General features: G+C 45.9%; 39 protein-coding genes across 39 annotated transcripts; 17 read left to right on the top strand and 22 right to left on the bottom strand.

Annotated features, from left to right (window-relative positions):
• Positions 1-6,813: 6,813 nt before the first annotated feature.
• Positions 6,814-8,284, bottom strand: BX661DRAFT_56067 (uncharacterized protein). Its single transcript, XM_051539267.1, has one exon. The coding sequence runs from the start codon at positions 8,056-8,058 to the stop codon at positions 7,255-7,257; it is 804 nt and encodes a 267-aa protein (XP_051389673.1). The 5' UTR covers positions 8,059-8,284; the 3' UTR covers positions 6,814-7,254.
• Positions 8,285-8,900: 616 nt separating this feature from the next.
• Positions 8,901-9,924, bottom strand: BX661DRAFT_200148 (uncharacterized protein; the record flags this gene model as incomplete). Its single annotated transcript, XM_051538380.1, has 5 exons — positions 8,901-8,990; positions 9,041-9,115; positions 9,411-9,479; positions 9,652-9,769; positions 9,881-9,924. The coding sequence occupies 5 exons, from the start codon at positions 9,922-9,924 to the stop codon at positions 8,901-8,903; spliced, it is 396 nt and encodes a 131-aa protein (XP_051389672.1).
• Positions 9,925-14,687: 4,763 nt separating this feature from the next.
• Positions 14,688-16,657, top strand: BX661DRAFT_186653 (uncharacterized protein). The gene has a single exon (XM_051537071.1). The coding sequence runs from the start codon at positions 14,741-14,743 to the stop codon at positions 16,592-16,594; it is 1,854 nt and encodes a 617-aa protein (XP_051389671.1). The 5' UTR covers positions 14,688-14,740; the 3' UTR covers positions 16,595-16,657.
• A 384-nt stretch (positions 16,658-17,041) lies between these two features.
• Positions 17,042-19,140, top strand: BX661DRAFT_186652 (uncharacterized protein). Its single transcript, XM_051537070.1, has one exon. It carries the CDS (start codon positions 17,156-17,158, stop codon positions 19,109-19,111), a length of 1,956 nt encoding a protein of 651 aa, XP_051389670.1. The 5' UTR covers positions 17,042-17,155; the 3' UTR covers positions 19,112-19,140.
• A 4-nt stretch (positions 19,141-19,144) lies between these two features.
• Positions 19,145-21,054, bottom strand: BX661DRAFT_56034 (nucleotide-diphospho-sugar transferase). The gene has a single exon (XM_051539266.1). It carries the CDS (start codon positions 20,773-20,775, stop codon positions 19,273-19,275), a length of 1,503 nt encoding a protein of 500 aa, XP_051389669.1. The 5' UTR covers positions 20,776-21,054; the 3' UTR covers positions 19,145-19,272.
• Positions 21,055-22,355: 1,301 nt separating this feature from the next.
• Positions 22,356-23,501, bottom strand: BX661DRAFT_186648 (uncharacterized protein). Its single transcript, XM_051537069.1, has one exon. The coding sequence runs from the start codon at positions 23,001-23,003 to the stop codon at positions 22,428-22,430; it is 576 nt and encodes a 191-aa protein (XP_051389668.1). The 5' UTR covers positions 23,004-23,501; the 3' UTR covers positions 22,356-22,427.
• A 1,469-nt stretch (positions 23,502-24,970) lies between these two features.
• BX661DRAFT_186644 (uncharacterized protein) lies at positions 24,971-25,708 on the top strand (the record flags this gene model as incomplete). The annotated part of the gene is made up of 1 exon (XM_051537068.1): positions 24,971-25,708. A coding segment is annotated over exon 1 (717 nt), but the record flags the coding sequence as incomplete, so codon positions are not given.
• Positions 25,709-27,152: 1,444 nt separating this feature from the next.
• On the top strand, positions 27,153-27,998 carry BX661DRAFT_186643 (uncharacterized protein). Its single transcript, XM_051537067.1, has 2 exons — positions 27,153-27,517; positions 27,545-27,998. The coding sequence occupies exons 1-2, from the start codon at positions 27,203-27,205 to the stop codon at positions 27,935-27,937; spliced, it is 708 nt and encodes a 235-aa protein (XP_051389666.1). The 5' UTR covers positions 27,153-27,202; the 3' UTR covers positions 27,938-27,998.
• Positions 27,999-28,338: 340 nt separating this feature from the next.
• Positions 28,339-29,735, top strand: BX661DRAFT_186641 (aspartate aminotransferase). Its single transcript, XM_051537066.1, has one exon. It carries the CDS (start codon positions 28,382-28,384, stop codon positions 29,642-29,644), a length of 1,263 nt encoding a protein of 420 aa, XP_051389665.1. The 5' UTR covers positions 28,339-28,381; the 3' UTR covers positions 29,645-29,735.
• A 1-nt stretch (position 29,736) lies between these two features.
• BX661DRAFT_186640 (uncharacterized protein) lies at positions 29,737-30,247 on the bottom strand. The gene has a single exon (XM_051537065.1). It carries the CDS (start codon positions 30,153-30,155, stop codon positions 29,775-29,777), a length of 381 nt encoding a protein of 126 aa, XP_051389664.1. The 5' UTR covers positions 30,156-30,247; the 3' UTR covers positions 29,737-29,774.
• A 1,895-nt stretch (positions 30,248-32,142) lies between these two features.
• BX661DRAFT_186637 (uncharacterized protein) lies at positions 32,143-32,782 on the top strand (the record flags this gene model as incomplete). Its single annotated transcript, XM_051537064.1, has 1 exon — positions 32,143-32,782. A coding segment is annotated over exon 1 (343 nt), but the record flags the coding sequence as incomplete, so codon positions are not given.
• Positions 32,783-33,758: 976 nt separating this feature from the next.
• Positions 33,759-34,692, top strand: BX661DRAFT_186635 (serine hydrolase FSH). The gene is made up of 2 exons (XM_051537063.1): positions 33,759-34,337; positions 34,361-34,692. The coding sequence occupies exons 1-2, from the start codon at positions 33,896-33,898 to the stop codon at positions 34,663-34,665; spliced, it is 747 nt and encodes a 248-aa protein (XP_051389662.1). The 5' UTR covers positions 33,759-33,895; the 3' UTR covers positions 34,666-34,692.
• BX661DRAFT_186634 (putative biotin-dependent carboxyl transferase) lies at positions 34,686-36,590 on the bottom strand. Its single transcript, XM_051537062.1, has 4 exons — positions 35,647-36,590; positions 35,448-35,608; positions 35,282-35,427; positions 34,686-35,243 (listed from the first exon to the last, which is right to left on the bottom strand). The coding sequence occupies exons 1-4, from the start codon at positions 36,390-36,392 to the stop codon at positions 34,704-34,706; spliced, it is 1,593 nt and encodes a 530-aa protein (XP_051389661.1). The 5' UTR covers positions 36,393-36,590; the 3' UTR covers positions 34,686-34,703.
• Positions 36,591-38,077: 1,487 nt separating this feature from the next.
• On the bottom strand, positions 38,078-38,979 carry BX661DRAFT_186633 (uncharacterized protein). Its single transcript, XM_051537061.1, has one exon. The coding sequence runs from the start codon at positions 38,914-38,916 to the stop codon at positions 38,293-38,295; it is 624 nt and encodes a 207-aa protein (XP_051389660.1). The 5' UTR covers positions 38,917-38,979; the 3' UTR covers positions 38,078-38,292.
• A 30-nt stretch (positions 38,980-39,009) lies between these two features.
• On the bottom strand, positions 39,010-40,983 carry BX661DRAFT_186631 (Septin-domain-containing protein). The gene has a single exon (XM_051537060.1). The coding sequence runs from the start codon at positions 40,505-40,507 to the stop codon at positions 39,179-39,181; it is 1,329 nt and encodes a 442-aa protein (XP_051389659.1). The 5' UTR covers positions 40,508-40,983; the 3' UTR covers positions 39,010-39,178.
• A 623-nt stretch (positions 40,984-41,606) lies between these two features.
• On the bottom strand, positions 41,607-42,839 carry BX661DRAFT_172780 (uncharacterized protein; the record flags this gene model as incomplete). Its single annotated transcript, XM_051533800.1, has 1 exon — positions 41,607-42,839. One exon carries the CDS (start codon positions 42,837-42,839, stop codon positions 41,607-41,609), a length of 1,233 nt encoding a protein of 410 aa, XP_051389658.1.
• Positions 42,840-43,643: 804 nt separating this feature from the next.
• On the top strand, positions 43,644-44,126 carry BX661DRAFT_55923 (uncharacterized protein). Its single transcript, XM_051539265.1, has one exon. The coding sequence runs from the start codon at positions 43,716-43,718 to the stop codon at positions 44,025-44,027; it is 312 nt and encodes a 103-aa protein (XP_051389657.1). The 5' UTR covers positions 43,644-43,715; the 3' UTR covers positions 44,028-44,126.
• Positions 44,127-44,137: 11 nt separating this feature from the next.
• Positions 44,138-45,313, bottom strand: BX661DRAFT_186626 (methylsterol monooxygenase). The gene has a single exon (XM_051537059.1). The coding sequence runs from the start codon at positions 45,115-45,117 to the stop codon at positions 44,212-44,214; it is 906 nt and encodes a 301-aa protein (XP_051389656.1). The 5' UTR covers positions 45,118-45,313; the 3' UTR covers positions 44,138-44,211.
• A 5,611-nt stretch (positions 45,314-50,924) lies between these two features.
• Positions 50,925-52,388, bottom strand: BX661DRAFT_172777 (glycosyl hydrolases family 18-domain-containing protein; the record flags this gene model as incomplete). The annotated part of the gene is made up of 3 exons (XM_051533799.1): positions 50,925-51,628; positions 51,704-51,851; positions 52,146-52,388. 3 exons carry the CDS (start codon positions 52,386-52,388, stop codon positions 50,925-50,927), a joined length of 1,095 nt encoding a protein of 364 aa, XP_051389655.1.
• A 1,017-nt stretch (positions 52,389-53,405) lies between these two features.
• Positions 53,406-54,940, bottom strand: BX661DRAFT_216114 (glycosyl hydrolases family 18-domain-containing protein; the record flags this gene model as incomplete). Its single annotated transcript, XM_051538763.1, has 2 exons — positions 53,520-54,940; positions 53,406-53,491 (listed from the first exon to the last, which is right to left on the bottom strand). The coding sequence occupies exons 1-2, from the start codon at positions 54,820-54,822 to the stop codon at positions 53,406-53,408; spliced, it is 1,389 nt and encodes a 462-aa protein (XP_051389654.1). The 5' UTR covers positions 54,823-54,940.
• Positions 54,941-55,725: 785 nt separating this feature from the next.
• BX661DRAFT_186610 (glycosyl hydrolases family 18-domain-containing protein) lies at positions 55,726-57,725 on the top strand. The gene has a single exon (XM_051537058.1). The coding sequence runs from the start codon at positions 55,969-55,971 to the stop codon at positions 57,532-57,534; it is 1,566 nt and encodes a 521-aa protein (XP_051389653.1). The 5' UTR covers positions 55,726-55,968; the 3' UTR covers positions 57,535-57,725.
• Positions 57,698-59,653, bottom strand: BX661DRAFT_226187 (uncharacterized protein; the record flags this gene model as incomplete). Its single annotated transcript, XM_051538962.1, has 7 exons — positions 57,698-58,156; positions 58,196-58,379; positions 58,595-58,753; positions 58,952-59,183; positions 59,218-59,295; positions 59,345-59,404; positions 59,534-59,653. The coding sequence occupies 7 exons, from the start codon at positions 59,651-59,653 to the stop codon at positions 58,087-58,089; spliced, it is 903 nt and encodes a 300-aa protein (XP_051389652.1). The 3' UTR covers positions 57,698-58,086.
• Positions 59,654-61,066: 1,413 nt separating this feature from the next.
• On the top strand, positions 61,067-63,716 carry BX661DRAFT_55880 (glycosyl hydrolases family 18-domain-containing protein). The gene is made up of 2 exons (XM_051539264.1): positions 61,067-63,166; positions 63,337-63,716. Exons 1-2 carry the CDS (start codon positions 61,264-61,266, stop codon positions 63,339-63,341), a joined length of 1,908 nt encoding a protein of 635 aa, XP_051389651.1. The 5' UTR covers positions 61,067-61,263; the 3' UTR covers positions 63,342-63,716.
• An 8,835-nt stretch (positions 63,717-72,551) lies between these two features.
• BX661DRAFT_186593 (glycoside hydrolase superfamily) lies at positions 72,552-74,367 on the top strand. Its single transcript, XM_051537057.1, has one exon. The coding sequence runs from the start codon at positions 72,606-72,608 to the stop codon at positions 74,235-74,237; it is 1,632 nt and encodes a 543-aa protein (XP_051389650.1). The 5' UTR covers positions 72,552-72,605; the 3' UTR covers positions 74,238-74,367.
• Positions 74,368-75,276: 909 nt separating this feature from the next.
• BX661DRAFT_145511 (chitinase) lies at positions 75,277-76,509 on the top strand (the record flags this gene model as incomplete). Its single annotated transcript, XM_051533122.1, has 1 exon — positions 75,277-76,509. One exon carries the CDS (start codon positions 75,277-75,279, stop codon positions 76,507-76,509), a length of 1,233 nt encoding a protein of 410 aa, XP_051389649.1.
• Positions 76,510-76,622: 113 nt separating this feature from the next.
• On the bottom strand, positions 76,623-78,846 carry BX661DRAFT_194448 (acyl-CoA dehydrogenase/oxidase; the record flags this gene model as incomplete). The annotated part of the gene is made up of 2 exons (XM_051537881.1): positions 76,623-77,796; positions 78,761-78,846. 2 exons carry the CDS (start codon positions 78,844-78,846, stop codon positions 76,623-76,625), a joined length of 1,260 nt encoding a protein of 419 aa, XP_051389648.1.
• Positions 78,847-79,153: 307 nt separating this feature from the next.
• BX661DRAFT_200125 (uncharacterized protein) lies at positions 79,154-79,525 on the bottom strand (the record flags this gene model as incomplete). Its single annotated transcript, XM_051538379.1, has 1 exon — positions 79,154-79,525. The coding sequence occupies one exon, from the start codon at positions 79,523-79,525 to the stop codon at positions 79,154-79,156; it is 372 nt and encodes a 123-aa protein (XP_051389647.1).
• A 458-nt stretch (positions 79,526-79,983) lies between these two features.
• Positions 79,984-82,362, top strand: BX661DRAFT_186589 (uncharacterized protein). Its single transcript, XM_051537056.1, has 2 exons — positions 79,984-82,051; positions 82,202-82,362. The coding sequence occupies exons 1-2, from the start codon at positions 80,113-80,115 to the stop codon at positions 82,210-82,212; spliced, it is 1,950 nt and encodes a 649-aa protein (XP_051389646.1). The 5' UTR covers positions 79,984-80,112; the 3' UTR covers positions 82,213-82,362.
• A 1,414-nt stretch (positions 82,363-83,776) lies between these two features.
• Positions 83,777-84,952, top strand: BX661DRAFT_55814 (uncharacterized protein). The gene has a single exon (XM_051539263.1). The coding sequence runs from the start codon at positions 84,014-84,016 to the stop codon at positions 84,854-84,856; it is 843 nt and encodes a 280-aa protein (XP_051389645.1). The 5' UTR covers positions 83,777-84,013; the 3' UTR covers positions 84,857-84,952.
• BX661DRAFT_186587 (uncharacterized protein) lies at positions 84,559-85,987 on the top strand. Its single transcript, XM_051537055.1, has 2 exons — positions 84,559-85,670; positions 85,738-85,987. Exons 1-2 carry the CDS (start codon positions 85,048-85,050, stop codon positions 85,967-85,969), a joined length of 855 nt encoding a protein of 284 aa, XP_051389644.1. The 5' UTR covers positions 84,559-85,047; the 3' UTR covers positions 85,970-85,987.
• A 40-nt stretch (positions 85,988-86,027) lies between these two features.
• BX661DRAFT_55808 (uncharacterized protein) lies at positions 86,028-87,235 on the bottom strand. Its single transcript, XM_051539262.1, has one exon. The coding sequence runs from the start codon at positions 86,953-86,955 to the stop codon at positions 86,302-86,304; it is 654 nt and encodes a 217-aa protein (XP_051389643.1). The 5' UTR covers positions 86,956-87,235; the 3' UTR covers positions 86,028-86,301.
• Positions 87,236-90,064: 2,829 nt separating this feature from the next.
• On the bottom strand, positions 90,065-90,484 carry BX661DRAFT_172769 (uncharacterized protein; the record flags this gene model as incomplete). Its single annotated transcript, XM_051533798.1, has 1 exon — positions 90,065-90,484. The coding sequence occupies one exon, from the start codon at positions 90,482-90,484 to the stop codon at positions 90,065-90,067; it is 420 nt and encodes a 139-aa protein (XP_051389642.1).
• Positions 90,485-95,044: 4,560 nt separating this feature from the next.
• On the bottom strand, positions 95,045-97,090 carry BX661DRAFT_186581 (uncharacterized protein). The gene has a single exon (XM_051537054.1). The coding sequence runs from the start codon at positions 96,998-97,000 to the stop codon at positions 95,249-95,251; it is 1,752 nt and encodes a 583-aa protein (XP_051389641.1). The 5' UTR covers positions 97,001-97,090; the 3' UTR covers positions 95,045-95,248.
• A 759-nt stretch (positions 97,091-97,849) lies between these two features.
• BX661DRAFT_207032 (P-loop containing nucleoside triphosphate hydrolase protein) lies at positions 97,850-98,810 on the bottom strand (the record flags this gene model as incomplete). Its single annotated transcript, XM_051538651.1, has 3 exons — positions 98,328-98,810; positions 97,921-98,195; positions 97,850-97,884 (listed from the first exon to the last, which is right to left on the bottom strand). The coding sequence occupies exons 1-3, from the start codon at positions 98,681-98,683 to the stop codon at positions 97,850-97,852; spliced, it is 666 nt and encodes a 221-aa protein (XP_051389640.1). The 5' UTR covers positions 98,684-98,810.
• A 1,285-nt stretch (positions 98,811-100,095) lies between these two features.
• Positions 100,096-100,728, bottom strand: BX661DRAFT_216103 (uncharacterized protein; the record flags this gene model as incomplete). The annotated part of the gene is made up of 2 exons (XM_051538762.1): positions 100,400-100,728; positions 100,096-100,313 (listed from the first exon to the last, which is right to left on the bottom strand). Coding segments are annotated over exons 1-2 (402 nt in total), but the record flags the coding sequence as incomplete, so codon positions are not given.
• An 8,082-nt stretch (positions 100,729-108,810) lies between these two features.
• BX661DRAFT_186573 (uncharacterized protein) lies at positions 108,811-113,017 on the bottom strand. The gene has a single exon (XM_051537053.1). It carries the CDS (start codon positions 112,895-112,897, stop codon positions 108,863-108,865), a length of 4,035 nt encoding a protein of 1,344 aa, XP_051389638.1. The 5' UTR covers positions 112,898-113,017; the 3' UTR covers positions 108,811-108,862.
• Positions 113,018-115,771: 2,754 nt separating this feature from the next.
• Positions 115,772-117,581, top strand: BX661DRAFT_186570 (uncharacterized protein). The gene has a single exon (XM_051537052.1). The coding sequence runs from the start codon at positions 115,853-115,855 to the stop codon at positions 117,401-117,403; it is 1,551 nt and encodes a 516-aa protein (XP_051389637.1). The 5' UTR covers positions 115,772-115,852; the 3' UTR covers positions 117,404-117,581.
• Positions 117,582-119,288: 1,707 nt separating this feature from the next.
• On the top strand, positions 119,289-120,262 carry BX661DRAFT_186569 (uncharacterized protein). Its single transcript, XM_051537051.1, is given in 2 exon segments — positions 119,289-119,844; positions 119,857-120,262. 2 exon segments carry the CDS (start codon positions 119,546-119,548, stop codon positions 120,254-120,256), a joined length of 699 nt encoding a protein of 232 aa, XP_051389636.1. The 5' UTR covers positions 119,289-119,545; the 3' UTR covers positions 120,257-120,262.
• A 67-nt stretch (positions 120,263-120,329) lies between these two features.
• BX661DRAFT_186567 (uncharacterized protein) lies at positions 120,330-121,948 on the bottom strand. Its single transcript, XM_051537050.1, has 2 exons — positions 120,970-121,948; positions 120,330-120,898 (listed from the first exon to the last, which is right to left on the bottom strand). The coding sequence occupies exons 1-2, from the start codon at positions 121,734-121,736 to the stop codon at positions 120,391-120,393; spliced, it is 1,275 nt and encodes a 424-aa protein (XP_051389635.1). The 5' UTR covers positions 121,737-121,948; the 3' UTR covers positions 120,330-120,390.
• Positions 121,949-123,383: the final 1,435 nt, after the last annotated feature.

The raw sequence follows: 123,383 nt of genomic DNA, 5'->3' as shown, positions 1-123,383 counted from the left end.
AAGTATATTTAATAAATAAGTGCTATGCACTGTGAAAGGTAAAGAGTAGAAAGCATATTGCTTTGGTCACTGTGTGACTTATTGTTTGTGTTGCTAAACAACCAAGACTGGTTAATCAGTTGATCGCCATCAACCAATAAGTGCCCCCAAAAATAAAATTAATATAAACAAAAAATTTTGAACCTGTCATTGTGTTCGCATTTGGTTGGCTGAAATATGGAAACAAGAAATAATTATATTTACGGACTAATTTCCAATTGTCATTGTTCTCTCCCTTGTACATTGCTTTTGCTTTTGTTGCTTTTTTAGGGGCATGCTGGCCCGTCATTGAGTCAAAGATAAAAGACAGTTCAGAGCGAATTGCCTATTCAAAGAGTTTGCAGCAGCCAGAAATTAGAAGCCGGGTCATATGAATGAATCACAGACCTCTGAACTAAAATGGAGGTGGCCAAATATCTAGCAAAAATATGTTGTCAGTAACCAAGTAGAATTTCGACCAAAGTATTTTTATTGAAAAAAACACGAATGAAAATGCAATGCTTTTTTATTATCAGCTTCAGTTACTTCTTTCTGTTTGTTCTTCACATTGTGCTAGCAAAAAAATACTAACCGATTGAAAAGCAGCATGAGCATGCTCCACATAATGATAAAAAACATGTGCACTCTGGCCAACAAATACGCCCAAGTATGTGTATAAGTCGACTCGCTAGCCATAGGAACCCCTTTTCCATTTAACCGATCGTCAAAAATACACCTGACCACAGCCTCAACAACCTGCTCGCAGATTATAACCAACACTGCACCCAATTTATTCCTGGGAAACATTCTGCCGCCACCACCGCCGTCCACCAAGCCGTCAACATAATAGTGTGCCAAGGCACACCATCTGACATTCTCCTTCTGTATGCGACTAGCCTCAGTAAAATGCGTTAGACCGGAATTAATCATGCTAAACACCTCCCTTTCCCTGCTGAAAGCCAACCCAGCCATCACCGTAACATTGACCACCATGCCCTGCTTGCCCGCCTGGCAAACATACCGCGAGAACACCCAGAATGCCAAAAATGGATGCGCAAAAATCAACGTCAATGATGTTGCAGATAGGCTGCATGTTCTTGGCATCCAATGTTTTGTCGGCCAGGCTGTGTGCATTATTGACTAGAATGTCAGAGTGGCCAAAGGTCAATACCGCGGCCTATATAATTAGCCGGACCTCCCATTGCTGGAATAGGTTGGATTTGATGTAGATTGTGTGTGTTGGTAGGATAGCGTTGAGTTGCTCGCCTGTGCTGTTGGACAGTGAGTCGACCAGCACCAGGGAGGTGCCCAGGGCAGATATACAGTGTGCAAGTTAGTGGCCAACGGTGGTAAAGCGCCTGTTACAAGAACAACTTTATTTTGGAGTAAATTCGAATCGGCCATTAAAATGGGAAACATTTTGTTTTAATAATGAACAAACTAATATACAAGATTATAACGCAGAAATATAAAAATAAAAATAAACAAGAAACAGTTGACTGCATGCTTGCGTGTCTGTGTCTGTTATCGAAAATAAAGCAAATAAGAGTGACGTGCGAGCATGCATAAAGTGCATTTTTTTGTTTTGAGATCTGACCAGAGATATTATCATTACAGTAAATGATAAGAAAAATAACTGGTTAGTCTCAGAATCTCAAACATGGAAGTTACACTTTGAAAAATTCGTAGCGTAATGCGCTACCAGACAGATGCGCAGCAATAAATCCGACAACTAAAGAGCTGCATTTTATTTTTGCATAAAACACACGCTAAGCCTCAAATTAACACGACAAATAAATGTGCTGTAGATAACTGATGTAACAATTAAATCCTGCTTGTCCCTGGTGATTGATCCATTGAACAATCAACAGTCAATTCCCTACTCGGATATGCGGAAATATTCATACAAGCAATATAAATGCTAGTGAATATGAACAGTAGAGGTTGTTCATCCTTTAGCTTTCTTTTTGTTCATTTAATTAATACTATTTATATTGGTTGATGGCGATCAAATGATTAACCAGTCTTGGCTGTTTAGCAACACAAACAATAAGTCACACAGTGACCAAAGCAATATGCTTTCTACTCTTTACCTTTCACAGTGCATAGCACTTATTTATTAAATATACTTTACACCTTTATAGTTTATCTACACGTTCATAGAAAGTTTCAATATTCCAACAATTTATTATGAAAACTGATTCCAGGATGATGCGCAAATGCAATATTATTAAAATTTAGAAGTGAAAGCCGCCTTACGCCTCACACATAAAATAATACCCAAAGATTGTTTGCTGCCAAGAGCTGCATGTATATTTTTTATTTTCTCTTTATTTGAACTTTTTGCCCCCCCTGGCGCATGGTTTTCTGCCATATTTTATGTTAAATATTTTAGTAAGACTATCTTGACATTCTATGCGCCCCAACTAAGCCGCTTTACATGAGTTACTCAGTCAAAACTCCGTTTTAAAATAATGGTTATACTTTTTATGTCTAAATGTTTTTGACAACAATCAACGGATACTCCCACCTCTAAATCACCACTTTTCTTGTTTTATGAACGCCTTGATCTGTGTCCACTCATAGATATAACGTATCTGCTTATACTCTACTTATTAGCCGCTGTGTTGGTAGCTTTTTGTTGAAAATATTTTGCGCGAACATCGTTGTGGTGCCCAACACAGATTCCAAGCCACTATCTTCCCTTTTCAAGAATCAAGATCGCCCTCATGGCCGCTATACACATTTCTGTTATTACTGGCTGACATCAAGGAACACCATTATATTTACAGTGCTGCCCCATTTTTCCAGTTCCTTAAGTAATTTTTGATACTTGAATATAATAATTTAGACCAACATTTTTATAGAGCACGACAATCGCCTTTATAACATAAAATAAATATTTTAAAGTTAAATGATCTCGCCCATATTGAGCCATCAGCAAAGCCCTGCTGTCACACCCATTGCATTGTAAGGCGATCTGTCTTCTCCAGTTTACTAATTTAATGTGTCTTGCTTTTCCTTTGTTCTTCAAAATTTCAATTATTCCTAATATTAAAACATATCAATGGCAGTCGATCTTACAATTAAATAACAGCAAACAGATGCAGCATAAATTCGGGAAGCACTTTGGAGCCGGCGAAGGTGGATATTTATGGGCGTTGGCTGCCTGGACGCACGATTGAAATCTGAGCTCATTGAGTGGTCACAACTGGCGCTGAGTGGGCCCAATCTGGTCTGGCAACAGGGCGCGGAGACGACAGTGATTTGAAAGTTTCCAGAAGACATAATTGCATACACCGAGTTGACTAAGAAAGTGTGCAAGTTGCAGCGAGGAGGTCGCCATTCCAGCTGGTGGCATCAGCATAGCTGGGCTGACATACATGCAGTCAATGTACAAATTTGTATTGGAGGTGCTGGAGCTAAGTTGAACGCATGGCAATGACAATTGCGTGTATGCACAGATGATGACAGATGAAGTATGGATGGCAGGCCAGCTGCTTAAGCAAGTGGCAGCAGCTACAGCAGTGAAGTTGATTGACTGTGGCTACAGGATATTCTAGATGCAATCACCTGGTCATACGCAGACATTAACGGGGCATGGGTCAAGAATAATTTGTAGCGCTCTACAATTATTACATACTTTAAAATACGCAGATTTGTACTGTGAGCATTGCTTGACCTTTTACCGGTCGCCCTGAGAGTGGGACTAGTACCCGCAAGCATACCAGGATCATAAGCTATGACTATGCCTGTGGGTCTGTGGAGTGGTAAAGCCGCAGGATAATTTTTTGGTAGGCTAATAACAGGACAAGACCACTACTACCAGTTGTAAAATCTGGGAGTGACTAGGATGGGAACGCATGACAAAAAAATATGGACGAGTAGCCCGATACACGCTATCAGCTTGGCAGTGAGCTCTATTGTGCAGAGTGTGACCAGCACCTGGAAAGCAGAAGTCAGAGATAGCGTGATGGTGATTAGCGCAGTGGTCGGCAGAACTGCTCCGACGGCGAGCGCATTGGTGAGGATTCCAGATGCGACTGACGGGGCGTGTAGAATACAAGCCACCAGCAATACCGTTTGCAGATATGGGGACAGACGAGGGCACAACAGTTATGTTCAGAGTGAGCGGCAAAGGAATAACTGTCCATAGATGTTTTTTGACAATAGGAAACAGAACACAGAACACATACAGCAACAACCACAGAGCATAAAGTGCTTCAAAATATAAAATATAAAATTGGCAATTGTGGTTCCGGTTCCTGTAAGTTGCAAGTGCATTAGCGCTTTGTGATGGCTACCAGTAATTTATCTTTTAAATGTTTTTTTAGCAGTTCAAAAAATAATATTGGATTTTTAAGCTTGAGAAAAGCATTGGTCGTAGCGCTCAAGCGTGCAAATAAAAGCAGCACACGCTTAATATTAATGGACTTGGCTGAAAAAGGGGAGCAAGCCAATCCAAAATTCAACCACCCAACGAAAAGGGAAAGAACATAATCGCCTTTTTTGCGTGGCACAACTATTGAGAAATTTTAATATTAATGGGGTTGAGCATCAATCAATCAGATTTTATGGAAGAGTTATCCCCCCCCCACAGTTGTCTCGCTGAGAATCTGTCGGCTCAAGGAATTCGGCAGCTTTATTAAGGTCTTCATGACCAGCTTGTCAGACAGCTTGCGGCCAAGTGCTGTAGCAAGATATTTGAACTGCACAATAAACTCCTCCAGCGTACCGAGGGTCTCAGGCAATGATAGGTTGTAGAACTTGTGTAGTAGGTCGTAGTACGCCAGAAAGCGCAAATATGTCGTGGGCAGGAACTCCTTACAAATCATCTAGTTGTCGCAGTTTAAATTGTCCTCCATGCAGTGCAGATCAGTGTAATTTGTTTTGCTTGTTTATTGGGATATTGAAAGAGGCTGCTAAAGCCTGGTCCTTCTTATCCAGGCCCATGCGTGGAACTATGTCCCCGGCATTATTTAGCCAGGGTTTCACATCAATGGCCATCTCCTCGTCACTGTGCTTATTAGTCGCAAGTGCCAGTATGGGTGTTATTACGGCGTTGAGTGGTGCCCGGTGCTGGCTGTTTATTGTGGTTGTAGTCGATCGGTCGGTTGTGCTTGTGGTCGATCGATTAGAGTCAGATTCAAGTTTAGGTATGAGTTGAAATCTAGATACAAATCTGCAGCACCACTTTTGGTGGTCTGGTTTTCGAGTATGTATATAATTAAAAGAGGAAGCGCACGGTCGTGTCGAATAGGCGTGCTAACAAATGCAATAAATATTTTGCCTTCTATAAAGTATAATACAGCAAGGCAACAAAATAAGCCCCATATCAAAACTTGCTGGCTGCAATATCAGCTACAAACTTGGCGCCACTAGCATAATGATAACAAATTAAAATAACATGACTGATATTGGAAAGTGGAAGTGCCTGTTGGCAATGTATATGCACCAGAACTTGTTTTAATTTTTAGTACATTGCTTATTATAAAGCTGAGAATATTCAATTGAGAATAAGGAATTATTAAGCAGCAGATACGCGCATATTGCATCCTTGGATATTATATTTTTTAGGCGTAAACCATGACTTTGTGTTGGTTGTATACTGGCCAATTGACTTTATGCGTGTTCTGTTAGTGGTACACGCGCTGAAGCTATCAAGACTGTGCATGCTAAATAGTTCTTCGCTTGTAGTGGTGTAAAATTCATTTTTCTTATAAAAAGAAATGTAGAAAACACCGCTTCAGTCGATACATGCAACTGAAGCATGGTCTTCATGACAAATACCAAAAATGGAAATTAAAAATGGATGTATGGGTACCACACATATACACACAGCGTTAGTTGAAAAAAAGTCATAATACATTATAGTAAATAGTAAATAATAAATAGTTAATATAAAAACGCAATAGCATAGATAAAAAAGAGAATGCTTTTATGGAGCTTTACGAAAGGCAGGCTTATACAAGCATACATTATTATTCGGTGGATCAGCTGATTAATTTAATTAATCGCGGATAATTAAATTATTATTAAAATTATTATCATTCCAATAAGGTCTCGTAGCTCTTTTAAATCAACTCTATCTATACAACCTATCGTAAACAAAGGATTCACACTTAAATATCGTCATTCAAGTAGTGTAGTTGTGAAAATCATATAATACAATTCAATCGTTATAATGGCCGTTGTGAAGGCGGGAAAATAAACTCGGATTGTTTTGATTGCCCACACCCAGACAATAAAAGTGTGAATGAAAAGCATTTGCGCTTGCGCTTGCACTTGCAAGCTAATCTACTTATTTGTTTCACCGCTATTCTTTCTTGTTCAAATAAATATTCTTATTCTTATTCTTATATTATACAGCAGCGCATATCACCAGACGGACGCACAACAGCGCATAGAGCGGTTACCAAAGCACACATCCACACACAGTGTGGTGCCCAACACACATTTCAAGCCATTATCTTTCTTTTTCAATAATCAAGATCGCCCTCATGGCCAATATAGACATTTCTGTTATTGCTGGCTGACACCAAGGAACATCATGATGTTTACAGCACTGCCCACACAGGGTTGCCCCCTTTTAAAGTTTCAAAAGTAATTTTTGGTACTTAAATATATTAATTTAGACCCACATTTTTATAGAGCATGACAAACACTATGACAATTTACAAGTTATGCACGATCATGTGTGATTGATAAAATGTGTTATGTTGTCGTTAATACAGAAAATGGAAAAGGGAGAAAAATAAAAGAAAGGAAAAAAAGGAAAAGAAAGGAAAAGAAAAATGCAGGGTGCGATTCAATCAGGGAGGCTGAAAGCTAGAGCTGTTTAAAAAAGATAAACGGGAGTAGGGTGTGGTTGCCGAATAATATACAGTAGTTACAGTGGTATGTCCACAGCAAACCAAACAGCGTCCCACACCAGTTAAATAGTGCGCCTGTGCTTGCGCAAGCAAATCACGCCTGGTGCAGACAGCTGCTGCTGGTCATCAGAATCATAATCAACTGCATAGATAGCATCAATCGCGCTGTCCGAATGAACGCAGAGCCTGTCGTCAAAGTACTGCCCATCAGCATCGCTCTTGTAAATAGTATCGAGATTTCCAGCAGGCTGGCCAAGGAGCTGACGAGCAACTTCTGCTGGACACGTCAAACTCACAATGTATTTGATATGCTCCAGTTCGTCATAGAGCTCGTCAAAATCCTGCTGTGCAAGGTCCATCAGCTTCACCGTCTGCAACTCAATAGCCTGCGCATGCTGCTCAGCAGCCTCACACTTTTGCTCGGACTCGTTGAGCTTTTGCTCGACCTCCTGGCGCAGCATTTCGGTTTCTCCCCAGAACTCCTCAGCAATGTCCTGATTCTGCTTGGCTTCTTCGAGTTTTTGCTGAGTGGCTTCCAGCTTACAGTCGGTATTCTCCAACTCACGGTCGAGATTGACCAAATCAAAACGCAGAACCTGACCTTTCTTTTCTCGATGATTAGTTGTTTGGAAAGCTCCTTGTTGATATTGATAAGTGCGTTATTGCTGTCGGTGAGCATTTTGTTGCTGTAAGCAAGCTTGCTTGCTTGACGGCGAGACTTGCCAAGAATATCGTGAACTTCCATGTGCCACGTTGCTGCCGATTCCACCTTGGTCTCAAGACGCTCATTCTTTAAAGCTAATTCTGCGAGCATGTGGTTGGTTATACTTAGTTTGCGGCTAATGTCTGCTGCCTCACTGGTTTTTTGCTCAAGCCGGAGCTCCAGGCGCTGAACATTCAATTCTCTGACCCTCAGCTTCTCCCTATTATCGGCCAACTCGGCACGCAAAAGAATATCCTCAGTCTGCTCGGTTGCAGGCTTGGTCTGTACAAGATAAATCTCAGCACGGGTGTGCTCGGCTGCATCCTGCGCAGCTGTGATCTCACCATGGTGGGAATCAATTTCAACTTTGGAGTGTGAGGACCTGGTGTGTGCAGACTCAGAGCTGGACGAGTCAAACTCCTCAGCCTTGGCTCTAAAAGTGCACAGGCGGCGCATCAGCCGCATGGGCTAGTGCTGCGGGTAGGCGCATGTCTGGCGACAGAGCGCAGAGTGGTGCGCAGGTTGCGCATTGTGTTTGTGAACTTGATAGTCATTTTAACGACAAGTAAATGCTGACAAGAAAAAAGAAAGTCAAAGAAAGAAAGAGATGACAAAATAACTGAATAACTATTATTTTCGAATAAAAACAATAATTTCGAGTGTGAATTGGTTTACAGTTAGAGCAAACAAATGAATTTTAAACGGCGCAAATACATGCAAACTTCTCTTTCTTTATATAGCTTCGTAGTGAATGTGAAGGTTCGATGAAAAGAGAAGAAAGAGAAAGAAAAATGCTGCGCTGACTGCCAGCCGCCTTTTATGTCATATCATGTCATATGGTGTTTTGTTTGTTTTGATTTTTATTTCTTGTCGACGCCACAATTTTTCATGATCCCAAAAAAGAGCACGATGAACAGGGTTTTTTGTGTTTCTGTTCGATTGGTGGGAAATTCGGTGCTATCCTGGCAATCATTTGGGCACAAAGTCGTGATTGGATGCCTGGCTGATTGTAAACATAGTTTTCTATTGATTTGCAAAACTGTATCTGTATTTTAAAGCGCAGATGCGCAGTCTTTTGCGCTTAGGCCTGCTGCACCTATCAGCATGGGTTTTTTGTTTGGGTTAAGGTTTAAGCCAAATGGAGCCCTGCATGGCTGCTGAATGACATGCATCCGTATCTTTTCAAGCTCAACCGCTACTATTGCCACATTGTAGCTGACAATCAGCTCTCCTCACGCAGTGCCGCATTGTCAAAGTACCAAGCGACTGGCTTATTTAGTGTGCCAAGCTGCGCGCATATATTGAGGTTAATCCAGGGCAAAGCACACGCTTTTGACGTTGGATTTGTGGTTCGAGCAGCTGGCGCTGACGTCGGAGCTCTCATCAGTAGGATAACCCTCAGCACACATGCGGGGGTAGTGTGGCCACAGCTAGGCTTATTGCACACCAGTGCATCGGCCATGGTCATATATTGCAAGTGCTGCTTTAGTGAAAGGGCACACACAGGGCTGTCAGCTGGTGACTTCATGGGTGTGTCCAGCATATCTATAAAAAATTACAAATATGCTTTTTCACAGACGCTTTGAACCAAGACACCTGTCCATTGGTCCACTTCTAAATGGTTGGTCAGCCAACTTTCCAATCAGCATCATAATCTCCCGCTCCTTAAGCTCAAGACACTTTTCCATTTTCTCCAACTGGCAAGCGCTATGTTCCTGCGCGCAGTCTGCCTTGGCCATTTTGCTGTTTAAACGTGCAATCTTTTTTTGGTAGTCGCATTTGCCTTTTCCATCTGGCGCTGCCGAATATCTGTTGACCTGGGTGCTGGAAGTAGCATTTCGACTGTGTGTGCCGCCATTAGACCCAGTCTTGGTGCAAACCTGAGCCTGAGGCTAGCAATGTGCGCATCTTTGCATGCAAGCAAGTTGTTGGCTTGGGCCAACTGCTTGGTTAAGCGAAGGTGTCCTCCTTAAGGCACCGTTTGTCATCTGCTAGCGCTGCCAGATTTTCCGGAGCGTCTGCAAGTTGGGCTGTAATGTCAGCTATTTTGTCGGATACTCTCTTCTTGGATGACTGTACATTCTCGGTCACATCATGTAGAGCGTCGGTGTAAGGATGTTTTCTCTTGGCATCAGCGTGCAACTGCTCGATCTCTGTGTACTTGGACAGAACCAAACTGTAGAGAGCCCTGTGTGTCTTCTAGGTGATTGTGTCGTTTATCTGGAGCTCTTTGTTCTTACTCTGCAGCCTGTTCCCCTTGCTCCGCAATCTGTTATTCTCGCTCTACAGCCACTCTTTCTTGCTGCGCATAGTCTCTGCGTATTTGGTCATCTTGTCAAATGCCAAAAAGCTGTAGTTGTTGTGATAAAAAAACTGTCTTCTAGTTTGTTGTGGAGCGGCCTGTTTTCATTTTCAAGAACACTGATCTCAGCATCTTTTCCATTGTTCTCGGAAAGCATATTCTCAATGTGGGCTTTGGCTTTGTCAATCCTGGCATGCATTTCTTTGTTTTTGGCATCCACCTGCGCCAGCATACTCTTCAGCGACTGGATCTATAACTTGTGGTCAAGTAGGGAGAGTAAGTAGGATAAACGGGTTTATAGAAATTCATGGAAAACTGGATCATTGGATATATAGGAGCAGGCGTGCAGCGGGTTGGTGCCTGTTAATATGAGAATTAATAGAGTTTATTTTGTAATAAAAAGAAAACTAAAGACAAAATATAGAAAAAGTATAGGTAGTCGAGTGAAAAAAAGGATATTTCTAATTGAATTCGGATGAATGGTTGTGAATTGGTCGTTGTAAGTGAATTTGTGGCTTTGTTGTGGTAATTAGTGAATTGTGAGATGATTACAACCGCTTGAAAAACTTTGAAAGGTCGGTGGATGGATAAGCGTGTAAAAAATTCAAATGAAAAAAGTAATTGAGAGAAGATGATGATGAAGAAAAGTAAGCAAAACAAAATACGAGCTGTAGGTGCCTTTTTATTTTATTCACAATATTTGAGGGTTAGAAAATAAATTGTTTAATAGGCTGGATTTATGGATCTGCGAATATCAACTTGTTAACCAGTCATTTATTGTTGCCTGATTGGTGGTTTAGCACTTTTGTAAACACAGGTTGCCTCGATAATTGGCTGTCACTAAAGTTACAGAAGCGGCGAGTGAATCCAGAACCTGGGTTAGTGTAGAACCAAACAGAAATATTAAATAGTAGCGTGTCTACTGTTATATTGTATTTGGAGCATAATAATCATCGTCATCCATGAATCTCGCTGGATTAACCATCATGCCTGTTTGCCGAGTCGTGAATCTAAAAACGCTAGTACCCAAATTTAGCAAGGTGCCCCTTACTTTCATTTTTATTTTAAGATTGACTATTCAGTTTACACTAACTGTTAATATTTATCTTTACGGTTTTTAATTATGCAAGTTGAGCAACTCGAGGACTTTGCCATGAATTATGCGGCCCTCTAAATACAGTAGGTCACTTGGGGAAACATACTTTGAAATACATTCAGTAGGTGCCATCTATCTTGACCCCTCACTTACAAACGGGTTTACCAAATGTCACGTGTGGACCCGTCAAAGGGCACAAGCCTCATCGAATACTTCCCCCGTATATAAGGCAAAGTTTGTCGGCCTTTCACTGCTCCCCAGGTTTTGCCCTAAAGGCTTACAATCCCTATTTTGACTCCTATGGGTCCAATATTATCTCTGACAAGCACATCAATGATTTCTTTGTGTTATATACAGATATTATAAGATAAAATGCCTTATTGAATCCATGTACATGTGCACTTTTAGTCCAGCAAAGAAATAAAGGTGAAAAACGTTTATTACATTTTATACTTTATTATGCGTGAGACTTACATCTTTGCCTATTTATTGTTTTCCCAAATTAATAAAAAATAATCTTTGTATCACTTATATTACTTCCATTGCTACGCAGAAGATTAATGCTTGTCTATATTGATTTAATCAATTTAACCTCAACCCAACTCCAACTCGACATATCCGCTTTTTTATAACTGGAGTTGTTGCATAGTGCATGTGGAACAGGCAAATGATTACAGAAATTAATACATGTCAGCGTTGGAGTTTGGTGGGGTTTAATAATAAAAACAAATGGTTGATCAAAACACGTGCAACGATACTACTGTGTCCCAGCAATTAAAGACAGAACGCCGTGTCTGTTAAACATTGAGCCAATTAAACCAAGTCGTATACTTTTTTTCAATTAATCCAATGGCTTACAGTGCTATTTTTAAACCGACCGAAGCATTAAATTAATAAGCTTGCTTTATCATTCTTCCTGGGCAAACAGAAAAGCAGTCGGTAGGTGCTACGTCCGATATCCATTTTCTTTGGGTGCCATGCCTGCGTGACAATGTGCAAAAGGCCACAGTTACAACATATAATCTCATTTCATCAATGTAAAAATAATATGCGTTATTCGTCTGTGATTTAGAGGCATTACTCAGCACCCAAAAATATTATATGGAGTGACATCACAGCCATTGCTTCTGCCGTATAAGTGCTTCAGCAACAATGAAATCACGAATGCGCCAACCATTATCGCATGGTACAAATAATTGTAATTGTAAGTCACCACAACTTTGCAACAAAAATCATGATAAGGAAGTGGGCGTTTTAACGCCACTGCTGGTATAGAAATTGGCGGCTGCAAAAAAAGCAACTGCAGCAGCTAAACCAACACGCTTTGAAAACAAAACGCACCTCCAAAAAAATAAACTGCTAGTAACGGTCACTCAAAGCACATGTAAAAACAATATCGATAATCAGAAACGTGTCATACGAGGCATGGATCAAATCATTGGCAGTGTGAAACTCTAGATAAGCCTGGCTAATAGAGCGAGCAAATGGGTTTGCAGCCGGATTGCTAAACAAATTCAGCCAAATGGTGTGCTATGTGCCGTGGACTGTGCAATATGCATTTTTGGCTTTTGTTTTAGAAAAAGAGGGTGCGAAAACAATGCTTTTTTTATGTGTGGTCAATTCCAATTTGTTTCCATTGAATGGCTCGGAAATACCGACTGCCACGTGTTAAGAAAAAGGACGCTTGCTGCTAAATAAAAACAAACCAAATGAAAGATACGCATGGTTTCAGATCGGCGGTTATTCTTGACACGCGTCAATTGATACACAAAAATAATAAAACTAATAAACCCAATGCTTGGATATTTGGCAGTCAGTTTAGTCGTATGCAGTCATAGTTTTTTGCACATATATAAACCAGCATTTTTCTTCAGTGCACTTGCTCAAAGTATTTTTCTTTTTTTGCACCTACGAGCTTTAGTACCTTTCCAAAATTAAAACATAACCTTCCAACTTTGACACATTTCCACTCCTTCCAATCAGTCCAACGTTTAGCTAATTTTTATTTTTCTCTTTACCAACGATAATTGTCAACAGAGATATGCCAATGTGTAATCCTTCCGCGGAGTACTCCATCCTGACGTGCTTAATACGCGTCTTTATTACACCACATCTAATATTATTATATCTGCACCTTTCTATTCACAAGGCGCGCCCATTAGCATGCCCTCTTACCTCACCCTATTCACTTATCAGACTGTGCCCGCATTCACACCCACACCCGCACCCTCACTTGTCAGCCCTCATGCTGCACCCGCTGCCAGCATTTCTACTGCCGCCAAACCACCATCTTCACATCGCGCCATTGCACAGCACACTGTCAGTCTGCCCAGCGCATGCACTGTGTTTGATTACATAGTCACTCGTGTTAATTTTTTTGCTCTTGGCTCTCTCACCACCATCCTCCTTAATGATGCTATCCGCTTTACATTTGCCATAGTATTATTTTTTATTGTTATAGTAGTATTTGCTATTGTCGTTGTATTGATTTTTTTTGGTCAGGTTGTTGTTGCAAAGCGTCGAGCTATATCAGCACACACTGCCACTAGTGACAGCAATTCTGCAGCTACCATTATTACCCCACCTCCTCAGCCTGCTATTGCTGCTAATGCTTTTGATGCGGCTGACGCTTCAACAACTATTTCACAGCCTCTGCCCACCGTTGCAAATTGCCAGCTACTCCAGCCCCGGTCGCTAATACTGCCAATATTTACACAACTACAACATCCATACCATCTCCTCAGTCTGCTATTTCAGAGCGCCATACTGTTCTAGTGCTGGTCTTTAATCCTGTTGTTACTGGCCAAGTTGATACTGCAAGCAACCCCGGCGTTATTTGCATTCAGCATGCTGAAGTAGATGGTCCTCATAGTCACTACGCCAAAACCGAGTTGTGTGGATCGGATAGTGGCTTTGAGTCAAAGATTAATCCTGCCGGCAGGTCTATGGAACCATTTGAGTGCGAGCCCGAGAGCGATATTGAGTACGGCGCAGATGCTGAATTTGTCAAAAGTGTTGCGGGTAGTTGCAAATTCGCGACTGAGGATGAGACCCAGATAAACGATGGGTGTACAATTGAGGAAAGCCTTGCGGAATTGGTTTGGCTGGCGCGCAAATCTAGGTGGCTAAAAAATAGGAGCAAGAAAAACCCAGAGTCGCACAACTTTCCATCGGCCTCCAACTCCATCACTAGATGCATTGCCCTACATACTGAGTCCTGCAGGCGTCAACACCATTGATATTGTTGAACAACTGCTTAGAGAGTGTGATATAATCGATGGCAACACAAGCGTGCTTTCATCTAATTTTTTGAACAGATTTGAAACGTGCAACGATGCGCCAATACCCGATTTTCCGAGTTTGAGTCAATTGTCAGCAACACTCGACAAACTTATTCCAGGGACGGTTTCAGCCTGGCATGAATAAGCATCCATTCAGCGAAAATTATTGCACACTAGATTTTTCTTTAATATTTATATAATATTTACATGTTTCACTTTTCCTTCTATTGCCATGTATAAATAGTCCTGACTTAATTATTCACACAACTGCCGCCGCAATTCAATTTGATTACCTTAATTTTTGATTGACCGCCGATCTGCATGTTGCAGATCTTTGGAGGAATCGAGCAAACCATTGCGAGAAAACAAAAAATATCTCGTCGTCTTTTGGTTAAACTTTATTGACTCTCTTCTTATTTACACATTTGCCATTCATTATAACTACTAATAATATCGCTGTAATTTAAAATGGATACTGTTGCTCACCCTAGCAGTCTGACCGGGTGCCGAATGTGGAAACACCTGCCTCACATAATTCTACAGCAGATTTTTAGTATTGTTTACCCAGAAACTCCTTTAAAATACAAGCTGGAGAATTTTGCAGACCTCACACACGTGTGCTCGGAATGGCGGATAGTATCACTGCCAATGGTTCTCGGCACAGCGATTATATTAATTGACATGGCGCTTGAGTGTATTCAATTCGGAAAAGGCGATAGCGCTCTGTCAGCCGACAGTCAAGTACCGCGCTGCTCAAGCGGTATTTGGACCAATTTTGGCTACTACCACCGCCCGCAGCACGCAGAGCTTGCCCACACACTTTTTATATCCATAAACGGAGAAAGTCCGTCACCGGGCGCGTTAGTGAGACTGATTCAATTGTCTGGGTTTGATTGTGGAATTTGGCCTGCAGTGTCCAAACTTAAAATGCGGTATTTTTCTCCCAGCGGGAACTCTGATGGCGACAGCCGCTATAACAGCGAAGACCACAGCCCGCAAATAATTGAATGCCTCAATGGGCTGCTGGCAGACCATTTACCCACCCTCAGCGCGATATTTTACGATAATAGCCACTGCAGGCATTTGTACAGACACTTCCCGCTGAATCAACTGGTTGACAGATGTATTAACGGGCCTGTGGCCCTGGAGACTCTGGACATTAGCACTGATGTGCCCTCAGCTTTGAGCCAGTACCAGAGCACGCCACTCGAGGTAACAGATCTGCGCATCCGGTTTGTAGACTTCAGCGCGGGATCGAGATTTCCTCGGCTTATTGCCAAGTCACTTGTCAGTTTGTCGTTAGATTCAATGTCAGCATCCACGTTGTGGGAGATATTTGTAGCCTCGAACACAGCGTGCACAGCAGATCTTGAGTTTACATGCTTGCAGTTGCTGAATCTACAGTTTGCCAACATTAGTGGCTTCATATTTGCCACGCAGCGCAACCACAACGACCCCGTCGACTTCCCCGCTGATCAGACAATTCCGGCATCGCAGTACATGCAGTCGCAAAAATATGGAACACCACGGTTTCCGGCGCTTTTGAAGCTTGCGGTCTCTCAGTTTCCGGGCCAGATCCAAGAGCTTCTCTCTTTATTTGCTAGCAGTCCGCTTCAAAAGTTGAAAGTCGAAGGCTCGAGGTTTGACCTTCCTTCGAAACTAGACGTTTCAGCTTTTGCCAAACTAAAGTCATTGGCCGTCAGCTGCATGGGCGTGGAGGATCTGGACCCCGATCGCGAATACTTGAAACAACTCTTGCATCATGCTTTTAAAACGCCGCCGGCACAACTCGAGTACATGTCTTTGGCAATTGGGTGCCAAGAAATAGCCACGGACTTTTCGCAGCTCTTGGAAATATCGTTTGCGGACAATTTGCGAGTGCTGCGTCTAGATTCTTTCATCGATGTGTCGGGGACATTGCTGCTGCTCTTGGCTAAGCTGCCGCGGTTGCAGCACCTAATTATCACTTCAGCCACGTGCAAGCCATTGCGCTCGATCGAACAGGTTGTCGAAACAATCTGCAACGAAGGTGACAGGCTTACCCCTGTGAGCGACTCAATATGTGTGTTGGATTTGTACTTTGGTTTTCCGGGAATCTTTGTTTGCGACATTTCAAATAAGGATAGCAGCTTCCGCGGCCTCATCCCAGAATTACTCTGCCGTTTGCCGGCACTACGTATACTCCGCACAAAGCAATTATACATGGCGAGCGAGGGTGGTCCGGGTGCTGTGATCAGCCAAGTTGCCTCTGACCACGCCGTCAGCGCTAGGTTCGGCCATTTGCAAAATCCCTGGGTTCAACAACTCGATGCGAGTGCATAAAAATAAAAAATAAAACTGACTCTTGTGAGACAAAGAAATACCATGCATTACTCAGTAACAAAAATAAAATTACAAAAAAGAGGTAGTGCCATGGTTGATATGCATAATGGGCGCGAGAATATCAAGGCGCCCGTATTTCCGCTGCTTGCTGTAGGACGTGATCAGCATGCTGCTAGCGCCCGGGGTCCTCGCCATAAAGGACGACACAAACGGGGCAATGTGTGGGGATCATTGATGGACTGCACCAGAATGAGGGCTTTTGACCTGCGGCTTTGTGCTAACTTGCTTTAACTGTTGGTTCTGCTGTGGAGCGCAGTCATGTGGCCAGACAATTTTTATGTCTGAACTTGATCACGGATCATCTTTGGTTTTTTTTCTTGATTGAAATAAAATTCGGACAAACAAATCTATTTTATTTTATTTTCAATTTTATTTCTGGTTACTGAGTGCAGACAGTTTTTTGATGCTATAAATCGAGCACTGCCTCTCCTCTTTTTTGTTTACATTTCAAGTCTCACTGTATTTTTATTATTTTTATTTTTATTTTCAAATTTCAATCAAATGAATCGCTATATTGAATCCGAAGGCTTTGAGACCATCTCGCCGTGGCAAAATTTACCAGACGATATCCTTCGGTTGATCTTTAGGTGGCTATACCCGACAACTGATCCATTGAAGATGAGCGCCAGGATACTTGATCAGATTGCAAAGTTCAGCAGCCTGGCCTCTGTCTGCAGGCACTGGCGCCGCGTCTCTTTCCCGATACTCCACAGCACAGCCATAATAATGATTGACGTCACATATGCAGTAGCCCCAATCACCCGCACACCGGTAAACTCGGCGGGCATGGCTTCGGAGACAGCAGTCATCGTGAGGACCAACGCCGATCTGGTCCTGAAACTTGGCTTTGAAGACTGTGCGCGAGAGCTGCTGGTATGTATAGCGGGCGCGTCGTTGTCGCCAGGTGCTCTATTGCGAGCACTGAACACAGCGGGGCTGAGTCGGACGGTGTGGATGGGGATCAGCAGGCTGAGTTTCGGAACGCTTAACCCGGCAGGGTTTTCACATGAAGACATAATGCGCAGCGAAGACTATGGCATGAAAGCAACTCTTCGGCTGAATAAGAAGCTGTCATTGGCACTGCCAGCGCTGCGCGAAATCACATATTTTGATTTGTTTTGCAGGACTGTTTACAATCGGTTCCCGCTGAATACTTTGGTTAACGAGCGGATCGGCGGGCCGACCAAACTGTGTGCGCTGAGGTTCTATGTTGATATACCGCCTGCGCTGGGGAATTGCCAGGGGCAGCCGATTGAAGTTCCTGTGGTGCATATCAGTGGAATTAATTTGATGCGGCCCGTGCGCGTGCCAGTCATGATGGCCAGTGCACTTGTAGAACTGACATTGACGTCGGTTCCCCAGGCTCTCATTTGGCAGTCATTTGTCATGCCGGCTGGTGCATCCGGCGGGGGCCTTGAGTTTTCTTGTTTGCGGTCGCTCACGCTCATGTTCTTCTGGCGGTACTCTTTCGGAGCGCCGCCCAGAAACATGATGTTTGATGATGCCTCGTCTGACGATAACAGGGACAATGGCTCGACAACCGGCGACTCTGTCTTTCTGAGAGACGACGAGCAGGAGATGGCGATGGGTGACGGATACATGGTGTCCTCTGTGTACGGACGACCGCGGTTTCCGGCGTTAGAGAAACTGGACGTGCATCGGTTTTCGGGTGACACGCAGCGGTTTCTGTCTCTGTTTGCTGCGAGCCCGCTCAAGTCACTGGTTGTCGCCGGGCTGCAGTCAGAGATCCCGGAGGATATCAACTTTGCGGATTTCGCGAGCTTGGAAAACCTGGATATCCGGTATATTGGCATGGAGGGCTCGGCTGTCGGCAGCCAGTATGTGATCCGGTCGGTGATGCAAATCAGCACCACTGCGCCGACAACCCTGAAGCGGCTCTCGCTGGGCATGGCCATAGCAGGCTCGACCATCCCGTTTCCTTTACCACAGAGCAATGTCATGAATTTTGCCCACCAGCTGCGCTCGCTTCGAATATCGTCGTCCGTCGATCTGCAGGCCACCATGCTGCCGTTGCTGGCTGGGCTACCCAATCTCGAAAGCCTGTCGCTGGAATCCATTGTTGTTGCGCCTATACGGTCGATCGCCCTGTTGATCCAGGAACTGCGTGACGCTCCCAGAATTTTACCTGTCAATGAATCCGTGCGCAGACTGGCTCTGGGCGTTAAAGAGGGCGCGGAGGGCATGAGGCATTGCCAGGCTGTATTCGGCGGTGCGCTGGATGTCACTGTTAGTGATGGGTTGTTCCGTGGTGTTCTGCTCGAGTTGTTGTGCAGACTGCCGGCGGCAGGCATGGTGAGGGTGCATGGTGCCTCGGGGGATGCTGGCTTGCAGAAGGCCACAAAGATGCTTGTTCTTGCCGGTATCGTCGGGAAGAGGGCTGAGGAGTTAGGGCATCTGCGTGAAATGAAGTTTTTGCCGTGGGATGCTCAAAAGTGATTGAAGCAGTTGCCTTTAATTATCTTTATATCCATGCATAAATAAAAGTTTAATTTGTCCGAAAACTCCCTCAACAATCATTAAAGGCCAGTACATGTTGCAAAATGAAAAATAGAGAAGAAAGAAACATAGAATACGAAATAAGTGCGTTTTGCTCACGTTTAAACGACGACGATGTTGTCCAGATCAGTGATGAGCTGGTCGCCAGCCAGGGTCTTGCCGCTGAGGCTCTCGAGCCCCTCGCCGGCGTACGAGACCAGGGCAGAGATCTCAAAGCTGGGCTCCTGGCCATCGGCCGCGCGCTGCACGGTGGCGCCTGCGGCCTCGGCAAAGCGGATGCACTGGGCGATCAAATCGCTGCGCGACGTCTCGGGGCAGTCGACGCCGGCGCCAGGCGCGTTCTTGAGCGGCGAGAACTGGTCCTTGCGGTCGACCTCGAGAATAGCCATCTTGTGCACAAAGGGGAAGACGTCAAAGACAAAGCGCTCAAGCTTGATGCCATTGGGTTTTGTCGGCTTGACCACGTCGCCAGAGTCAATGTCGACGCTGGTGATCTTCTTCTTGGCAACGTGGTGCTCGAGGCTCGCCTCGATATCGGGCACGCGGTTCTGCAAAAAGTCCAGCGAGTAGTAGTGGTTGCAGATGTTGCCAGCGTTGTAGGCCAGCTCGCTGGCAGTGCCGGGGCGGGTCAGCTGGGCGGTCTCGGTGCTGATCTCCGAGTACTCGACGACGCCATAGCGGCCGTTGCGCATGCAGATGACGCCTACGGGCTCGTCCCACGACTTCTTGGGCACGACCAGGGCGCCGCACTCGGCACCACGCAGCGCTGCGTAGCCGACAAACACGGGGTCAGCGACACGCACGAGGCAGTTGTCGACGCAGTACGAGTGCACGTGCTCGACGCCGCGCGCGCGCAGCCAGTCCAGGGCGCCGCTCAGCCTGAGGGCCTCGTAGATGCCGCCGTTGCCATCGGGCGCCACGGCCACACGGCCGCGGGACTCGAGCATGATCTTGCCGTCCAAGTCAAAGCACGGCAGCACACCCTGGTTGAAGAAGAACACGTCCTCTTGCTTGAGTCCGAAGAACGCGCTGTCGGCAAACTTCTTCTGCGTAGCGGCGCTCGTTGGCCCCGAGGTCATCACCAGCCAGGGGATCGTCGCCGGCTGCTCGCCCGCGCCCGCGGCAATCTGCTGCAGCCGCTTGATGCGCTCGGCCTGGATCTCAAACAGGCCCTTGCCCGACGGCAGGCCAATGTCGTAGCAGCCCTTGGGCGCCGACGACCCGAGGCGCGTGCCTTGTCCGCCAGCCAGCAGAATGACAGCCACCTTGTTCTCGCGGATCAGACGCATGCCCTCGGCGCGCCACTGCGCCAGGTCGTCGGCCTGTGAGCCTCCCTCCAGGGCCGACGCAAACGAGCCTGATGCCAGGGGCTCGAGCTCCACGGACTCCTCCTCCTCTGCGCCCGCCGGGCTGCGCACCGTGCGGTCAAAGAACTCGTTGCACCGCTCAATGTCGATGCCGCTGAGCTGGTTGAAGAAGGCGGCTGCAGTCTCGTCCTCGAGGTCCTCGAAGAATTTGAGCACGTGGGCTTGACCGGCGTTGCTGTAGCGCTGCTTCAGCGCGGCAAGGCTTTCAGAAGTGAATGATGGTGTGCCCTTGGCCATGGTTGAGCTAAAGCGGGTATGGGTGTGGTGCGCTGTGTGGTTGTGTGGTGTAGTGTAGTGTTGGGAAGGAGATAGAGCAAGGGTCGGAATGCTAAATGGGTGCAATGGCAAGGAGAAAACCAAGATAAGGGTCTATCCGTGGTGTTATTAGCGAAGAAAAATAGCAGAAGGATTGAGTTTGAGTTTGTAGACAAAAGAAAAGGAAAAGGAAAAGAAAACCATGACATGACAAGACTATATAATACTAGCAGCCGTGCTGGCGTTTTGTTATTGTTATTGTTTTCTTTGGTGCGGCCCAGCATTAAGAAAAACAGGCAAGGTGGATATAGAGAGAGTGTGTGTGCAGTAGGTGTTTAGAACAAGCGAAAATTAAAGGACGCTTGCTTTTCTTCACTTTTTTTCACCCCCGATCCTCTTTCTCGCTTCTTGCATTGTTTCGGTCCGATTTTGATTTATGCGGTTCTGCTGTTGTCAAGGGGGGTGTGTGCATAAAGCGCATTGGTTATCTTTTTGGAGAAAAATAGCATAGAGTACTTGCCTCTTTTGGTGTAGCTGATATGTGTGTGAGTTTGTACGCTGCTCTTGCTGAAAGAAGAGAGAAAAGGGCAGAGAAGATGATGGCAAAAGCCAATTCAGATAATAGGGCGAAAATGCCTAATTATAAAACGGATGGAATAAAGAAAGCGAATGTTTTGAAATTGAATAGAAACAGAGGAAAGAAAGAAAGAAAGAAAGAAAAGGCCAGTATGAGTTTTGATTGGAGTGAGTGGAAGAGGGAGAGCCAGGGCGTTTGTGGTATAATGGGCAGAGCAAGGGTGAAGGAAAGGCGCAGCGGCCACACCGTATTTATACGCCCCAAGCATGGACATGCCGCATGCATGTATGTATGCCGCGTGGGCCGGCGGAAATTTTGCCATTTCATTCGTATTTTCGCTCACACAACACGCACACGGCTTAGGCACACGCATACCAAACTGTCAGTGTGAGCAAGAAATAGTAAAAAAAAAAGGCTGAACAGCAAGATTTTCTCATGTTTTTTTGTTTTTTTCATCTCTTCCCACTTGCAGCGAGTTGCGCCTAAAATAGTCGACCGATCATCGATAAACAACACCCGACGGGCGAATAGAATTGTGCTTTTATTTTTCCTTCCTATTATGAACGTGGGGGCTATTTTAACGGAGAAATACTTTAGCTTGTTTGTCGCATAAAAAGGAGCTCTTTTTTAAAGGAGCACTTCTATACCACCACTGCAAAAAAGGGGGGGGAGGGGGCCTGTTGCCTTTCATTCTACGATGATGAGGCAGCTCAGAAACGCAGACCCAAAAAAACAATAAAAAAGCCCAAGCGCTAGTGATGTCATCGTTCTATCCGAATGCACGAAATGGCAAAAGTTGGAATGGGAAATGGAGGATGATGAGCATCCGAGAGGAGGGAGGGAGCACCTTTTGGCTTTCAGTTAGGATTTGCAGGCAGCCAAAAAGATTTATGATTGGATCTGCTTCCGCCCATTTATTTTTAACTGCGCTGTATTTATAGACTGTCAAAATACGAGCTTTTCTATTTCTAGGCTCGTTTAATTTCGCTTTTTTTGTTTTGTTTTCTTTTTTTAGATAATTCCAAAAAAAATATGCAATGCTAATGATAAACCACAGCTAATTCTGGCTGATGTGTTGTTGCCGAGGGCTGCGGGTAGGCTGTTGTGGCTGTTGTTGCGGCGGCGTATCGACAAAGATCTCATCCAGCTCGACATCCATCTCATCCTCAATCTCGTAATCCGCCGAGCCCGCAGACGCCCTAGCTCCAGACTCCATAACCCAATACCTCGAGCTATCCCGATACCCCTGGTTCCTCGCCCTGGGCTGCACAATCCACCTGTCCACCATCCACGCAGCAAACAAAAACGTCAACGCACCCATCAAATTGGCCACAATATCGGCCCAATCAAACTGCCGGCCGGTAAACAGACGCTGCAATACCTCGCTGAAAAAGCTTACTAAGAGCATGGTGCCTACTGTCAGCGCCCATACCTTGCGTCGAGGGATGGTTGCTTGGAATGCAAAGAACAGGAGTACGGACATTGTGCCAAAGCCTACAAAGTGCAGTGCCTTGTCTGATACTGGTAGCTCGATTAGACGAGTGAATCCTAGAATAGCCAATAGAATCATCCAGAGTGCCAGTGCGAAGACGACGGGTGGCCGCAGGCCGTTGGTCATTGGTAACCGCCACATTGCTTGTGTTAAAGAGATGATGGATGGATGTTGCTAATATATGTGCGGCGGTGTCATCTAGCTATCACGGTGGGTGATAAGAATAGCGCGTTATCAATTTATGCGCAAAGTCACGTTTGCTTTGGTTGTGGTGCCTGCCCACGTGTTATTGACAAGGAAATTGGGCAGTAGTGGGGATTTTTTTTGCAGAATTCATAACGGTAATGGCAAATTGGTCATGTCTGTGTTGTCGCCATCATATGAACATTGGAAATTGGTGGGACCTGTGTGACACGGGCATTTGGAGAACGTATATTTGAATACCAGCAATAGGACAATCGATTCAAGCTGTTATTGTGCAAAATGACACATGTGGTCATCAGGATATTGTCCAATGTTTAAGGCTTACTGAAAGCGCAAAACAAAAAATGATGTTTTACAATGCTTTATTTTATCGTTCAGAGTTTGAAGTTTTACCCCCAAAAAAAAACATGTGGTTTTTTTTTCTTCTTCTTTTTCTTCCCGCATCAGTTTATAAGACCCAAATGTTTTCTCGTCCAAGTGTGTAGAAAGTAAAATAAAAATAAAAAAATAAAAAAGTAACCGCACAAACACAAACTTTTCATTACGCATCTTATTACTATCTCACTCTGGCATTTGCGCTTTCATTTTCAGCAAGAAGAACTTTAAATTATATTCAATACATAAACCAAACCAAGCGGCCAAGTAACTTTTGGATGTCCGATAATAAACAGAAGCAAGCCGAGCGTATGGAAATTCCACATCCACCAAACTTTCTTGTGCAGTACGCGTCTGATCCTTCTGAGGAAACTGCAACAATATATCCCCCGCCCACAACGATTCAAATAAGTGGTCAAGCTGGGATGCCGTTCTACGTATTGTTTTCCGAGCGTACCACAGTGCAGCCAGCGCCCAAGGAATAAATATGTATGATTTATTTTAAAAAAAAGCTTGTCAAAAACTATGACCAACCTTGTTTATTTTCTCATCTAGTGTATGTATCATGTAAAATAAAATAAACAAGCCAAATTAACAGTGTAATTTGCTTCTTCTTATTCTTGTACAACTACAAAATAGGCTAATTATTGTGTCAGCACGCGCATCCTGCATAGGCAGCTCCACCTCGCGAATTATCAGCAGATTTTATTTCGCCCTGGCAACAAAAGCAGCAGCAGAAATTTCCGCAGCACCAGATGGAAAACTGGCGTAAACAGCCCTTGTCTTTCTCTATTATGTCCGAACTATTGCTCGATGAGCGACTAGGGCGCTGCCAGTCATACGCAGGATTGTGTTCGCCGTATACTGCTTGTGGTGTTGGTGGCGGGTGGTAGGCTGTCTGGTCCATATTTTTATATAGAAAAGCCTGAATTTTGTTTAAATTTGAAATAAAAGGGAAATTGAGCAATTTCAAAAGACAATAAAGAACAAAGGAAAAAAATTAAGCGATTTTAAACGTGCATTGTTAAAAGTAAGAGCGGTGATTGAAATTGAAAAATAGCTTAATGTTGTCCGGGTTTTGCGAATAAACAAGCCGATTTTGGCATTTGCACGTGCGTGCGTTCTCATCAAGTTACGGAAAAAAACTAGGAAGACAAACATAACCATAAATTCCATGCAGGAGGTGTATTCCATATGCTTATGCTTATGCTTATGTTGATGTTGATGTTATGTTTGGCTTCAGTTGATAAATTGTATATATATTTTTGCAGGTTATTGGTGTTAGTGAGGCTAAGAAAGAAAAGCCAGGGAAAGGGGGAGTGGGGGGAGGGGGGATTGTGATTGTGATTGCGATTGCGATTGTGATTATGATTATGATTTCGGACAGTGTCGGATTCGATCAAGAAACCATTGTCCGCCCAACTCGTTTATTTCATTCTTAACGGCTGCTCGCAGACGTAATTGAATTGTGTGGAAATGCATTTCTTTACATTATTTATTTTCTTCAAGTTTTGATAGCCTTTTAATTCAAACACAATCTGCCAATGTCCTCGTGGCTCCAGGGAAGGCTGTTTTCGCGGACGCGCGACCGCAGCAGCAGCAGCAGCAGCAGCGACACCAGCATCAGCCCCGAAACACCGCAGCAGCGCGACACCAGCATCGGCCCCGAAACACCGCAGCAGCAGCAGCAGCAACAAGCAGCATTGGTATCCGCGTCACCCTCACCATTGGCCCCGTCCACCGACTCCTTTGACAGGCCCCGCCTCACAACAGAAGGCGAGGCCCCAGCTGACTTCTCAGACACAACCGACGCCGACGCAGTATTCGCAAAGTTCAGCGTTCCAGAAGTGCGGCAGCACCTGGCGCGGATCCAGCGGCAGAGCTCGCAGCTGCAGGAGCAGATGCGCACGGTGGCGGCCACGCACTACCCGGAGCTCATCCAGGCGGCGGATGTGGTGGTAAGGATGGACGCGCAGTCGGCGGCGCTGAGCATGCGGCTGGCGCAGCTGCGCGGGCAGCTCGGAATGGCGCAGGCGCAGGCGCAGGCGCGCGCCGAGGGCAGCCCGGCGCCCGAGCCGGCGGCGTTTGCCGTGGCTGCGCAGGTCAAGGTGCTGGGCGACACAGGGGACCTCGTGCGCCAGGCGCTGGAGGCGCAGCGCTTCGTCCCGGCGGCGCTGGTGTGCCTCGCCGCGCGGCAGATCTACGCCGACCTGTCGGCGCAGGCCGCCGTCGTGCGCGCATTCCCCGTGGTCGAGCGCATGTGGGCGGCCGCCGCGCCCCTGGCGGCGCAGGTGGCCGAGCGCGCGCGCGGCGCCATCGCCGCCGCCGACGCCGCCGACCACGGCTCCGACGCGTGCCTCGGCGCGGCCTGCGCGCTGGCGCTGCTGGACGGCGCGGCGTGTGCCGAGCGCGTGTGCGCCGAGTTCCTTGCGCTGCGCGCGGCGCCGCTCGAGCGCCGGCTGGCGGCGGCGGGCGAGGACACGCGCGGCTGCGCCGTGGCCGCGGCCGAGGTGCTGGCGCTGGTGCGCGGCGTGCTGGCCGACTACGCGCGCGCGTTCGGCGTGCCCGCGCCGGGCGGCGGCGGCGGGCCGCGGCTGTCGTTTGTTGTGGCGACGCTCGGCGGGCTGTGCGCCGACGCCGAGCTGCCGCTGCCGCAGTGGGGCGCCGCCGCTGCCGCAAGCACCGCGCTGGCGAGCGCCCGGCGGCCGGAGGCGCGCCGCCGCACGTCCTCGGTGGCCGGCGCCGCCCTGGTCAGCCCGCTGCCGCTGCCGCCGCCGCCGCCGCGCCCAGCCCACGCGGCGCGCGCGGCCGGGCGCAGCAGCAACGTGATGGTCGCGCGGCACCTGCCGCCGTCCATCGCGCGCTTCTGCCCGCCGGTGCCGCGGCTGCTGGACGGCGGCGGCGGCGGCGGCGGCGGCGGCGCCGCCGGGCTGCTGAGCGAGGCGGCCGAGGACGCGCGGCCGGCGGGCACGCCGGAGCTGGTCCGCCGGCTGCGCCAGAACGCGGCCCAGCTGGCGCCGGCGCTGGCCGCGCAGGTGCAGCCGGCGCTTGACCGCGCGGCGCACCGCGCGCTGGGCGTCTGGTGGCAGGCCACCGTGCGGCGCGTGCATGCGGCGCTGGACATCGCGGCCAGCCGCGTGGCGTGCGTGGCGGCCGCCGCCGACGTGGCCAAGGCGCTGGCGGATGGCGAGCGCCCGGCCCTCTGCGCCGCGTCGCCGCTGCTGCGCGACGTGCCCGCCGACGCGCTGTACGCGCAGCTGGCCGAGCCCGCGCTGCGCCGCCGCGTGCAGGGCCTGGTGGCGGCCGCGGCGGACGACGCCGTGGCGCAGGTCGACGCGTTTCTCGGCCACGGCCCCGGCGCCGCCGCCGCCGCCGTGCATGCCGGCCACCTGCCGTGGCGCGCCGTGCCGGTGCTGGCCGGCGCGCTGCAGCTGCAGGCCGACCTGGCGCGCAGCCTGTGCTTCCTGCCGGACGCCGCGCAGGGCCTGGCCGGCAGCGTGTGCGCGCGCGTGGAGGCCGCGTGGGCCGATGCGCAGCGGTGGTGGGCGCAGCTGCGCGGCGCGCCGGCGGCCGAGGAGGCCGACGCCGCGGCGGCCTACTTTGTGCGCCAGTGGCTGCTGCTCTGCGGGCGGATCGCCGCCGACGGCTCGCGCGGCGGCGCCGCCGTGGACCGCGGGCTGCGCGCATGCTGGGCGGCGCTGGCGCTGCACGCAATAGCGCAGAGGCTGCTGCCGCCGCCGCCGCCGCCGCCGCCGCAGCTTATGGGTGCGCGCCGTGGCTGCAATGGGCTGATGCGCCGGGCGTTTGCCCAGCGGTCGGTGGGCGCCGAGCAGCTGTGCGCGCCGCTTGCGCGCCGCTGCGAGGCTCTGCGGGCGCCCTGGGTCGACGCGGTGGTGCGCGACGCCGCGGCCGTGTGGATGCGCCACTTCGAGCACCTGTACTTCTTGATGATCAAATCAGGCGCTCCCGGAAGGGCCACCCGCCGCGACGTGTTGAGCGCGTGGGCTGCGGCGCAGGCGCAGGCGCCTAGCGATCCAAAGGCGCCTAGCGATCCAAAGGCGCCAGGCGATCCAAAGGCGCCAAGCGCGCCAAGGGGTCCAAAGGCACTAAAGACGCCAAGCGCCAAGACGGAGCCGCGGTATGCGGCGCTGCGGCGGCTGGCGCTGGTGGACACGAAGAGCCAGGCGGGGGCGCGGGGTACGCCGGTGCCAAGCACGGCTGTGCGGGCATTGGCCGTGGCGCTGCGCATGCGCGTGCAGGCCGTCGGCGGCCTGAGCGAGCTCTCCAATGGCGATGCGCTGTGGGAAGACGTCGGGACACGTTTGTGCCGTGAGCTTGGGTCGCTGCTGGCTGCTAAGGAGGCGGTCGACTGCGAGTGGGATCTAATCCAGCTGCGAGGTGATCTGGCCCATGTGCTGACAGACCACTTAGCCCTTGCGCCGGATGTTGCCGAGTCAATGGTATCCGAATGCACAAAGAGTGTGGGACAAGACTAAATAGCTTAAACTCAGGGGGGAGGGGGTTTGATTTTCAAATAACAATATCTTTCTCTACCAAACTCCTTTTTTGATTTTCGCCTGTTGGTTTTGTTTGATTGGCTGGTAAACCAAACTAATCGGAAAGAACAGGACCTCGGGGGGTTTTTTTTGTAAGTGACCAATTTGCCTTTATTTTTATTCTGTCATCCATTGCGCCATCCGAAAAAAGCAAACAAGTTTGGGCGGCATGTGCTTGGGGGGGTTTGCATTATATGCATGCAGCATCAACAGGAAAAGAATGTTTTTTTTTTTTTTTTCATCCGCTTCAATCCCCACTTTGCTTTGATTTGCTTTGCTTTGCTTTGTCTTGTTTTGCTTTGTTTTCTCTTTCCTCAACTGTTTTTATTATTTCTCGCAACATTCAATTCGATTCAATTCAATTCAATTCGAGATAATAATAAAATGCTCGCTGCACTCAAGTCCGCCGCCGTGCTCAAGCCCAGCTCTCTGCGCCAGCTCGCCACCTGGGCCCACATCCCCATGGGTCCTCCAGACACCATCCTGGGCATCACCGAGGCCTTCAAGCGGGACCCGCATGCGCAGAAAATGAATCTCGGTGCTGGCGCCTACCGCACAGACAACGGCCACCCCTACGTCCTGAGCTCCGTGCGCAAAGCCGAACACTCCCTGCTCGCACAGCTGCAAGACAAGGAGTACTTGCCCATAACCGGCCTCGCGCAATTCACCGACGCCGCGACCAAGCTGGCATATGGCGCCCAAAGCCCTGCCTTGCAAGGAGGGAGGTTGGCTGTGACACAGAGCATCTCTGGCACCGGTGCCTTGCGTATTGGCGCCGAGTTTTTGAGCAAGCACTATCCCAACCACCAGGTTTATTTGCCCAATCCCACCTGGGGCAACCATGGGGCTATTTTCCGCGCTAGCGGGTTGGAGGTTAAGCAGTACCGGTACTTTGACAAGTCGACCAATGGACTGAACCTCGAGGCAATGCTGGAGGATATCCGGGAGATGCCCCAGGGAAGCGTTGTGCTTCTGCATGCCTGTGCCCACAACCCAACCGGCGTCGACCCCTCGTTGGAGCAGTGGGCGAAGATCCAGCAGGCAATGGAGGAAAAGGGACACCTTGCCTTCTTCGACATGGCATACCAGGGCTTCGCCTCCGGCGATGCTGACCGGGATGCCGGTGCCCTGCGGATGTTCGTCGAGGGAGATCGTGTACCCGTGGTTTTGGCCCAGAGCTTTGCCAAAAACATGGGGCTCTACGGCGAGCGCGTCGGCACCTTCAGCGTGGTTTCCAACGATAAGGAGGAGCGTGACCGCGTCTTGTCCCAGATGAAGATCCTCATCCGCCCACTGTACTCCAACCCTCCAGTTTACGGTGCCCGGATTGCCGCCGAGGTTCTGACCAATGAGGAGCTTCGCAAGGAGTGGTTGGCGGAGGTTAAGATGATGGCGGATCGCATTATTGGGATGCGCTCGGCTTTGCGTAGTGAGCTGGAGAACCTTGGGTCGAAGAGAGAATGGAAGCATGTGACAGATCAAATTGGTATGTTCTGTTATACTGGTTTGTTGCCTGAACAGGTGGATAGCTTGGCTAGGGATTATCATATTTATCTGACCAGAGATGGCCGCGTGTCGATTGCTGGTATCACCAGTGGGAACGTCAAGTACTTGGCTGAATCTATCCACGCTGTTACCAAGGATTAGGCTTTTTTTAGGTGTTTCGTATGACATTAGGTAAATAGTAGTGCCTTCAATTCAATATATTGGTAAAAATAAATTAATTAATTGTATTGGCCAAAAAAAGTGATTAAATAAAATCTATTCACCAGACTGTCTAGTTGAATGGATTGTCGGCTTTAGACTTCTCATAATCTTCCCTTATTTTATCATACTCGGACGCAGCAAGAGCGCTGTTAAACTCATTGACCATTTGAGTATAATCCGCATATCTAGGAACCTCCCAGTCACGATTGAACAACTCAAGGTATCCCATTAATCCAAAAATAGCATCATCGTTATCAGCACATGGACCCGATGATCTGAGATCGCCGCAGAGCTGTAGGAGAATCGGATGCACTTCTTTGTAGGACTTGTTGCTGGCGTTGTATCTCGCAGTGAATCTTTTCAGACCATATTTCTCGGCTTCCAGCAGTCCCATAACGAGGGTTGCAAAGACGGTAGCGAGGAGCAGGAGGAATGGTGAGATGAACTTCATTCTCGGATCACGGATGATTGAATAATAAATATAAAAGATATTTGGTTTAATGAGATTATAGTAGGCCAAATGTGTTGGAACTTGAAGTAATCTGAAAAAGTAGGATAAGTAAAACTGTTTTTTTTTTCAAGTGCGCCATGTGTTCCTTTTTATATCATACTTTTATTAGTTACAATAATTGGTTTATTTTTTATTTTTTTCCTTTGCAATATCAACTTTCACACTTAATAAGCCACCGATCAATACAAAATCAACACAAAAAGTAATTCTTGTTTTATTGAGAAGAATGTCATTTTTCTATACATATTGATATTATTAAATAACAATTTCGATTGTAAATAGGAGGGGAGGGGAGGGAGGGGTGTGTTGCTATATAAAAAAGATTACTAAACAAATATCAAATTGATCACCTAACCATTGTTTCTGTTAACGAGTGAATTGGATGATATAATAAATTTATATTATCTAAAAACTGGGAAAAGAGCAGAGAGAGAGAGAGAACTAGCAAAATGGTATTGTTGTTTTGCCCTTTTTATGATCGTGGGTCTTAGTGCTCACTAAGAAAAGGGCAACTGATGGGCGTTGGGCTACAAAGGAAATGTGTGCCCAACAGTTTCCATTTGATTGTTTTATTTTTGTTAATTAAAATGCATTGTGCAACCAACAAATAATAAGTGGCCTAATAAAAAATTATTTGTAATCAAATACATTTCAAATATCACAACAGGCATAATCAATTGTTTACAAGGTGGCTTTGTAAGAATATTACTTTGTTTTTCTTTTCTTTTTCAAATACTCAATCTGTACACAGGCTTTTATCGTCAGCTCAGTGGCTAAGTTGAATTCACACATAACTATTTTTGGTACACGTTTGATATTATCCTCTGATGCTATCTAGATCATTGGGTATTGTTTGTTTTGTATCATTATGTAAATTATTTTTAACATTAACTTTCATTATTTTTGTTATTTCGCTGATAATATTTCGAGACTATCAGTTGATTACGATTAACTGATTAACAAGGCTTGTATGTTTAGCCAGACACTCAATTAATGGTCGCACAGTGACCCAACGCAGTTGTTGTTGGAATATAAGACATTCTATGAACGTATAGATAAAGTATAATGATATAAAGTATATTTAATAACTAAGTGCTATTATGCATTGTGAAAGGCGAAGAGTAGGGAGCATATTGCTTTGGTCACTGTGTGACTTATTGTTTGTGTTGCTAAACAGCCAAGACTGGTTAATCAGCTGATCGCCATCAACCAATAAATATGCTCGTTAACACCAACCCTAGTTCTACTTTTGATTCCCTTGATAATAAAAACTATAACATATTTTTGACACTAGGTGACTAGTGCTCCCCTCAAACCACAACAGAATAGACTATTAAATGAAGGTGCCACCAATAGTTGTGATACAAGAAATTGCAGCTTGTCTCCGGCGATTGATTAATGAATCAATCGCTAGTTAATTCCCTACTTGGATATGCGGGAATTCATACGCACGCATAAATACCAATGAATATGAACAGTGGAGGCTGTTCATCCCTTAGCTTTCTTTTAGTTCATTTTTATTCAATATATATATTTATAACGTAACAAATAGTACTTAATTGGTTGTAGAGGCAGCTATCCCCACTTTTGTAAACAAGTTGTGGCTTTCAATGATATAAATGCCTTTCAATCTCCCTTGCCAGTGCCTGTTGTTTAGTTGTGAGTAAGATCAACACACAGCAAGCCGCACAACTCATGTGAGCAATAGTAAGTAAAACAATTAATATTAGTATATAATATTCTTTAGAATTTTCTTATATGTATTGTCAGCACAATATAAATTAAAATATGCTGGCTTGTTAACCAAATCGTTAAATACTTTACAAAGCATTGTTTTAAAATTTAATATAATAGCAACACAAGCAATTAAATTCATATCTAAAAAGCCACACTTTATTATTGTCTTCCAAATATATACTGGCGTCAAGTGTTATTGTGTTGTTATTATATAATGTCTTTGTTTATTAATATTGTTTGCAGATTTTTAAATACTCGTTTGGAATGGCAAACTAAAAAAATAGCATCAGTCCAAATCACAGGTATAAATAGCCAAACCTTTTCCAAACAACTCAACATTTTATCATTACCTATTACATTTCGATCTCAAACCCATCATTCCATCTAGTCTCTACTTCCATGAAGTTATTCTCGATCCTCACTTTTGCTGCCACCACTGCTACTGCTGTCATGGCACTATCAAGTGGTGAAAGGAAAGCCCTACTTTTATTCCCTCAGACTTACAGTAATGTTGACGTCAAAAACTTTTATAGTGTGTCCGAAGCAATCAAGGTGTATGCATCAGAAGCCAACGTGGAATATGTGAATTATCTGATTAGAATAGGTTCAGATTCTAGCGCTGCCAGCAAGATGATAGAACATGCCAAATACCTCAAGGAAGACTCGGAGGTTAAAGGAGACAGTGATATTGAGAAGGGTTACAATGTGCTTGTGGGCGCTATCAAGGACTTTGACAATCTGACTTAAACATACAAAGCTTTAGATGTGGTATATACAGCTAGACTTTTTTTTTACCCTTTTTAAATACACACATTCCAAGCCACTATCTTCCCTTTTCAAGAATCAAGATCGCCCTCATGGCCACTATACACATTTCTGTTATTGCTGGCTGACATCAAGGAACATCATGATGTTTACAGTGCTGCCCACACAGCGCTGACCCCTTTTTTCAGTTCTTTAAGTAATTTTTGAAACTTGAATATATTAATTTAGGCCCACATTTTTATAGAGCACGACAGCTTTTATTCTTTTCCTTTTATTGTATTCTGTCATTTATATTATTTGGTTAATTAAAAAGCTGCTACTCCTTTCTAATTTTCAATTAAAAAGTGACTTGATTTTGTTGAAAAGGTTTTACTTTGAAAGTCACATTTAAGGTTAAGAAAAAAGAAAGAAAAAAACAGAGGCTTGGTAGCAAAGGTAGGGAAGAGAGCAAAGAGAACAAGGGAGGGGATAATACCTTTTTACTTTAGTATTAGAGCAGCTTGTTTAAATTAATATTTTTTACTAATTACTAATTACTTTTTCTTATGTCGCACACAATTTACACGTTATATTTAAGAGAGTGCAAGACCGCAAAGCAATTTGACGCTGGAATACCCCCTTGTTATCTCAGCTTGATAAATGGAAATATATTCAAGCTCATTGACACAGTAAATAGGGACAAGACTGTTGTGCAAGTTTTATTTGATAAAAAAATCGATAATGTTCATTGTGGATGGGCACGAGCTGTGAAAAAGGAGGGCAAGGTTGAGAAACATAGACTGAAGTATGTGGACCTTAAAGAAACAACGAAGATGTCGGAGATAGCCAGAGAGGATGGAAAGTGCTTCTTGTATTATTTGAATTGAAGCCTACGAATGGGAAAAATGCTTGACGCTTGAAAGGGTTAATTTTTTGGTTTGTTTTGGTTTGTTTTATTTTGTTTGTTAATACAATATATAGGAAATACTTTGTGTGAATCGTGTTATTGAATGGCAGTGATTTTAATGTATTATATTTTGAGAGTGGGATTGGAAGATTTAGCAGCCGGATTATTAGATTTGGCAGTAAAGGAGAGAGAAAAAACAATCGAGGATTTCGGATCTTTTGTGACTACTATTTCCCCCTTTCTTTGCTCTCTCTTTTTTGATAATTTCTTTCTTCCAATCCAATTCCACACAATGAAATTCAAAGTACTCTGTCTGCACGGCTACACCCAAAGTGCGCAGAAATTCCGCGACCGTACCGGGCCCTTCCGGCGTGCGCTCAAAGCCACCATCACCACAACCTTCCTTGACGCACCACACCAAGCAACGCACATATTCACACCCATCAACGGAACCGTCAACACCACAAACAACGCCAGCAAGGATGATGCAAAAAATAATGAAGAAGAAGAAAGCAGCCTTGCATGGTGGAACCAAGGCGAGGATAGCGACCGGGTATGGCAGGAGATCCGGGCGAGTATCCGGGCGGTGGCGCAGGTGATCCGCGACGAAGGCCCGTTCGACGGCATCGTTGGGTTCTCGCAGGGCGCCGGGATGGCAGCCATACTCTGTGCGCTGGCGCAGCTGGCATCTGTCGCCAAAAACAGCAGCAACCCCAGCCTGGTGCTTGAGGAGTGTCCGAGGACGTGCGCGCGGCAGTCGTGGATTTGGGGCTGAGCCAAGGGTTTGGATTTGGGCTCTTTTTTGCCGGGTTCTACCCTGGCATGCCGCAGTTTACTGAGATCATGCAGAGGGCAGGAAAGCTGGAGCTGAGGTCAATGCACGTGATGGGGGAGGCCGACGCAATTGTCAGCCCGGAGCGCGGGGCAGAGCTGGCGCACAAGGCGTTCTGCCGAGCAGTCACCGCGTACCACCCCGGCGGCCACTTCATGCCGAGCAATGCGGAGTGGCGGAAGCAGTACCAGGAGTTTTTCCTCACGCTAACGCAGAAGCAACAAGAATAATATATTAATTTTATAATCAAAAATCAAAAATCACGAGCCTACATGCGGAACACTCCAAACTTGGTCTCGTCCCCGGCAGTCCGGCTAGTGGCCTTCAGCGCCAGCGCCAGCGTGCGCCGGGTATCCTGAGGCCGCAGCACGCCGTCATCCCACAGCCTCGCGGACGCATAGTATGGGTGGCCCTCGTGCTCGTATTTGGCAACAATGGGCTGCTTGAACGCGTCCTCCTGCTCGGCGGACAGCGCGCCAGTGTCGCGCTTGACCTGGGCCAGGACGCCAGCGGCCTGCTCGCCGCCCATAACCGACACGCGCGCATTCGGCCACATCCACAGGAAGCGCGGTGCATAGGCGCGGCCGCACATGCCGTAGTTGCCGGCGCCGAAACTGCCGCCAATCAGCACAGTGAGCTTGGGCACCTGGGCGCAGGCCACAGCAGTGACCAGCTTGGCTCCGTGCTTGGCAATGCCGCCGGCCTCGGCAGCCTTGCCGACCATAAAGCCCGTGATATTCTGCAGGAACAGCAGAGGGATTTGGCGCTGTGTGCAGAGCTCGATAAAGTGAGCGCCCTTCTGCGCAGCCTCGGAGAACAAAACGCCGTTGTTCGCCAGAATGCCACCTGCTGCCCGTGAATGTGTGCAAAGCCCGTGACCAGCGTCGTGCCGTAAAGCTTCTTGAACTCGTGTAGTCGACTGCCGTCGACCAAGCGCGCGATCACTTGGCGCACGTCGTAGGGCCGCCGCAGGTTGGTGCCGACGATACCGCCTAGCTCGCTAATGTCGTACAGGGGTCGTCGAAGGCCTGGCTGCTGGCGGTGGCCGCTGGCTGCGTGATGTTGAGGTGCGCGATAGTTTCGCGTGCCAGGTCCAGCGCGTGCGCGTCGCTGACAGCGTAGTGGTCGGTGACGCCCGACGTGCGGCAGTGCAGGTCGCACCGCCAAGGTCCTCTGCGCTGACAACCTCGCCGGTGGCAGCCTTGACCAACGGCGGGCCAGCGAGGAAGATGGTTCCCTGGCGTCGCACAATGATGCTCTCGTCGGCCATCGCCGGCACGTAGGCTCCTCCAGCCGTGCACGAGCCCATAACCACGGCCACCTGCGGCACGCCCTGGGCGGACATCACGGCTTGGTTGTAGAAGATGCGGCCAAAGTGGTCCTTGTCCGGGAATACCTCCGCTTGGTGTGGCAGGTTGGCGCCGCCAGAGTCCACTAGGTAGACGCACGGCAGCTTGTTTTCGCGCGCGATTTCTTGCGCGCGCAAATGCTTCTTCACTGTGATCGGGTAGTACGTGCCGCCCTTGACCGTCGCGTCGTTGGCCACCACCATACACGTGGTTCCGCGCACCCTTCCGATGCCCGTGATGATGCCGCCGCCAGCAATATTCTCTCCCTCGTATAGCTGGTGGCCGGCCAGCTGCGACAGCTCGAGGAAGGGCGAGCCGCTGTCGAGCAGCTTGGCGATGCGGTCGCGCGGAAGTAGCTTGCCGCGCGATACGTGTTTGGCCCGGGCCTGCTCGGTGCCTCCGCGCTGCGCTTGTTGGATTTGATGCTCGAGGTCGTGGACGGCCTGTGCCATGCTTTGGGCATTTTCTTGGAAGATTGCAGATTTTGGCTCTGTCGTGTTTGGGATCACTGTCATCGATCCGAACATCCGCCTATGGCGGTGGTGGATTTGGCTCAGTTGTTGGCTGAGTCGATAGCCGTAGTGCTTGGCCAGTGGGATTCTGATCATGGCTGGAAGTTGTGTGAAAAATACAAAATAGAATAGAAAGTGCAAAGTGGAGGTAAAAAGAAGGGAGGCATTCGGATGGCATGCGCACTTTTAATGTCATTTATACAAAAGCTGGTGCAGACGCGTACTACTTTCAGCAGTCATCCATCCATCAATGGATAATAAATAAATTAATAAAAACTACAATGCGAAAACCAGCACTCAATCACAGTCAAGAAAAATAATAAGAAAATTAAAAGAGAGCGTGGGAAGACAGAAGGCTCCTTATTATTGTTATTTTAGGCGTGGGAGAAATGCAAATCGCTGGACTGGGCTGGGCTGAGCTGGGCTGAGCTGGGCCGAGAGAGGGGAAAGAAAGAACAATTATAAATTCTGAGGACCTCCCCTTTACCACATGACCTTTTTATAATTTTCCATACTCTTATTTTTGTGCTTTTCTCCCTCTTTCTTTATCATGCAGTTATCTATAAAAAAATCAGGTACAGGCCCAAATCCACTCACTTCACATGCTCAATGACAACAACTCTAAGAAGAAAAATTAGAAAAGTTCTATTTCTTTTACAATATGAAACAATAATATAAACCTGTATTCATTAAACTAAGCACAAGCCCTCCAAAGTGAAAAAAATTAGTGTAAAAAAATAGTGCTAATCAGAAAAATGGAAAATTATCCGCACTGCTAAATAGCAAACCTAAAATGACAAAAAACCCCCAAGCTGATCAATCAGCTATAAATAAGTTTACATATGTATTTTATCTTGTGCTTTATGTTTTTCTTTTTCAATATTTTTATTATATATTTATTTTTTGCATTTGCAACCTTTCACACAAGACGGCGTGAAAAAGCCTTTTTGTAAGAAGGGGAGTTCAGGTAAGTTACTTAAATAAATTCATAGAATTATTTTTCCTGCAATTTAAAATAAAATAAATATATAGGGAAGTCTTTGTTAAAAAAAACTTACGATGCACAATTTTCATTAAAACTAAATTGTAGAGGTTTTGCCAACAAATTTGCAGTTTTTAAACCATTTTTAAAGCAGCTTTATGTATTTTTATTGGTCGAACCCAAAAAATAATTTACTTTTGGAAGTACATCGTGAAAATAATGAGGCTTTTCATCTTCAAAGTAGATCAGTGAATAGGATGCCTTTATTAATATTATTTAAAGCTGCTTAATAATTTAAGTTGTATATATTTATATCGTATACCTATAATATGTTTGAGTTGTTTGATGTGAGTTTTAAATTTATTTGGGTTCAGGAAACCCTTGTTCCATTTATGCCATTTTAAAATTGTTGGAATCCGATAATTATATTTAAAAAAGCGTAATGAATAGCAGCTTCCTAGCTCGTATTTTCTTATCAAAAATTTTATATAATTGATTAAAAAAAGTGTGGTCGGCAGCTTTCTTTATCTTGCTTTTCCAGCGTTAATTCTTGGCAATGCAAAAATAAAAAATAAAAAATAAAAAATCTAGTAGACGAAAAGCTTTTTTTGGGCTGCTTGGCTTATCATTACCAAGAACTTGAGTGCAAATTATAGTGTATAAAATGATACGTGCCACCCAAATAATTAACTTGCTCTTGGTTGAAGCCCACGTCTATTTTGCTGTTTCGCTTATCATTGCCATTAATTTTTTATTTGCTCGTGTCACTAGCTTATTTCATTATTACTATTATTTTTTTGCTTCTATTGCCAAAAGCTGAAGACAAAAGTGAAAAATTACGTGTGAGATATTTTCAAAAAAAATTACACATGTTTCCATGGAATGTCCGTCTTCATTATACGCCAAATTGTGCTTTTTTTTTTAAAAAAAAAATCATTTTGACCAAACTACACAAGCATTCAAACCACCCACAAAATGTAGCCAGCAGGCATTTGAAAACAATAAACGTTTTCTTTATTTGAACATGCGCAGATATGCCAGAATCAAAGCGCCTGTACCAGTGATCGTACCAATCATGTACTGCATGATATTAAACTTGATACTCTCCATCTGGGTCCTCAGTCCGGAAATATCCTGCTCAATCTTTGTGTCTGTCTCCCTAATTTTAATCTCATGCTGCGCCCTCTCATCTCTCGCCCTCCCCTTCTCCAAACTCATATCCAGCCTCACCCCCGCCTGTGTCCTTGTAATCTCCTCCCTCAGCTTCTGCTTCAGCTTATTAACCTCCCCCTGCAGCCTCTCGTTCTCGGCCTTCATCATTGAAAAATCCGTCTTCTCCATCATTTGTATCTCCGACTTGAGCTGCGCGAAATCCACCTTGTACATGTAAAGGGTCTTGTCTTGGTCTGCTTTGGTCACAATGGAGGAGAGAATGGTCTGCGTGCTTTCTTGCAGAACCGTGGTGAGCGAGGTGACTATGCTGGTGGCTTGTTGAGTGCTGAAGCCCTCGGACTCTAGACGGACGACCATTCGGTTGGTGTCGAGGAGGTGGCGGTGCCCGGTGTTGGCTGCGCTGCTGGCGTAGGCGCGCAAGAGGGGCTTGCAAAAGAGGGCAGCGGCTCTGGAGACGGGAAACATGGGCTGAAAAAACGGAATGACAGCAGGGTGTGAATTTGAGTTGAGTAGAGTTGAGTAGAGTTGGGTTGAGTTGAGTTGAATTGAATAGAATCGATGGAAACAACAGTAGTAGCAGCCGCAATAAAAGCGCGCTTTTCCGCAGGGCTATCACGCCAGGGCTTGGGCTGCGGAAGGTACGGGACAAGGCCACGTGCGAAGGCAAAATTGGAAAAAAAGAAGCGAAAGGAAGGAGGGCAGGCGAGGCTGGCGCACTGGGCAGCGCTCAGAAGAAGCCCCTCTTCTTCTTGTTGTCCTTGGACCCAGGCACAACAGCCTCCGCCTGCACGCCCATCTGGTGGCTCACCGGCGCATGCTCGACGCTGCCAACCCTGGCCTTCTTCTCCTCCAGCTCGGCGCGCTGCTTCTCCAGTACCGTCTTCATCTGCTGGTGCCGCGAGTGCAGCTCCTCCTCGGACTGCTTCAGCTTGCCCTCCTTCTCCTGCACCTTCTGGCGGAACACCGCCGCCATCTCGGCCTCGAGCTTCTGCATCTTGGCAGCATGCACCTTCTCCTCCTCCTCGAGCTGCTGGCGCGGGTTGAACTCGCGGAAGACGCCGTTGTCCTGCACGTGGCCGAGCGCCAGCAGCTTCTGCGTGCGGTAGGTCTCGTACAGGGCGATGTCCGTGGCGTCGCGCAGCTCCTCCATGTGCGTGCGCAGCAGCATCTGGCGCAGCGACACAAAGTCGTTGTGCTGCTCGTTCTCGACCTCGATGATGCCCCAGGGGTACTGGCGGCCGCGCACGCGCGTGCCGTCGGCCCGCTCGACGAACTTCTCGCTGCCGATGACCGCGAACGGGATCTTGCTGGCAATCGCCTTGTTGTCGGCAATTGTGTCCGGGTCGTCGAACTGGTCCGACACCGGACGGAAGATCTGGATCCCGTGGAAGTTGATGTCCGCCAGCACGCGCGCCTTGAACTGCTCGACCTCCTGCGGCGTCAACGTATCGGCGCGCGCGATCACCGGGATCAAATTAACCTTGTTGTGCAGGTTGCGCATGAACTCGATGTCGACTGCGCGCAGGCCATGGCCCGTGGGCTTGATGAAGTACAGCAGGGCGTTGACCCGGTTGTCCACGATCTTGCTGCGGTTCACCCGGTTCTCCTGCGCCAGGTACGCGTCGAACCGCGACTCGATGTTCTCCAAGATGGGCTTCCACGCGCTGTCGTTGTTGATCGAGTCGCCGAACCCCGGCGTGTCGACTACCGAGAGCCGCAGCTTGACGTTGTTCTCGTTGATTTCGGCGCTCACCGATGTTATCTCGACGGTTTTGGCCGCCTGCGGCCCGCCCGAGGCTGCGGCGGCCGCGGCTGCTGCAGCGCTGCTGGTGGCTATCTCCTCCTTGGTCGGGTACACTTTGCTCTCGAACAGCGTGTTGATCAGCGTGCTTTTGCCCAGCCCGCTCTCGCCAACGACCATCAAGGTAAAGTTGAAGCCGCGCTTGATCGACCGCCGGTGCTCCTGGTTGGGGTAGTTGGAGAACCCAACGTACCCGTTCATCTTCTTCTTGACTCCGCCCGAGCCAGCCGCCTGAGACTGATTACCGCTGCGCATTCTATAGATAAAAATTAAGAGGGGAGAAATAGATGAGGACGAGGAAATTGTTTACCAGATTGCAGTGGATTGCAATCAGGGTGGCAACAGTAAAATAAAAATAAATAGGGCTTTCAAAAAAGCGGGGCCTTACCTAGAGGTGTTCGATAAAATAGAAGAATATTAAGATAGGAAAAAAAGAATAAAAGGGATGGTGAGGAAATTTAACCTCTAATGAATTTAAAAAAAGGTAGAGCTAGAAAACGTTAAAAAAAGGTAGGAGTATAAAAGGTTGAAAAGTGAAAGAGAGAAAGAAAAAAGAGTGAGAAAGAGAGGGTCTGCAGTGTAAACAAAAAAAGAGAACATAAGGAACCTGCTTATGCACTTTCTGTTTGTTTTGCATGCCACAACCACCCAAAAATCCATCCATTCATTCCAGCCCATTCCCCCCCCCCCCTTTCTTTTAGTGTTGTGAAAACCAAATAGAAGGAAAAAAACCAAAACAACCTGAGAAAGAAAAAACCACATGAAACGAGACCGTTTATTTTCATTTTTACTTTTACTTTATTTGTCTGACCTGTTTTGCCTATTTATTTATTTATTTATTTATTTTCTCTTTCCTGCACTCTATTCAAGTAAATAAAAAACAAAAAGTGGGAAATCCCTTTGCAATTATTATTATTATTGTCAAAAAGTAGCATCGCGTTGTTGATTTATTTGCTCGCTGCTTGATGTTTTTCCTTCACTACCAATGTAACTGGGAAAAAGAAAAATATTATACACTATACATTAATAAGCAGTGAAAGGTGCAAATGAAATTGGCATATTCAAAACATGGATTGAGCTGAGTTGAGTTGAGTCTAAATAAATTGAAATATCACTTTTGCAATTTACAAATCATAATACGCAAGATTACGTCGCACAGGCATTGTTCTCCATCGTCGCTTGTATAAATACGCATAACACGTACATACACCCGAGCAATAGTGCCAAATAGGGTTTCAAAGTAGTGTGAGAAAGAAAATTTAATTAAAAAGGAAAAACAAGAGATAGAGAAAAATTGCCGATATTTAAAGGAGAAAAGCTGAATTCCACATACAAAAACAACCACTTCCTTGCTTTACATGTAGAATCTGTTGACATTCGACTCCCTAGCGTTTGCGCTAATAGGTGCCGCATGAACCACACCCGTGTTACCATAGGCCACATGCGGGTTGCACACCGGGCAGGCGTTGACCTGGCAATGGCAGAAAGTAAACATCGCCGGTGCATTCAACGCCAAAAGCACCAGGGCAATCAGCAGCAGCGGCACGATATTAAACACGTACCACAGTGCCTCGCTGTGTCTTCCGGCACTGCTCAGCCCCAAAAACGCCCGCCCAGTCATAAAGCACGCCCAAACCAACAAGAACAAGACGCAGAGACCGATGATAATGACATGGCCCATATGGTGGCTCTTCACGTCATTGGAGGACGCCCAAGCGGTAGCCAGCAGGAGAATAACAGCGAGAATCAGCATAATAACAACAAACGCTTGAAGGCACTGCATCCCACTATGCATCTTGGCAAACGACGCCAGGTTGAACATCAGCACAATTGCAGCAGTCAGCAGGGCAAACAGAACGAGAGCGATAAAGTACACAAACCCGACCAGCCCACGCACCGCGCCGCAAAGCGTATTATCAAGGTGAACGACCAGGCGGAAAATCAACTGCACAATGAGCATAGCCATAAGCACCGCGGCAAAATAATTAAACCACAAGGACACCTTATACATCGTAAAGAGACTCCCGGACGAGTGCTTTAGCGCGGCGCGCAGCCACAGGCAGATGCACAGGAAAATCATCGAGAGGAAGCCAAAGATAAACTCGAGTCCGCCGCACTTCAGCGCCATGATCAAAAGACCCAGTCCGAGAATCAGCGCCAGTGCCCCGAGTACCCAGCCGGCGGCGACGTTCGGAATGAACGTCAGCCATTCGCGCCAAGGCGAGCATGTCTGCGAGGGGCACAGGAAGTACATCCAGAGCTCGTAGATGGCCCCGATAATCGTTACGCCGCCCACTTGGCCGACGCCCCCGGTGATGATCGTGGGTGCCGGCAGTGTGGGGATCGTCGGGTAGGAGCCTATCACGGTTGTTGTTTCGTAGTGCGTGTTTACTGTCGTGTACGTCGTCAGCAGGTCCATGGTCGGTGTGGGCTGGCCAATGGGGACGGAGACGGTTGCAGTTATTGTTGTCATGTATGTGACGGCCGTGGTGAACACGGATGTCAGCGCTGTCTCGATGGTCTGCGTCATGCCTGGCAGCGTCACCGTGCCGACAATTGAAATGGCGGTTGTCGATGAAGACGACATTGTTTTAATCAAAAATAATAAAATAAGAGGGTCAAAAGAGAACGCGACAAGATGGTGATAGGATATTGGCAAATATATAAAAGAGAGTTTTTTTAAAGTAAATAAAGTACGAAATAATGATAATTAAAGTATTCAAATGACATGCAATAAATAAATAAATAAAAAGTAAACGGAAGAGGCAAAAAAAGTGAAAATAAAATAAAATCCTAGTGTGCGAATATCGATTTCGACTCCAACTCTGTTCTTGCCTAAAAATAAATGAATGAATGAATGAATATAGTAGACGAAAACGAAGAGGGAAAAGGAGAGGGAAAAAGAAGGGAGGGACCCTGTGTGAGCAAAATATAAAAAATATTTACTGGATTGTTTAAAAAAAACGAGGGAGAAATAGTGGTCCCAAACCCCTTCACGCAGCGCAGTTTTAATTGCAATAAAAGAATAGTAGAACAGTGAAAGAAAAAATTTTCAAGCAGGTGTTGCCTACAGAAAAAACATGACGCGTAAGAAAAAAAAGATCACCAAATTTATTTCGAAGCCTGTGCCCGCTTCCATCCCTCACATCACCCATCCTATATATAAAAAAACAAGGGGGCGGAGAATGCACTATACCTTCAAAATTGCACTCAAATTGGCCGTTGCCAACCGTATGTGCATACGTCGTTGTAATTTGCTCATATAGACTAGGATTTTTTTCCCCATTTCTTTTTTTTCTTACTCCAGTTGTGGAGTAATAAAATTAAGGAGAAAGAAAACGATTTTCAGTAAGCGCAACTGACGTTGACCCTTCTTTTGCCCCTTTGTCCCTTTGTCCCTTTGTCCCCTTTGTAAACCTGCACTATCGCTTTCTTTGTACTCTCACACACATGGAGGAGAGACATGTCCTTTCACTTTTCCATGATGCAAAGCCCTCGTCTTAAAGCTCAATTAGTTTTTTTTCTGAGTCTCCATGCTTTTTTTATTTGTTGCCTTGAAGGGTATACTGAGAATTCCAAAGCCAAATATAAAAATGTAAACAAACAATTGTGTTTTGCGATCGATTGGGTGAGAACAAAAAAGGCAAAAAATAAGGCAAAAAAGAGTGGGGGGGAAGGCTCGGTCTTATTTTTTCCAATTGATCGTTTCCATGCATTCGCTTCTGCATATGTTCAAAATAAACAAAGAAACAGGAACTGCAGCATCTTTCGATAATTTATACAGCACCACCTCATTGTCACTACAAGGCCTCCATTTTTTCGATGGTTACTTTAAAATACTTATGGCTTGTTTACTTTTATACATCCAAGTTTCCGTACAAAAACGAAAGAAACGTCAGGCTTTTTGTATTTATTCTATGTGTGTATTTAAATAAAAAAACACTTTTGGGTTCTGCCCCTTAATTGCCCTTCTTCTCAGCCTTGGCCTCGGCAATCCGAGCCTTGTGCGCATGGTACTTTGAATCAGTGCCAAATATTGTGTCCCAATAGCGGAACGACGACGAAAAGTTGTTCACAAACGCCATATGGTGGTAATCGTGGTGGTCGGCACCAGCCCAGAACGGCAAAAAGTTATGCAGCGACCACGGGAAGTCATACCCAGAGTGCGCATCAATAGCCTGAAACAAACGCAGCCAGATCCACGCAAACATCGTCACTGAATGCACGCTATCGACAAACTTGCAGAACAGGATGGGACCAAAGATAGTACCCTGGCCGAAAATAATAGTCTCCAGCGGATGAGCGTACTCGGCGGTCATGCCAAAGGGGGATGAGAACTCGTGGTGGATCTTGTGGATGCTGCGGTACAGGGGACCCCAGTGGAACAAGCGGTGCACCCAGTAGTGCCAGAAGTCCTCAATAACGAAAAACACCGCAATCTGAATGGCCATCTCCTGCCACCCAGGAAGCGGCAGCTCAGTCGTCCGGATACCTGCCAGCTGCGCCACCGGCAAAAACATAAGCATCAGGGGGCCCTCAATAATGAAATGCGAGAAAAGCAGGCTCTTCAGGCACTTCCATTGCATCGCCGATGTCACCTCCTTATTGTCCTGGATCTTGTACTTGCGCAGCGCAGGAATGTAGTCGCATGCGAGAAACGGAAGGTAACGCCCAAAGTACACCAGTTCGTGCATCAGAAATGCAATGGCTGTGAATGTCAAGAGCTCGTTGCGCCCATCGAAGGCTGACAACCAGGTCTTTTCAAACCAATTGAGCTCGTATCCGGCCGGCACAATCTTTGAGATATCGACGGTCGTGCTCAGCATCTCCTGCACATGGTCAACGATCATATTGAGAATATCCATCGTCTTTGTGTGTGTGTCTGTCGGTCGGTCTGTCTCCTGTATTAATGGTGTTTGCGTTGAAATAACAAATGTGTCGGCCGTGGAATTCACCTCGCGCCTTCTTAGGTTTTATACGAGAAACAAATGAATAACAGAATAAATATAAAGTTAGAGTATGTTCAAGAGCAAGGAAAAGCAAAGACAGTCCCTATCTGGCGGTTTTGTACCCAAGCTTGCTTCTGCTTGTTTGTTTATTTCTTTTTTCTTCTTTGAATTCACTGAGCAGTCTATGCCTTTTTCTTTTTTCCACCACACTCGGAGCTAACTAAAATACAAAAAGCACCAAACGCCGGGATTTCAAGGAAAGTCCGTAAAAAAAAAGACTTGCTTTGACCTTATTCGCCCCCTTCATCTCACAGCCATGTTTTTGGCAATACACAACAATCTGCGATTGTCATAAAATACGCATATCCAATCATGACCGGCCAAAATGCGGAACTCGCTAATTAGATCTTTAAGATAATCTTAATACGCTAATTTTTGAAAGAACCATGTAATTGCATCTCAGGTAATCAATTGTCTAATGTTATGCATATAGTTTCTGAAAGGCTTCCATCACCATGCAGCCGATTAAAAAGGTTTACTTGATATTAGTATCAGCGGAGAGCTTGAGCTTGACTCTTGGGTTTTTTCAGGCTGTGTCGCAGAAATAGCTGTCGCTGGGGTTTTGAATACACACTTGGTTATTTTGACTATGCACTTGTTCTTTTTTGTTGAATAGGAACTTGGATGTCCAGAACTCGTCGATTAGGACCACTTTGAATTCGTGTCGCAGCAGCATCTCGCACATCCCCTTGCTGCAGAGTGGCTCTTGATGGTGGAATATCCCAGCCGACTAATTGCCGAGAGCAAGAGCTTAATTTTTGCCATTTTTTACATAGAGTGCACGTGAGCTGGACGTCAGCCTTTTTCTGGGTTTCGTATGCAAGGTAATGGATGATGCGGTGTAGTGGGGCAAAGAACCCAGCACCTTTGGGGGTAATGGTATGGCGTCGGGCCATGGTATTTTGGTAGAACTCAATGAGGACAAACTCGACCTTGTGCATCTCTAAAAAATACTCGACATACTCATCGAGGTTGAGCGAGCTCGACTCCGGATGGGCCAGTGCAGTCTTGGCCATACTGACGGTTGTGTGCGAGCCTTCAGCAGTAGGGCAAGCTTCGGGCTGTCCTCAGTCAACTTAAACTTGTTATTCACTAAGTTTCGGGTTTTGTTTAAATGGCAGGTTTTGCGCGCATGGGCGAGAGTGCTGCTGGTATAAATCTTGGCGTTGTTGACGTCCTCATTGGACCCACTCAAATATCTCATACAGCTGAGGATGTCGCGCCTGCCAGGGTCGGTGAACACAGCATGGTTAAACCAGCTGAGGATGTCGTCACAAATCAGGTTGTCGATGTAAGGGAACCGACTGACTCGCCTCTTCCGCTTGCATTTTTGCCACACTTTTAAACATTAGCTGCTATCCCAGCGTCAGCAGCCTTTTTACATATTCTTGCATTTTTGTGGACGCTTGCTTTGACACCATGTTGAGCGGCGGACTTGGCAGCGGACATTGGCGGCTGCCAAGTATTTTTTCTAGAATTTTTATGCAAATATTTTTTATTTTTTGCAAATAAATTGAATTTTCAATAAAAACTATAATAAAACGAATCCAACAGGGAAAGGGGACCCACCCAAATTGAAAAGTGAGACCTCCCACAGAGCCTTAGTCTGTTCGGATTTGTTGGTATAATAGTTAGGTATCTCACAACCTCTCCATCGGGAATGTAAGCTACATACCCGACTTTTCTCCCTGCTTACAAAGTTGGAAAAAATTATGAAAATATGAAAAAAACCGACTTCAAATGCACATATACAAGTTGCTGCATGCGTTGAGTTTTTGTTAAAACTAAATAATTGTGCAAAACATTCGTTTGTTACGCAGCCCGAGGATATGGAGGTAGACACTGAGGGCGAAAACCATGAGACGGATTCTCGTCAGCTCACAGATGGATCTGATATGGGCCAAATTACAGGGGATCAAATTAGGTGCCACAATTGACATCCGGACATACTGCCTGTCCAGAAATGGATGTGCTGGGCGCAAGAATACAGACATGCCAATTATACCATATCAGAGACCCGGGCTACTTTCATAAGGACCAGTTCTTGCGAATGGAGCACACGACTGCCAACGAGTGTCACAAAGACAAGGAGATATATATAAGGCGAGGCCGGCGATAATAGCACTTTAAAAACACTAGTAATAAAAACCTTTATAGTTTCACACCCATCTTTTTAACACTATTACAGTAGTGCTCCTTACACCCCCTCTTACATAACGCGTTCTATTCTATTCTTTTTTATTCGATTATTCAGCTGGTCCTTTGGCATTTATCAGCCAAGTATACAAATAAAAATAAATGTTCAAAGCACCAGTGTTCTTTTACCCTTTGCATTAGTTCGGAATTTCAACAAGTAAAAATAGACAGTCTTTGTTTCTTTATAAAATTTTCTTTTGCATTTATTTATACAATTATTTTTCCCTCACCTTTGCCTGCTTTTCTCATCCGGGTATCTGCCTCGTTGCTTGTATTTTGCATGCGTGTTTCCATCTTTTTTTTGCTGTCAGAAATATGTGTAGAGCCTTTGTCTACGTGGCATACTATGGACATGAGATTCACGTTTGCCGTTCGAGGTAAACAATTGGTTCAAAACAAACAAAGTCCACAAATATGTACTGCAACGGCTTTTTGCAATGCCGCAGCTCAATTCATCTCGATTTTCTTTTTACATTTTCCATACCAATTATATAATGAAATGGCAAAGAAAAATACTTTATTTTTCTTTTCTTTTATATTCTGTAGACATTCTTTTAATACCTAATGCATCAAAATGAGCCTTGCTCATTTTTCAGTAAGTGAAATAATTTCATTCTTTTTTCTATAAAACCTCACTTTTCAGTGCTTGCCCCCTTTACTCTTGTTTTTTCTCATCTCTTTTTCCCACTTTATAAGTTATTTTGTATTGATATATAACACCTTACTTAAGTTTGAAAGCCGCCGTATTATTCGCAGTTGACAAGAATACACTACCCAAAGTATACCCATGTTCAGATTCAATAATAAACCCGATAAGTTTGTAAACAGCCTCGAAAACCATACCGCCAAATATGATTCAAATGACAAGAACAAGAACAAGAACAAGAAACCCTCTAATCCCACAACCACTAATGATGAATTAGAACAACTTACTAAAAAATTCCAAGGTGTTGGAGGTAACATGAGTTTTTTATATATGATGGGTAAAACTCGTGTCTCAAATAAAAAGAAATAATACAAATTAAAAGATTACATTCTGATGGAACCATGTGCGTGGACAATCACATTAACAAGTAAATTTATTTAATTTCCAAAAAACACAGACTACAAGCTTACGAGTAATGTTTAAAACTTTAAACTTTGATTTTTATATTGTCTCGTTTTTTCTTTTTGTTAAACTTTTACCTTGAATAAATTCAACAGCTTCACTATTATTATTTGGTTATTGTATAAGAGGGGGTGGTGAGGGAGCACTACTGTGGTAGTGTTAAAAGGATGGGTTGTTTTATAAATGTTTTTTAATACTAATGTTTCTAAAGTGCTACCAGCGCCAGCCTCGTCTTATATATGTGTCTCATTTCCCTTGTTGTGCATTCCACCAGTTCTGCATTTCGTTGGCGAGAACTGGTTTTTATGAAAGTAGCCCGGATTTCTGATATATCATTGTTGTGGCCTTCACGTGTGTAGGCTCATGCGCATGCATTACAAAACAAACTGTCTGGATGTCAATATTAGCACCTGACTTAATACACTATGGTCTAGTACATATTTGATTCATCAGGAAGCAAACGGGTATCTGTTTCAATTCTTGACCCCAACATCTGCTTCCATGTCCTCGGGCTGCGCAACAGTTGAGCTTTCAATATACATTTACATGCTACTTGTCTAAAATAAATTTATAATAAAAAAATCTAGAAGTGGCAAGTTGTGAGCAGGTTATTCAATAGGCTATCCCATTGTCAATACCACTCTATGTACTCTATTTTTGCTTACATTCCAAATCAATTATGTGCCTTTATTTGTATTTTGGCCTCATTTAACGTCTTTTTATAATATGCGTATTGGGAATCTCCCAACGAGAGTAGAGGTATATAGGATTAAGCATCTGTTAAATTGAACAAGGAACCAACCGCTACAGAGTCGGCGGCTGGCCCTGAATATATAAGAAAGCTATGCAAACAATACTTGGCTGAGGGAGCACTCTCTTCTGCAACTTCCACGTCGGCTAGCAATGTTTTGGTAAGCATCGCCGTGGATACAAAGAAATGCAAACACCGTCAAAAATATGATGAGATGAATAGTTTCATAAATCAAACTAAATGCATGCCAATAATAAACCCATGTAGTAACAGGTTTGTGATTGATTTATGCATTTGCAATGCAACGTTCACATCACGTGTGCATGGCCCCGGCAAGGGGACAGTGGGAACACCCCCCCACGACTGGTTTGCAGCATGCTATATTTACAATTGCTTTTATCTTTTTCTTAATTGTTCTATTGAAATCGACATTTGCTGTCATATTATTTTTCAATTGCCCAAGGTATATGCAAGGCTGTATTTCAACTCTTTTCAAGTTCATGATGTTAGTAAAATTAAGTTGTAGAAGCAATAAACAAGTACAGAAATACATATTTTCAAACTACTCCTCGTCCCACCAGCCGTCACAGTCTCGCATTCTATTTGGCTTCTATATATAAAATAGTGGTAAAAATAAAAAATTCCCGCTCCATTTATTGTTCCATAGGAATATTCTTTTAGATGTAGAGCGGAACATAAGTAGACATACTTTTGTGAAGGAATAATTCAACTCAGAAGCCTTGTCCTGCTAAGCAAATAAAAGACACTTGTATTTTCTGTCTATATACACACTGCATGTTGCGCTCTTGTATAGCACATCTTTTTTATACAATTTTCTCCGTTCCCATATCTAACTGCCTTTAATTTTTTTACAAACAGTTGCATTTTATATTTTTAACCAAAAATTACACTTTCACCACTCAGCAAATGTCATGTTTTAGTAAGGTTACTACTGAAGCAGAACGTAAGGCTCCTAATGAGAAATATCCAGGTATTACGAATGATACCATGTTATATATGCTGAATATAGGCAAAACTAATATCAAAAAGAAGAGTAAATAGCTAAATAAAAGTTAATTGCAACGCTTTCCTATTGGCTGATGGCGATCAACTGATTAGCCAGTCTTGACTGTTTAGCCACACAAACAATGTCACACAGTGACCAAAGCAATATGTTTTCTTCTCTTTACCTTTCACAGTGCATAGCACTTAGTTATTAAATATACTTTATAGCATTATACTTTATCTACACGTTCATAGAACGTTCTATATTCCAACATTTCCTAATATCCAAAGAGCACTATACTGTTGGCTCCAACATATGGTAATGAATTTGAAAGGCGTTTAATTGGAGTTACTGTAAGCGATATCTATTTCAGCGCTTATAATTTTGTATTATTAAAGCATTGAACAAAAAATTATCAATGCGACATATGAATGCAATTTAAAGTTTTTACTAGTGTTTATAAATGTTTTGTAAATAATAAATAAAAGTGCAGTAGAAGCAAATTTCTTCGACATAGCAAACAAAAGAATATCTGTCTTGCGCATCACAATGAAGGCCAGTCGCAGTTTATAGTGGATCCACTTTGGAAGCATGCAGTGCCGCTACCGCATGATCGAGCCACCCATGTGCCAAAGAGACACATTGTAGCCGTCATCCTTGCCGGATATTTTTGCGCACTTGTGAACTTTATTGAATAAACAACTGCTGCCAGGAACTGGTGTTTCGCCGCTATTACCACTACCATTGATAATGGTGACAGTAGGATAATGTTTTGACGGAGTCACTGTAATGGTTGTGGTAATTGTAGCTGTATTTGATGCCGTTGGGACCGCCGCGGTGCTTGAATCAGCCGAAATAGTCGTGTTAATTGGTGGTCCGCCAATATTCCAGCTATGAATCACATCGATGAGCTTGTTATTGTAGTCCATGTTGATTGACCAGATCATAGTTCCGCCAAGGCCCTTGGCGGCAGCATAGTCGACCTTTATCTTGATGCTCTGCGGATCGTCATACAAGATTAACTGCTTGGTGGTTGGGTTGAACAGCCACGGCGTCTGTGAGACCGGGTCCCACTGGCGCACCCACGGCGCTGCCGCCGTGCTGGGGCTGCTTAGCACGCCCTGGTTGCACAAATGCTTCCACATCCACGTGCCGCTGTTGGAGGTTGTTCCAGCGCAGGCATCATACCACGCGGCATCTTCAGAGTCGCCAAGTGGGACCACACTCTCTTGCGGCTGGTACTGGTTGTTAGGGTCCTTGGTCATATCAACCTTTGCAGTCGTCGACCACCCATAGTATCCAATGCCTGCTGTCAGCTGGACGGCCGGTCAGCCAGCCCCGGTCCACGAATCGATTGCAGTGACAAACAACAAGGGCGCACCTTTGCCCTGTTCAAAGTTGAACGGCGCATTGGGCCCGGTCTCTGCATTCCAACTGCTGTTGATATCGTACTGCATAAGATTGGCATAATCGACGACCTTGGCAAAGGCAGCAATGTCCTTCAAAGGCCCGCCAGTAACATCAAACGGCTCAACGCAAATCGCAAGAGTAATTAGCTTCTGCCGCGGCCCAAAGCTGCTGTCAAAGGCCATGCAAAGCTCCTAGAGAAACACCAAAAAGTCTGGCGTATTGTTGACAGGGTCAAAAATGTTACACGTGTTGCCCAGGCGGCCCGGGTACTCCCAGTCAATGTCGATTCCGTCGAGATTGTTCGTCTTGACATAGTTAACTATGCTAGTAACCATTATGCTGCGCGTGGAAGCGCTCTTGACAATGTTGGAAAAGTAGTTGGATCCCGTCCATCCGCCGACCTAAAGAAGAACCTTGGCACCCTTGCTGTGGATGTCTGCCACTGTCTGAGCCAGGAACCAGTCACCCTCGTAGCTAAAGGTACCCTCCGCTGTTGGGATGCCGAAAGACAGATTGATGTGCGCGTACTTTGAAAAGTCCACGTTCGCCATTCGTGCTCTCTTCCAGGACGGGTAATAGCCAATAATCATGGGCCTGCCTAGTACTTGAGTAAACATGCCTAAAGCCAGTCCGGCAATGTTAAGCAACATGTGCATTATTGACTATTTAATATAAAAATAAGGAATGAAAAGCGTTTAATGCAAAATGCAAATGCAATGCTAGTGATAAGACTTGATAAAATATTTGTAAATGTAAAAACAAAAAGGGACGGCAACGAAATACCAATTGGAAGTTATAGTTCCTCTGTTCTATCTTTTGATCAAATTTATTAATATAAAATAATGAGGTGACTAGAACAACAGGGCGCTGAGTTTTGAAATTTGTCGTAGCATTTCAACCCTTCCAAGCTGCGTGGCAGTCTTATTTTATACCAGTACGTTAGTAAAAAGATAATAATTACCCCTCAATATAATATATCTTGCATATATGCGTAAACGAGATTGATGACAGGCATTGTGAAATAAAACAGCTGGCAGCAAATTTCCACATGACGTGTTTAAAGTACGCGCAGCGACTTTGACTTTTGAAATCAGCCTAATAACAACCATCACTTGATTTGGAACGTCTTTAAAGCTGTCTCTTATTTTCACAATGAACCTGCTAAGGCTGCCCCTTCTTTCACTTTCACTTTCCCCACACACAAATGGCAACTTACATTTTTTGAGCCACGTGTTCAAAAAACAAAATTAAATATTCCTGCAATGTCCATATGCAATGGTGACTGACAACTGACAGGTATGTCACATCAAATAAATATACTAAACGTCTGTCAAATCGGTTTTATTTAGTCGACCTATCGTGTATTTAAAGTGGTAAAATACACGGCATTTTCCATTCATTCATCTCTGCTGACAAAATAACACCATTGCCAAACTCGCTGCAAACAGTTGCATTGTATGTAACCGTATGATATTATAGTGTTTAATATATTTGTTTATATTGACAAAACTTGGAGAAATGTGAAACACCGCACTCAATAGTAATTTGTATTGCCCATTACCTCTAGCGCGGCCAGTCACAATGTATGAAATCACCATTCTGTTTGCAGGCTGTCCCCGAACCGCATTGTTGTTGAACCCAAACTCCCGATGCACACGTAATATAGGTTGAGCTCATGCCATCGCTCTCAATACACCTGTAAACTGTTGCTGAACCACAGCTTGCACCATTTCGCACATCTGTGCTTTGAACGCTACTGCTAAGTATGGTACTGGCAGGCAACTCACCAATACTGATGCTGCCTGATGGCCAGCCAATAGACTCGTTGGGCACTGCCAATGGTGGTGTAGGCATAATGGACGGCGGTTGCGGCTGCGCCCATGATTGATTTACATCTGCGTTGTTGCGTGGCGGTTCGGGCTGGATTATATTGGTAATTGCCGATATCAGCTCATTATTGTAGTCCATTGTGATGTCGTAAATTGACACTCCACCGAGTCCTTTGCCCAGAGCATAGCTGGCCTTTGCCGCAATGCTTGTCGGATCATCATAGGATATAAATACCTTGCTGCTTGGGTTGAATACCCACGGTGTCAGCGATAGGCTATCCCAGTTGCGCTGCCAGGGGGTTGTCGCAAGCTCTAAAGACTGCAGCACGCCCTGCTTGCGCAAGTTCTTGTATGACCATATTCCTGAATAGCTCGCCGGCTTGTTAGTGCACCGATCGACCCACAAGCCATCATCCTCATCGCCCCTGGGGATCTCACTTTCCTGTGGCTGGTACACGTTCCACGGCTGCGTCGACATGTCAACAGTGGACTTTGATGATCGGCCATAGAAGGATATTCCTGCAATGATCTGGTTGACTGGGAACTTTGCAGCGGTCCAGCTGTCAATAGCAGAAATGAGAGAGTACTGCGCCCCACGGCCATACTCGTAATTGAGCGGAGAGTTGGGCCCAGTTGTGCTGCTATGTGGACTGTTGACGTCATAGGACAGGATATTGATGTAGTCGACCCACTTTGCGTACTCCGACACATCACTGAGTGGGCCGTTGGGACCGGCAAACGGGCTCATACCCACGCCAAGGGCAATGACCTTTTTGCTGTCTGGTCCAAATGAATAATTTAGTGCTTGGCGCAGCTCGCGCACTAAAATTAGCAGATTAGAGGCGTCGTTTTGTAAGTCAGCCTTGTTGCACTCGCTGCCAACCCAGTCAATGTCCACGCCGTCAAGGCGGCTATCCCGGATATAGCTTACAATGGTGCTAATCATCCGGTTGCGGTTGTCAGAGTTTTTAAGCACGTCTGATACGTGTATCGAGCCCAAGTAGCCGCCCACTGCCAAGATTGCGCGCGAGCCGGCTTTGTGCACCTTGTCAGAAAACTCGCCAATGTCGTAGCTGGCTTCAAAAGTGAATGACCCGTTGGCCTGAGGCTCCGCGTATGCAAGATTGATGTGCGTAAACTTTGAAACGTCCACACTGTTTAGATCCTTCCAGCCGGGTGCATAACCAGCAATTATGCTCCCTGAAACCAACGCTGCACTGGCCAGCACTGTGCTATACCGTGATGCGCATAAAACTCGCATTGTTTATAAGGATATTGAAATTGTTTAAATTATAGGTGGAAAGGCGAGGAATTATCAAAATAATATTTCAAAGGCAAGATTATAGAGCAGGTTATAATATGTGTCAAAAAGTATGATACTAAACAAGGAATAAAATGAACACCTAACCGATCATCATTGTCCTTGTTGCATGCATTATATTGTGCCAGTGCTGTACTTTATTTTTTCCGAATGCCAGCATGCAGCTTACTACTTTATATTTTAAGGTACAAACCAAAACAACTGCCGAGGTTAATTTACCCAATAAAGCCTTGCATGCGTGTTGCTTCGTTTTTTTACTTGAAGCCTGGATGTCATAAAAAAGGGGTCAGCAGTAATAGCTGTATATTTTGTCGTGCACGCTTTGTCAAGGGAGGGAGCACTAATTGAAAAACGCTTTTCCCAAACAAACAAGCGCTATAGTGCGTCTTGGCCCACGTTTTCAAATTTAATCATTTAATAATGTATTCACTCAGCATGTGTGTATACGATAATTTTGAATGAGCTGCTTTTTTTAAAACCTTTCGCGTGATTCATGGTCTTGGTTTGCTTTTATTAATGAGTACATAAAAAAAGGGCGCCCACCATCATTATTAATCACTCATGCAGTAAAAATCAACAATTAGTTCACTTGTCACGCCATCTTGTGCAGTTACTTTATATAAAAGGAAAAACGTGGACATTGTATATATTTGCGCGTTTTTATAAAAAGAAAAGTGGAATGTGACACTAATACAAAGCCGCTCGTAAAGTTTTTAAATGCAGCAGCCATACCCAAAGAAAAATTGTAAAAAAAGAGTATTTAGGTAAAGAAAAAAAGAAAAAAGTATGTGCACTGCTTCAGCAGTTGTAAAACACAAATCAACAAAATGCGACATATAAATTGTGAAATAAGCTAATTCCCTGTTTTCACATTTAAATTTTTTTATCCCCATCTAATTATTTTTTGCAATTTTTAATCGTCCTAAACCTACAGTTTGCATTATTATTTATTACACAGTATCCACAGTTTACATTTTTACAGATACAGGTTATCTATACATTCAAGTGCTTGTTAAACCCCTATTGCAACCTTAATTTTGACCTTGGTCACTTATTTACTCTCTCGGTAAGCTTCAACACCAAGTCATGAGGTTTAACATGGTCCTCAGTGCTGCAATAGCAGTTATGAGTACGGCCACAACCGTTGTAGCACAAGGTTATATCATTGGCTACTATCCATCATGGCAAGCCACAAACATTGTCGGATTGGACTTTTCCAAGTATACACACATTAATATGGCATTCGGCATTCCCAACGATGATGGTTCCATTGCCTACGATGGCATAGCAACACTCGAAAGTGATGTTGCTGCCATCCAAGCCAAGAACACCAAGGCTCTTTTATCTGTCGGCGGCTGGTCAGGCTCCTCCAAGATATCTACTATTCTCAAGGACAATACTATACGCTCTACTTTTCTAAACGCCATGGTAGACTTTATTAAGACATATAATCTTGACGGCATCGATATTGACTGGGAGTATCCAGGCCGCCTGGGCAATGCGTGTAATGCTTTTGACGAGGTGAACGACACTCCGAACTTTCTTACCTTCCTGCAAGATCTGCGTGCCGAGCTTGATTCTCAGTTTGGCGACCGCACCAAGCTAATCACCATGGCTGTCTATGTGGAACCATTCCACATCAATGGCGTACCGTCCGATGTTACCGAGTTTGCCAAGGTTGTAGACTTTGCCAATCTCATGCAGTACGACATCAACGGCGCTTGGAACCCAGAGACTGGTCCCAATGGACCTTTTGACTTTGAGCAAGGCAAAGGCACACCCTTTTCGTTTGTCTCCGCCATTGACGCATGGACAGGTAATGGTTGGCCTGCAAATCAGCTGACTGGTGGTGTTGCATTCTACGGAAGATCGACAACAGCTACAGTCGACATGACCCTGGACCCAGAGAACCAATACCAGGCGCAGTCCAAAGTGGTGCCATTGGGTGATTCTGATGACGCTGAATGGTTGGATGTTTGTGCCGGGGCTACTTCAGTCAGTGGCAATTGGAAGTGGAAGAACCTGCGGAGCCAGGGTGTTCTTACCGACCCCGAAACTGCTGCTTTGCCATGGGTACGCCACTGGGATCCAATCTCCCAGACACCATGGCTGTTCAACCCAGAGACAAAGGTTTTTATTTCATATGATGACCCCAAGAGCATCAAGATTAAGATGGACTATGCCCAGTCCAAGGGACTTGCTGGCCTTATGCTATGGTCGATGGAAATGGACTACAAAGGCGAGCTTGTCGACTTGCTGAATACTTGGGTAGAAGGCAGTGGAGCTAAGTCCGATATAAAATCCAATTCCTCAGCTAACAGTATTGCTAGTCAAATATCTTCAGCAAACACTAGTTCAGCAGTTGGGGCACAAAGCACTGCTAGTCAAAAATCTTCAGCAAATAACAAAACTAGTTCAATGGTTCCGACAACAAGTGGTGATGATATAGCGGCTCCAAAAGATACCAATGCAAACGTAAAAGCCAATTCAATTGTTGATAACGTTTGCTCAACAGAGGGCGAGTACAAGTGCGATGATTCTAATGGTGAGAGCTCCACGTACTATATTTGCATTTACTCCAAGTGGTTGCAGCTCTCATGTGGCTGTGGAAAAGTGTGTCAAATGGACTCGGGAAATTTAACCTGTGGCTAACCAAGCATCAATATTGATATGCTTTTAGCTTGTTTATTTTCCTTTTTTATTGAAAACAATAAATTGGAGTAATCTTTTTATAGCACGTTCAATACATAATGTTTACTGTTTGAATGGAGATTGAATATTATTATGGAGCGAATTAAGTAAAAAAAACAAACAAAAAACATTGAACGAGTACCCAAACAACACCCCTTACAGGGACCAATTATGGACCTATGGGCCTGGGCAAGTTATTTCAAAAAATATATCTTGCCTCAGCGATGCGAATGGCAGGTCCAGGACTGCCTTGCAGCTGTTCCTCCCCCATTCACTCACCAAAGTTAAATCTCTAGAGGTGGGCGAGGTCAAAGGCAGCCCCACTGGTAATAACCCTTATCTCCAGACCCATGGTGACAAGTACCACCAGTCTGAAGTCCAAGAGGTTATCTCCTCATTGCCATGCTATAGGGAGGTATGGCTGCTGTCCTCGCACCTCTGCTACGATCTGTTGTCTGTGACTGTCACAGCCACCAACACCTCCTCTTAGGCAGAATCCTTGACTATTCTCCCCTAGAAGTCCTGTTGGCCATTTTTCTTCTTCCAGTGGTTGTATATAAACTCAGTCTTCTCTGTGATCTGTCTCTGGGCGCTGATCTCACTTGCTGTTGGTCATGTGAACTCCTTGTATCTGAACTGCTCACTGTGGCCATAATTGGTCTCTTCAGCCATGGATTTCTTGATGTTCAGCGCCCACTCCTCCAAAAGCAGAATTAACAGGGACAATTTGAGTACATAGGCACACATGGCCATCTGCGAGTTGGAGCCCCATCTTTTTTCTAGCTCCAGTGTTGATGGTGGGAGGACTGTGGACCTGTGATACAAGAAATTGCGGCTTGTCTCTGGCGATTGATTAATGAATCAATCGCCAGTTAATTCCCTACTTGGACATGCGGGAATTCATATGCACATATAAATACTAATGAATATGAACAGTGGAGGCTGTTCATCTCTCAGCTTTCTTTTAGTTCATTCAGTTCAAATATATATTTTTAACATAACAGGACCTGTGCTCACAGACCATCATGTATCCCCAGGTCTCTAGCTGTCTGCAGCCTCAAGGACATCATTGCATTTCTGTCTCTGGGTATGCACCCCTGTACCAGTTTGTCTGCCGCTGCATCACTGGGGCTAAGCTGTGAGCCAGGTTGGTCATGAACAAGCAGTGGTTGTGTTCCTGCTGGTTGGTGATCCTGTGGCTGTTCTACAAGACCCATTTTCCTGATCTGTCTCTAGCCATGCTGGTCGCCCGAGCCAGATAGCACATCTGTCGTCATTCCAAGCTGTATTTTTCCTCCAGGGGTAATGGAGTTGTTGTGCTGGTAATGGGATTGATATCAGGTAGTGGCTGTTCTAGTGATGTTGTCGGCCTGGTTACTGGTGGCTGCGGCTGCAGTTGCAGTTGCTGTAGTGGCAGTGGCAGTGGTGGTAATTATGTGGCTGCTGTGCCTGTGGTTGAAGTTGTAGCTGTTTCTATTGGGGGTGTTGAGAGAGAGAGTTGAAGGAGATAATGTGAGCCTGGCCCTGGGCGCTGTTGGCAGCTCACCGGGTGCTGCATTCTGGGCTTCTGCAAGTTGCTGTGCTGCTTGTGGGTCAAGCGGGTGTGGCCTCTGTGCTTGAGCAGACTGTCATTTGTGCGTGCACCAGGTGGCCCATAAATAGGTTCCTGACGCAGTTCTCACCCTGGCGGCAGATGAGTCTCCCTGCTGTTATTGGGGCTAGCTGGTTGCCTACACAGAGTCTGAATTGCTTTGGATTATTTTTCCTCCACCAGTCTGGCCACCCAGGGGGCCAGACTGTTGTGCACTCTCTCTACCACTTGGTCCGCCTTCTCATTGTCAGGGATGCCACTTTGGCCCATTACCCAGACGATATGCGTGTTTGCCATTTGGTTCTGGAACCACAGGCACACATGCATAGCTAAGAATGCAATGTTTTACCTTTGATGTTTGTGCTGTACATCCTTCTTGTCCAGTAGTTCCTCTGGCAATTTCATCACTACCTGCAAGCCAGTGAAGATTGCGACCCTCTTCTCCCGAGGCACTATGGCCACTGCTGCAGCAAGTGTCAGGAGCTCCATGGTAGTTGACGAGAATGGTCCCTCAGTGGCCCTGTCTGATATAACAGATTTTGAGTGTCCACCTCCAGTTGTGGTCTAGGATATAATTGCCATAAAGGAAATCAGCTGGTCGGGGATGGTGGTGTATGAGCTGTCAGAGTACATTGCAATTCCCTGTGCCCAGCGCATGTCCTTGAGGTGTGCTCTTGACTGGAACTTTTCTTGTATCTTTGTGTTGAAATTCCAGTATGCTGATGTTGCCTCTGCTGTTGTCCTCGCATGTTTACAGTGCCTATGGACTGGCTGTGAATTGCCGGTTATAGGCGCTGTACTTCTTGTTGATATTATGGTGTTCCACACACCCATCGCACTTCTCAATATCTTGCAAACCATATTTGACATGGGACAGGTTGACTATTGGTACTTCTGCTGCTGTGCGTCAGTCTGAGTTTTTCTGCCTGAGACTGTTCTCAATGCGACGCTACCATCTTGCTATGCCTACCAATCTCCCTTTGGCACTGTCATATGGCTTGAGCTTAAACAGGTAAATGTCGTATATAATCCGGCACTACAGCTGCTTATTAAATATCTACTTACAAAAGTATTTCTTTGGCAGTTTATTGAAGGCCAAGGTAATACACACGTCCGTTAGGTCATGGGGGTTGTGAAATCCTGATATTTATTGCATGGTGATGGATAATGCCAGCGATGTACGAAGGCCAGGCCTTGCCAACTTTGGTGTAACTGGGCTCTTTAAACTGCATGTTGGCAGCAACTTGCTTGTCTGTCCACACACAATTCCGGCTAAGGCTGCGTTCATTATAAAAGCCCTAAAGTGTTGGAATATAGGACGTTCTATGAACGTGTAGATAAAGTATAATTCTATAAAGTATATTTAATAACTAAAGTGCTATGCACGGTGAAAGGTGAAGAAAAGAGAGCATATTGCTCTGGTCACTGTGTGACTTATTGTTTATGTGGCCAAACAGCCAAGACTGGTCAATCAGTTGATCGCCATCAACCAATATAAAGTTGAATTATTATAAGTTTATAAACATTATCTATTAATAATGGCTACACCCACTCAGAATTACATGCTCATTAGCACTGCATAATTATTTAAAAGACAGTTGATTAGTTTAGCTTTTTTTGTAGCTAAAGATAAAATGTCACATACTAATTTTTCAAATAGTCACATGTAGTTTGTGATTCATTTTACAATAAACACATGCCTTCTTTTTACAATTAAAATGTTTATGATCATTCATCATTTATACCAATACACATGATAATTGTTGAAAACTTATTACCTATAAAACAAAGTTGTTTTTTAAACGCAAAACCAATTTGTTATATAGTTATATCGTCGCAAGATGGCAAAAAAATTTACATCGAAAAAATACCCGCGTTAAAATGGAGTATAAATAACTGAGGAATATTCCAATGCTCGTTATCAAACAATTCTTATCATTATTTTCCACACGTATTTTTGTCTACATAATAGGTTTATATTTAGCATATGTATTGGCTATCTTATTTTTATATCTCATTCCAATCGATTTAAAAATCGCATGCACATCTTAATTTTTAATAAAACCTCTACGCTTTCAGCTTAGTTTATACATCAAGGCATGAAGTTTAACATGGTCCTCAGTGCTGCAATGACAGTTATGAGTACGGTCACGTCAGTTGTGGGCGCAGGCATTAAACTTGGCTACTATCCATCATGGCAAGCCACAAACATTGTCGGATTGGACTTTTCCAAGTATACACACATTAATATGGCATTCGGCATTCCCAACGATGATGGTTCCATTGCCTACAATGGCATAGCAACACTCGAAGGTGATGTTGCTGCCATCCAAGCCAAGAACACCAAGGCTCTTTTATCTGTCGGCGGCTGGTCAGGCTCCTCCAAGATATCTACTATTCTCAAGGACAATACTATACGCTCTACTTTTCTAAACGCCATGGTAGACTTTATTAAGACATATAATCTTGACGGCATCGATATTGACTGGGAGTATCCAGGCCGCCTGGGCAATGCGTGTAATGCTTTTGACGAGGTGAACGACACTCCGAACTTTCTTACCTTCCTGCAAGATCTGCGTGCCGAGCTTGATTCTCAGTTTGGCGACCGCACCAAGCTAATCACCATGGCTGTCTATGTGGAACCATTCCACATCAATGGCGTACCGTCCGATGTTACCGAGTTTGCCAAGGTTGTAGACTTTGCCAATCTCATGCAGTACGACATCAACGGTGCTTGGAACCCAGAGACTGGTCCCAATGGACCTTTTGACTTTGAGCAAGGCAAAGGCACACCCTTTTCGTTTGTCTCCGCCATTGATGCATGGACAGGTAATGGTTGGCCTGCAAATCAGCTGACTGGTGGTGTTGCATTCTACGGAAGATCGACAACAGCTACAGTCGACATGACCCTGGACCCAGAGAACCAATACCAGGCGCAGTCCAAAGTGGTGCCATTGGGTGATTCTGATGACGCTGAATGGTTGGATGTTTGTGCCGGGGCTACTTCAGTCAGTGGCAATTGGAAGTGGAAGAACCTGCGGAGCCAGGGTGTTCTTACCGACCCCGAAACTGCTGCTTTGCCATGGGTACGCCACTGGGATCCAATCTCCCAGACACCATGGCTGTTCAACCCAGAGACAAAGGTTTTTATTTCATATGATGACCCCAAGAGCATCAAGATTAAGATGGACTATGCCCAGTCCAAGGGACTTGCTGGCCTTATGCTATGGTCGATGGAAATGGACTACAAAGGCGAGCTTGTCGACTTGCTGAATACTTGGGTAGAAGGCAGTGGAGCTAAGTCCAATATAAAATCCAATTCCTCAGCTAACAGTATTTCTAGTCAAATATCTTCAGCAAACACTAGTTCAGCAGTTGGGGCACAAAGCACCGCTAGTCGAATATCTTCAGCAGACAACAACGACAACGAAGACGACAATGACGATAACGATGACAATGACGATGAAAACGACGATGAAAACGACGACGACGACGACGACGGCGACGATAACGATGAGAACGATGACAACGATGACGACGATGACGACGACAATGACGATGACAATGATGATGACGACGACGACGACAATGACGACGACGACGGCGATGACGACGACGACGACAATGACGACGACGACGGCGATGACGACGACGACGACGACGGCGACGATAACGATGAGAACGACGACGATGACGACGATGACGACGATGACGACAATGACGATGACAATGACGATGACGACGACGATGACGACGACGACGACGACGGCGACGATAACGATGAGAACGACGACGACGACGACAATGACGATGACAATGACGATGACGACGACGATGACGACGACGACGACGACGACGACGGCGACGATAACGATGAGAACGATGACGACAATGACGACGACGACGGCGATGACGACAATGACGATGACAATGACGATGACGACGGCGACGATAACGATGAGAACGACGACGACGGCGACGATAACGATGAGAACGACGACGATGACGACGATGACGACGACGGCGACGATAACGATGAGAACGATGACGACAATGACGACGACGACGGCGATGACGACGATGACGACGACGACGACGACAATGACGATGACAATGACGATGACGACAATGACGACGACAATGGCGATGACAATGACGATGACGACGGCGACGATAACGATGAGAACGACGACGACGGCGACGATAACGATGAGAACGACGACGATGACGACGACGACGACGACGGCGACGATAACGACGACGATGTGACGATGACGATGATGATGATGAACGACGACGCCAATGACGACAACGACGACGTATATGTTCAGTGGATAGTGAGTTCAAGTGTGAGGATGATGAAATCCAAAGTTCTACTTATTATGTGTGCAATCTTGGCAAGTGGATAGCATGCACATGTGACATAGATACAGTTTGCCTAATGAACAATTGTACTTTATCTTGTGCCGTCCCTGGACCATGAGCTTTAATTATTTATATTAATTATTTGACATTACCAATATATGTAGTGTGCTTGGTTTTTGTATTGAGCTTTTAATTTAATATATTCATTATTCGTTTTATTTTGATCATCCCGTTTGCCAAATGTTTAAGTGGAATACTGAAGTATCATCATTTTGAATGGAATGTGACAAAAATTATTGGCTAACGGCAGCCAACTTGTTAATTTACTTTTAATAGCGAATATATGAGTATGAGCTTAGTGAAGATGGAATTAATCACACCACGGATATGTGTCATTTCGAATAAATTTGTATGCACATCACCTTATTTGCACAATCTGTTACAAAGCGGTATAACGTAATTTAGAATCTTTATTTTATCCGAAGAGACCATTTCTCGACTTCCTGACAGCCGCATCTATGTTCTTGTTGAAACACAAGATATACCACAACAATACTTGATTAGCAATGTTCTGATTGCCACGCGCGTAGTCATAGTCTTAGCAAGGAAACCTTGTGCCCAACTATGACAAATCTGATAATTTAATTTAAGCAGTTATTAGGAAAAGCTGTTCTGTCATGCCATGATGTTTTCTACATAATAAAAAACCAAGCGTTTATTTACTTTCAATTAATTTTTTGTCTTTATACAAATGTGTGCATTGTAGAAAAAGAGAAAATATTAGCACCATTTTTTTGAAAGCACATCTAATTATGCCAATGCAAAAATTGTGAAGGATTATTTCTGAACACATTGTAATAAGGGTGACTTTATAAGAATTATTATGTTATATTTTTCAAGACAAAGTTATTTGGAAACAGTTGGATGAAAAATAAAAAATAATGAATGAGAAACCAAAAGGAAGCAATTGGTAAAAACGAAGGGTAATTGCAGGTTTCCTTCCGTTAATACTTTTTATAATAAAGTTTCTCAACGCCGAGTGGTTGGATGTTTGTGCCGGGGTTACTTCAATCAGTGGCAATTGGAAGTGGAAGAACCTGCGGAGCCAGGGTGTTCTTACCGACCCTGAAACTGCTGCTTTGCCATGGGTACGCCACTGGGATCCAATCTCCCAGACACCATGGCTGTTCAACCCAGAGACAAAGGTTTTTATTTCATATGATGACCCCAAGAGCATCAAGATTAAGATGGACTATGCCCAGTCCAAGGGACTTGCTAGCATCATGTCATGGTCAATGGAAAAGGACTACAACGATGAACTACTTGATTTGTTAAATAGCTAAAATGGTGATTAATTAACCAAACCTACCACCGCGTCTAGCTCATTAGCTAATGATACAAACGATAAAATCTTTTCAAATAATATAATCAACGATTCTGCCTCTTTAACCGAAGACAGCAATCAACTTTGCAGTATTTCTATTACAATTAATAATTTTGCAGCTAATGCTAACAGCATTGCGACCAGTGTAATGGTTAAAGGCACTTGCTCAATTGAAGGCGAGTACAAATGCAATGATTCGTGTGAAGAAAGTGCCACATACTATTTTTGCAATCATGGAAATTGGGCGCAATTTTCATGTGAATCTGGAACTGTTTGTCGGATAAACTCTGGCACAATGAGCTGTGGCTGGCCAAGCGTGTAAACCATTAATATATTAATAATTTTGTTTACTAGTTTATCAAGCGTACTCTTTTTTAAAAGTCATATCTATGCATGGATATTAAAGTGTACGTTATTTTCATTTAAAATCTTGATGCGCTATTTTTATTAATAATTTCAGTTTATGTTTATATAATTTATTATATACATTTAATTAAACATGTATAATTCTGCAAACAGGGTGCATGGAAGAATAGTAATTTATTTGCCATCAGGCTTGAATATCCGGGTGGCGTTAGAATAACGGGATAGTAGGAATATTAAATGCAGGTTATTATTTTATTCAAGCTTGTAATTACTATTGTTTTATTGTTTTATTCCATATATAAACTGATGGCAGACAAGTAAAAATAATTTCTAACCTTTTTTCTAATATTTTTGTCCAAGCTATTTTTAAACTTGATAATGTTATAGTAAGAGGGGGGTGTGAGGAGCACTAGTTGTCTAGTGGTAAAAGTTAGGGGTGATTTTATAAAAGGTTTTATTACTGATGTTTCTAAAGTACTACTAGGGGCCAGCCTCATCTTATATATGTTCCCAGTCGCCTTTGTCGTGCACATTGTCCATTGTGCGCTCCGTTGGTGAGAACTGGATCTTCTGCGAGTAGACCGGTATCTTGGCAAGTCGATGTTGTGGTTTTCGTGCGTGTACGCTTATGCGTGTGCATTACAGGATGGGGGGCATGTTTGGGCATCAGTGTGATGCCTCCCTGATTTGCACCTGCATTATCCAATTAGCGTCCTATCGATCAGCGCGCAGGTGGGAACTTGTTTCGCGGTTCTCGACCTCAACATCTGCTTCCATATCTTCAGTCTGCGCAACAAAAACGTCAAGACCAGTGTCGCCAGCGGCGGTCTCATTCTGCTCGTGGAATACGTCGGACCTTAGCCGCCTGGCTCGGCTCGGGGGGGAGGGTGACTGGTCATATATGGGCAGTGCCTCCCGGCCATCCGGGTGGTGCTGCACGTCCTCCGAGCCTGCCTCCGTGAGCGCTCGACTTCTCTTGACCGGCCGGCCGGGCACGATCTCAGCTGTCGGCAGAGCCGGTTTCCTGGTCAGCAGTGCACCCGCGGGCCGTGTCACGATCACCTGATCGTAGGCCCGCGTGTGTCCCATGACTTGAGCGTCCTCGCCTTCTGGGGCTGTGCTGCCGTCCTCGTCGGAAACGAGAGCCCCGCCAGCCACATCTTCGCTATCGTCTCGGCTGTCGTTCACGTATTCTTCTTCTTCCTCTTCTTCACTCTCAGTGTCATGCTCATCCACATATGGCTCTTCAGCGGCTCTTGCAAGCAGTCCCTCGTAGGGCCCGGTACTGTCGCCGTCGCCATCATCCTCCATTTCGGATACGTCCTCAGCGACCACTTGGGCTGTTGGGACCTCTAGTCTGCCTGCTGGCTGGTGGCGGATCTCTGTCAGGAAGGATCTTGCTTCGCTGTTGTCCATGCTGTCCGGCGAGCCCGGCGACTGTGGGGGTGGTGTGAATGGTCCCACCCTAATGTGTGCGGGCTCCAAAGCGACTTGAGGGGCATCCTCCTCTTCCTCTTCGAGTGTGGTTGGGTGCCAGGGCGCGAATATCCTGGGGTGGGCCTGGCCCATGAACTGTACATGTGACTCGGGCGGGGAACCAACCGCCGGCGTCTCCGGCCATGAGTAGCCCGGGTCCGACGGGAGGGATATCAGCATTTGGGCCCTAGCTTCGGGCATTTGAGCGTATGCTCTTGGGCGCGGTGCCGACGGCCCTGGGCTGCCCCCGCCGAGGCCCGTGCCGCCGTCCCCGTACTCGCTGGTCGCCCACTCTGAGTCCGTCCACTCTGAGCCTGATGGCTCTGATCTGCGGGCGATCTCCGCGATCCGTTCTGAGGCTCCATGGTGGTACCGCGTGATCGCGTCGCCTGGTACAATGCGATGGAAGGGCTTGCCGTCAGCATAGGCCAGGTGGTAGGAGGTCTTGTGCCGCGACACGACTCGGAACGGACCCAGGCGGCGTGCAAACTGATCTGCCACTGAGCTGGCCTTGGGGAGTGCACGGCAGGTCACCCACTCACCCGGCTCAAACCAGATGGGGTCGATGCCTCTGTTGTCCCTGGCGTTGGCACGCTGGCGGACCATTTTGCGGTGCTCAGCTGCTTGCTCACGTATCATCTCGGTGATCTCCTCCTCACTGGGGGGGCTCTCACCCTCAGGGAACTGGGCGTATGCTGTCGCTACACGCACCGCAGGCTCGCCGAAGAAAACTGCCGCCGGGGTGTTGGCGATGGCCTCCGAGCGCGTACAGGCGTGTGCAGCTACAATGCGCGGGATGTGCTGCGTCCAGCCCTCCTCGTCCGGCTGATCGGTGAAACAGCATCGCAATGACTGCTTGAATTTCTTGACTGCGGCCTCAGCCAAGTCAGACTGAGCATGGTACTGGGCGGTTGTGATGTGCGTCACGCCCTCCCTGCTCAGGAAGTCCTCAAAGTCATGGGACACGAGCTGCGGGCCGTTGTCCGACGTGAGATATTTTGGCTTTCCGTAGGTGCCAAACCACTCGCTCTCAAGGACATCGGTGAGTGTTGCTGTTGTTGTGTCGTCCACTGCATAGATCTGCATGAACCCGCTCGCACTGTCAACTGCTACTAACGCATCCTGAGGTGCTTCTCCTCTGTCCCCAATGTGTAGCAAGTCGATGTAGACATGTTCGAGCGGCTTTGCAATGTACGACATGATCTTGGGTGTGTGTGACTTTTTCTGGATCGCTGTCATCTGGCAGGTGTGACAGCACTTTGTCAGACTTTCTACCACTGTGCCCAGGCCCGGACATGTAATCAGCTCGCGCACGAAGTCGAGGGTCCGCTTGTACCCAGCGTGTGCCAGGGCCTGGTGTGCCTTGCGTACAAAGTCTCGCGCCGCCTCACGCGTCAGTATGGGCACCCACATGCCTACTGGCCCGGGCGTGTCACTGGGGGCCAGAGCGTACAATCGCCCGTCACGCAAGGCCTTCTTGCTGACGACATTGTATTCGGGAGTTGTCGGACCGTTGAGTGCCTCGCGTTGTTTGCACAGCTTGATCCAGGACTGGATCTCAGCATCGTCATCCTGGCAGTGCAGAAAGTCCGCGACATTCGGTAAGTCCTCTAGCGCAGACGCGATTCTTGCGAACTGCTGGCTCATGGATGCCGGTGTCGGCGCCACGGACAGGGTAGTAGCTGGGTCGGGTGCAGGCATAGGGGTCGGCTCGGGCGCAGGGGTAGGGGTAACTGTTGCCCCCTGTACGGCATGCCTCAGTCTGCCGCGCTTGTGCCGGACGGGTGTGTTGAGCGCCACCGGCAATGCCGGCTCCTGCTCGGGTGCCATGTCTGTTGTCTGTGCACTGCGTCTGGGTCTACCGCGCCCACGCCGCGTCGCCACTGGGGGCTCTGCTGCCGGGGATTTGGCCTGTGGTACGTCTGGAGTCACCGTAGCTGCTGCTGGCGCCTCCACTGGCTTACGCCTGGGACGGCCACGCTTGCGAGGCAGGTCTGCTGGGGGTGTGGGTGAAGTTGACGCAGTGATGGTCTGTCCCTCACGCCGTGGCCTGCCGCGCTTACGAGCCCCGCTCACAGGGGGCGTTGTATGGGCCGTCTGCGGCATTGTGGCCTGGCCGAGGACGGGGTTGCTTGCCTTGCGCTGGGGCTTGGTCTGCTGGATGGTCTGCGCTCGGTTGGCTGAGCGTGTACGGGCCGCTATAGTTTGCATGGGGGCAGCGGCGGTCATGGGGTTGTTCCTCATGGTGCCGCCGTTGGGAAGTGCGTCGGGCTCGTCGCCATTGGCATAGACGATTGGGGTTACTGCTGCAAAGGCCCCGATGCAATAGGCCACCCTCTCGCCATTTGATTCGCGTGTGAATTGGTCGCCCTCGAAATCCATGGCGCCAATTGTGTAGACATACTCGCCCCCAACTGTCTCGGTCGCTGGGTTGACAAGGGTGTTTACCTCATCATCATCTACATTGCCCAGTGTCTTTTTCTTTTGCGGGCGCAGGAACTCTTTTGCGCGTGATAGCCAGTCGGCGGTCTGCTGCAGTTCCCCAGGGCGGTGGACGATCATGTGCTTCTTTATGCCAAGCTCGCTGAGGCCAAGCTTGAATTGCGCCAGGGGGTCGGCGTCATTGGTGGTCTTGTGCGCGAACAGCGAGACCACCGTGCCGCAGTCCGTTTCGATCCTCAAGTTTGCACACCCATCAAGGTACGCATAGAAGTGCTTCACAGCCTCGTACACAGCGCACGCCTCGCGCCAGGTTGAGTGTTTCCTCCCTTGCATGCCTCCAAATGCCCGTGAGAAGTAGCATACCGGCGCCAGGTCCTCAGGGTCGTCAGAGCGCTGGGCCAGTAGCACGGCACCCACACCGGCGCCCGCAGCATCAGTGCGCAGTACCAGCGGTGCTCCAGGCGGGGGTATGTAGAGGTGTCGAACGTCGAGCAGTGCCTGCTTAAGCGCATGCCAGGGCTCCTGTAGTGATCTGATGTCGTCTTTCGTCAGCCGCGTCTTGCCCACCATCTGGTAGAAGGGAGCTAGGATGATCTGGATCCATTCCATATGCTCTGCAATTGCGTTAATGCCGCCGCACAGACGCCGGATGCCTGCGACCGTCGTCGGCATCTCCAGTGCTCGCATTGTTTCCACTCGGTGGTCAAAGGCCTGCCATGTCCGGTCGGCGGACCACCGACGCCCCAAGATCTCTACGCCTGTAGTCGCGCACCACAGTGATTTGGACATGTTAATCGTGACATTCGCACGGGCCAGACACCGAGCAAACAGCCCTATATCGTGGATGTGATCAGTCTCATTGCCGGTGGTCGACTTTAGGTAAACATTATCAATGTAGACCATCAGACGTGGCCGCAGCTCTGGCACGCCGGACAGAACATGGGTCAGGAAGGCCTGGGCAATGGCAGGGGATTCGGAGTTTCCCTGCACCATGCGTAGGTTGCGTACCTTGCCTGCGCTGCCCCCGTCATAGGTCCAGAAGTCTGCGACGTCCTCTGCCAGGCGCAGCTGCGTAAAGAACGATGCCATGTCAACTGACGAGATCAGCTTGGCATCACGCAGGAACATAATGCGCTCGACTGGCGTCGGCAGCTGCATTCCAACGCTCAGCATATGTAACGAGTTGTTTGCTGAGTCGTCGAACAGCACACGCCTGTCCGTCGAGTTCGGCTTAACTTTGGAGAACACAGGGACCTGGGCGAATGCAACCGATGGACCGTCTATTCCATACTTGAGCCGGTTGGCAACGAAAGAGTTTCGGGCCTTGTGAGCAGGCTCGCTGAGTGTGTGTTGGACGGTGTACAGGGGGCACGCGTTTGTGCGCATTGGGGGTCGGATGGGCGCATAGGCTGCTGGCGGCGGGCAGCCACTCGGGTACTCACGTAGGGCGCCAGCAGCAGTCATAAGGGTCTTTAGCAGGGATTTGTGGAGCTCGTCCGTAGTGCACTGATCCGTTGTGCGGCTAGCAACATTTTCCGTCGTCACTGCTGGATACAGTGCATCCCACTTGTGGAAGTCGGCATCGCGCGCTTCAACAAAATAGCCAGTTGGTAGGCCTAGTCGTGCCCGCATTGGGCGTGAGACAACTGGTTCCTTGATCGGGGGCGCATCAGGCGGGCCGTCCATTAGTGGGAACATCTGCGGGTCTTGTGCCACCGTGGGGTCTGGCATAGTGTCATAATCCGAGTCGCGTACAGCACGGGGACCATCGGGAAGTTTGTCTGGGTGGTCAGGGGTGCGTTCTGTGCCCTTAAGGCGTCGGCGCATTGCTGGGGTCATGAGGCGGATGCCCAGGCCCTCTTGGGCATGGTTTGACACCAGCAGCTCCCATGGCACCTTCATGTCGACAACGACTGCATCGTCCCAGAACTTTGGGCCACCCTCGACCTGCAGGCAGACGGTGGCCCGCCCAATGCTCTGGTATGCCTTGTCTGACCAGATGGGGAACAGGTCTGGCCTCGAGTTGGTGCGGATACGCAGCTTCAACCGCTTGGCAGCAGCCATGGTGACCAGGCTGACAGCAGCGCCATTGTCGGCTACAGCCATTGCTGGCTTATTATGTGCGCGGAAACCGGGTATTTTCGTAAAATGGCACAGGGCGGCCTGAGTAGAGTTAAACATATTTATTGTCCCAATAGTGTAACTGATACCCAAGCCGCTCAGGCTTTTGGGTCATTGTTGCCATATGAAAGTAGGGTTATCTTGTGGACTGTCTCGAATGCCTTGAGTCGGTCCAGGAGGGTCTCAGCAGTGACATCATTGGGCGCACTTCCTGTACATGCCCAGGAGCGGGTGTCAAGGCCATGTACTAGGCGTGAGATAGTGACTGCAGCATAGTCGCCACCACCCATGGCCTTGTAGAGCCTGCGCGCATAGTTGACCCTGTCCACTGCAGGGATGTTCTTGAAGGCCTTGGCTGGGCCTCCAGCAGCGATGCTGTGTGCCTTGGCCACAAAGTCTGCTTGCGGGATGCATTCAAGGAGCTTCTCAAAGAACTCTTCTGGTGTGTTCACGTCTAGGGTGCCCATGCGTCTGGCAGCTTGTCCGTCAAGCAGCTTTTGGAGTGCTGTGACAATCATTACTGCAGGAGTGCGGGTAAAGATGAAGTTGATTGTCTCTTGGATCCCTGCAATCCACTGCTTGGTTGGATTTCCGATATCTTCGCCATTGAACCGCTTGGCATAGTCTCGGAGCAGGTCCAGCTCCTCTTTGGCAGCCTTGGCTGGGGTCTGGGCAGAGGAGGTGGTAGTCAGCTGGGCAGTAGGGGCAGTAGGGGCAGTGGCAGGAGGTATGGGGTGAATTGCAGTCTGCATTGTCACGTCTGACCTGACGGACATTGTTGTGTTTTTGTTTTGTTTTATGTATGTAAGCGAGTAATAAATTTTGTTATAGTAAGAGGGGGTGTGAGGAGCACTAGTTGTCTAGTGGTAAAAGTTAGGGGTGATTTTATAAAAGGTTTTATTACTGATGTTTCTAAAGTACTACTAGGGGCCAGCCTCATCTTATATATGTTCCCAGTCGCCTTTGTCGTGCACATTGTCCATTGTGCGCTCCGTTGGTGAGAACTGGATCTTCTGCGAGTAGACCGGTATCTTGGCAAGTCGATGTTGTGGTTTTCGTGCGTGTACGCTTATGCGTGTGCATTACAGGATGGGGGGCATGTTTGGGCATCAGTGTGATGCCTCCCTGATTTGCACCTGCATTATCCAATTAGCGTCCTATCGATCAGCGCGCAGGTGGGAACTTGTTTCGCGGTTCTCGACCTCAACATCTGCTTCCATATCTTCAGTCTGCGCAACAATAACTTTATTAAAAATATTAGGACAAGTTTACATTGATTTTTTTACTATGCAAATTATATTATATACTGTTCCACTTTTGACACTAGTCTTGCTTACAATATGCGTGGCAGTGGTGGCCGAGCCCATTGTAGTTGGCTACTATCCGAGCTGGAAACGGGCCAAAATGGAAGGCATTGACTTTAAAAAATACACACACGTCAATATTGCCTTTGGAATCCCGCGCAACGACGGTTCGTTTACATTCGAAGACGAATGGGCGCTGCCGCAAATACTTCAACAAATTCGCTCCAACGGCAATGACAATGCCAAGGCGCTTTTGTCCGTAGGCGGGTGGACCGGGTCCAACCTGTTTTCCGATATTTTAAAAAACAATGACTCGCGCACGAGGTTGCTTAACAGTATGGCGGATTACGTCAAGGATCATGGCTTGGATGGAATAGATATTGACTGGGAGTATCCTGGTCGCCTGGGCAATGCGTGTAATGTGTTTGATGCACAAAATGACACCCCGAATTTTTTAACTTTCTTGCATGATTTGCGCGATAAATTCGATTCGCAGTTTGGTGAGCGAAAGAAGCTTATCACTTTGGCCGTCCGCGTTCAACCGTTTGATACGCCCAGTGGACCGAGCTCCGATGTCAGCGAGTTTGCAAAGTACGTCGATTTTACTAACGTTATGGCATACGATATCGGCGGTCCATGGAATTCTGAAACTGGCGCCAATGCGCCGTTCAATTACGAGCAAGGCAAGGGAACACCGCTTTCATTTGTATCGTCTATTGATGCGTGGACTAATGCCGGTTGGCCGGCAAATCAGCTTGTTGCTGGGCTGGGGTTCTATGGTCGCTCCTCAGTGGCCCTGCAGAATATGATCAAGGATGCGAGCAACCAGTACCAGTCGCAGTCCCACGATGTGCCTCTTGGAGATTCAGAAGACGCACCGTGGTACGACACTTGCGCCAAGACAACGTCAAACTCGGGCACATGGCAGTGGAGGAATCTGCGCAGCCAAGGCGTCCTGGTTAATAAAAATACGGCGGCGGCACCGTGGGTTCGCCAGTGGGATCCTGTCACGCAGACGCCGTGGTTATTTAATCCCGAGACAAAGAGATTCCTGTCGTATGATGATCCTGATAGCATTAAGATCAAGTCGGATTATGCAGCGTCTAGGGGACTTGCGGGTGTGATGATCTGGTCGGCCAATATGGACTTTAACAGTGAGCTAGTTGATGCTGCCAGGTCATTTGGACGTGAAAGTTCTGATGGCAACAGCAGCACAAGTGGGAGCTCATTACCAGCATCTACTAGTTCCAGCCCGGAATCTACTTCCAGCAAACCAAAAAATACCAAGACCAAGACATCCGCAAACACTCAAACCACCACTTCCACTTCCTCTGGCATTACCAGCAGCACTACATCAACAACAAGCGGACAAGCCGAGGAAACTCCCAGCGACAATGGTTTGTTGCCTGGAAAGCCCTGTTCTGATTACGGCGAGTACAGGTGCGTTGATCCCAATGGCAGAAATATGGCGTACTTGGTGTGCATTGGTACTTGGCAGCAAGTTTCCTGCGCCCAGGGTACGGTGTGTCTGAGCCTCAACAAGTCTATTATTTGCGGCTGGCCTACGTTCAAACACTTGATATTTGGCATTGACAGTGCTTTAAACATTTTCTAACCATCGACGTTGTGCTTGATTTTCACAGATATAGTATGAAAACTATGTGTGTGGTGATATCCCGTTTATTTCCGAATGTTTTTTGCATTTTATTATTCAAGTTTATTTTATTCCCCGGTACAATAGAAACAACTAATAGTTAATTAATGAATTGAGCACTCCGACAATTCCCCCTTAATGCGCAGCCAAAAAAACTACAAGCCAATGAATAGCAGTAGTATTAAAAAGCTAATGGCTGACCTACAAGCGTCCCTATTTAAATGAAAATGATTCTCATGAAAATTAAGTTTATTTAGCTGTCACATGAAAACAACAATTACAAAATATCGAAGAAAAGAAGGGAGGGCCAATGTGTGGCAAATGACTTTCATGCTCTCCAATTGACTAAATGCCACCCGTTTTTACTCCCTTCACCCAGTTCATTCCCCCGATTGTCCCAGACGCAATGAGTATGGATATGGTTTTTAGATATGGCTGTATCTGTCACGTGTAATTCTGCAATGGCTGATTTTTTGCCATTCAAAGTTGCTTCAGAGAATCATTCCGTTTATTTACCAGAAAGTTCCAAGAGTTAGTTGGTTAGTCAATTGAATTGGATTGGATTGGATTGGATTGGATTGGATTGGATTGTGTGGCGGATTTTCGAGAACCAATTATGCAATTGGTGAGTCGGATATGTGACTTTTTTTGGCAATACATTTAGGCTACTCTGGCACATCACATGCCAGTGAGCTTGCTCGATTCTGTTGAATATTTGTGAGCTAAAAAACCTGAATAGACAGCGCGTATATGCATATATTGATAGGTGCAAGTGTTGGTAAATGGAAAAGTGGAGGAATGTGGCCTAACGTTTTAGTATATAAATGCCATGTCCCGGAAAGAGAGCCAGTTTACAACATACCCATCTGATTGTATATCGCTAAAACCCCGCCGCTTATCGCTATAATACCTCCTATCAACATTTGTAATCGTGTTTGCATTTGATATTCCTCAATTCTCACCCCATTTTGCAACTTTTTTCTTCTTCATAAGCATCATCATGAAGTTTAACGCAGTCTTCACTGTTTCCTCTCTGGTATTGGCCCTGGTTGCGCCTGTGATCGGCAAGCCAGTAAACATTGGCTACTACCCGTCCTGGAAGAGAGCGCAGATGGCGAACGTGGACTTTTCAAAGTACACGCACATCAATCTGTCTTTCGGCATCCCAACAGCGGAGGGTACCTTTAGCTACGAGGGTGACTGGTTCCTGGCTCAGACAGTGGCAGACATCCACAGCAAGGGTGCCAAGGTTCTTCTTTCGGTCGGCGGATGGACGGGATCCAACTACTTTTCCAACATTGTCAAGAGCGCTTCCACGCGCAGCACAATGGTTACTAGCATGGTTAACTATGTCAAGACGAACAATCTCGACGGAATCGACATTGACTGGGAGTACCCGGGCCGCCTGGGCAACACGTGTAACATTTTTGACACTGCCAACGATACGCCAAACTTTTTGGTGTTTCTCCAGGAGCTTCGCGCGGCCTTTGACAGCACCTTTGGGCCGCGGCAGAAGCTAATCACTCTTGCGGTTCGCGTCGAGCCGTTTGATGTTACTGGCGGGCCTTCGAAGGACATTGCTGCCTTTGCCAAGGTCGTCGATTATGCCAATCTTATGCAGTACGATATCAACGGCGGTTGGAATGCAGAGACCGGGCCCAATGCGCCGTTCAACTTTGAACAGGGCAAAGGTGCGCCCTTGTCGTTCGTCACTGCAATCGATTCGTGGACCGGGGCTGGCTGGCCGGCCGTCCAGCTGACAGCAGGCATTGGATACTATGGGCGGTCGACGACTGCAAAGGTTGATATGACCAAGGACCCTAACAACCAGTACCAGCCGCAAGAGAGTGTGGTCCCACTTGGCGACTCTGAAGATGCCGCGTGGTATGATGCCTGCGCTGGAACGACCTCCAACAGCGGCACGTGGATGTGGAAGCATTTGCGCGACCAGGGCGTGCTAAGCAGCCCCAGCACGGCGGCAGCGCCGTGGGTGCGCCAGTGGGACCCGGTCTCGCAGACGCCGTGGCTGTTCAACCCAACCACCAAGCAGTTCATCTCGTATGACGATCCGCAGAGCATCAAGATAAAGGTCGACTATGCTGCCGCCAAGGGCCTCGGCGGAACCATGGTCTGGTCGATGAACATGGACTATAACGACGAGCTGCTCAGCGTGGTCAACTCCTTTGGCTCGCAGGCGAGGATGGTTGCTACAAGCTCGACGGTCTCCACCTAGGGGCGCTAGACTGGTGCGATCTTGTCCACCCAGTATGCCTTCGAGTTTTTATAACCGTGTAAAGCTCTAGTGTTAGTGTATTAGTTTTTTTGCTAAATTTTGTCTGATAAGATTTAGGCCTTGTACTCCTTGGACAGGAACTTGGCGATGGTCTGCAGCTGGATGTTGCTGGTGCCCTCGTAGATGGCGCCGATCTTGCAGTCGCGGTAGAACTTCTCTGCGGGGAAATCGCGGGTGAAGCCGACGCCTCCCAGCCACTCGACGGCGCGCGACGACGCGCGCTCGGCGACCTGCGACGCGTACAGCTTGGCCATGGCGGCCTCCTTGGCGAACGGCTTGCCCTCCTCCTTCAAGCGCGCAGCGTTGTAGGTCAGCAGGCGCGCGGCCTCGATGTCGACGGCGATCTGCGCGTACTGGTGCTGCATGCCCTGGAAGTCGCCAATGTACGAGCCGAACTGCTTGCGCTGGAAGAGGTACGGCAAGGCGCAGTCGAAGGCGCCCTGGGCCAAGCCCAGCATCTGCGCGGCAATGCCAATGCGGCCCTCATTCAAGATCTCAATGGCAATCTTGTATCCCTTCCCGACCTCGCCCAGGACGTTGGCCGCCGGCACGCGCACGTCGTCGAAGGACAGCTGGCATGTGGACGAGGCACGAATGCCCAGCTTGCGCTCCTTCTTGGCGATCTGCACGCCCATGTCGCGCTCGACAACAAAGCACGTGATGCCCTTATAGCCGAGGCTGGGGTCGACGGTGGCAAAGACCAGGAAGATGTCGGCCTCGGCCGAGTTGGTGATCCACATCTTGGCGCCGTTCAGCACGTAGTGGTCGCCGTCCTTCACAGCGCGGGTCTGCAGGGCAAAGGCGTCGGAGCCGGAGGCAGCCTCGGAAAGGCAGAAGCAGCCGAGCTTGTCCTCGGAAAGCATCGGAAGGTACTTGTCCTTCAGGTGCTGGCCGGCATACGTGCGGAAAACAGTGTTGACGAGCGTGTTGTGGACGTCGCAGAGGACACTGACGGAGGGGTCGACTTTGGCGAGCTCTTCGATGACGAGAATGGCCGAGGTGAAGGACGCTTCGGAGCCGCCGTATTTAGCCGGAGTCTCGACGCTCATAAGGCCGGCTTCGAAGAGGCCTTTGATAATTGAGGGCTCCATTTGCTCGGCCTCGTCCATTTGGGAGACGAGGGGCTGGACGGTTTCGCGTGCGAAGCGGCTGACGGCGTCTTTCATCATTTGCTCGTCTTCGCTGAGCGAGTGCAGAGAGCTTGTGGTCTGAGTGGGGGCGGTTGTGCTGAGAGAGCGGAGGGCGAGGGCGAGAGGCTGCTGAGGGGGCTTCTTGGCGGCCAGGGCGGCGCTGCGGCGGGTGGCAGAAGTGAGAGTGGTGCGAAGAGAGAACATTTTGTTAAATATGTGTTTGATTGATTTGCTTGTAGTCTTGAGCAAGAGAGAAGAGAAAAAGAAAATGGAGAATAATGGAGCTATATTGCGCTTTTATTATCCGAATCGCTATCGCTTCCTTTAAATCCTCCTTTTATTCCCACGAGATTGAAAAATGCCATTTCAAAGCGTCCTCCCTCCCTCCCAAAAGCTTTCGCTGTAGGCTTAAAGAAAATACAAGAAAAGGCGCCTGACCAAACCTTTATTATCTTTTTCCGACTTTTATTAGCCAATATGGAAGAGGGGGGAAGAGGGCGAAGAACAAGAAAAAACGCACAGACGATAATGTGACGGAGACGGAAAAGACGGAAAAGGCGCAAACCCCCGGTAAAATCCTTATTTTCCATTGCGAGATAAGAAAAATAAAGTAAAAAACTGCGTGGAGAGAGAGCATATTTTCTTTATACCACGTGAGTCAATGCAAATCCTCAAAGAGCCTTTGGGCAAAGAACAAAAAAACCCATACACGCTTATATCGTTATTTTCTCAATCTTTCCTTCGTAATCGGATTTGATTTGATTTTTTGCGAGTTATCGAAGCTGAAAGACAAAATAAATCGTTGATAAAGTAGTCCCGCACCCACCACAAGTTGTGAAGACAAACAACAAAATACCTTTGGCACGTGAGATGTATAAAAATGTAAAAAAAAACATATATTATTTTATTTAATATTGAAAACATATTTTTCTTAATTCCCTCATTCCTTCTCCTTGTTATCCTGCTTGATTTTGGCCAGTATCTTTGAGCGACGCATGAAATCCTCATACTCGCATTTCTCATACGAGTGTCTCTCTTCCTCGCATTTCCAGGGCATATACATTGTGCGGTGACGGCATTTGTTCAGCGGAATCAACAGATGCGCGCAATAGTCCCGGTAACGAAGCGGTAAGCGGGCCTCGGCCATTTCTTGTGAGGAAACCTTCATCTCTGGTTCTTTGAACTCTGTCATTGTGAATGAATTTTTATAAAGGAAATGTAATAATAGCTGGGAAAAAAACCACCCCAAATTGAAATTAAAGAAATGAATAAAAATAAAATAAAATAAAAAAGCCGCTCAGCGCAGATAACGGACGCGACAAAATAAATGGAGAGGAGGCAGAAAAATCTAAAAAAATGGGAAATTCCAGATTTGATTTTGCACATGGTGTAAATCAGCAGATTAGATTTATTAAAATACTTTTATTTTATTTTATGATCTTCAAAGCCGAGAATCAGCGGTCAAGTTCTCTCACTTTATTGCGCTTCCACGAATCAGCCGGCAAAACCCTTACATCCTCGTCCGCCGCAGCCCTGACTGCATCCTTGGCGATATTTCTTTCCTGATGTTCATTCTCTATGGCCGGGTTGTCCTCGCTGCTATTGGCAAATACGCTACCATTGTTTATTTGATCGTGAGCATCATTATTGTTGTTGGCATCTTTGTGCTCATGTGTGCTGATTTTGCTGCCGTTGGGAGATGACACTATGCGGTGGTTGTGGCTGTTGTTGTTGTTCTTGGTGAGCGCTCTTTTGGTGATGGATGATGCGTTAAGCGTGAGTATGCGGTGGGCGTTTACCACGTTTCGGGATGAAAAGAAAAGCATGATTTAGATTTGTTATCTTTTTTTACTAGTTATAATTTAATGAGAGAAAAAATATTGAAAATATTGCTGCTTTTCCTCAACAAAAGGAAAGTTCTTTTTATACTTTGTTTCGTACTTTCGGAGTAGGGATTGCGCATTGTGCCAAGGGATGGAGAGACCTCTCCATTGGGCATATTATATATACGTACCACATGGTCATGATACAGCGTGGACGTATCATCATGCATGCCATTATCTCACAGCCACAATGTGAAACGTCACATCCAAATCGATGGATACAAGTTCAATACTGGCTTGATTTTTATGAAACTAATGGGAAAAATTAGCAAGCGATTAGATTATGTGTATTTTTTTATTGGATTTTTCAGGCCAACTTCAAAATTGGTTACAGCAGCATTCTCTCAATCCCATCACAAAGAGTTCTCCAGATATAAAAGCCTGCATTCTTCGTCATCTTGTTTTTTTCTTTGTTTTTTTATTAAACGCCCGCTCAAAATTGCATTGTACTTTTTTATTTTTATTTATTTTATCTCATTCACACATAATCTTTTCTCTTCTTTTTAATTTTTAATTTTAATTTTTCTCAAATGGCCACCACACTGCAGACACTGCCCAAGCAGATACTCGAAAAAATAGTCTACCACTACTACGACCGGCAACTACCCAAATTCCACCCGAAATTTTACAAAGTCTATGAGGATTTCCGGCAACTATCACAGCTCTGCCACAGCCTGCGACAAGTAGCGCGGCCATACACTTACAGAAGGGTAATATTTGAGCGATACAACCTTGCAGTTGAGGGCGTTGAGCCCAATGGACTGACACACGAGGCATTGATGGCTGCGAAGAAACTGTCGCCGGTTACACGGTGGAAATCAAACCACCGGTTGATTGAGAAGCTGGGATTGTTTGAGCAGGTTGAGGAGGTGGTGCTGAGCACGTATGATCGGTATCCGGATCCGAAAGACGTTCTGGAGATGCTAAGGCAGCGTGGATTTAATCGACACATGTATCCGAATGCCACAGTGCTCATTGTGAATTTCAAGTCGGACTATGACCTGGACGACAAGGCGGTGGCAGCAGCTTCAGTGAAAGCAGCTGGAGCCGGAGCCGGAGCCAGCACAGCAGCGGCAGTGGCGGCGGACGTAGAGAGCTGTGGCGAGTGGATCCCCGACCAGGCATTCAGTGACCTGGCACAGTATCTTTTGGCGGCGCTGCCCAGTGTGGATACTCTGTGGATGGACGACAATCGGTGCTCGCGTGTTGGGCCGCGCAGCGCCATGACTCCGTATATTGCAGCGCACTTGGAGAAGCTCAAGCGCATGCATTTGCGGTTCTCCCATATGCCGGCATTTGGAGTCAAGGTGCTGCCGCCGCAGATCACGCATCTGACTATTTCCGTGCACAGCGCGTACGATTATGTTGATATTCCGCGCATCGTTACGCCAGCGCTGCAGTCACTGACGCTGAGCGCGATTCCGATCCACTACTTGTGGGACCGGTTCTGCCAGTCACCTGTGGGAAGCGCCGGCAGCAAAACGCAGCAGCTGGAGACGCCGGGGATCATTGATTTTCCCGAGCTGCGCGAGCTCAACCTGACGTTCCACGTGCCATACCGCACGGTGCCGTCGGGCAAGAGCGAGGAGGACCTAGTGTGGGAGCGGTACAACAAGGAGGGGCCAGAGCCCAAGCCCCCCGTTAGCTACAAGGGCAACCCGCGTCTAAAGACCATCTCGATTAAGGAGCGCACACCCAAGTACACTGTGCTGCGCACGGACACGCGACGACCGCGGTTCCCCAAGCTGCGCCACCTCAACCTGAACATGTACCCGGGCCGCGTACATGAGTTTCTGCGGGACATCCCGACCGAGCAGCTCTTGTCGCTGAGCATTTCCGGCGACCTTGTCGCGTACAAGGCCCTGAGGCTGCGCGGATTCGCGTCCCTAGTTTCTGTGGATATCTCGCACTTCTCGGTGTCGCGCCATAGGCACTCTCCGCACGCCAACCGCCTGCTCGCGCATGTGCTGGCACTGGCATCGCCCAGTCTGCGCACAATGTCCAGCACGATGTCCTCGGATTACCGCCTGGCCCTGCCGCCCCCCGGCCGTATCCTCTGCACGCACCTGCGCAGACTAACCCTGACTGCGCAGATCAGCTACGCGGATGTCCCTGATCTTTTGCGCAGGCTGCCCTTGCTGGAGCACTTTGAACTGCAGCGCGCCCTGCTGGTTACTCCACCGGCTGAGGCGCTGACACCGGAAGGCCTGGCGCGGCATTTTTTGATGTCTGATGATAAGAGCCCAGTGAGTACGAGCGTGATAAAGTTTGCGCCGGATGTGATGTGCCGAAATGCAACAGATGAGCTGGTGTTTTATAATATTTTCATGCTGATTTCGAGGATGCCCTCGCTGTGTGTTTTGAAGATGTTTAGCTTTTACTCGACACATTTCTTTGATGAATTGCTGCCGATGCTGAATATTCCAAGCCTGTTTCCGTTTATTCGCCATTTGATCAAGCTAGAATGCGGTAAGTAAAAACATTTTTCAACTTTGAACTGAGCTGAATTGAAATGATTTGAAACTGATCTGTTGTTACATATTACACTTTTTTGGTTTTGTTTCTGTTGTTTTTCTTAAATAATAATCTTTGCCGCTTTTCATTTTTGTATACGTGTAGTTGATCGGTAGAACAATAAGACATTCGCGCATTTATGATACATGTACTTTTAATATAATTGTTAAAATTGAGAATGACAACTTGTAAAAAAATATTTAAATGTAAAACTCAATTGTGCGTATTCATTCGAAAGTCGCTTTGCTTTTTTGTTTTTGACCCGTTAAAGTCTCACTGTCTTTTCTTTTTCATTTATTTTCTTTTTATTTATTTTTAATGAAGACTGCAAAACCTCAGCTGTTTATTTTTTATCATCATTTCATTACAGACAGCTCTAATAACTATGTCAATGAGATAATTCATGACGCTATTACAAACAAAACCAAAGAAAGATATGCATAATAATGCATATTCGAAAATATTATGTATAATATACATTTCCACACAAAAAATATAAATCCAAAAATAACAACAACAAAAAGAAACTACGCCCACACCTTTTTTTAATAAAATCATTTCTAATTATTCCTTTTATCTTTTTAATTGTTATAAAGCTATGGTTGATGGCGATCAACTGATTACCAGTCTTGGCTGTTAGCCACACAAACAATAAGTCACACAGTGACCAGAGCAATATGCTCTCTTCTCTTCACCTCACACAGTGCATAGCACTTGTTATTAAATAACTTCATAGCATTATACTTTATCTACACGTTCATAGAACGTCCTATATTCCAACACTACACGTTCATAGAACGTTCCTATATTCCAACAGAAGCACTCCAACCCAAATACAAATGCTGCCAACTTACAGCCGCAGCCTCAGCTTGCCACTGATAATCTTGCTACTCGTGCCGACGAGGGATTTTCGAAAGACATTGTGGACCACCTACGTAATGGCTCTGGTATCTGTTTTATCGTGAGTGAAAACGAGGATAACAAAAAAGAACAAACACAAATAAAAAAGTTGATAATAAAAAACTATGCTATACACTTTTGTATGTTTTGAGTAGAAAATAATGTATCAAATGACGCAAACACAAACAGTTAAACTCACTTTTTTCTACAACATTTACACTGGTATTATTTTTGAGTCTTAGTTGCGGCACACAGTCAGTCTTTATTAAATTAAAACTGCAGCATTTTTCGTTCATTAAGTAGAGAAAAATATCAAAGACTTTAACCTGCTCAACATTTATTTCAACGGCACATATCTACATCTTTTCTTGTACTCTTTCTCTCTCTTTCTCTTTCGTTATTTCTATTTTTCTCATTCGACCTTTTGTCTTTCATAAAAAAGAGCAAAAAAGAAAATAGAGAATAAATACATGACGCTCTACTCATTTTTATTTTTAGCGTCGAGGATGTGCTTTTAGTCTGCTCATTAGCTACTGGTACTGTTGGTGGCAGCCTAGTCGTCAAGGCTTCTTGGAAAAAATCTAATGAGAACGAGCGACATTATATAAAGGTACTTTTTTATTTTTGTACTGAACGATTATAGAGAAAAAATAAATAGTGGGGGGGGGGGGAACGAGCAATGCCTCATTTTTTTTATCCCCCGTTGAACACCAACCTATAAAGGACAATGACTGGGCATGCGGTATTTTAGCTCAATTCATTTTTGTACTCAATTTCTGCTTTTTTCTTTCTTTAAATTCAATATTTATCCAATTGTTTTTCATAGTATATATATTTGTTGTAAAAGTGAATATCAAAATAACAACATTTATCTAATCATTCACCCCCTATTAGTATATGCACCCACACATACACACACACACACCAACTCGCACGTATTATCCTAACTACCATGCAAAAGCAAAGTATCTACGCACCCGGATACACCAACCATTTATCTAAAGGCAGCCGTTCGTCATGGACACCCGAAGACGACTACACATTCATCAGTATCTTGCGCAATACACCGCGTGCAATCCCGAAAGCGGACTAGTTCTCAACCACAAATATGTCGACAGCACTATCATCTCTCACGCACAAGCTGTGCTGACACAAAACATGAATTTAGACATAGTGGAGGCGGATTTGGCCAAAAGGTTTCCCAACAAGCGCAAAGAACACAGGTCTAAGGACTGCCTGTCACTGCTTTTGGAACTCAAAGCAAACCTTCCCGAGTTTACTTTCCACCAGCTTAACCATAAACATATCAATATGTGGACTCGCAGTATTGTGCCATTTAGGCTGCTTTATGATTCCGGGATTTTGTTCAAGGGCAAGTCCATATTTCATAAGGACTGTAAGCGGTTTGTCAAATGCATCTTTACGTTTCTGAATTACACCAGGACGCGTGGGTTGATGGAACCGCTGACCAAGGTATTTGCTCGGTTGCCCGGCCAGGGAAATAAGCTGCTCGAGCAATGGCTGTGCGTGATGTTTGAGATACACGATATAAATTTGCCTGGTTCCTATACGGATGCGCATGTAAGATGGCCCAATCCTTCATTAACAGCAAACTGCCCCGGTTTATTACTGAAAAGGAAATCGAGCTCCTCAATGATGAAAACCCAAGTTGGAACTATTGTCTCTGTAATTAATGATTATTTGATGCATATTAATGAGTTTGAGGGTTGTGCCGTGGGGACGATTTCCAAAAAAGAACTCGTTGGTGCGTTAAACCACAAGCCGGGGCGGACCCCAACAATGTGTTTTTTGGCGTTGCGGAAAACCCATCTGTCAATTATAGCGAGTTGGCGGATATAATGCTACCCATCCTTCCAGCACACAAAACCCTGCCTGTCAAACATGCACTAGAAATCAATTCAATATCATCGCCAAGCAAAATGGCGCATCACCCAAGATTTCAAACACACATGTGCGAGTAGGGAGTCGGGCTTGCTTGCGGAGCCAGAGTTGGAGCAGCAAAAAAGAAACCCGCACCAAGACTGGGATATATGACCAATGACGAGCTAAGGCAAATACAAGGGCAGTTTATCGAGCAGAAAAAACGCAGAGAGCAGCAGTACGCTAGAGAGCAAGATGATCTCAAACAAAGACAGGATGCTCGAGAGCAAGAGGCCATGCGCGAGCAGTTTAAATTGAGCAGCCCCGCTTTGAAATTTAATAGCAAAGGCAGTGGCAATAGCAGCAGCGCATATGATCAGTCGTATTTGTCGAATACAGAGTTGAGACAGCAGATGAGAGCACATCCGTATGCCAGGCAGCCAAGAAGTTTTAGCAGTCTCACTACAGTTACGTCCAACAAAAACCTGCTGTTTAAGCTTGCCGACCTGAGGGATTTAGAGCAATCAAAATTAAAAGAGGGTTCTGGCTATAAATACAACGCTCTCAGATCAGCAAGTAACAGCAAAAGTTCGACGGGTTACATGTCGCAACCCCCCCTTCATCTCCAGTTTCCCATGCCAGAACCCGAGGAATTCAGCAACCACGCTGCGTTTACTAATGTGCCTTGTAGTCTACAAAGTAACCAAGGCATGGTATACACTGGCGCAAATGGTTACGCATCTCCAGAACGGATATCCGAGCCACTCGTGTCTGAGTATAATGCGTATTCGATGTTTGAAAAGAATAAGAGCGTTGAGAATAACGCTGTTCTGATCCCCTTATATTGCCCCGATGTACAGCGCAACCGATATCCGATCGCTGCTGGTCAGTTCTAACGACACTGACAATGGCTCGTCTAAAAATATTACTATTCAGCCAGACGTGTTTAACAAACTTGTGGACGAGGTTATGAACACGATGAAACAAATGAGGATGTGGCCCATCAGAGTTTTAATAACAGACATTTGGTGGGGATGTGTTTACTATCAAAGCGGCATTGACGCGCTGCTCGCTGCTACCAGGACCCTTTAAGTGTCATGTACTTTTAATAAATTAATCTATACAACAAATAACAACATATAATTACACATCCAAAAACATGCTCTTGTTGTCATCAATGACCTCTCCCCTCATTTGTTTTATCGTGATTTTCGACCCAAATTAACGACAATAAATTATGCTGAGGTGGATAACTGATAAAAAAGATACTCAGAAATTCATGGCGGATTTGGCCTGCATTGATATATGGTGAACCAGCTCTATCTCAGCAATCCCAGGGTTCGACTCCAAATGCATCTGGCCAAACTTGCGAATCCAGGGCCAATATCCATGCTTAACCGCCAGCCTATGCACGCGCGGCATGCTCAAAAGCATATAACAAATACTCTGCAGCGTCGAGCTGTGCAGCCCATCCCCAACCATATGCAGCTGCAACTCACACACCTACTGCTGCCAATGTATTTGGGTTTCAAGTACCCAAGTTCCACAAACGTAGTTTCCTCGAGCACAGTCTCGCTGGCATCACAGGCGATGCGCTGGACGATGAGCCGGCTGAGCCGCGGCATCTGCGAAACAAGCGTCAGCAATGTTATTGGCGGCACGTACGCGGTGACATTGAGCTCGCGGACGTTCTGCCAGCCCAATACATCCGGCACTGAAACCGGGAATGTCCCCGAGTGCCGCAGCCATGCGCTTTGAACCATTGATTCCGCAGTGAGCATTGTTTTGACAAAGGCAGTGAATCTGCCTTGGGCGCGTTCGGTCAAGTACAGGTGAATATCCAGCGTGTTGAGATTGGCCAAGAGACGCAGATCTATATACCGTACGTGGGCATGCTTTCCAGCCACATACATGCTTTTCAGCGGTGAGTCGAGGAACATTGACCAGGCGTCGGTGTATGTGTAGGGCACGCGGCGGACGGACAGCGTGCAGAGCTTGGGAAATAAAATTCGCCGTGTGTCCGTGCCCATGGTGACCCGCAGGTTTTTTCCGCTTCTCATTGCGTCGTGTCGGTGCATATCGTTGGCCACGTTGTCTTGGCAAAGTCGATGCTCAGCGTGGTAAGTGATGTAAACTCGAGTATGCCTCCTTTATCGCCTTGCCCGATATTGCCACTGCTACTGTTACTGATGTGCTGCTGCTGTTTTTCTTGCTGCCGTTGTTGCTACTTGAAAAAGATTTCCATGAGAAGAATGGCTCGGCCTGGCACAATTTGAGGGTCTGCAGTTGTGCAACAGGCACTGATGCGGCGCAAGCAGCTGCAGGTGGCGCGTTTCGATCTGTAGCACGGTCAGCTGGTTGCTGAATACAGGCCAGCTGGCTACAATCCCGCTGGCTACAATCCCGCTGTCCATAAGCCCCACATTCCACACCGCAACTGCCTGCTGTATCCTTTACTAGGTAAGTGGCCAAACAGCGGTTGTCCATGCTGATATCCCACGCTGAGCTGCTAATCTCTTGAATTCCCGGCAAGTGCCGTAAAATGTACGCTGCTACATTGGTAAATAAGCGCTCCTGTGTGGGTGACAGGCTGGCTGCGTCGGCGAGGCTGCGTCGGATGAGTCACGGCCAGATGAAAGATGGGGAGACTGGAGAAATCGACAAACTCGATGGAGGTGACTTCTTCAGCACCTGTGTTGCAAAGCCTGCGCCCTCAATGGCAGCAACAAAATCCGTGTAGTCCGGTTGGTTTACAAACGTCTGTATCCGTAGCCTGGTTGCCGCTATCGACATGTCCACGCCTTGAAGCATCAGCACGTTTATATTGGTTGCCCATTCTGTGCCAAGCCAAACTGAAAATGCTGCTTCTGGTTTTGTTGTTGCTGCTGCTGCTGTTGCTGATAGTGTGGTTTTCTTCCTGTTAGTCTGGACGACCAGCCACCAGCCATGGGTGTCCGTGACTTTTTTATCTGATTATTCTGCGTGGTCTCCAAAACTTTCTTGGGACGGTACTCCATTATGATCACGAGTGCAATGGTGTGTGCATCAGCTGCCGCCATTTCCGACAAACCGATCCTATTCGGAGTACTTGGGCGTATAAGTGCAGCCTGGGAGACTGACTGACAACCGAAAAGTGGGCAATTTGAAGTATCCGCGCTAAAATCCGTTCGTCAAGGTTGTTGATATGCATTGTCAGTGATATACCCTATTTATCTTTTTTTGTTTTGAGTGGCAGTGTGCGAGTAATAAAAAGAAAGTAGGGGAAAATAGAGAATATTTCGCACTCCTTTGTGTCTTATGTTGTTCTATTATTGCCGTGGCTCTGTGGTTGTGAGGTGTAGATTGAATACCAACGTGTGAGGTAATATACATGTAAGAATAAAATGGTTTATGTGTTAAAAAAAACTCAGATACCAAGCTCTAATGAAGGGTTAATATAAAGCTCAAAAATCTTTGTATATACACAAGTAGGGAAGTGCAAGAAAGGAAAAGTAAACGGAGAAAAATTAAAGAAGATAACAAATAAAAATGGTAACCAAACAATACACAGTAAAAGAAAGCACAAAAAGAATAGAGGCGCTAAGAAAGTAGAAAAAAAGATAGAAACGAACGTCAGCTGGAGTATTGGCCAGCAAAAAAAGGAACCTGCCTCCGCCTTTCCTTCTGTTTGTCTCTTCCCCCCTTCTCCCAATTACACAATGAAATCCGACAACAATAACAAGAAAAGCAAGTTTCAGGTTTGCTTTTTTGTTTGCTCCAGTTGAATTCAAAAAGGGATGCGAAAATGGAGCTCCATCACTTTCCCCTTTTTTCCATCTTTTTTCTATTGTTTAGTAATTTGGTGCTAATTTAGTGACAATCCTCATTGCTTGGGCTCTGTTTATGTGTTCTCCTTTCTTCGGAGAAAACTCAGCGCGTCGCTCAGCAACTGTGTGTGGAATCGACCTGCCTGACCTGACCTGACCTGGCTTGGCTTGGCTTGCGATTGAAATCGATTTACTCAATCTGTATTCGTGGAAAAATACATGACCATCAAATTTATAAAATGCAATAGGCTGAACACACACACCAGCACTACGACCTTGCAAGCGTGAGCAAAATAGACAGAAACCATGTTAAGAAATTGACCCGCACTTGATTTAATTTAGCATGCACAGCAATTTCTGTCATTGTCCTTTTTCACGGAAACCAGTGCTTGAAATAAATTACCATGCAGTGAACACCGTTTGCAGCCTGGCACCAAAAATAGACAATGAACAATAATAACAACAATGCCATATGTATCCTGTCCGATACATCACACATGATCGTAGACAAATCGCACCGTATCTGCCTCTCAAAAAACAAGAAAGAGAAAAGAGAAAAATGGATGCAGTCCGCAAAAGTTGCATTTCACTGTTGATGAAAATAATACCAGACCGCCCTATCTGCTGCAAATCGGACAATTGCATGGTTGATTTTTTTGGGAGCACTTCAACAATTTATCCTTTTTATTAGGCTGATCTACTAAAAAACCCTTTCACTTTTTACAATTTTTTACAGTGTGGCATTTTGCGATGTGCGTTCTCTCGCCCATCTCTGCCCCTCCGCCTCCCTACACAAATATCCAAGCGTCGATCAGGTTTTTGCAGCAATCAACACTGAGCAAATCGCAACACGCACGCGTATTCTAACCGAAAAAATTCGTCGAAGCATTCAACAATGTTAAAAATACTTAAACCATCTATTTTTGAAGTAGAAAGAAATTGAAAATGTCATCAGATATGCTTGCTCTCACGTTGTACGATTTTGGTATAAATACCTGAATTTCTGCTATTATCATCCAACACGCAATACAAAAAAGTGTTGAGCAAGCCAGGCATATTTTCACCTTTGGAAAATCATCGATGTTGATCGTAAATTGGCTTCTTAAAACATAAAGGACTAATAAAATAAGCTATATAAAAATGTGTGCGTTTCGTGTACATGAAAAACCTTACGAAATAAAAAACCTGAAGTGTGCAACCCATGTGAATGGACGTGAGTGTGCAAAGTTTCAAAATACTAATAGAAAGATGCATACACACAAACGGCCAGGAATACACACCAAACAAGCAGATCACCACAAAGGAGTAGCCCTAAAGAAAACAGTAAATAAAACAGTTGTTGACATAATAGTAAAAATAGACTGGCTCCCCCTCGAACTGCTCACTTGTAAATGGCTTTCATATACCGGTTGACCTTTGAAACAGCAATGAAATGCTGGAATTCCCGCCACTCTGTGCACTCGAACTTAAAGTCATAGTGGCTCAGCTGCTGAGCAACCTCGTTAGAGTTTGCCAAATACCGCTGCTTCTCGGCCTCCGCAGCCTCAGCAGGCAGCCAGGTGTAAAAAATAACAACGCTCGTTGACCGCATATTTTTGACAAAGGTCAGTTTGTAGACGGCGTAGCAACAGTTGTATACAGGGAGGAATGATCTCAATGAGGCAAAGTCGTCGTTGTTTGTGTTGGCTGGCGAGTAGACCTCCTTGCTGGTTTTGTCCAGATCAAAGATTGCGTACTTGTATGATGAAGTGTTGTAGAGCTGGGTGTTTGTCACACTAGGACGTCTGCCAAATGTAGGCATGGGAGGCTATAGAAGAGTAACAGTAAAGCAAGGTGATTTGTCGATTGGTTGTGGATTAGTGTTATGGATGCGTGGATTTGTAAATGTCTGCATCCCAAAAATAGGCGCTATTGCATTTTATAAAGTAGCTATGACGGGTGCCTACCATGTGCGGCTCGAGGCTCATCGGCTGGAACTGGAACATTGTTGAATGAATTGTGATATATGTGTGCAAGTGGGGTGTACGTAGGTGTGGATAATAACAAATTAAGAAACTCAATATATTAAGCTTTAACAGTTTTGGCTAGAGAGATGTTTTAAAAGTATTTGTAAAAAATGAAGCGCAGAAAAGAGAAAAGGAACTTTGTAAGTTGGTGCTTTTTCTAAAAAACGAAGTATTCCCGGATGCACAGTTTATAAACGTTTTACAAAAAAAACCGTAAATATCAACCCAATAAAAACTTTGGCAGCTGTTGCTCAGAGAATAAAAACAAAAAACAAGGGATTCATCTGTCTGTGCTTGTAAAATAATAATATACGCAGCGCCACATGCTTGAAAACGATCAATATGCTTGTACCATTGTCCGTCAGCGGTGCCTCATATGATGAGGAGGGGGTGTTAAAAGGGGAGAGGTGGGGGTAATTGTAAGGGGAGGTCAGAGATGGCCAGTTTTGCATATGTCTGCTGCACCCGAGTGCAAACAAGAATACTTGTATACAAATAAAATAAAAATATAATATTGTCCGCATGCAAAGAGTAAATCCAAAATGTATTATTTTAGAAAAAACGGGGTAAAAATAATAAATAATAATTAGGCCAAAAAGAAGGTTCCGTGAAAACAACTTTACAACGCAAAATTGCATTTCTTTGTGTTTTGGGCTACACAAGACACGCACGGAACAAGCGGCCCGCAGTATTTTGCGTTTATTGATGCATCATGCAAATATGTACAAAACGGAGTTACTTGATAGTGTATTTTATTGGCATAAACACAATTGGTTGCTGCTCGGGGAAAGCATAATTAGCTGTTATAAAAATGTAGACAACCATGATCTGTGTATGTGTGCATTGATGAGTCCCACTGGGTAGGGGTTTCCAGGGTCTTTAATTACGCAGATACATCCTAGAACATAAATTCGGATTTGAAAAAAGCAAGTCCCTGCGGCTGCTGAGTGAGGGAGTTTCTTCCCAAGGTCACCTGGATTCCCAACAAAGCGTCAAAAGCGGGATCCTGACATTTCAGATATTTTTGGTGAAAGACAAAAGAACGCCATTCCAATCCATATAGATAAGCCATTCATCAATACTCACCTTGCGCCTGCATATTGTGGTGCCCAACCCACATACCGGATTCTCCTCTTCCCATCTTTAAGGATCAGCACAGACAAGATCATCACTATTGCCATAATACCCATGCCTGACATTGCTGGCTCATATCAAATGCCAACAAGGCCTTTACAGTGCTGCCCACACGGCGCTGCGCCTTGGTGTTGGTAACAAATATTTTATTTGACCAGCACAATATGATTCGGAAGAGTAATGGATATTTCGGCCAAAGTCGGTCGATTTCCAATCTTTCCCAATTCTGCACTTCATATATCGGCGCTCTAATACAGTAAAATTAGGGATCTACCTGTGTCCACTGCACCCATTCCAGCCAGATACTTTTTTACTGGCCCCTTTGCTGAAGATGGAGTGCTGATCATCGAGAATGAGGTTCGTTTTATTTTTACTCGCTACTATGAAAATTTTATTTGTTGTATTCATATTTGTTTTATTGAGGGAAAAATTAAATACCAATAAGACCCAAAGGGAGTATATATCATTCTGCCAACTTGAAAATTGCCCAAAAATGTATGACACGAACGTGCTAAAATGGGCATGTGGTTTTGGCTACTATTCCTCACCTTCCAACAAAGTATCATTGGCCACGCGTTTCATTACTGGTGGTATCTGCCTTTGCTGGTATTAGTGAGTGTATCATGGCGAGCAGAGTAGTCACTAATATATATGTTAAATGGATTGGTGTCTAGATCGTCGGCCAAATTTCTGGCTTGTTTATCTTTTTTAGCCAGCTGAACAGCTCTTTGTTGGTGTGTCCTGTTGTAAAGCTTACAGTTCCATAGATTGCGGAATTTGAACTTTAAATGACAAGTGACACCTGCTTCTGACTAATTTTCTGTTTCAGCTGATTTTTCAGAAAATCCCGACCCAGACAAAGTATTAAGGTTATTTAGAAAACCAAGGGTTTCTCCTTTTCCTTGTGACAAGTTTTTTCATTAAGGTAGTATTGCTTGGTTTTTCTGATTGAATCTTGGAAAATATCGTCTTCCTGCTCAGCTCGCTCCAATCGCTAATTTCAAAAACGCAATCATAAGAGCGCAATTGTCGAGTAAATTCCGGCAGTAGAGTTGTATAGATTGCGCGATCATGTGGCTTGGCAACTTTTGGAAGCCAGGCCCAGGCAATAATGGCGGATTTCTGCAATATACACGGGGCGTATGTAAAAATAAATACACCAAAGCGACATTGAGACTCGGGCAAATCATCGCGCAGTCTGTGTACCTGTCCAGTGTTTAGAATATGCGAAAGGTCGATTGATTTGAGCTCGGCATTTATTTCAAAGACTGCTGCGTTTTTGTCTGCATGTCAAACATTCCCATGTTTACGAGCCGTGCCATGCCGTCAAACTGATATTCCTTGTACTACAAGAGGAAAGAGTAGAAGAGTAATAAGATTCTATCTTTTTTAAATGGCCAAGCAACAATAAAGCAGATGTGGAAGCAGACAACATATAGGAAAATATAATGCGCGGTGCAGTATTGGTGACAAGTGCATATAGTGACGATGTGGCAATATCATTGTAATGGTCATTTATGGATTCTTGACCTCTGCATGCTTGCAAACCCTACTTACCTTGTGCGGAATACCCATTTTGTCGACCATGCTAGATAGGGCGGGCGTGAAAGAGTACTTTGCTAACATCATATATGGCAGGAATAATAAAGTATAAAAAGTATAATACAAGTAGATAATAAATAAAAATAAATATAGAGAATAAAAGCAAGCTTAAAAAACGCGCACTTGATACAAAATTATTTTTACTGATATTATCGCTTGCCATACAGATAATCAAAAAAATAGCGCACGCGTGGTTTTTTATTTTTACTCTTTGCTTTATATAAATAGAGCTCAACAAAAAACCACGCTAATTCATTATAATAAGGGGCTTTGCATCTTTTTTCTTTCCAATACAATGAGCAAAATATTTATTGTCAAAGAGACATGCGACCATGCAACCATGCCTAAATAAATATAAACGATAAAACAAAAATATAAGAAATACAAAGCATCATCATCACCCGCTCGCTGATTACTCAGACTGCCAATCGAGAATGAGTTCAAGTTTTCGTTGCTTGGGATATTTCTCTTTTGATGACAGACAATAGGCATAGGCTAAATTTTGCGCATATTTGTCCCAATTGTCTTTTGTTACTGATCGAATGAACCGAGCAGGAGTACCAAATCCGTTGCTGAAACAGTTGATGATGCGCATGTTTAGGCTTGTCGCAATATCTCTGTTCCAAAAGCCCCGTCTGATTTCAGGCACTGTTTCTCCCGCTGGGTGGGCCGCATTATACATGTGAGGAGCCACGCCAGCTGTAGCCTGTACTGTGCTATCAGTAATGGGGGTACCAATGATTGCAACTGTAATTTGGCCATCTAGCTACGCTTACCAAAAAGCCGTCAAAAAGAGAATTTCAGCTAAATAAGCAAGCTGTCCAGAGATATCTTGCTCGCATTCGGTATCACCCTCGTGTTGTGAGGCAAAACCCATTTGTCACCAAAAACAACCAAAAGTTGCAGTACAGATGGGCAAAAGCACACAAGGAGTGGACCGAATCCAATTGGGAACGGGTTCTTTGGACAGACAAATACAGGCTTAAATGCTCTGACACTAGCCACAGGAGTTTTGTTATCAAGGAATGCAACAACGATATGGAGGCCAAATATATCCAGCTCACTATGAAATATGGTAGTAGATCTGATGGTGTGGGGTGCTTTCCACGCTAATGACAGTTTTTTTGGCTTGTATTGATGGCAATATGAATGGTGCCATGTACGCTCAAATACTGGACAAATATTTGTTGCCCGCTTTGGAGAGTATTAATTCCACAAATGGTATCAGTTATCTTTCAACAGGACAATGACCCTAAACACACAGCCCGTGGGACTTAAAACTGGCTATATAATCACGATATCAACGTCTTACCATGGTTATCACAATTTCTCAATCTCCACCCTATCAAAAACCTTTAGGCTCTGCTGAAAACCCATTTTTTCAGCTATGACAGTCATCCGAAAAACATTGGCAAACTATTCGAGCGAGCACAAATTTATTGGACAAATATTCCAGCTACTACTATAAAAATTTAGCACATTCAATGCCCAAGCGCATAAGAGCAGCTATACACTCATGAAGGCTTCCTGTTTAAAACATACAAAATTTCTATTAGATTCAAAACATTTATTAAAATTTTAACAAGTTTATAAATAAATGTTTTAATATTTGATACATTTCCATTTAGACATTTTACTCTTTCTTTGCAAGCATCTAGTAACCATCTTATATAAATATTATAAGAAAGTGAATGTTTTTGTTTCCAATGATAATTTTAGGCAAGCGATTGGTTTCAAATTGGTTTATGCATAAACAGAAAGATAAAATAAAATAATATGCAACGGTTCTAGCCACAACTATGTGTGGGCTTGTTTATTATGTATTAATTATAATACAGATAGTTTGGGTCGACGACATTTTTTTTGAATCGGACCAAAGTTGAGTGGTGTAAGTGCATGTTTTCCTTGCTCTGGTACCTCAGTTCGGTGTTAATAATGGTCTTGTACGCTGTAACCAGCTCCATTTTGCACTCAACGTCTGAGAGCACATTGAAGCGAATTACAGATTTAAAATGCGCACAGACCGAAGCAACATAAGCGCCAAGGTGGTCTGCAATTTTGGGGGCCGCGTTTGTCATTAAAGTTAGCTGGCACAATTTTCCGCCTGTGCGCTGGTTTGAATGCACCGATACAGCGACACCGCTGTCAAGGATACTTTTGATGGTATACTTCAGGTGCACCAGATTGGGGAGGAGACGAGTGAGCTCGTCTATTTCGTCTATGGTCAGTTGTGTGGCGCCCAAATCTAGCATCTTAATCGTACCCGCGTGCGGTGATATTCTGATTTGATTAAACAGAGACTGCTTAGATGCTTCCGCGCCCAAGTCAATTCTAACTGAGGTCAATCCAGAGCCCACAGTCAGCGCCAGGCGCTGGCTATTCTCTATATCCGCATTGCTCAATCCGTCATCGTTGAGCTGCCCGGGAATCAAGAACGGATCCTCAATGGGCAAAATGTGGATGTCAACGGACTTTAGCTGCGTGTAGCAATTAGGCGCAGACAACTGCGACTTTTTAAACAGCTCCAGCCCGTGGCTGCTCACAGCTAGCGTTAGACTTTTGAGCCTCTTTTCTATTCCCCGGAATAGCGTATCGTTGGCAAACGGGAACACACCGGGGAATTGGAGGTGCTCCAGCTTGGGGAATGGCTGGTGAGGACAGCGATTGCGTAAGTTGATGGCCACACCGCTGTACACGCCAAATCTGAGGTGCGTAACCTGCGGATAAAAAATGGGCTCTCCTGAGGGTGCACACACGAGGCCCAGGCACTGGGTTGTGCGCGCGTAAGATATTTCTAGCTTGCGGAGAGTTGCTCTGCTGCGGTGTACCACTTCGACATGGCCTTCTTCGCTCCATGTCACCATGCCCAGCTTAATCTGGGTCAGTCCGGCAGTCACAACGGGGATGTGGTGCGAGGAAAGGGAGCAGCCGTACGCAGCAAAAATGAGTTCCGGGACTTCCTGACGGGCCAATATATAGCTTGAAAGACTGCTGAATATGCTGGTTGTAGCCTCGGCCCATAAAATGGACCGATTTGGGTTGCTACGCATGGATAGAGTGTGAATATTTGGAAACATTTTTATAATGAGCGCTATAAATGGTTTTGTCTGCTGGCGTCTCAAAAGCCAGTCACTCTCATTGCGCACAGTGGGCCTGGGCTCCTCCTGTGTAATGCAAAGCTCCAAGTGTTCTACGCGGTCAAACTCCATATCAACAGTGTGTTTGCCAATAAAGGCGCCGTTAATAATGTCGTTAACCAGAATTTCAATGTTGACCTTGCGTGCGAGGTGCACGTTCCTAATATTTTCTAATGTGTGCCTGTTGCGCTGGGTGCTCAGGCTGAGGCAAATATGTTTGGAGAGCTCGCGGTGGACGCTCTGCGACCATGTTGTACAGGTACCGAGCATGCCCGCTGCAGCTTCAGCCTGTGTGCACCGAGTGCCGGCTGAGAATTTTGGCTTGTAAGTTGTTGCCGAGTTGGGGCAGGCATCGGTCTCAATTAAATGGGCTGCAATTTTAGACAGAATTTCTAACGGCCAGTCAGCTGGGGAAAAAAAACGAGTGAGCGCTGTCATAACTAATGCTGTAATTTAAAAAATGAATTCTATATATGTAATAAAAGTGCAGAATAAATAAATATATGGTATTTGCAATAGAGAAAAAAGAATACATGAATCAAACTTGTCATTCATAATGTCTAACAAATGTGAAAACATCGTTTTTGTTTTATTCTTACGCCTTTTAATTAATTGTGGTTGACCAGAAAGCTTTTTATAAAAGCTATCAAGGGCGGTGCTTGGCACCATTGCGTTAAACGCAATGGTGCTGTTTTTTATAAATGTAAAGAAAAAGCACGGAAGAAACACGGAATAGAAAAATAATTTTAGTAAGGATTTTCTTTTTTATTCTCTTATTTTGTACAAAGTCTATTTTTTCTTTATAAAGGAATCCCTTTTTAAAGAAAAAGGTTGCGTAATCGTTATTTATTTTACACTTGTTATTGGAAGAGAATGAGTGAACAATGGAATACACAAAAAGTAGTGAAAAATACTGAAGGGGAGCTGAAGATATTTTCTAGTAGAGAAAAATATGTGGGGTCCTTGGCGCCACACGCTCAACTTTTTCCAATTGCTCGCCAATAGCGACATGGCTACAAGTGGGACCCAGAAATTGCATTGCAAATAAGAAATATCATTTTGATTCTACTCGTACATTGTTAAAGAATGAATTCAATAAATATACTAAACTTCTATTCCGTAAAAACTAAGAAAAGAGAAGAAAATAACTAATAAATGCTTTTGTTTTGCCCCTTTTATGGCTGTGAGTCTTTGTATGTTGGGCACACATTTCCTTTGTAGCACAATGCCCATCAGTTGCCCTTTTCTTTGCGAGTACTTAGTATAAATTTAATTCACTCTATACTTTTAGTTTTTGGATACAATATGTTCAATGGGGTATACTAGTAAATACAATTAATTCAAACATTTCTACACACCATGGTTGAGTTCCACGCTCTTGACCAACTGCAAGAAATAGCTGTTCTTGTCAGTAAATATATTGCCGGGCGTGTCGAACTCTGCTATCTGGCCGTAGTCCATCACCAGAATTCGGTCGCTGTTCATTATAGTGCCCAGACAATGTGCAATGGTTAGCATGGTGCATTCCTTGAACTCGTGGCGGACGACATCTTGCATGATTTGGTCGGTTTTGGTACCCATATTGACCGTTGTTTCATCCAGAAGGATAATCTTGCGCCGCCAAAGCAGAGTCCTGCAAAGACAGATGAGCTGCCGCTAGCCGACGCTAAAATTGTTACCACCATTTTTGACCCATTTGTTTAACCCAATGCCCTCGATCCATGGTCTCTTCGAAAAATCATCTTTATCCAAAGGCCTGACGTACTTTTCTGTCGGAGTATAGAGAATATTGCTGATTTGGTCCGCGTTAATAGCTGCCCAAACCTCGTTGTCAGTATGCTTGTTGGCTGTATTAAGGTTATTGGGGATGACTCCTTCAAACAACACTGGATCTTCTGGGATGATGGCAATGTGCGACCGGAGGTCCTGCAGTCCGATGGTCGAAATGACAACACCGTCGATGATGCTTTGGCCGCTAGCCGGTTCAGCCAAGCCCACCAGTGCGTATGGGACCGAGCTCTTGCCTGCACCTGTGTGGCCTACAATGCCAATCCTCTCGTTTTTACCAACAGTGAATGTAAGGTCCCTGATGACCATTTCCAAATATGAGCGGTAGTACATATTGTAATTACGGAACTCAATCGTTGCATTCTGCGGCCAACTGGGTTCTGGCCTTGAATCCTCAATTATAGATGGTGCCTCGCGATTTAGATTATCAATATAAATATAAAATGGCAATAAAGTGCTGGCAAAGAAATTTTCATAAACTTTAAATTTGAAGAACCTGTTCAGACACGCATCAAGCCTGTAAATTAGAAAAGTGGTTGTGTCCATATGGCCCTGTTTCACAGTAGTTTTCGCGTATATTCTAAGCCAGATATTGAATAGCAGAATTATAGTGGCAGATATATCGCGACACATCAATATTAATAAAACATCCATAGAATGTACTACAAACTGGCTTTGCAAAATTAGCAAATTATTAGCGCTATGAGTTTTGTAACTGGAAATGAATCTGGCTGATACATTATGTATGCGCTGATATTGTCGGCTATCAATTATGAATGCAAATCTGACCCAATTTCCGAAAACCTCATTATCTTTTAGTAATTGTTTAATATTTTTGTCAAGCGCGAACTTTAGCTCACTTGTTATAGTTGAGAAAAATGCAAAAAAAACTCAAACACTATAATCAATTGTGGTGCCAATTGAGCCATTTGCACAATTGTAACTATTGCTAAAATTACATAGCAAAGTGACAAAATATATGTCTAATAACTTATTAAGCCAACATAGTCATTGTACACCTCTAATATTGCTAATGCAGAAAGCCGCTCGGAAGTTTCCAAGGGCATAAACAGGATGCTATTAATTAGGAGCTTTTTCAATTTTTGCGACAAACTACCCGTCCAATATTTTTTGGTTGCCCAACTTTCAATATCGTCAATCTGTGATCGGGTTATTTCAACAAATACATTGATGATCAGATACTTTTTCAGCAATGAAAGCACAGTCACTGAGTTTTTATCTGTCATTAAGTTAAGCTTCCAGCTCTCGATATAGTACAGTGCGTAAGAGTTGAACGCTTTGTTGGAATATAGGAATTTCTATGAACGTATAGGTAAAGTATAATGCTATAAAGTATATTTAATAACTAAGTGCTATGCACTGTGAAAGGCAAAGAGAAGAGAGCATATTGCTCTGGTCACTGTGTGACTTATTGTTTGTATGGCTAAACAGCCAAGACTGGTTAATCAATTGATCGCCATCAACCAATAGATAGCCCCATCAACCAATACACTTTTAATGCAATGATTAAAGCTACAATTAAATAACCACTGGTTTAAAAATATTACATGTAATATTTTTAAACCAGAGTTTTTGACCTCTGGGCGGAATGTGAACGTGCCCTTATTAACTTTAACCTTATCCAAATTGTTAGTTTCAGTTTCTAATGTGTTAGATGCCCCTAAAATTTTTAATTCTTTGGAATCTGCCACACTGGTTGCTACAGACTATGCGGGTGTCTGCTCGACAACTTTAGCGTGGCCATCCACAAGCGTAACAATTTTAACACTAAACGGAACCAGGTCTTCGGCGTTAGTAACCAGAGCGCGCGTCTTGCTGCTTATTATAGCACCACTAATCAGCACATTCTCAACAATATACCGCTCAACCTGCACGTCGACGGCCGAGAGCAAGTCGTCAAAGATGTACACATCTGCTTGGAAATGCAGCGCCCTATAACAACCTCCCAAAAAGCATAGAGTTTAGTTTAAGAGCATAATGGCTCAGGTATCTTTTCTCTTTAGTATTACACTTTTTTATTTTGGTTACTCGTTAAAGCCACCCAAGCCTTTTGTCCGCCCGACAGATTGATGCTGTTGCGGCCAATTTTGGTCATATCGCCAGCCGGAAGATGCGTGACATCCCCTGTTAAAGCACTGTCCTCGATCACCCGATTAAAATGTTTTTTATTTGTATTTAGCCCCCATAAGTACATTTTTGCGGAACATGACATTGATTACAAAAGCCTCTTGGCAGAGATATACAATGCTGCCGCGCACAGAGCTTTGGCCGCTGGCAATGGGTATTTCACCACACAAGCCAGAAAGAAGTGACGACTTGTCGCTGCCAATCCCTCCAACAACAGTGACAAACTCGCCGGCCTCTATGCGCATTAATATTGGATTAAATGTAAACTTGTCGCTGCCCCAGCTGAACAGGCAGTTTGTGAGCTTTACAACAGATGGGTTGGTTGCAGGTTTGCTGTAAATTTCCGTATAGCGATTATTCTCCGGCTTGATCAGGTTTTCAATATAATGAATATTATCTTTCAGCTTTTTCAAAGAAAATATTTGTTCTTTCATCTTTCTATAAATAAAGGAAGCAATTTAATACAGATTAAGAGCAGAGCAATATCTGAATAAGTTACAACGTCTTTGGATCTCTCAAGGTATGCCAGCAGCGTTATTTCAGAGGTTATATGTGATGTGGCACAGCTTAAGATGTCGACAAGAATCCCTGCAATTTGCCATTCCATAGGCATAATGAATCCTGTATGTGACTTGTCTTTGACATTGTCTTTGAATAGTTTGTCCCAGGCGTAAAATTTGATTGCTCGCAGGTTTTTAATGGCACTGGTTGGTTGTTCGTAAAATTTGGGTGCATTCTCTAGTCTGTTTTTATACTTGAATTGCGGTTTTTAACCTAGATCCACATGTTGTCATGACTTTGCAGCAGTGGTAATTATTGGAATAACAAAAGGTCAACCTATTTGCTCAGTCATTATCCAAATACTGGCTGGTTTACATAATGTTTGTCCAATTGCTTGTATTGTGTCGACGTATATCCTTATGACACCTTGCAAATACAAATCTACCATATTAGCATTGATTCGTCTGAAATGAATATTAATAGATCCATTCAGTATTTTCATTAACACCATTCTCCCAACTTTTTGCACAATACATGAGTTTAGCGAATCAATATATTGGTTGAATATAGGCAGGATGGTAAGGCTTATCCAAATAATAACCAAAATGGCCAGCTTTTGATAGTTAAGAAAGCCTTTGATTCCGATTATAGGGAGAATGGTTATATATATCATGCGGCGCCTCGTATCTAAAACCCCAGGGAGGGCTCTGCCAAAGACATTCAGTGCCGGCCCCTTCCACTCGGTCGCAAGCAAATAGCACAGAATGAAAAACCTATGTTGATTGAAATTGAATAAGAATTATTGTAAAATTGGTTTTTAGTGCCTGGTATTTGTTGTAAATAAGTTGGATTGGGATGGTGTGAATTTGAAGAGTGAATTTTACTTACTTTTTAGTTGGGTCCAATCGATTGTCGTCAAATTGAGAAAGGAGAACGGCTTGTTGCTCCGAATCAACAAACTCTTCATTGGTTAGCTGGCGCTGGTGCAATGGTCTAAGCAACCTGAACCCTTTGAGCATGAATAAATTGCTTACAAAACCTTGTATTGATTTTCGAACAGGTTGACCAAGCACACACCACGCAGAGTACATCTATAGGGCTATGCTCAAGATGGTGGCAGACAGAGGGTGGTTGCTTAAGTACTGGCTTGTTCGATAGGCGCGTGTGGCATGCATAATGGAACATACAAAATTGCTAGTTTTTATACATGTTGGACTGGGTCGCAAGCAAGAACCCAGTCAGAAAGAAAACGGCTGCCAACGCTGTAATCGATTCCGTTGACTGACTGTTGAAATTGTTTAATAAGAACGCAAAGTTTGCCAAACAAACTGCACCGAACAGCCTGTTTGATGGCAGCTTGCACCAGGAAAAAAAACAGAACGCGTTAGTTGGTAAGCGGAGGCTTCAGTCACCGGTGCGTCTAGCATTACGTCCGCGTGGGCATAGAGAAAGGCAGGTATTGCCATGCGATTAATAATATGTTATAAAGCTTGTGTATAAAATATCTTAAATATATGGTCAACTAAATAATAATAATAATAATAATTAAAAAGTGGATAAGAGTAAAAGGAACAAAACTATTTTGAGGCATGTATATTTTAATTTGGTTACATTTCCCTCCTCTTACTATCACATTAGTTATATTATAAATGAAATCGGCTTTTCTATTTTCTATTTTTATTTTTGCTTGCTTAGCATAGAATGCAGTCAGCTTTTTTACCTTTACTATAAACTCTATATTCTTTTATTTACAAAGTACAAAGTACAAAATAACAACCCAAGCCCACATTAATGCAGAGATTACGCCCAAGAGGAGGTGTTGGTGTATGTGACAGCCACAGACAACAGATCGCAGCAGAGATGCGAGGGCAGCAGCCGTACCCCCATATAGCGCGGCAGTGGGGAGATAACCTCTTAAACTTTAGAGCAGTGGCGCTTGTCATCATGGCTCTGGAGATAAGAATTATTACCAGTGGCTGCCTTTAATCTCGCCCAATTCTGGAGGTTTAACTTTGTTGAATGGGTGGAAAAGGAGCAGTCGCAAGGCAGCACTGGACCCGCCATTCGCATTGCTGGGGCTAGATAATTTTTAAAATAACTCGTCTAGGCTCATAGGTTTATATTTGGTCTCCACAAGAGGGTGTCGTTTGGGTATTCGTTCAGTGTATTCATGTTTTTTTACTTAATTCGTTCAGCAATAATATTCAATTTTCATTCAATCCGAGCCCACATAAATGTTTTAATAAATATATCCATCCTGGCCCCAAAAAAGTTGTTTTGCTCTTATTCCAGGGTGATGCTTACGTGACAAAACTTGGGCTTTGTGGCGTCTACATCTCGTGTTTTTCTTATTTATTTAATTAGCAGTATTTAAAACTTTTGTTTTATTGACTCGGTGTTGCTGTCTAAAAAAATGTATATTGTTTACAATTCACAATATTTCAATACACATTATATCTAGTATTAACGGTGATCTATATGAATGGCATCTTCTAAGCAAATTATGACAGGACTATTTGCCAGAGTTTCTATCGGGGCTGTTTGCAGAGCTGTTGGTAGTGACTCTGGTAGGTTCAGGAACTTCGGCCAAAATGAAAGATGCAAAAGATGTGGTGCCCAACACACATTTCAAGCCACTATCTTCCCTTTTCAAGAATCAAGATTGCCCTCATGGCCACTATACACATTTCTGTTATTGCTGGCTGACATCAAGGAACACCATGATGTTTACAGCGCTGCCCACACAGCGCTGCCCCCTTTTTCAGTTAAGTAAGTGATTTTTAAAAGACTTGAATATATCGATTTAGACCCACATTTTTATAGAGCACGACATATTTTTTTTTGTGAGGTGTAAAAACCAATTTTATTTTATTTTATTTCAAAACTTGCAAGTTTATATTTCGGCAGACGTGCCACTCATCATCTATAAAGAAAACAACACCAGAAACTATGGCACTTAGACGCCGCTCTCCAGGACTCCCCTACAACCTGGGCCTGGAAGACAACTTTACTGCATTTACCGTCTTTGAGGATCCGATACTTCAAGGGAATTATGACGCGTACAACGACGAAGATATTTACCGCGTAATGGACAACTTCCTGCAGGTATGGTGGAGACGTGTTCAGCGAACCAGGCTGGTCGAGAGCCTGATGCAAACCAACCCAGACGAGATTGCAGACCTAATGGACTGTTTTACGACGACGATTAGGTCGCGCGAGAAGGTTGAGGAGCAAGTGGAAATTTACCTTAACTACAAGAAAGTACACCCATTGTTCCTCCCTAGTGAACCAAGCCGTAGCAGCCCCCCACTGAGTCAGCACTCCCTCGAAGCCAACCTAAGATTGTGTTCCCCACATTTGGTGTGAATGACAAGTCGATGATGGAGCTTGCCGATTTCCTTGTGCATTTCGAAAATGCGCTCAATGCCATTAAGATGGGCCCTGGAGAATGGGGTGGGCACTTTATGGTTAATGTCGGCGGTGAACTGCTTGAATTCTTCACCGACCACTGTAGCAAGATCGATGACTGGGACATAGCCCGTGGTAAGATAGAAGTACACTACCTGGGTATTCAGTATCGTGCCAGGCAGGCACGCCAGCTCAGCGAACTGACGATTGATGAGGGTGAAACGCCCCTCCAGTGCATGAAGCGCCAGCTGGTACTACACCGCCGCTTCATGGCAAAGGGTTCCGAGGTTGAATTTATGTTTTGGACGATGCTGGGGAAACTGCCCGCCGAGGTTCAGGACTATGTCGAACTTCACCTGCCAGAGGTGGAGTACACACCAAGAGACCTCCTGTCTTTCCTTGAGTCTGCACGAGTGGCACACATGCCCTACACCAAGACTGCTAACCGAGCTAGTGGTGCAGTAGGCCGGGCCAGTAATGGCAATAATGCCAGCAAGAGCAAGGAGGCAACCAACAAATGGTGTGAATTCCATCGCTCACATACACACAATTCCACTGATTGCAATGCTCAGAAGCAGCAAGTAGCGACAGTGTCGACAACCAAGCCCACGACGGGTGGAGCCATGACTAACGGCTCAACAAGTGTGACCTGCTTCAAGTGTCACCAGGTCGGACATTTTGCATCCAGATGCCCGACGAAAGTGCAGTCAGCCAATGTCAGGTTGACGCATGTAACCGGGGCTAATCAGCCACCGGTGGACGCCGATCCACCTCTAGCACCGTTGTACATCGACGGGCAGGTCGCGATGGCGTTGATTGACAGTGGGGCTGACACAGTGCTCCTCTGCCAAGAGTTTGTAGCACACCATGGGATCGCAACCCTACCAGCCATGCTACAGGTCACCGGTTTTGGCGAGAAGCCATCCCTGGTCGACAGGATGACGGTGCCACTGCGCCTGCAGTGTGGCCAAATGGATGAGATGGTTTCATGCTTTGTTGCCCCTTCAAGCGCGAAATACCAGATCACCATTGGACGCCCGCTGTTTGCACGGATTGGTATACAGTTGGCCAATGTGCCTTTCAAGCTCGTTGACGCCTTTGCACCAACAGTGATTATGGAGACGCCAATACCATCACTCATACACGATGAGTGCGACACCACTTTTGACGGTCCACGTGCAAAATTAATGACTGTGATTGAGCCGCTGCTTGCTGCGAATCAAGCTACTCCGGCGGACGCAGCCTGTCCAGTTCCAGAGGCACTTGTGCGCCTGCCCACACAGCCGGGGAAGACTGTATTCAAACGACAGTACCCTTTGGCCAATGCAGCACGCCCTGTTGTTGACGCACAGATCACCGAGTGGCTCGAGACAGGCACTATTGAGACGGCGCCAATGCTGTCGGTGTTCAACACACCGATGTTCCCAATTCCGAAGAAGGATGCCAGCGGTAATAAAACACTCCATCGAATTTGCCATGATTTTAGGCAGCTGAATGCTATATTGGAGCCAGATCTTTATCCCATCCCGCTGATCAGCGACATCTTTGCCGCGCTTGCAGGTGCAACCGTCTTTTCGACAATCGACCTCAAGTCAGCATTCCACCGGTTTCCCATAGCGCCAGAGGACCAGTACAAAACGGCGTTTACATGGAATAACACACAGTATGTGTTCCGCCGGGCACCATTTGGTCTGAAGACACTGCCATCAGTTTTCCAACGTGTGATGCAGCAACTCTTTGGGCGCATGCCATTCGCGCTCTGCTACATCGACGACATTGTCATCTACTCACGGTCAGTTGAGGAGCACAGAAAACATGTTGTGCAGGTGCTGCAAATTCTCACGGCAAACTGCCTTGTTGTGAATCCTGGCAAGTGTCATTTTATGTCAGCACGTATTCGGCTGTTGGGTTTCATGATCACACCAAGCGGCAAACAAATGGATCCAGAGCGCCTAGTGCAGGTGGAATCATGGACCATCCCACACACGATTAAGGAGCTTCAGCATATCCTGGGTGTTGCAAACTACCTGCGCGAGCATATACCAATTATGTCCATGGTCACAGCACCACTCGATGCACTTCGCAATGCAGACAACCTCACTGCAGCCTGGACGGATAGGCACACAGAAGCACTGGGTGATCTGCAACAGGCCATTGCACATGCGCTTTCACTGTCATTCCCTAATGATGATCTGCCTTTCCAAGTGGCAACAGATGCGTCCAACACTGGCATCGGTGCAGTGCTCTACCAGGTGGATGCAAATGGTGTTCATCATTATCTCTCATGTGTCTCACGTTCGCTCAACCGCGCTGAGCGTAATTATTCAGCTACCAAGCGCGAGCTGCTGGGAATTGTCTATGCACTACGCAGCTTCCATCAATACCTTTACGGTCGGCACTTCACACTTTTTACAGATCACAAGGCGCTGACCTACATGCACTCCCAGGATCATCTGAATGCCATGTTGATCGGCTGGTTTGAGGAGCTTTCATCCTACGATTTTGCAGTTGTGCATCGCCCAGGAGTTGACAACATCCTCCCTGACCATCTCTCTCGTGTGTACAATGCACTTGTGGGGGGTGAAGACATGCCGGTTGCAGCCGCGCATGCCTTGCAAGTATTAATCGATGACCCCACCCAGCGCATCAACCTGGTCAAGAAGCAACACCTGCAGGGGCACTTTGTCATTAAAGCTGTCGCAGGTGCATTACATGCTGCTGGTCACACTTGGCCAGGTATGCGCAAGGATATTGCCAACTACATTGCCACTTGTGTTGTCTGTCAGAGGCACAACAACACACCAGTTGTGCACCATCAACTGCAGACCATTTCGTCGGATACACCATTCCAACATGTTGCCGTCGACCTGGCAGGACCATTCCCGACATCCAGCAATGGCAACAATTACCTACATGTGTTGATTGACATTCACACACGATTTGTGTATTTAGAGGCTATCCCAGACAAGCAAGCTAAGACCATTGCAGCACTCTGGACGCGCATTTTCGGCAATTTTGGCTTCCCCAAGATCATTCAGTCAGACAATGGTGGCGAGTTTGTTAACCGAATTGCCAAGCACCTTACACAAGCATCTGGCATCGACCATCGTCTGATTACAGCATACCATCCACGTGCCAATGGTGCTGCTGAGCGTACAGTGCAGACGGCCAGCCAGGTTATCAGCAAGCTAGTGGCAGGACGCAAGGCGACATGGGACCGCTGTGTTCCTTTCGCACAATATGCAATGAACACCAAGATTTCTGCACGTCATGGCTTTACACCTTTCTTTGCCATGTTTGGGCGTGAGCCAAACATGCTTGCCGACCACACTGACGAAGAGCTGCTGGATGTGGAGGCAACCACTGAACAGATCGAGCAGCTACGTGAACGTGCACTCAGCATGCGAGGCACTCTCTTTACAACAGTGGCACAGCGCACAGCTGTCACCAATGACAAGCAAACTGCACGATTCAAGAACAGGCACAAGATAATGGAGTTTGAGGTTGGAGCAGCAGTCCTTATCCGTGGCGAGCGCATGCACAAACTTGAGGCCAAGCATACTGGTCCTTACTGCATTGTCGCTATAATAGCACCTGGCACCTACAAATTGGAGGATATGACACGTGAACCACTGCCGCGCAATTATACGACGTCACAGCTTATTCCTCTTGCATCAGCACCCGACTTTGATGAGACTCATGCCGAGGTGTTAGCTATCACCAGGCACAAGAACACACGTGGTGGTATCCGCTACTTAGTTGACTGGCTTGATGGCGACAGCACCTGGGAGCCGACAAGCAACTTTGACTCACTGGATCTGATTCAGGAGTACTGGGACAAGATTAGCGACCAGTCTCGTAGGGAGTGATGTGGTGCCCAACACACATTTCAAGCCACTATCTTCCCTTTTCAAGAATCAAGATTGCCCTCATGGCCACTATACACATTTCTGTTATTGCTGGCTGACATCAAGGAACACCATGATGTTTACAGCGCTGCCCACACAGCGCTGCCCCCTTTTTCAGTTAAGTAAGTGATTTTTAAAAGACTTGAATATATCGATTTAGACCCACATTTTTATAGAGCACGACAAAAGACAGTTTGCCTGTGACAACAGCAAAAAAAGCAAAAAAAGGAAACAAAATAAATTTTATTGAAAAATATGAGAGAAAAAATAGTTGAATTTATAGAAAGCAAATTTTTTGGTGGATGGAGCGGATTTGTATTTTTCTAAATGAGATGAACAATTTTTGATTTTAACAAAAACAAATTATAACAAAAAGTTGCAAACAAACAATACATGTTCACTACACCACCGCCTCTTCTCTACAAAGCAGCAACAGCCCCCGACTTTTGTTATATTTTAAAGTGGCGCAATATCTATAATTATTGCAATTAAATATAATTACTAAGCAATACATTAATTACATAATAATGATAAAAGAAAGAAAAGACTATACTCTGTGTAATGAGATTTCACCACCATCAGTATTATCCGACTCACTTCCACTCTCCTCTTCGTGCAGCATCTCCTCCGCTTGCTCTTCAGCCATCGCACTACCATCAGTAGTATCCCTCATTGAGCTGTCTAAACTCTCAGGCACCGCACATCCGCGATGCAAACCCGTTGGATCCCACAAGCGCATTACTTTGGGATCAATCCCCAGCAAAGAGCAATTCCGTTCAACACGCAGATTATCCATCCTACGGTGCACGTCCTGTAAGGAAATATTCTCCGGCGCAGGCGCAAAAGGCACTGATTCCGACGAGCTTTTGGTTTCCTCAGCCTTTTGGGATGAATTCTGCGTATCCGCTGGATCCTTGCGCATCCGTTGTCTGAGGTTCATCCCAGTCTGGTGTATTTTCTCTGCTGCACGTTCGCCCAATATATTATCCTCGACCAGGTCCTCCACAGCCCAGCGTGCCTGGCGGATCCTCTGTCTAGTTGTTTTCCGCAGTTCCACGCGTTTCCGCAACTGCTGTACCGGCAGCCACAACGAGGGGAGGTTTCCGTGGAATCCCGGGTGTTGGTAAGTAAAGTTGGTAGAGTCCAGAATACCTGCGGCGAAGGAGCTGTTTGGTTGGGCGAAATCCGTGTATTTGCGGTTCATTTGGGTGCCGTAGGGGAGCTCGCTGCTGTGCATTTGGTACTGCTGGTACTGCTGCAGCTGCTGCGACTGTGTTTGTTGGAGAGTGTGGAGGTTGCTGGTCGGTGGGTAGGTTGGTAGTGGATCGGTGGGACTGGTGGCTGGCGCAAGACTAAAGTCCGTGTTGATGCTGTGCTGTTGGGCGCTATCTGGTGGTGGGGGGTTACTCTTCTGCTGGTCCAGCAGCAGTGATGCAGCGTCGGATGTTGAGTGGGTCATGGAAGTCGGCACGACCCGAGTATCTCCCGACTCCTTACCAACCTCATCGCTGTCCTCCCTCTGCTTCCTCCTCCTCCTGCGCTCAGCCTCCCTCGCCGTATAGTCATCCGCGCTCTCCACATTTGCAGCCGCCGGATGCGTGACCTCTGAGCAATCCAGCTGCGCACGTGGAATCTCGAATCTAACAAACATCTCGTGAGCAATATTCCTCAACCCCCGGGGCAGTCCCTTAGCAGCATCCGTAAAGATCTCCACAAGCGATCCCGGCTGCTCCTTCGGCATATTAGGACCCTCAGAAGAGCCGCCAGCCGGATGCTGGGTGGCCTGTGGGTCGACGCGTTCGGGGAACGCATAGTCGTCGATGAATGCCCAGAGAGGCTCGGCCGGGTCGCCTTCGAGCCAGACAAGGGAGAAGGAGACGGTGCTGATGAGCGCTTGGATCGGATGGAGCAGCGCAGTGCGCAGGGCTGCGAGCAGCCGGGGGGGAGAGAAATGATGGGTGATCTGTGGCTTAGCTATCAACACTTGATCGCTGTTAGTGGGCGACACCGGCTGTGGTGGCAATGGTGGCGTGGGCTTGGACCTGGTATCAATGCTGGGATTTGTGAGGTCACTCAGGCTGACATGGCTAGCGCTGCTGCGCCCTCCCTGCTCCTCGCTTTTCTTCTTCTCTGCGGCCAAACCCACCCCCCGTCTCCTCTCCGCCTCCTGCATCAGCTGCAGCGGCGGCGACAGCGCCAGCTCCTTCAAGTACCGGCACCTAACCCAAAAGTAATACCACGTAAACAGCATCGGCACCATCATCGGAGCGACAAACCAATGGTTACTGTTAGAGGCAAAAATAGCCGTGGTCAGAGCCTGATACGCCATAATGCACACAACCATACGACGCACGATCATCGGCCACAAGGAGCCAGCCATTTGTTGGCGGAAGTACCAGGCGTACACGCACATGTACTTCATGACAAACAGGCCAACGACGTAGTACAGGGTGGTCATTGGCAAGAGCAAAGGCTGGAGCTGCGCGTAGAGAATGCCGATGAAGAAGAATAGCACGGTGTAGGGTTGGAATGTGCCCCAGTCGATGAACACAGGGGAGATGGCGCGCATATAGTCTCTGGGCGTACGGGCACGTGCCTGGAGGAATAAGTAGCGGCAGACGGATTTGAGATGCAAGAGCTTCATCACCTGGTACCCGGCACCATAGAGCATAACATAGACGCAGTACCAAGTGGCCATCTGCGGCAGTGCGCGCACGAGCTGCTTCCAAAAGCCGCCGAAATCAGTGAACATGCGGTAGACCGATGACCAGACGGATCCGGACATGCCGAAGATGATGACAATATAGATTACGAGGAAGTAAAGATGCCGGATGAACATGTTTTTATCGGCAACAGCAAATGCCCGATCACCGCCAGCAAGGACAAAGCCCCAGAGCAGGCGCGGAAGGACTGTCATGAAGATTGTCAGGATCAGCGACGGAAGCGTGTAGCTGAGCAGCGAGCGCACAAACTTGCTCGCGCGCACAGCAGCGGCAAGGCCAGGGAACCGCGTCACCAGAAAGCGCAGCGAGATCAGAGTGGATATCAGCACTACGGGGACGCACCAGAGCAGGAGCAGTGCGAGGGTCATGAGGAGGCCCGCCCAGTATCGCAGCATTTTCTTGGAGTAGGGTTTGCCAGCGTTGTGCCAGACGATTGACCGCGGCTCTGGCGCCATTCGCAGCTTGCAAGTGTTGGGTCGTGCGTGGACGCTGAGTTGGCTGAGGATGTGTGCGTCAATGGATCGCTGCATCGTGACAAAGGCGACGGTACCCCTGCCACTGCTGCCGGTGGTGAGATCAGGCTGTTGCTGCTTCTGGGCTTGGCTGAGCTGCCGGTCGGCGGCCGCCAGCTGCTGGCGCCAGTGGTCAATGGCGTCGACGCGCCGGACGGTCCATCCCGAAAACACCATGGTGCGCGGCCGGCCCACCGGGCTTCCACGATCTCCATCTCCCTCATCCTCCCCCCCATTGGCGCTGCCTCTGGGCCAGTGGCGGCGGCGGCTGCACGTGCGGCGGCATGATCGGCGCGCCCAGCGACGCAGCAGCTGCTCCTCCAGCGCACGGGCCTCAGGCGAGTCGGTCAAAGCCAGGCGCTTGAGCAGCTCAGGGTCGTACGAGCGAGCGCGGCAAGGGTTGCCGAGCACTTTGGCGTATGCCTGCTCTAGCCTGACCAGCGCACGCATCCGTTGCTGCAGCGCATCGTCCAGTTTGCCGTCTGCCGGCGCCAATTGTACGCAGCCGACTGGGCCGATTTGCATGCCAGCGATAAAGCGGTGCAGTGCTGGCTCGGAGCGGAGTTCGCGCGGCAAATGGGTTACCAGTAGGGTGCGCGCGGTGGCCGACCGGCGCGTTAGAAGCAGAAAGTGCCAGCGCATGGAGATCGTGTGCAGGGCGAAGCGGTCGATGTGGAAGAACAGCATGAGGGCGAACACGTATGCGCCCACGACGTGGGCGGCGGAGTACCGGCCACCGAGGTCGGCGACGTGCGCCAGTGGCGAGTCAAAGACCGTGTGGGGCAGGTTGTCCGGCTGCTCGCGGCCCCATAAGTAGTTGACCGGGTAGAGTACAGCCATGCCAAAGGCGGACATCCACGCGAACATGTAGATGAACATACGGTAGGCGCGGAAGTACAGTAATGCGTCCAATCCGATGGTCTCCAGAACGTGGCGGTCGCTCATTGTCACCAATGGGTATACCCACCCGAACAGCGTGTGTGGAATATTTGGTGGCCGCATGAGCCGCAGCCGCAGGCGGTGTGAGTATAGCTCGGGGGTGCGGTAGCGTAGCCAGGAGAATACCAGGAGGCAGATGCTGCCCATCATTGCTGCTGATGTTATTTGCGTTGCTGCGTCGATGTTGTTGGCTGAGAAGTATGGCCCGGTGCCTGGTGCATTGCCCCAGTCGAACAGGAACGTTGCGTCAATGTTGATTTCGCTGAGTGTTGACGTATCGTCGTCGTCGTCGTCGCGCCGCTGGAGCATGTGTGCGGCTGTGGTGGCTGCGGCGGCTACGAGTGACGCCCCTACCGTGCTTGTGACCGCTGCCATTGCCTGTGTCGCTGTAGCAAGGACATGTGTCATACTAATAAAGTTAATAAATAAATAAATTGAATTAAAATAAAATGAATTGAATTGAATTGAATTGAATTGAATTGAATTGAATTGAATTGAATTGAATTGAATTGAATTGAATTGAATCGAACGGCTGTGCTTGAGAAGAAAAAGGCGGAAAAAATATAGAGCGGACTTGGTGTCTTCAATCCGCAATATTCCTTTTTTCTCTTCTTTTACTTTTACTTTTTCCGCAATGTTGCGCCAAGTACGCACAGACAGGGTGTTGTTTGGTAGGCGTTCGGTGTTTTCCAATTTTCCATTTAATTTGTTCCAAAATAATATAAAATTTTCATTCATCCATTCAAGCATACACAGACAAAAAACATTAGTAATCTTTTTTGCTTACTTGTTACACTAACCCCCATGATATTGTTCATTTTTCGTCAAACCCTCTGATTATTGAAACAAACAACCAAATGCTGCTTAAATAAACGAATAAATAATTGATTGATTGATTGAATGAATGATCAGATCCGCCACAAATAAACAATAAACAATAAACAATAAGCCAAAAAATTGAAGGTTGCATAAAATAGAAGCTCTATTCCCGAAAATGCAAAAAAACAAAACAAAAAAGCCACCAAAATTCCAAAATCATATATTTGGAATTGACGTCACGTCAGGAAAAATGAAATGGGTCCACTTAATTACAATCATACTGATCTGATTTACAGACCCTCTATTTATGTATAGGTTAGTTGAGGTTAACTATCGAGATAGTAGGTATATGTCCCAGTTAAGGCACATGGCTTTGCATGTTGCTTTACTGAGATTAATTGATTACGCACGTAGCAATTAAGTAATGATGATAAGTTATTATTAACTTGTTTATATGCCAGGGAGAGCATATAAGGAATGGTTGTCGGGCAGCCAGGAATTATTCTTCTTGGAAGAAATAAATATCCCTTTTGATTTTTACCCTTTGTAACATATCGCCTGATTTAGGGCCCAAATCTTATCTTTCTTATCCGAAAAGCAAACAATATTATCAATCAGAGGTCTCTTCTTTACCCCTGACAAAACAACTCATCTCACAGCCGCTTAAAAGTGTGGGTGGATGGGTACCCATTATCTCGATAGCTAGCCTCAGCTAACCTATACAATATATTTTGTGATTCAATCACTAATATAACACCAATTAGCTACCAGCCACTATCTCAATAGCGGGACATTCTCCATAAGGCTAAGGAGTGTCAGCTGGATCTTGTATCGCCCAGGGTGTGCACAGTATTGCTTCTTGTAGGTGACTGCAAACAGTATCTGACCATTCAGACCAGCCTCTGTGGATCCGGATCTCACGCACCGACATACTGCTCATGTAGTGGGTGTGAATACTAACCATGTAAGGCTTGTGAGGAGTGTCCGAAATACCACACCCCCTCAAAAAGCCTTTTATCCAGCACACCACTGTGTTTGGCATCGCTGGACCCTTCCCATTCAACTTGAGAAAAACTGGCTCATCTCCCTGCCAGGGAGCATTTTGCCCATGCCAAGCAATGTATATGTGAGATCAATTGCGGCAATGTCACGTGATGGCCTTGATTGTTGATAATTGCGACTCTATGTTGTTATTTGCGGATTCTGATTGTTTAAAGGGGGCTTCTTCATCTCCCTTATAGTGGACTTTTAGGCTTATATTTCAATACATAGTGTATTATTATTACAGAACCATATTCTGAGAAACATTATTGAGGACAACATCCACAAAATTGCAGACACTATCCATTGAGCCTATGCCTGCACCTGGTGCAGATGGGCTTTGTGGTACCAAAGCAGGGGTTCTAATCCCCTTCACTATACTCCAGTAGAGCTAGCAAGTTTCATGGCCAAGTATTGTTTGAGTCCAGCAGGACTAAATATGACGTGTGCTGCAGTGAATTCCGTATGGCAGTCCTGCTGGTGATCCACACAACATGGCACCTGTAATAACAACACACTATGTATTGAAATATAAGCCTAAAAGTCCACTATAAGGGAGATGAAGAAGCCCCCTTTAAACAATCAGAATCCGCAAATAACAACATAGAGTCGCAATTATCAACAATCAAGGCCATCACGTGACATTGCCGCAATTGATCTCACATATACATTGCTTGGCATGGGCAAAATGCTCCCTGGCAGGGAGATGAGCCAGTTTTTCTCAAGTTGAATGGGAAGGGTCCAGCGATGCCAAACACAGTGGTGTGCTGGATAAAAGGCTTTTTGAGGGGGTGTGGTATTTCGGACACTCCTCACAAGCCTTACATGGTTAGTATTCACACCCACTACATGAGCAGTATGTCGGTGCGTGAGATCCGGATCCACAGAGGCTGGTCTGAATGGTCAGATACTGTTTGCAGTCACCTACAAGAAGCAATACTGTGCACACCCTGGGCGATACAAGATCCAGCTGACACTCCTTAGCCTTATGGAGAATGTCCCGCTATTGAGATAGTGGCTGGTAGCTAATTGGTGTTATATTAGTGATTGAATCACGAAATATAGTGTTTTTTATTTATTGTTTACACCTGAATCATTTCTGTCCTTGCATAGATTTTTTAAAATCCAGAGTGCTTCACTTTTGCATTTCAAAAAGGTCTTGTCAGGTTGCTCATTTCATTTTCTATACTTAATTAGGAAAGATGAGGGAGGGTAGGGCCAATGGTGACAATGATTGTTCTTTCTGTACTCATTGCATCATAAACCACTACCTTCCCCCATCAAAAATATAAAAAACAAGTAATTGTTGTTGATGATTTTTATTTCTTTGCAATAGTGCAGCTATAAAAAAATTGTTTCTCCATTCCCTAAAAAGATGAAAGACAGCAACGACAAAAAAATTGGTTGCTTTTTTTAATTCTTTTCTTCATTTTTTATTTTATTTTTATTTTTACGTATTTATTTATATTTTCCTTTATTATTCTCATTTTTGTTCTTTTCACGATGAGCACCTTCCATAACGATATATTCAACCGCCGCTCGAGCAACGTGTTTCTCAACGAGTTCAAGCAAGACAAGCACCCAGGCATCTTTGCCCCCGCAGCCATCCCCAAGCCCTTATTCTGCCAAAATGACGGACAAGCCATGCGGCGGTCATCCTTCAGCGGAACAGACTCCCACAGTAGTATGCAGAATCAACGTCATTTCGCCTACGTCGCCGGCTGCGAAATCTGCGACGACTATGTACGCAAAGGAGCAGAGATGTGCCACCACGAGCACCGCATAGTATGTCGGGGTATGGGCCAGGGATGCGGGTGCCATGGATGTTGCCATCAGAGAGAGTCTGCTGCAGTGCAGCAGGGGAATAACGGGTACCGGGCGAGAACTGAGGAGTCTGTTTCGGACTCTGCGTTTGGGAATGGAAGGGTGCGGGCGAGATCCGCTACGACCACGGTGGGGGATGCTGATTTTGGGTTTGCCAATATGGACTCGGAGATGATGCGGATGAAATCCACGGACAATCAATGGCGCCAGCCATCGCGGAACCAGGCAGAACAGCCGTTTTACGCCAGACCGTTGGATTGCTCGGCGCAGGTGGCGCCAGTGCCCCAGGGTCATGTGCAGCTGAGAGAGGGGAATGTTGCGCAGATGTTCGATGCCCACGGACAAATGCACAATGGGATGCAGGCGGCAATGCGTGCCGATGCGAGGTCGCACTTTGACGGACATGCGCGGCCACAGCCGATGTTTGGTGCCGCGTATGGGTGCAGCAGGGAGGAGGAGAGCAAAGTCAAGAAAACAACAACAACTACGACTACGACGACTACGACAAAGCTATGCGACAACCACTGCACGCCATGTCCACCGCCACCATGCCCGCCGCAGCCATGCCCGCCGCCTGTTGTCGTTGTACCTGTGCCTCATCAGCCGCTGCCGCCACCGACTCATCACCACCATCACGTGGGGCCGACCATCCCAGTGGGCACTAAACCTGATGGCATGGTGAAGCGCGCCGAGCCATGCTGCACCTGGTGCAAATTCCTTCCTTGCCTCAGCTGTCCCAAACCGACAAACCCGAACGAGCGGTTCAAGAAGAAGAATTTCCGGCTGTACCCCGAATACGAGTTCCTTCCGGATGATCTCGAGATGCCGCGGCCCACGGAGTACTTCCCTGAGCACACGCACTTTGCATCGCGCTCCGAGTATAAAATCACTATTCCCAAGGTGGCCCAAGCGGGGCAACGCGTTTTCGTTGATTTTATTGGTGACCAGATGATTATTATTGGGGAGCGCGGGAAACCGCTTGCCCACAGTGGGGCGCTTGGGCATTTGCAGTCGTCTGGCAGTTCGACGAGGTCGACGTCATTTAATTCAAAGGAAAAGGCTCATATGAACCACTTTGTACCTGTTGCTGACCATTTGCCCGTGGGCGTGTCTAGGGTATTTGTGAAGAACTTTTTTTTGCCTCGCGATACTTATGATAGGAATCGCGCTCAGGCCTTTATCAAGCCCAACGGAAAGCTGAAGATCGTCGTACCTGTTCTGGAGGCTTAGCCATTTTTATTTTTATTTTATTATTTCAGATACATGACTTGTAGGTTAGCTGGCCTGCTCTAGCGCTGCTATTTCACTAATGTTACTGTCACTTATCTCTGTTGCTTGGCATGACACAAGCACGTGAGACACAGAAATCACTTATAAAAAATGATTACAACAGCATAACGCTAAAGTGACAAAATAAAAATAAAATGATGTGGGTACAACGCCCAAACGATAGGATGCTACACGATACGCAAAAACCAAGGCATTTTTCTCTGCCTATTAGCTGACCAACAATCCTTTGGCTTTTACTTGGCAGATGGTTGACCACATTTTTTTGCAACTGTCTGCCCAAAAAATAATAGTATAATTTTTTTGGCGTGCTAATTAGTGAAATTTAGTTTTCATTCTTGACAGCCATGGCCAACATGCCTGACAATGTGCATTAACGCGGGCCCAGCGCCAATAATATCTCTGGGGGTTTTTAAGCTATACTGTACATGCTTGGCTATGCATTGCCAATTTTTTATGACAATATTATTTTTTAGTTTTACTCAATCACATTTTAAATGTTTAAAAAGAATACTAACAATCTTGGGGGTTTCATATTTTTATACTAGTCAAATTCTCTCGCTCTTTCGCTCTCTTATTATTATCTATTTTTCATTTCAAGCTTTTATGCATTTTTCTCCACCGCTAGCCAATTTAAATGGCTAATCCAGCCCTTGCTTTATTATCAAATCATAGCTTTTTATACTGCCAAGAATTTTTTTCCTCCCTTTATATCGAAATAAAAAATAAAAAATTGGACAGGAAGAAAGAAAAAAAGAAATTGGGAATAGAGTACTTAAAATAGGCAAAAAAGAAGTAGAGAAGTAAAAATGGAGCAAAAGCTACATGTAGAGGAAGATTGGATATATAAAGTGACTTGTGCCCAGTAAATGATATTGTAAAAAAAATGTTACCCTATTAACCCGGTTCTCCTACTTTCACCTTCAATTCATATACATTATAATAATAATCTAGTATTCATTATTTGTATTATAGTTTTTAGGATATCTATATTCAACTACACATATAATGAACAGCTTCAATTCATTCAATGACACTATCGATGATAAAACCGCCAACCAGCACATAGTCGTAGACAAACCGGGTGTCTGGAACTCACAGGACAGCTACAGGTTTTACTGCGAGCTAGCAAACTACACAAAAATCAAAAGGGGCGTGCTCTTCATTAACCACCAATACCTCGATAACCGCGATATCCACCTTATCGAGCTCCTCGAGAATAAATTCAAACACGAGATTGAAAACAACAACATCTATAGCTTCAACGAGTTTCGAAAAAACGATATTGTTCATTACCTCGAGCACGACAACGAGTCAAGTCCCGAAAAGGACTGCCTGTCTTTGTTCAAGCTTCTCTGTAACCTTCAGATTGCTACAAAAAACAAGTTCACCATGCGCCAACTGAATAACAAACACATCAACACGAGGTCCAGGTGGACGGTCCCCCTGAAAAACCTTAACGAGATTGGATATTTTGTCAAGAACCAGGCACCCAAGGGCATGCGTCCAACACCGGAGGAGCTCGTCGAGATGACCATCAAGCGGTCAAAGAAAACCAACATGGAGTCGAAAAACAACACAATAGTCAAGGCCCTTCAGAAATACGCTGTCAGCAAGCAGCTCTACTGGTGTGAGCAGACTAACAGCGTACCACTCTTGGAGGGCTCTACTTTGCTGGCCAACACTGCAAACGACTACTCTGAGGCTGATCGCTGGATATGTGCGATGATTTCAAAGCACGGTAAGGCTATGGTCAGCTACATGGACAAGTGCGTGGTCAACCTGGTCAACTCATATCTCTGCGACAAACACGAATCAATGGATACAACCAACATACCCAGTTTTGTCACGCATGAAACCCCGCCACCCAAAATAGCCGAGCTCCTTGACCAGCACGTAAAGGAATTGGTCGAAATAAGCAAAACTAAACAAGTAAAGTCTCTGACCGACAAATCCAATTTGAACTCTGCTAACGTCAGCCCGGTCAGCCTTACGTCTAGCAGATTTAAAAACGTGCCGGGAAGGTCAAACAAGAGAATTCGCAATAACAGCGACAAGAAAGCTGGGCAGAACCCGAGAAATGCAATGGCTTTGAAAAAACGAAACATTCTTTTTTCTCCGAAAAGGTCTTCGGTTTACACGCTTGTGGACAACTTTTCTGGGCTCACGCCTGAGCTCAACCCGGAGATATCCAAGTGCATGACTAATTTTTCCAATCAAACTATCCAGCACGCCGCCATTGAGACCGCCAACAGCTCACCAGTTATGCTGAGCGAGCAAATTGGATACCGCGCTTTGGCACCCACCCCAACTACTGCCATTTCTACTGCTTCCACCTCTACCTTTACCTCTGCCTCTGCCTCTGCCTCTGCCTCTGCTTTAGTTCCTGCTTTTGCTACTGCTTCTGCCTTCAAGTTGAAAAGGGAAGAGTCTCCGTTTATGCGTGCGCAATACACCCTTCCTGTTAAAAACTTTAAGAAACTGGAAAACCACAAAATCGCCATGTCCAAGTCTGACACTTTGCACGAGCAGTACTACAACGAGGACCAACCCTTGCCAATGTCCCATCCTCGCTTTATAAATCCGGAGGTTGGTTACATAAACAGCTCCAACATGCACCCGTATTTACAGCAAATGCAGCAAATGCAACAGATACAACAGCCCCCGACGGGCCATGGTTCTCTCATGTCAACTCAAGTGTTTCTGCCGCTCTCAGGAATGTCAGGTTTAAGCCCAGATAATTATTCTAACCACAATCAAGTTTATCAAGGTAGATATGAGGACCCGAAATACTGATTCCAACAATATCTTTATAATTTCAATAATATTTACATTCTCATTCTCATTTTTATTTATGTTCATGTTTATTCTGCTATTACCATTTATATTTTTACAGTATAAACACGTCCAAACTATTGTAAAAGCTACACTTAGTGATAATAATTGGTTTTGTGCAAATATGACAGGTCCATGATACTCTCGCTGCGGCTGTGGGTGGGAGGAGGAAAAGACACAATTGACAGCGGTCGTCTGCTGTACATGTTTATATTGTCACTGTTGATTTTACTGCGGTCGGAAAGCCACCACCAGCGCGCCCGAGAAGTTTTTGCTATATTTTTTCGACGCATCTTCCTCAAAATCAGCCACACAACCAAGCCCAACCCAGCAATGACACTGGCGACTACAGCCAGAATTACTACAGCCAATACGGGCTTGGATTGTGTTTTGGTCGAAGCGGGGACCATGGACGGCACACTGGTAGGCGGCAAGGATTCTGTATTATCTACTTGGGTTTCGATTAACTGACTTATTGTGGGGGTTTCAGCTTTGCGCTTGACCGTGTAAATGTCGCCGCCGTAAACGCCGACTTTCTCGGTATCAATCCGGCTTGGAATAACCATTGAATAGTTGCTGTCGGTGATTTCCTTGTACTCGGGGCTTTTTGTGTGAAAGATGGGGGCTGGCTTGCCCGTGACGCCCATTATCCAGTGAATGTAGTCAGCAAGCACGGTGTAATAGTTGAATATCTTGGCCGTCCCACAAAACCCGTCGCTACCGTAGACGCACTGTGGGAGTGGAGCGCCGCGATTGCAAGGTTTGGACTGACTTCGCCATAAATAGATCCATAGGGCACGGCGCATGTTGAGTTGTAGATGGAGGGCGTTGAAAGCTGGTTACAAAAAAAGCTGTTCTGGTTGCTCGCAAACACATCGGATGCTCTTGCGCAGTCACCTGAATCAACTGTCGAGTTGTATACGGTAGTCACGGGCGTGTTCCATCCAGCCTTGGCGACGTCAAACATGGTGCGACGCACATAGTATAGCGTCTTCCAATCGGGCCGCCACGACGCAATAAAATTTATAAAATCACCACGGCCGCCGTTGTCAAACTGAATAACCGCAATGTTGTTGGCGTAAGAGCTTGGGTCATAGTGCGGATGGGGTGTTAGCTTTGCGACCTTGAAGGTGCCATATGTGCCAACTAGGCCGGCAGAAATTGCCACTTCGTAGTTTGTGCTCGTATCTACGCTTTGATCATTGTCATCTGTGTAGTCGAGGCAGCTAGCTGATACCGCACCGTACGTGCTGCGCATTAGCGCTATCTCGCAAGTTGTCTGCTCTCCGTTTTTCAGCAGAATTGCCCCCTTGAATCCCTGCAAGTCATTGGTGCTGTTTCTTTTGACAAATGAGTTGTAAAAATGGAGGTTGCCGCTGCTGGCACGCACCATTGACAGTCCGGCTGCCAGTGCTAGAAAAAAGTTGATCAAAGAGTACATTTTTTAAAAAAAACGTAGAGAATGCAAAGTAATGGTTGAAAAATATTTTTACAAGAATGAGGCTAGCTATGCAAAATAAAAAGAATATTAAAAAGAATGGTTTTAGAAATGAAATGCAGTTAATTTAGGTTAGTTGAACGTCCATTTCAGTTTTGCACCGGTCCGCAATTCTCCTTTTATTGGGTCGAGCGCCATGATTCTTCAGTCAAAAATTTTTTGTGAGCAAATGTTCTTAAAAACTCTTTCATATCTATTGTTTATCGGCATGTGTGCAAAAGAGTTGCACTGAAAGCAAAACATAGCTATTCATTTTTATTGTTTAATGCATCCTTTGCCATACTTATTCACAGACTGAAAAACACGCGACATAGCTGCAAATTAAATAATACAAAGGACAATAAAAACGCCGTGCATGTACTCTTAAACATAAAATGTCACCATACGAGAGGCCCTCAATAGAAACAATAAATGGTATCCCAAAAGAAAAATACATGCACGTATGTATACTTTTGAGATTTGCGATTATTGATTGCTTAAAAAACATGTAAATTTTAATAATATACGCATTGTCCCCCGTATTCATTGGGTCTTACAATTTAAAAACGTATTATTAAGCGTATTACCAGTCTACGCTCTGCCTGGTAGACTATTAATGCACACAAAATATAAACTAATTGACCAATTTGAAAAGTAAAAATAAGGGAAAAAAAAGGAAAAAAAGTTCTAGGAGTGAAAATATTGCCTGTTGCAACCATATCTCGATAAATGTACTTGCACATAAAATAATACTTTTTTGGCATAGGTAATAAATTACTAGTTGATTTAACGGATCTGGGTCATGTAGTCGGGCGGACTGTCGTGATTGAACCGGTCATTGTTTTGATTAAATAGCCAATTGCGCACACGCGACAGTCCTCCAGGCTGCTGGTTTGTGTATCCGTCAGTCTGGCTATCGCGTTTGCCCTTGTAGCAGAAGAAGTACCACAATACTACTAAAAGCACCAGAACCAAGATAGACAAACCAGCAATGAGGCCGGCAGAGAGCTTCTTTTTCTCTTTCTCAACAACCACTTCATTAGTAGAGTTGCTGACCGTGGCTGTTGAGGCAGGGTTGGACTCAGAAGAAGCAGCCAGAGGACCAAGCTCGTGTGCATCTGTGATAGTTTGGGTGACGGTAACCAGGTATATGCTTGGGACAGTCTCGGTGACAGTGATGACTCCAGAAACAGTTTCCTGTGCCTGGTTATTTCCAGATGCGGTGGGTACAGCAGTAACAGTATAGATGGACCTCACCAGAGAGGTGGTCACTGAGGTGACAGTAACTGTGTTGATATCTGCAGCAGCGACAGTGGTTGCAGGTATGCCAATGATACTTGTTTGTCCTGGAATAATGGAGGCAGACAGGTAAACTGTGGCAGTGACAGTTAGAACAGAGGTATCAGTGGCCGTCGATACTGAGGACACAGTCTCAGTAGATGTGACTGTGATGGTAGCGGCATTTGCCTGGCCTGCATTAAGGCTAATGTTGATGTTGTTGCCCTGAGGAATGCCTGCATTATTATTGACGGCACCATCCACAGTTGCTGTCACAGTTGCTGTAACTGTACTAGTGAATGTTGTGGTCGTGGAAATGGTTGAAGTTGCAAC

This window comes from Kickxella alabastrina (assembly GCF_025024165.1).
Source record: "Kickxella alabastrina strain RSA 675 chromosome Unknown BX661scaffold_22, whole genome shotgun sequence".
Classification (NCBI taxonomy): Eukaryota; Fungi; Kickxellomycota; class Kickxellomycetes; order Kickxellales; family Kickxellaceae; genus Kickxella; species Kickxella alabastrina.
Note: the sequence above shows the minus strand (reverse complement) of the source record. Positions and strands in the feature narration are given on the sequence as shown.

What these genes read in the sequence shown, in the direction of transcription:
- BX661DRAFT_56067 (XM_051539267.1), bottom strand. Translation starts at nt 8,058, where the DNA reads ATGCGGCTGATGCGCCGCCTGTGCACTTTTAGAGCCAAGGCTGAGGAG.
- BX661DRAFT_186653 (XM_051537071.1), top strand. Translation starts at nt 14,741, where the DNA reads ATGGATACTGTTGCTCACCCTAGCAGTCTGACCGGGTGCCGAATGTGG.
- BX661DRAFT_186652 (XM_051537070.1), top strand. Translation starts at nt 17,156, where the DNA reads ATGAATCGCTATATTGAATCCGAAGGCTTTGAGACCATCTCGCCGTGG.
- BX661DRAFT_56034 (XM_051539266.1), bottom strand. Translation starts at nt 20,775, where the DNA reads ATGGCCAAGGGCACACCATCATTCACTTCTGAAAGCCTTGCCGCGCTG.
- BX661DRAFT_186648 (XM_051537069.1), bottom strand. Translation starts at nt 23,003, where the DNA reads ATGTGGCGGTTACCAATGACCAACGGCCTGCGGCCACCCGTCGTCTTC.
- BX661DRAFT_186643 (XM_051537067.1), top strand. Translation starts at nt 27,203, where the DNA reads ATGGGTGCGCGCCGTGGCTGCAATGGGCTGATGCGCCGGGCGTTTGCC. An exon ending in AGGCGCCAGGCGATCCAAAG is followed by an intron (nt 27,518 to 27,544) that starts GCGCCAAGCGCG and finishes AGGGGTCCAAAG; the next exon opens with GCACTAAAGACGCCAAGCGC.
- BX661DRAFT_186641 (XM_051537066.1), top strand. Translation starts at nt 28,382, where the DNA reads ATGCTCGCTGCACTCAAGTCCGCCGCCGTGCTCAAGCCCAGCTCTCTG.
- BX661DRAFT_186640 (XM_051537065.1), bottom strand. Translation starts at nt 30,155, where the DNA reads ATGAAGTTCATCTCACCATTCCTCCTGCTCCTCGCTACCGTCTTTGCA.
- BX661DRAFT_186635 (XM_051537063.1), top strand. Translation starts at nt 33,896, where the DNA reads ATGAAATTCAAAGTACTCTGTCTGCACGGCTACACCCAAAGTGCGCAG.
- BX661DRAFT_186634 (XM_051537062.1), bottom strand. Translation starts at nt 36,392, where the DNA reads ATGATCAGAATCCCACTGGCCAAGCACTACGGCTATCGACTCAGCCAA. An exon ending in ATCTTCCTCGCTGGCCCGCC is followed by an intron (nt 35,609 to 35,646) that starts GTTGGTCAAGGC and finishes TTGTCAGCGCAG; the next exon opens with AGGACCTTGGCGGTGCGACC. An exon ending in CACACATTCACGGGCAGCAG is followed by an intron (nt 35,244 to 35,281) that starts GTGGCATTCTGG and finishes TTGTTCTCCGAG; the next exon opens with GCTGCGCAGAAGGGCGCTCA.
- BX661DRAFT_186633 (XM_051537061.1), bottom strand. Translation starts at nt 38,916, where the DNA reads ATGTTTCCCGTCTCCAGAGCCGCTGCCCTCTTTTGCAAGCCCCTCTTG.
- BX661DRAFT_186631 (XM_051537060.1), bottom strand. Translation starts at nt 40,507, where the DNA reads ATGCGCAGCGGTAATCAGTCTCAGGCGGCTGGCTCGGGCGGAGTCAAG.
- BX661DRAFT_55923 (XM_051539265.1), top strand. Translation starts at nt 43,716, where the DNA reads ATGTCCTTTCACTTTTCCATGATGCAAAGCCCTCGTCTTAAAGCTCAA.
- BX661DRAFT_186626 (XM_051537059.1), bottom strand. Translation starts at nt 45,117, where the DNA reads ATGGATATTCTCAATATGATCGTTGACCATGTGCAGGAGATGCTGAGC.
- BX661DRAFT_186610 (XM_051537058.1), top strand. Translation starts at nt 55,969, where the DNA reads ATGAGGTTTAACATGGTCCTCAGTGCTGCAATAGCAGTTATGAGTACG.
- BX661DRAFT_55880 (XM_051539264.1), top strand. Translation starts at nt 61,264, where the DNA reads ATGAAGTTTAACATGGTCCTCAGTGCTGCAATGACAGTTATGAGTACG.
- BX661DRAFT_186593 (XM_051537057.1), top strand. Translation starts at nt 72,606, where the DNA reads ATGCAAATTATATTATATACTGTTCCACTTTTGACACTAGTCTTGCTT.
- BX661DRAFT_186589 (XM_051537056.1), top strand. Translation starts at nt 80,113, where the DNA reads ATGGCCACCACACTGCAGACACTGCCCAAGCAGATACTCGAAAAAATA.
- BX661DRAFT_55814 (XM_051539263.1), top strand. Translation starts at nt 84,014, where the DNA reads ATGGACACCCGAAGACGACTACACATTCATCAGTATCTTGCGCAATAC.
- BX661DRAFT_186587 (XM_051537055.1), top strand. Translation starts at nt 85,048, where the DNA reads ATGACCAATGACGAGCTAAGGCAAATACAAGGGCAGTTTATCGAGCAG. An exon ending in GAGTATAATGCGTATTCGAT is followed by an intron (nt 85,671 to 85,737) that starts GTTTGAAAAGAA and finishes CCCGATGTACAG; the next exon opens with CGCAACCGATATCCGATCGC.
- BX661DRAFT_55808 (XM_051539262.1), bottom strand. Translation starts at nt 86,955, where the DNA reads ATGCACCGACACGACGCAATGAGAAGCGGAAAAAACCTGCGGGTCACC.
- BX661DRAFT_186581 (XM_051537054.1), bottom strand. Translation starts at nt 97,000, where the DNA reads ATGACAGCGCTCACTCGTTTTTTTTCCCCAGCTGACTGGCCGTTAGAA.
- BX661DRAFT_186573 (XM_051537053.1), bottom strand. Translation starts at nt 112,897, where the DNA reads ATGACACATGTCCTTGCTACAGCGACACAGGCAATGGCAGCGGTCACA.
- BX661DRAFT_186570 (XM_051537052.1), top strand. Translation starts at nt 115,853, where the DNA reads ATGAGCACCTTCCATAACGATATATTCAACCGCCGCTCGAGCAACGTG.
- BX661DRAFT_186569 (XM_051537051.1), top strand. Translation starts at nt 119,546, where the DNA reads ATGGCTTTGAAAAAACGAAACATTCTTTTTTCTCCGAAAAGGTCTTCG.
- BX661DRAFT_186567 (XM_051537050.1), bottom strand. Translation starts at nt 121,736, where the DNA reads ATGTACTCTTTGATCAACTTTTTTCTAGCACTGGCAGCCGGACTGTCA. An exon ending in AGATATTCAACTATTACACC is followed by an intron (nt 120,899 to 120,969) that starts GTGCTTGCTGAC and finishes TCACACAAAAAG; the next exon opens with CCCCGAGTACAAGGAAATCA.